The sequence below is a fragment of the Xenopus tropicalis genome, chromosome 8 (genome assembly GCF_000004195.4).
Source record: "Xenopus tropicalis strain Nigerian chromosome 8, UCB_Xtro_10.0, whole genome shotgun sequence".
Taxonomy (NCBI): Eukaryota; Metazoa; Chordata; class Amphibia; order Anura; family Pipidae; genus Xenopus; species Xenopus tropicalis.
In genome coordinates this window covers 9821056-9965234 of record NC_030684.2, presented here as the reverse complement: position 1 = coordinate 9965234, position 144179 = coordinate 9821056, and the positions used below count along the sequence as shown (strand labels likewise).

The following is a 144179-nucleotide window of genomic DNA, read 5'->3' as shown; positions in this document are numbered from 1 at the left end:
TCGGTTTGGGATTCGAGTTGCATCCAGGCTTTTTTGGAAGGATTCGGTTTCGGCCGAATCAGCGGTCCTGGCCGAACCGAATCCTAATTAGCATTCGGAAAGGGTTAATGGTCAGGGGGAAATTTTCGACAATTTTTAACCCCTTCCAATCCCAATTAACATATATTAATTAGGCTTCGGATTCGGTTTGGGATTCGGCCGAATCTCTCAGGATGGGTTCAGGGGTTCGGCCGAACCCAAAAAAGTGGGTTCGGGGCATCCCTACTTATTAGCCTAGATCTATGCCCATGTCCCTCAGCTTACCCTACTTACCATACCCATGCCTGATCTGACTCTTCTACATCAAAGCCCCTGTAGGTCACCACCCTGCCCATTTAATGCCACTATATCGCCCTCTATATATATATATGCCACTATATATGCCACTATATACGCCCTCTATATATATATATATATGCCACTATATCGCCACTCCTGCCCCCTACCTTTTCTTTCTGGCCTGAAAGACAAAACCAGAAAAAAACAAGCCAAACCTTTTGCATTATATATATATATTCAGCATTGGAAAGGGTAGGCAGAGGAGGCACCTGCAATGGTGGGGGGTACTAAGCAGGTACTTCTTCTACCTACCCCTAGTCCGACCTCTCTTCCCCACATAGCCACTTGTTACCGCCCACTAGGCCCACCCCTGTGTATACTGAACATATTAAAAATAGTTATTACACAAACATTCACTTGCCTATATTTAGCCAACCCATTAAGTGTCGGTCTTGGATGTCAGGGACCCCCTCCCCACCACACCGCTTACCCTACCCCACTGCCATCTGGGTTGGAGTGCCGATGCACACAGTTCCCAGGGGGTAGCAGGAGGAGCAGGCTGGGTCGTCGGGGGGCCACTAAGGCTGGGGCCCACTGGGTTTTTTCCTGGTGTCCTGCCGTTCCAAGTCCAACCCTGAACCCTAAATTATTTCGATCTGGAGCTTTGAGTAGTTTTTATTTTTGTTCCTAACCTGTTTCTCTCTTTCCCCCTTTTTAATGGTTCCCAAATGAGAAACAGGATACTTCAATGAAATGTATAGAACATATGACTTCTAAACCTGACTACGCTAATCATTTCCCTAATATATAGTAGTGCAAGGAAATAGTGAAGGACAAGGAGCTCAGTTTGTTGAGCAAGTTGACGACTATAGGAAATGTTTTTTTATGGATGAATAGGAGGAGGGCAAACATTAGCTTAACTCATTGTACCACTGCTATAGTATATATTGCTGATGGTGCATAGATGACATTTTATTGGGGGGAGGGGTTTCTCATTTATGGACTTCATTTATAGTGTGCCTGAATCATAATACCAGCAACTGACTAACTGCCTACACCGGTGGATTTTTGTCGTTCATTCAGAATGGTATGTGATGTTTCTTTTCATACTAAACTCCTTTTCCCCGACAACTTTAAAGGTTGAATGTCTTTTTATTTTTTTTAACAGTAACTTCTACTTAATGGGAATAGAAGAGCACAACCAGATGCTGTCTTTCATCAGCTCCGCTGCTGCAGGCAACAAAATGCCTGGAAAATACCTGATACATTCCTAGAGTTTCAGTTGCTTTATGCTCAGTTATCTTTAGCAAGTTATTGACAATGAGGAGGCTGTGCCTATATGTTTCTCCAATGTCACCGGAGCCATCAGTACTAGATAGCAAAGAAAGTCCCTCAAGCACAATCGGGTAGAGTAACAAGAGCTCTGCACTGTTAGATGGATCAAAAAACCTTTTGGACGACTCGAGCAAAGAAATGGTAAACTCTCTGCAATCTCCGGAGTTCATTGGTAGCAGATTTTTATTTTACAAGCAAGAAAACTTGCCTACACCTTCTCTCTGCCTACGTGGAGTGGAAATGTATCTCCAAAAGGGCACAGATGGCCACAGAAGTTTGGATGATGCGGCACAACAGGAAAGCAGGAGCAGAATCCTGAGCTCAGCATTGGAAATGATGCTTTGGAGCTATGTACCAGTCTGAGGATTAAGAAACTGAAATAAACATGGATATATATGCAGATACTGATTTAAGTTGCCCACTGTTTCTGAAGAAGACATTATTGCAACGTCCTATATTTTCCTACATACCCAACCTTAATGTAAAGCTACAATCCTTATTGCATATGGGGTGAAGAAATTCACCTATATATGCATATTTAGTAAGAAGGGCCTATTCTAAACAACGTTTCCATTGGTCTTGTTTATGGTTTTCAACTTATTAGCCTTCCTTCTCTGCCCAGCAATTGAACATGCTATCTGCACCCCCAAAAACAAAGTGAGGCTTGAATTTTAAGGGGCCATTTACTACAATTTGATTTTTTCACGATTCGTATGTTTTTCACCGTTCTTATGTGTCAATACTGCGGCAAATCCAAAAGAACGTTTCATCTAAAAGCTGTCAAGATCATGTAGAAGTCAATAGCAAGTGTCTTCTTTACAACTTAAAGATCTTTCTTTGCTTCATGGTGTTAGAGGGTTTTGGGGGGTTTTTTATGTTTTCGTCTGTGCAACTATATGTAAACATTGTGGTTTTCGTGTTCTTTTTTGGCATTTTTTTCCCTTATGGTTTTTTTTTTTCGTGGTTTCTAAAACCACTAAAATGAGAATGGGCCTCCCCGTGTTATTGTTAGTTCTTTCTATTCCTTAATTTAATACATATTCTGATTTCCGGACTGTTGTCAGGTTGCTAGGTTAATTATTTCCTAGCAACCAGAAACCTTCCGCCTTCACAGTAAAAAAATGTAAAATATTCCAAAGCCACAAGAAAAATAGAACGAAGACCAGTTTCAAATTGTTTTTAGAATATTACTGTGTTGCAACGTAAAAGTTTATTTATGGTGAATTTCCCCTTTACATAACAGGTCTGCCACAAACGAGGTGTGTTCATTTTTTCTATGACAAATAAGTCAGGCATGTCTGTCTTATAAAATCAAACCTGTCTGACTCTACTACTAAAGATTCACACCTCAACTAGTACTCAGACTAGTACTCAGTGCCTAATGAGTTTCTAGGTAGACATTCAATTATCATTGACCCCCAGTGTTCCCTCTCACTCAAGACTAAAATGTATTACTGGCCAATGCTAAAATGTATTAATGATAATTGTAAATAAGAACAGTCCATCATCGAGGTAAACAGTCCCACTGGATGGGGGACCAATGTGGTCACCACAGAAGAAATAAAATGGATATTTTCTGGTGTTCTTGGACCTGGGTGGGAAGAGATGCTCCTCATATGTACAAAAAAACAGAAGGAAATCTACAATTAGTATTGATGTTGGTATATATGGTTTATGTATGTGAGTGTATAGATCAGTATAGGTCTACGTGTGTTCTGGATTTACTTGAAAGGGTTGAACTTGATGGACTTTGGTCTTTTTTGTAACCCAACTTAACTATATAACAATGAATCCCTGGAAGGAAACTCCACCCAAACACAACTTGATTATAATTTCAATCAACGTTGCAATATACATCAGTTTAAAAATACGCAGCCTTTTCATGTAATGTAATAATATGGTTTGGAACAGTTCCCTAAGCCCCGCCCCCTGTTCCCCTGCTGATCTGGCTGGCTACTTTGAGACTTTAATCAAATTTAACAGTAGTTGACTGTTCTCAGCTTGAATCTTCCCAATCCCACAATCCCCTGCACACATATTGACAATAAGGAGAGGAACATCACAGTGCAATGCATTGTGGGTTATGTAGTTCCTACATGCTGTCTGTAAGCCATGGAGAAGTTGTTACATTTTGTAACATCAATGTTTTAGTCCCTTCTCCCCTACCAGTATTTCAAATGAGGCAGAAAGAGAAGAACTGTTTTGCAGCATATAAAAATGGTATTTATTTATACTTATTGAAGAAACAGATTAGGGTTTCTGTGTTGTGTCGGGCTCTTCAACAAATTTTGGTTCGGGAGCCGGAGTCCCCCTTTAATTTTCCTTTTCTTGGAATACTGCGTGGTATACTTCTTGCAATACCAGTAATATGAAACTACAATGTGCATCTTCAGAGGTATAGTTCAGAAATATCACATGTCATGATCTGCATTATGCCTAGAGCTCCTACAGATGAAGAAGACACTAGATCATTGGAAGAATGAAATGTGATGTTTTTAACTTCCTGCTTCCCACTTGTTCATTTTCCCATACACTTGTTTTATTCTTCTTGATCATTTTGCCATTGCAGTAAACAATGAAAGTCACGGACAATGGAAGGGTGAAAAACAACGTTTGTTCTGAGCTCTTAAATCGCATTACATTCGACTTTATGGGCAAACATTGCTCCTCCCACAAGAATGACGTACAACCATTGGCTATATATGGGTATCAGTAATCGAGGTATAAAGGGTAGTCTCCATAGAGAGAAATAGAAACGCCTCAAACACTTTGTGCTTTCCTTGTGGGACTGGTAATCTGGAAATTATCCAACGTTATACTCGATATAACCAGGTATGAGATCAAGTTACTGATGATATTATAAGATTTTGTCTTGCAATTTGCACCAATTTTTGATATTTTACTGAATAGTTTCCCCAGTACAGCAAAAAGAAAATTCATTTTTTTTTACAAATAAGCAAATGAAAATAAAAATGTACGCTTTCCTTCTTTTCCAATCATTTTTGAGTTTTGCAAATTAGATCAATAAGTAAATACAAAGTAAATACAAACATTTGATCTATTTTTTCATTCATTTTTTTTTTTTGGAAATTAGATCAAATTCATGAGAAAGTAAGTAAGAAATTTGTTAAAGAATGTTTTTCATTTTATACATTTTATTTAATTTGGTAGCATTGCCTATTTATAAATATACAAATGTAACCTTTCTTTTTTTCCAATCATTTTTGAGTTTGGCAAATTAGATCAAATTGTAATATTTCTAAAAGAATTGATTTTGTTTTCTAAATGTGATCTCATTTGGCAGCATTGGCTAGTTACCAATAAGTAAATGCCAACATACATTTGATCTATTTTTTCATTGATTTTTTTTTTCGTTTTTGGAAATTAGATCAAATTCATAAGAAAGTAAGTAAGAAATTTGTTAAGGAATGTTTTTCATTTTATACATTTTATTTAATTTGGTAGCATTTCCTATTTTTTTAAGTAAGCAAATGAAAATACAAATGTAACATTTCCTTCTTTTCCAATCATTTTTGAGTTTTGCAAATTAGATCAAATAGTAATATATCCTAAAGAATTGATTTAGTTTTCTAAATCTAATTTGGTAGCAATGCCTAGTTACCAATAAGTAAATGCCAACATACATTTGATCTATTTTTCATTGATTTTTTTGTTTTTGGAAATTAGATCAAATTCATAAGAAAGTATTTGTTAAAGAATGTTTTTCATGTTATACATTTTATTTAATTTGGTAGCATTGCCTATTTATAAATAAGCAAATGAAAGATACATTTGATATTTCCAATTCAATTATTTTTACTGGATTTGTTTATTTACACCAACAATCATTTGATCTTTCTTTCCTTTACAATCGTTTTTTTAATTAATTTTTGCTAATTAGATCAAATTCATAAGAAAGTAAGTAAGAAGTTTGTTAAATTATATTTTTCATGTTATACATTTTATTTAATTTGGTAGCATTGCCTATTTATTAATAAGTAAATGAAAGATATATTTGATGTTTCTATTTCAATCATTTTTACTGGATTTTTTTATATACACCAACAATCATTTGATCTTTCCTTGCTTTACAAAAAAATGTTATTTGATTTTTTACTAATTAGATCAAATTCATATGCAATTAAGAAATTTGTTAAAAAATGTATTTCATTTTCTAAATATGATTTAATTTGGCAGCATTACCTATTTACCAATAAGTAAATTCAGACATACATTTGATCTATTTTTTTATTGATTTTTGGTTTTTGGAAATTAGATCAAATTCATAAGAAAGTAAGTAAGAAATTTGTAAAAGAATGTTTTTCATTTTATACATTTTATTTAATTTGGTAGCATTGCCTATTTATAAATAAGCAAATGAAAGATACATTTGATATTTCCCTTTCAATCATTTTTACTGGATTTGTTTATTTACAGCAACAATCATTTGATCTTTCTTTCCTTTACAATCATTTTTTTAATTGATTTTTGCTAATTAGATTAAATTCATATGTAATTAAGAAATTTGTATTTCGTTTTCTAAATATGATCTAATTTGGCAGCATTACCTATTTACACATAAGCAAATGCAAACATACATTTGATCTATTTTTCATTCATTTTTATTTGAGTTGTGGAAATTAGATAAAATTTATTAAAGAATGTTTTTAATTTTATAAATTATAAACTTTATTTTATTTAATAGCATTACTTATTTATAAATAAGCAAATGAAAACATACATTTGATCTTTCTCAATCATCTTTATTGGATTTGCTTATTTACAAAAACGTAAATTTCCTTTACAATAATTTTTATTTGATTTTTGTAAATGAGATCACATTGATATGCAATTAAGAAATTCATTAAATAGTGTATTTCGTTTTCTAAATATGATCTAATTCGGTAGCACTGCCTATTTACACATAAGCAAATGCAAATATACATTTGATTTTTTTTTCATTTCATTTTTATTTGAGTTTTGTAAATTAGATCAAATTTATTAAAGAATATTTTTCATCTTATAAACTTCATTTCATTTGGTAGCATTACCTTTTTATAAATAAGCAAATGAATTTTTTTTAACATTTGATCTTTCTCAATCATTTTTATTGGATTGGCTTATTTTCTAATGCAATACAAACATAAATTTGATTTGATTTCCTTTACAATAATTTCTATTTGGTTTTTGCCAGTTTGATCAAATTGATATGCAATTGAGATATTTGTTAAATAATATATTTAACTTTTTATATTTTATATAATTTGCAAATTTCCATACATTTGATCTTTTTTTCTTTCAATCATTTTTATTTTATTTGCCTATTTGCCTAAACATAAATTGAAACTTTTTTTTTTTAATTTTCGCATTTTGAAAATGAGATCAAATTTACGTGCAAATACATTTGTTAAATTCTGTATTTTTTCACATTTTTATTTGCATATTAATTAGATCTGATTTGGTAGCATTTACATTAAACATTTTTTAATACTGTTGAAGGTGAGTACTTGGGTGTATAGGCAGGTAGAATAGCGTGTGTGTAAGAGAAGAGAGAGAAAATATTTCAAAATGAATGTCATATTATTTACTTAAACTTGTTTCTTTGATTAGTCTGGAATGATAAAGTTAAACAGAGAGTCCGACATACACAGCAAAAGAAAAAAATCAAACACGCAAGTAAAGTCAGCGCCGGATTTGTAGTGGGGCCGCCCCGAGGCCGCCCCCATTTGGCGCCCCCTATCCCCCCCCCGCCGCGCCAATACGCTTACGTGAAGCCCCCCTTCCCCCGCCCGCCGAGCGAACGCGCATGTGCAAGCGCCAAAGTTGAAGCTCCCATACGGAGCTGTGGGGAGAGTTCCCCATTGCTCCGTATGGGAGCAAAATGTTAAAATTTGCCTGCGGCGGGGCGGCATGCCGCCCCTATGCTTGTGCCGCCCTAGGCCCGGGCCTTTGTGGCCTCGCCACAAATCTGGGCCTGAGTAAAGTACAACATAACCTATAATAAGATAGTTTTATGTCAAAGTCATTTGGGTTGGGCAGAACATATTCAACAGCTTTGAGCATTGCTGAGCAATAACACCCCTCTAAAATGCTACCTGCCATGCTATCAATGGGGATTAAGGAATTGAACAATTCTTTCTACACTAGAGCAATGTATAATACAGGGTTAAAATGTATTATAAACATATTCATTTGCAGTACTTCTTATATATATAATTGTTTTGTAACACTAGATACAGACTTTATGTATCATACTACCATACCCTGTTACTAGGGTAATAATTCATTAGAGAAAGTGGACAATGAAACCACACAAATAAGGGGCTTATTTATCAATTTTCAAAGTCGTGAATTCGAGTTTGTTTTTACCAAATCGATTAAACTCGCATATCAAATTCTCACTTATTTATTAAAGTGGTAAACTAGTGTGAATAAAAGTAACTTGTGTACTCGACTAAACATATGGCTTGACTTTGCCTAGGACAACTCCCATGACTTCTATAGAAACTCCCAAGCTTTTAGATGGCAAAGTTTTACATTCAAGTTTTTGGGGTTTTTGCTAGTGATGGGCGAAATGTTTCGCCAGGCATGGATTTGCGGTGAATTTCCGCGTTTCGCGAAACAGATGAAAAAATTGACCACGGAAAAATTTGGCGCACGTCCAAAAATTGTCGCCGGCGTCAAAAAAGAAAAGTCGCCCGCGTCAAAAAAGAATAGTCACGGGCGTCAAAAGAATAGCCGCGCGACAAAAGAATAGCCGCGGGCGACAATTTTTTTGTTGCACAACATTTTGCGCTATTTCGCGAAATTTTACCCATTTTGCGGATCTTTTGAAAGATTCGCAAATTTTTCGGCGAAACGGAACAGATTCGCTCATCACTAGTTTTTGCGCTTAATAAATACAAGACATTCAATTTTTAGAAACATAACTCGAATTCAAGTTTTTTAAGCACCAAAAAACTGAAATCGAGAAAAGAAATCAAACTTGACCGATGATAAATCACCCCCTAAGTGTATGTTACATTAAATGTGCTGAGTACAAACTCAAGCAATTGCTGTACGACATATTGTTATTGGAGATTATCAATAGTCAGGGCCAACACTTTATGACCTTGATTTACAGAAACACAAATGATCTAACACTCACAACCACTTAATCTGAGGGCTAAACTTCTACCAAATGAAGTTTGTAACCCATTAGCCAGTTATGAGACCCAATAAAGCACTGATATCCATCATACCCAAATGCCACCCCACTTATGATGTGCGGTTTGATGCGGGACCTGTGGGTTAACCATTAAATTAGGGTTGAAATTTGGGTGACTATTGTGGGTTCAGGTTGGGTGCCAGTTAGACTGGGGAAGTACGCTCTTCCTCTGCTCCCCAGGTTTCCCTGTTTTGGAACGTAAGGCGCGTGCAGAAGTAACGTACAGAAAGACATTTTGTGGGTTAGGGTTGGGTGCAGGTTGATTTTTCCTGACCTGCACATCACTACACCCCACCACTTACAACCTGATCCTCTTCAAAAGACTTGTGTGCGCAAGTGTGCGTGCAACATATAACAGGGAAATACACAGAAGAAAAAACAATGCTCATAAGTGTTAAGGACTAAAACCAAGATAGAATATGGGGAAAAACCCAGAAAAAAAATCTATGAATCTATGAATGGAATGTTATTTTGCTAGGGAAACATATGGTATTTACATAGTAACATAGTAAGTTAGGCTGAAAAAAGACATACACCCATCACGTTCAACCATAATGCCTATATATAACCTGCCTAACTGCTAGTTGATCCAGAGAAAGGCAAAAAGCCCTATCTGAAGCCTCTCCTATTTGCTTTAGAGGGGAAAAATATCTTCTTGACACCAAAGGGGACCATTTACTATAAGTCGCAAAAAAAAAGTGGTGATTTTTTTTTTTAGATTGACTATGCGTCCAAAAGGCTAAGAATCAGAATACAACAATTTACCAGCTAAAACTTGCTGAGATCATGTAGAACAGTGGTTCTCAACCTTCCTAATGCCGTGACCCTTTAATACAGTTCCTCGTGTTGTGGTGACCCCCAACCATAAAATTATTCCCAAGACCATCAGAAATATGGGTTTTCCGATGGTCTTAGGCAGCCCCTGTGAAAGGGTCGTTCCACCCCCAAAGGGTCCTGACCAACAGGTTGAGAACCACTGATGTAGAAGTCAAAAGGTCCCTTCCTTCTCTAATGCAGCAAAGCAACTCCAAACCATAACCTTTTCATCACCATGATTTACAGCTGGTATCACTTCTTCTGGTAAAATGGCATTTGTGGTCTTCAGCATATATCTCTTCTGGTACTGTGGCCAAATGACCCTGTGGCTATCACTGCCTTCCAGGTGTTCATCTGCAAACCTTATTCTTGCTCTGATGTACCTTCTAGATGGCAAATGTTTATTCCTGCCTTCCCTGTTGATCTAGCTTGGGCACCCTCTTAATAATGGTAGACTGAGGCACTTTGACATCAGTAGTGGCAAGAGGTCCCTCTAGACCCTCTGGGATTTTTAGAAACTTCTTTTAGAATCTTCAGTTCTGCTCTCTTCTGAACTTGATAGGATGGCTTGGCCATGGCAAGATGGCAGTTTAAAATTACCTCTTTCAGTCTACATATGACGATACCCCACATTTCCACAACAAAGAACAACCAAACTAAGTGTTGAGGCTGAGGTTCCACCAAGATCCTCTCTAATCATTTGGACCTGATCTGCTGCACCTGATTTTAAGGGGGGGCCATCTATTAATGTTCGATTTTGGGTTTGGGATTTTGACGCAAAAATACGGTTTTGTCATGGAAGTCAAACCCACAACAAATCCAAATGCAAAAAGACGCCATCTAAAACCTGTCAAGATCATGTAGAAGTCAATGGCAGATGTCCCTTTTAAACTAGAAGATCTTTCTTTGCTTTCTAGTTTTTAGAAGTTTTCAGGTGTTTTCGATGGTGGCTTTTGTGGGACAATTCAAAAAAGTCTCAGTTTATGTGCAACAAAACAGGAAAGTCATGGTTTTTATGTTTTTCGTTCGTGCTTTTGTTAAATATCAAATATAAGTCAAAGATTGCCCTGGGGGGGTATTTATTCTCTCACAAGACTGTACTGTAATTCATAGGTATTTTGTTTCATATATATTGTTTTTCTAGGTAAACCTGAACGATTCAATCATGAAACGAAAGAACACAAAATATTTGATAAAAATCCAGTAAAAAGGATTAAGTCCTACACCCTGCAGATTCCCTTTGTGTTGTCTACACTACATACCACCTTGATATTGCCCCAGGGTCATTATATGGGAGTGTCTAGATCATGTAACTACAACAATGGATCAAAACGCCACTGGGAAAAAATGGTGGAATTTGTATTTTACCAACAGATATGTCAGATATAAATTCATTGTCTATCATAATAGATGTAAATCTGTTAAATGTTTCTGCTCCTCTTTGTTGCCCAAGGGGACAGTTAGCTTTCTGTATTTATCTGATGCAAAGACATGATATGAGATCATTACATAGTAACACTTACGGCACGGATCCCCAACCAGTGGCTCAGGGGCAACATGTTGCTCCCCAACCCCTTGGATGTTGCTCTCAGTGCCCCCAAACCAGGTAGTTATTTTTGAATTCCTGACTTGGGGGCAAGTTTTGGTTGAATAAAAACAAGATTTCATACCAAATAAAGCCCCCTGTAAGCTGATAGGGTGCATAGAGGCCCCTAATAGCCAATCACAGCCCTTATTTGGCTCCTCCATGAACATTTATGGTGCTTGTGTTGCTCCCCAAGTCTTTTTACATGACTGTGGCTCCCGAGTAAAAAAGGTTGGGGACCCCTGGTCTACAGTAACAGTCCATTAAGCCTATTATTCACTTTAATGGAATCTTCCAAGGGACAGGTTGGTTTGGCCAGAAATGCCTCAAAATTGAGAAAATTGGTTCCTGACCAAATCTGCAAGTCAATGATCATATTTTTTTCCATTCAAGTTAATGACTATCTGCCCGAGGGCTGGATGTGGCTCTCCAAAGGATTTTTATGGCCCCCAGTAGAGCTCCATAGATTTCACTGTATGACATTGTTATTCTAATTTAATCTGGCCCTCGAACGTGCTGTATGTGAGTTAATTGGACCACTACATGTAATAAGATGGACGTACTTTAACCCAATGTGGATCTTTGTGCTTTCTCATAATGGCAAGTCCTGTTTGATGGCCGGGGTGGGTGTGAATTCACTCAAGATTTGAGGGAAATTAGTCGCTATAATATGAACATATGGCTGGAGAGTTGGCAGATAAAAAGATACAAATAGGTTGTATTGACAAGAGGGGTCATTTATTGTGGGCCACTTATTTCTGGAGCCTGGCTCTGCAACTAGCAATGGATGGGCAGGATGGGGGATGCCTTCATGCCTTCCCTTACCCAACTCTTGTGAATACATGGCTCGGGCACAGGTCTTTTTTTTTCCGCAACTGCGCCTATTAGTTCCTTAGAATTTGTAACCCTTTAGGGTGAAGACACACAGAGCTACTAGTAGCAGCAACTTGTCGTGGCTACTAAAATAAACAATGCTGATCATTTACTGATAATCATCTCTACGTGTGTTTTAGCAGAGGCAATTCTCAGTATTGTCTATGGCAGGGGATTTTCTGGAGTTTAGTAGCCGTGTTGGACCTTGCGTGTTGGACATTGGGGGGTTAAAGACTATAAGCAGGATACCTCTTGTGCAAACTGGAAAGGTAGCACGATGATGTGCATTCTATTGTGAAGTTTGTTACATTCTTTTTGGAGAATGGCTGGTATTAGCCAACGGCAAGGAGAATAACCGTTGCCATCTGTATAAAGACTGCTTCTTTGTTAGAGAAATGTAAATAACATACGATATTACAAAGTATAAAACACACTGCAATGGTATCAAGGGAGCGTTAGTTACCCCTTTTATACTATAGCAGTTTATACCGTTCTGGGCAGGGCTGTCTCTGCATTATAAGAGCAGACTTTCTAGTTAAACAGAAGCGTTACCAGGGAAAAGCTTTATTGGAGGGTTGTTTCCAACTCAGCCGCACAAGCAATATGAGATTGGGTGTTGTTGGTGGGGACCAACGGCCATTTTGTGCACTTTGCACATGGGTTTCTGCACTTGCAGCCGGGTCACAGGTCATTTTGGACCACAGAGACCTTCGGCTAGCCCTTTGAGTAAAGCACTGCTGAGTTAGGCAACACTCTAAGGGCATTGGGATGCACTGAGCAATGCCTATGTGTCATTAGATGTGAAAGTAAGGCAATGGTAGGAGACTGCAAAAGGGGGTAGACCTTACAGCTTGTGGTTGCCACTAGTCATTTGTGGGTCAACAAAAAGTCAGACCACACCCAGCCCAACCGGGCAGTTCATCTCTATTTATAGACCCCTTGGGGTAGGGCAGACGCACACTTATGGTGTGGAGACAGATGGTGCTGGAGACAGATGCCAGGCACTGCATGGTTGTGGGTGGAGAGGGCAGAAGGAAGAGCTCCAGAGTCACCATTGGGCACCAGCCCAAGCACATTGGCAGGCTGTGTGGTGCAGCAGTGGAGGGCTTGGGGGCCGAATGCATTGAGCGATAATTATCTCCGCTGGTGCTGGTACTCATGGAGAGTGGGCCCTTTGCTTGGGTTTTCCACTGGGCCCTGCCTCCCCCAGTTGCTGTGCGAATATCCATCTGACCAGGGTCAGACTAGGAGATGCGGGGTCCACCGGGGCTGCCATCCCAGGGGCCCCGCACCCCCCAAAGTGCTTCCTCCGGCTGCGTCCCCCGCAGGGCCCCCCTAACTGTATGACATCCTCCCCTGAACGCGCTTATGTGAAACGCATCAGTGGAGGACATTGGAGGCCAGAGGAAACGCCAATAAGGTTGGATCTGGGCCACTGGCGCCCAACAAGGCCAGGGCCCACCGGGTATTTTCCCGGTCTCCTCGTGGCCCAGTCCGACCCTGCATCTGACCCATGTGTCCCATGGGTTTTGGGCCGGCCCGCACACAACACTAGTGCCCCTACTGAGTTAGATATTATGCCAGTCCTCCAAGGGGTAGTATCCAAGGTGCAACATTTTCTATCTTATTCCGTATACTGTACAAAAGAGAGGGGACAAGCAGCAATTACTGGTCACATGTTTGAAAAAAAAAAACTTCTGATTGGTTGGATTCCAGACCATAATTTAAAAACAAGTCACAAAGAAGATGAATAAAAGTTCATAAGGCAGATTGACATTGGCCTTTGTGATGGGCTTTCCTTACATCTGATCTTCTTTTGTCCTTTAGTTCAAGAGAAAAGCTGTTTTTAAAGAAAGACAAAATGAATAGAATCGGCACAAAATGGGGAGTTAAAGCGAGGGAAACAGAAAGGTAATGGATACATAGTTGGTAACCTAATAGCAGTGGCAACATTGTCCATTCAATATATGAATTCAATGTATGAAAACACAGATACTCGCTTCAAATTCACTGTTTGCCTATAGCGTTGAACCCCACACCTATAGAATTTACTAACCATTCATAATCCAGTAATAACGTCAGCGGAATTATCTACAACAGAAAGAGAACATAATGGCTGAGGGCGTAGAAACTTCACAGTGGAGAATATTCTCGTTTCTTACCTTATTTGTTTCGTGGAAATGAGTTTGTTTGAATTTAAAATAAAAAACATGACAAATGTTAGATAGATAACAATGCGGTAAGTAAAAAAACAAACAAATAAGGTAAGAAACGAGACGCAGTTTGCCTACATTAATCCACTAGTGCTTTCTGACCATTTGGCCACTTGACTTAAGGTGACCCCACTTAGACTGATCATTAGTGATGGGCGAAATGATTCGCCAGGCATGGATTTGCGGCGATTCGTGGCGTTTCGCCATTGGCGGATTGTTTTGCAAAACAGATGAAAAAATTTGCAGCGGAAAAATTCGCCGCACGTCCAAAAATTGTCGCTGCCGTCAAAAAAGAATAGTCGCGGGCGTCAAAAGAATAGCTGTGTGACTAAATAATAGCCGCTGGTGACAAAAGAGTAGCCGCGCGACAAAATAATAGCCGCGGGTGAAAAAATAATAGCCGTGGGCAACAAAAGAGTAGCCGCGAGATAAAATAATAGCCGCGGGCGACAAAAGAGTAGCTGCGGGCGACAATTCATTTTTACCGCACAACATTTTCGCCATTTTGCGAATTTTTCACTGTTTCGCGGATCTTTTGAAAGATTTGCAAATTTTTCGGCGAAGCGAAACGGAACAGATTCGCTCATCACTACTGATCATACTTGGACTTGGCCACTCCATAGGAGCGGCGACAGAGATTGGGTCTGGGCCGCAGGGGGCCCACAAGGTTTTTTCCTATTGCCCGGGCAACCCAGTCCGACCCGGTTTTCGTGCAACAAGTTGGAAAATTCGGAATTTTTGCGACTTTTCCCACGCAGACATTTAGTAAATGTAAGACATTCTTCGAAACAAGCAGCTTCCACAGTTCAGTCATTTTGGTCCCATTCCCTGGCTAATAAGTTGCTGACTCAATCTGGAGTGGCCAAGTCCAAGTATGATCAGTCTAAGGGGCTGATTTACTTACCCACGAACGGGTCGAATGGAGTTCGATTGCGTTTTTTTCGTAATGATCGGTATTTTGCGATTTTTTCATATGTTTTGCGATTTTTTCGGATTCTTTACGAATTTTTCGTTACCAATACGATTTTTGCGTAAAAACGCGAGTTTTCCTAAACATTACGAAAGTTGCGTAAAAAGTTGCGCATTTTTCGTAGCGTTAAAACTTACGCGAAAAGTTGCGCATTTTTCGTAGTGTTAAGTTTTAACGCTACGAAAAATGCGAAACTTTTCGCGTAAGTTTTAACGCTACGAAAAATGCGCAACTTTTTATGCAACTTTCGTAATGGATACGAAAAACTCGCGTTTTTACGCAAAAATCGTATTGGTAACGAAAAATTCGTACAGAATCCGAAAAAATCGCAAAACATACGAAAAAGTCGCAAAATGTTCGTTTTCAAGTCGGAACTTTTCCAATTCGGGTCGGATTCGTGGGTTAGTAAATCAGCCCCTAAGTAGGGTCACCTTAAGTCAAGTGGCCAAATGATCAGAAAGCACTAGTGGATTAATGTAGGCAAACTGATGATGAGCAAATGAACTAGGATATGCCTACATTGTTGTATAAAAAAGATATAGGGAGTAATGTACCACCTATTCCAAAATATAAGGATATAAGAAGTCACCATGGAGTACCATGGAGTTGGCCTGTGTCCGTTGCCTTTCTTTCATTGAGGCGGACTTGATGTCCCACTGAGAGTATTTCTGTATTTCCTGTACTGGGGGGGTCTAGAAGATGTATTAGAACTCATTCTTTCCAAATAACCAACTCTGACAGAAATACTCTCTCTCTCTTTCTACCTGCAGGATTTGTGCCGGAGTCAGTTATATTGTTAGGTTTCCTTTCTGCTGGAATCAGTTATTTGAGTGATCTCTAATGCATCTGCTAGAAAAGGGAGCCGCCCCCTTCCCAAAAGGTGTATTAGACCTACAGTGGTGTGAAAAACTATTTGCCCCCTTCCTGATTTCGTATTCTTTTGCATGTTTGTCACACTTAAATGTTTCTGCTCATCAAAAACCGTTAACTATTAGTCAAAGATAACATAATTGAACACAAAATGCAGTTTTTAAATGAAGGTTTACGTTATTAAGGGAGAAAAAAAACTCCAAATCTACATGGCCCTGTGTGAAAAAGTGATTGCCCCCCTTGTTAAAAAATAACTTAACTGTGGTTTATCACACCCAAGTTCAATTTCCGTAGTCACCCCCAGGCCTGATTACTGCCACACCTGTTTCAATCAAGAAATCACTTAAATAGGAGCTACCTGACACAGAGAAGTAGCCCAAAAGCACCTCAAAAGCTACACATCATGCCAAGATCCAAAGAAATTGAGGAACAAATGAGAACAAAAGTAATTGAGATCTATCAGTCTGGTAAAGGTTATAAAGCCATTTCTAAAGCTTTGGGACTCCAGCGAACCACAGTGAGAGCCATTATCCACAAATGGCAAAAACATGGAACAGTGGTGAACCTTCCCAGGAGTGGCCGGCCGACCAAAATTACCCCAAGAGCGCAGAGACAACTCATCCGAGAGGCCACAAAAGACCCCAGGACAACATCTAAAGAACTGCAGGCCTCACTTGCCTCAATTAAGGTCAGTGTTCACGACTCCACCATAAGAAAGAGACTGGGCAAAAACGGCCTGCATGGCAGATTTCCAAGGCGCAAACCACTTTTAAGCAAAAAGAACATTATGGCTCATCTCAATTTTGCTAAAAACATCTCAGTGATTGCCAAGACTTTTGGGAAAATACCTTGTGGACCGTAGAGACAAAAGTTGAACTTTTTGGAAGGTGCGTGTCCCGTTATATCTGGCGTAAAAGTAACACAGCATTTCAGAAAAAGAACATCATACCAACAGTAAAATATGGTGGTGGTAGTGTGATGGTCTGGGGTTGTTTTGCTGCATCAGGACCTGGAAGGCTTGCTGTGATAGATGGAACCATGAATTCTACTGTCTACCAAAAAATCCTGAAGGAGAATGTCCGGCCATCTGTCAACTCAAGCTGAAGCGATCTTGGGTGCTGCAGCAGGACAATGACCCAAAACACACCAGCAAATCCACCTCTGAATGGCTGAAGAAAAACAAAATGAAGACTTTGGAGTGGCCTAGTCAAAGTCCTGACCTGAATCCTATTGAGATGTTGTGGCATGACCTTAAAAAGGCGGTTCATGCTAGAAAACCCTCAAATAAAGCTGAATTACAACAATTCTGCAAAGATGAGTGGGCCAAAATTCCTCCAGAGCGCTGTAAAAGACTCATTGCAAGTTATCGCAAACGCTTGATTGCAGTTATTGCTGCTAAGGGTGGCCCAACCAGTTATTAGGTTCAGGGGGCAATTACTTTTTCACACAGGGCCATGTAGGTTTGGATTTTTTTTCTCCCTAAATAATAAAAACCCTCATTTAAAAACTGCATTTTGTGTTTACTTGTGTTATCTTTGACTAATAGTTAAATGTGTTTGATGATCAGAAACATTTTGTGTGACAAACATGTAAAAGAATAAGAAATCAGGAAGGGGGCAAATAGTTTTTCACACCACTGTATATGTCAATCAAAATCCGACCCCGACTCTCTGCATAAAGAGAGAATGTAAAGAGACCGGTTGCTGTATATAATAATAATGAAGAGTAACGTGATTATTTCGGAAACAGTGCATAATTAATGATTATATTTAGGAAGTTTAGTCGGTCGGGCTCGAAACCCAGTGTGACTTAGCAAGCTCACATGAGGTTTCAATTATGATTGCTCGAGCCCAAAGGCACTGGTTCTTCCAACACTCCAGACAGTTTAACTGACTCCCACCAAAACTGACCATAGTGTGGCCGAATTTGACAGGACCAGGCCCAGATTTGAAGAGAGGTCACAAAGGGCCGGGCCTAGGGTGGCAGGTAGTGATTAGCGTATCTGTCCCATTTCATTTTGGTGGAAACCACAAAAAATGTTCTCTGCGGCAAATTTTGTTGCCCATTTCACAAAACAATCCACCAATAGCAAACCACTAGTGGTGGGACTTCAGGGGTGGCCTGTAAATTGGGTCCGGAGCACTGGGGAAATGCAAGCGACCTGCGCACCGATCCCCAGTGCTTGGTACAAAAGAAATTTGTTCATGCAAGAAGGGGAGGGGGCGGGGCAATGTGCTGAGACAGGGGGGCGGGGCAATGCCCCGAGACGGGGGCCTAGGGGCACCCAATTTGCAAACCCGGACCTGGATAGGACCCTTATATTGCTCCAATAATAAATAGTTGCCATTTTTTCCCTAAGACACCCACTGTTTTCATGGCCTGTTGTTGTCAAGGATCATTTTTTATTCATGACCATAATCCTCTGGTGTCAAAGTTTCAGTTTATTTGAGTGTTTGCCATGTGTTTTGATGCATTGGGTATGGGCAGTTCAAGTTACAGCTCCTCTACTCTCCTTTCAGAATTGGAGCCGCAACACAAGCCTCACTTCTGAGAAAATGAGAATGGGAAGATAGGGATCTAATAGACACCATAGTTATGTCAGGTCGGCCATGATGGACAAGTTTAGTAACTGAGATTAGTTTTGCCTGCGGCATAGAGGCGGGGCAGACAATATATGATTGAGAGCCATTAGTATATAATTAATATATGATTGAGAGCACATTAGTGCCACCTAGAATGCTGTATTTATTGTGCAGAAAGCTTTACCATACCTGAGTAAAGACCTCTAGAAGCTCCCTCTGTTTGTTTCAGATTGCAGCTGCCATTTTAGCTTGGTCTTCATAGCTTCCTGCTACAGCTCTAGCTTATAGCTCAGATCACACATTCCTAAGGGAGGGGGGAGTGAGTTTTATGAATTCTTATGGGAGGGGGGAGCAGGAGAGGGGAGAGAACTGTGCCGACTCTGTTCCCGGGAATGAAGGATTTTTCTGAGAGAGGAAGTCAGATACCTCAGAACATGTTTACAAAATAGGAGAAAAGAAATCCTGTGTTTCTTTTGATAGAGGACTCTATCCTGACAGACAAATTCAGATTCTGACAGACAAACGCAATCACGAAAAAAACTGAAATGCACCAAATACAGGATCCAGTTCAGGATTTGGCCTTTTTAGCAAGATTCAGATTTGGACAAATCCAAGCGCCTGGCTCAACTAAATCCAAATCCGTAGAATCAGGGATCCCCAACCTTTTTTGCTTGTGAGCCACACACTGATGTAAAAAGTGTTGGTGAGCCACACAAGCAAGAAAAACGTTCTTTGGGGGTGCCAAATAAGGGCTGTGATTGGCTGTTTGGTAGCCCCATGGGGACTGCTGGCCTGAAGGAGGCTCTACTTGGGGTAAAACTGTGGGCTTCCAAAACTTGTCTCCAAGCCAGAAATGTAACAGTGGCACCTACTTTGAGGTCACTGGGAGCAACATCCAAGGGGTTGGTAAGCGACATATTACCCCCGAGCCACTGGTTGGGGATCACTGGTCTAAGGAGAAAGAAAGGCCAGATAAAACCTTATTTGCTCATAACAAGAAGAAGAATTATTGTGTAACCAATATAAGTACCTGACAAGCAACTGTCATTATAGTGTAAATTAAATATTACAAATCCTTGGATTCCTTTGCCAATACATTCTTCTGTTCTCTCTTCCAGTGTGGTCTCCACAAGCCATGTCTACGAAAGTAAAGATAATTTCAGTTTTACTGTGCCTCGCCCTTACTGGCTTTGTCTATAAGACCGCTAACAGAGAGACGGTTGTCAAGTTCATACCGTTTTTCTTCCATGCAAAGTTCACTCCAGACGACATCTTATCCCCGGGAAATGGCATTTTCTTTTTAGAGACCACAGACCGGATGGACCCACCCTCCTTAGTGTTATGTGCAGTTGAGTCGGCAGCCCGTATTAACCCTGACAAGCCCGTGGCTTTCTTCATGAAGGGGTTACCTGATATAAACTCAGCAGAAGAACACACCCAAGCACTGAACAGTTTCCCGACCCTTGCACCTTATTACAATATCTACCTCTTCCCTCTGCGAATGGAGACCTTGCTTAGCGATACACCCCTTCTGCCTTGGTATCAAAAGGTATGTATCTTAATGCACCTTTTATATTTTTTGTAATTCCTACCATCTGAGAGGTGGATTTTGTACAGTTAGAGCTGTACAGAAATGCTTTCCAAGAGTAGTATATACTGACTGACAGTTTCATGAAAGGGTTGGATGCCTCTTCAACAGCTGAGAAGCTTTAAAGTCTACTTCTTGTGCATCCAGAAGGGCATTTTCACCCTTCTGAGACAAACAAAAGCTTCATAAGAAGGCTACACCCTGTATTTTGAGCTATACCTTATGTTCTGGGCTTCTTTACAAGCCTTAGGTCACCTGTTTAGCAGTAAAGAGGGTCTCCAAAGAGGCCCCTAGTAGCTCTCCACCTTCCAACTAATTTTCCTCCTACTATTGGATATATTGTCTGAAAGTCTTGGCATAAGGAGTTTTTGGAGATCACTTGAGCTACAAGCCACAGTATAGAGCTTACAAATTATGGGTTTCTGTATATAAGACCCAAATAAATGATTGTCCAACATGGAAGCTTATTGGTTAGCATTCCTGCCTTGGTATATTGGGGTCCTGGGTTATAGGCAAGAACATGGTATCTCTTGTGTGTGCTTTTGTGGGTTCCTTCCAAGCACTCAGAATTCCTTCCACGCTACCAGAACATACGGCCAAGTGTATTGGCTCCTGATGACATTGACCCTTCTGTATTGAATGAATATTAGACTGTAAGAGACTGATGTGATTGGATAACAATATCATATACTGAACTCTAAAGATTATGGACCTGTACTTGTGTTCCCATTAACTGTGTATTAATTCTATATTTAGGTTAATCCTGTGAAAGAAGTTCACTGGACCCACGTCAGCTCAGATGCCTCCAGGTTGGCTCTGATGTATAAATATGGCGGCCTTTATATGGACACTGATATTATATCATTACGGCCTGTTCCGGAGAAAAACTTCCTAGTTGCCGAGAGCTCTCAGATCTCCAGCAATGGGGTTTTTGGCTTTGACTCTCATAGAGACTTCACTTGGACATGCATGGAAGACTTTGTCAAGAATTATAATGGAGCAATTTGGGGGCATCAAGGACCAGCCCTCTTCACTAGAGTCCTTAAGCAATTTTATTGTGATATTCCTCCGTTCAAGGGCGACGAAGATCTTAAGTGTGGAAACGTCTCGTTCTTAAACCCTCGACGATTCTATCCGATAGAGTGTCGATACTGGATGAAGTTCTTTGAAGTATGGAAAGCGGACCCACCTTTTAATGAGTCTTACGCTTTGCATCTCTTTAATTACGCTAACCGTGGCGAGCGTAGGGTAATGGTTCCAGGAAGCAACACGTTGGTGGAACATCTCTATATGCGGAATTGTCCTGCTACTTATCAAGCTGTTTTGGAGAAAAGAAGTACCCACCTTACTAACGTGCCATTAATCTGAGCAATAATCTGAAATATACAGCAAGGCTGGCTCTTGTATGTAAACTGCTGTACTGGTGTGAAGAGGCGTGGATCTGCATTTGTGTATAGAATGCTCGGGACCTGGGGTTTTCCAGATAAGGGGTCTTCATGTAATTTGGATCTCCATATTTTGTCTACTAAAAAACCTTAGTGGGTTTAATTGAAAAAACATTAATTAAACCCACTAAGATTGTTCTGCCCCCAATAAGGGGTAATTATATCTTAGTTGGGATCAAGTACAGGTACTGTTTTATTATTACAGAGAAAAGGGAATCATTTAACCATTAAATAAACCCAATAGGGCTGTTCTGCCCCCAATAAGGGGTAATTATATCTTAGTTGGGATCAAGTACAGGTACTGTTTTATTATTACAGAGAAAAGGAAATCATTTAACCATTAAATAAACCCAATAGGGCTGTTCTGCCCCCAATAAGGGGTAATTATATCTTAGTTGGGATCAAGTACAGGTACTGTTTTATTATTACAGAGAAAGGGGAATCATTTAACCATTAAATAAACCCAATAGGGCTGTTCTGCCCCAATAAGGGGTAATTATATCTTAGTTGGGATCAAGTACAGGTACTGTTTTATTATTACAGAGAAAAGGGAATCATTTAACCATTAAATAAACCCAATAGGGCTGTTCTGCCCCCAGTAAGGGGTAATTATATTTTAGTTGGGATCAAGTACAAGGTGACTGGCGATGGTAATTGGTGTGATTTTATCTTTATTGTTGGGGCAATTATGAAAGTGTATAAATCAGTCGCAGCTTAAAGGAGAAGGAAAGGTAAAAACTAAGTAAGCTTTATCAGAAAGGTATATGTAAATACAGCCATAATCACTCACAGAGTCCTCTATCAAAAGGAACACATGATTTCTTGTCTCCTTTTTTGTAAACATGTTCTTGGGTATCAGACTTCCTCTCTTTTAGGGCTTCTTCAGGTTTGGGGTACGAGACTGCTCAGTTCTCTCCTCTCTCCCTCCCCCCTCCCATAAGAATGCATAAGAACTCATTCCCCCCCTCCCTGGGGAATGTGTGATCTGAGCTTCCAATGGCTATAACTACAGCACAGAAGCTACAAAGACCAAGCTAAAATGGCAGCCGCAATCCTAAACAAACAAAGGGAGCTTCTAGGGCTCGTTACTCAGGTATGGTAAAGCTTTCTGCAGAATAAATACAGCATTCTAGGTGGCAGCAATGTGGTGAATCTATTGGAATCTATTGGCAGTAAAATGCCAAAAAACTGAGAAATAAAATTTTTTGACATAACTTTGCAATGTACGAGTGTTTGCTGAATTATTTTCCATACTAACCTCACTTTCCACAAGTTGTCAATATCTGCTATTAACTGGTTCCTCAGGATATCACTCCAACTTGCAGCGCAGCAGTAAAGTGTGCCTGAGTCTGAGCTTTCAGAAGGAGCCAGCGCTACACATTAGAACTGCTTTCAGCTAACCTATTGTTTCTCCTACTCCCATGTAACTGGAGGAGTCCCAAGCCGGACTTGGATTTCTTACTATTGAGTGCTATTCTGATACCTACTGGGAGCTGCTATCTTGCTCCCTTCCCATTGTTCTGCTGATCGGCTGCTGGGGGTGAGGGGGGGGGGGATATCACTCCAACTTGCAGCGCAGCAGTAAAGTGTGCCTGAAGTTTATCAGAGCACAGGTCACATGGCTGTGGCACCCTGGGAAATGAAGAATATGGCTAGCCCCATGGGAAAAACAAATTACAATGAAGGATTCTGCTGGAGAATCTCTATTAACTGATGGGTTTTCCCACGACAGTATTGCTTTCAATTACTCTCTGCAGCCGCCAAAACAACAAAACTTTCTACCCGCATCCAGATTTATTTTGTTTATTACAGCTGAAAAAGGCCGAAATCTTGGCTGAATCCTGGTAGTTTCTATAAAGAGAATTAGGGCAACTGAAACAGACATAGGGGCTACGAGCAATGGGGCACTTACCTAGGTTAAATCGTTCGTGGGCCTCCTGTCTCTCCTGATTGGTCACTGGCTGAGCATCCAAGGAATTCAGGGAGCGCAGGTGAAACACGGTATAGAGCCGGTAATGAGGGAGGTTGGACACGGGATTATCAGACAAGGAGAGGGTAGTGAGATCTTTCAATGGCTTTAATCTGGAAACATCCTGAAGCTGGAAACAGTAGAGAAGAATATAATATACACATAATATCTCAAACAAGGTGCCTTAAATGTACAAACACAGATGCAACAGGTACAAAACAAATTAACCATGGCCAGTCAGATTTTGATCAGGTATAAAGGGTTGTACACCTTTAAATTAACTTTTTGTATAATGTAGACAGCGATACTCTGAGATCATTTGCAGTTGGTCTTCGTTTTTTCATCTTTTGTGGTATTTCAGTTATTTACCTTTCTATTCAGCGGCTCTTTAGTTTGATATTTCAGCGGCTATCTGGTTGTTAGGGTCTTATGTAACCTGGCAACCAGGCAGTGGTTTGATTAAGGGAGTGGAATATGAGTAGTAGAGGGACTGAACAGGAAGTTAAGATACAAAAGTGACAATAACCATAAAATCGTTTTTTGGCTGCTGGGGGTCAGTTTCTCCTACTCACATGTAACTGGAGGAGTCCCAAGGCGGACTTGTATTTCTTACTATCGAGTGCTATTCTGATACCTACTGGGAGCTGCTATCTTGCTCCCTTCCCATTGTTCTGCTGATCGGCTGCTGGGGGTGAGGGGGGGAATATCACTCCATCTTGCAGCGCAGCAGTAAAGTGTGCCTGAGTCTGAGCTTTCAGCCAGCGCTACACATTAGAACTGCTTTCAGCTAACCTATTGTTTCTCCTACTCCCATGTAACTGGAGGAGTCCCAAGCCGGACTTGGATTTCTTACTATTGAGTGCTATTCTGATACCTACTGGGAGCTGCTATCTTGCTCCCTTCCCATTGTTCTGCTGATCGGCTGCTGGGGGTGAGGGGGGGGATATCACTCCAACTTGCAGCGCAGCAGTAAAGTGTGCCTGAGTCTGAGCTTTCAGAAGGAGCCAGCGCTACACATTAGAAGTGCTTTCGGCTAACCTATTGTTTCTCCTACTCCCATGTAACTGGAGGAGTCCCAAGCCGGACTTGGATTTCTTACTATTGAGTGCTATTCTGATACCTACTGGGAGCTGCTATCTTGCTCCCTTCCCATTGTTCTGCTGATCGGCTGCTGGGGGTGAGGGGGGGGGGATATCACTCCAACTTGCAGCGCAGCAGTAAAGTGTGCCTGAAGTTTATCAGAGCACAGGTCACATGGCTGTGGCACCCTGGGAAATGAAGAATATGGCTAGCCCCATGGGAAAAACAAATTACAATGAAGGATTCTGCTGGAGAATCTCTATTAACTGATGGGTTTTCCCACAACAGTATTGCTTTCAATTACTCTCTGCAGCCGCCAAAATAACAAAACTTTCTACCCGCATCCAGATTTATTTTGTTTATTACAGCCAGTTCAACCGCAGCCCTTTTAATGACTTCCTTGTCTAGTGTGAAGCTCCGCCCCTTTTGCTTTCTGAGCCCTCCCTCTCTCTCGGACTATGATGACCTTAAAAATGTATCTCCTGATGGATTTTTATTTGTAGCAGAGGCAGTGAGCATGCCCAGTAGGCACCTCTTTGATAGTTGGAGAGAGAGAGAAGGAGGGTGCAGAAATCAAAAGGGGGCAGAGCTTAACACTAGAAAAGGAAGTCAGTAAAAGAGCTGCAGTTTAGAAGCTTGTATTAGAGAAACAAAATAAATATGCATGCAGGGAGAAAGGTATGTTATTCTGGGGGCTGTACAGAGTAATCTAGGGGATTTTAAAATTAAAAGGCTTACTTATACTTTAACACTGATGAAAACATGACTTGAGTACTTTTGTGTGCAGACAGCCAGATGAATGTGTGTGTGTGTTTGAGAGAGAGCAGAGAAAGAGATGAATTTTGATGCAGTTTTGGTTACTGTATTAGCACTACAGTCTAGTAAGAGTCTACGCCCAGAGTTGACTGAGCACGTGCAGTGCCACTGACACCAAGGAGGGAATTAGCCATAAACTAAATGCAATGAAACTACAGTGTGCAGCTTCAGAAGCACAGATCTGCTCTATCATAGGGTTTCTGCACCACTGTTTGTTGCAGGAAGTCATGTGCCTTGTAAGCTTTAATACAGTGAGCCCAGTAAGAGACTACAGCTTACTGAGCACGTGCAGTGCCACTGACACTATGGAGGAGGTTAGGCATAAACAAAATGCAGCAAAACTACAATGTACAGCTTCAGGGCACAGATCTGTACTGTCACAGGGGTTTCTGCGCCACTGCTTTTTTTTTTACAACACCCAAACTCTCCACACTTCTTTGCCCTTTAGCGGAGCAGGCTGCTTGTGCTTTTCTAAGTGATCCTGCCCCCCGTCTTTTTGTGGCGCCGCTCCGAACCCCCCAATTTTTCCATTGACTTTGACAACCACTCTTACAGCTTTGAAGCTGCACCCCCCTAACTTAAATAACATAATAATGGGGTCACCCCGAATGAAACAGCAACATTTGTTGGATGACCCCCACAGTGGGAGGGGCCAACAACAGCCAATCAAATTTCACCCATTGACTATTATGGGGAAATTGAAACTGCTGCCAGTCTTACAGCTTTGAGGCCACACTCCCCAAACTTGAATCACACAGTCATGGGCTCAGCCTGAATAAAAATATGATGATTGTTGGATGCCCAAAAGTGGGCGGAGCTGTGAACAGCCAATCAGATTTTACCTATTGAATTGGCAGAAATCCAACCTGCTGCCAGTCTCACAGTAATAACACCGGGGCCCCAAAACTTTGCAGGGTTAGGCTCCAGGTGACTGCAGTTCAAGGTTAGAAAAAGTGGGTGGAGCCACCAACAGCCAATCAGATTTTACCTATTGACTTTCAATGGGGAAATCCAACCTGCTGCCAGTCTCACAGTAATAACACCGGGGCCCCCAAACTTTTTACAGTTGGTCACTAGGGGATTGCAGTTTTGGTTTTGAAAAAGTGGGTGGAGCCACCAACAGCCAATCATTTTTGACCTATTGAATTTGATTGGTTTGATGCCAGGGTTCCCAAACTGCACAGTCAGTCATTGGGCGACTTCGTACTCAAGGTTAGAAAAAGTGGGCGGGGCCACCAAAAGCCAATCACATTTCTTTCATTGTTTTCAGTGGGGAAATTTTAACTGCTGCCGTTCTCACATGTTTAATGTCAGGGTCCCCAAACTTTGCACAGTTTGTCACTGGGTGACTACATTTCAAGTTTAGAAAAGTGGGCGGGATCAACAACAGCCAATCAGACCTCACCTATAGACTTCATATGTTTAAATTTATACGGCTGCCATTCTTTAACTATTAATACTAATGTCCCCAAACTTTGCAGAGCAGAGTCACCAACAGCCAATCCATTTCCACCCATTTCATTGGTTTATATTTAAACTGATGCCATTATTTAAGTATTAATTCCAGGGTTGTGTGGGTTGAGTCCCCAAACTTGGCAAAGTTGGTCACTGGGGGACTGCAGCTCATAAAAAGGAAAAATGGGTTGGGCCACTAACAGCCAATCAGATTTCATCCATTGAATTATATTGGTTTAAATATAAAATGTTGCCATTCTCTTTATGCCAGGGTGCCACTGTTTGTCACCAGGTGACTCCGACTCAAGGTTAGAAAAACTGGGCGGAGCCACCAGCCACCAATCACAATTCACCTACAGGCTTGGTTTAAATTTAAACTGCTGCCATTCTTTAACTATAAATCCCAGGGTCCCTAAACTTTGCAGAGTTAGTCACTGGGTTACTGCAGTTCCAGGTTAGAAAAAGTGGGCGGAGCCACCAACTGCCAATCAGATGTCACTCATTGACTTTCAGTGGGGAAATTTAAATCGCTGCCATTCAGACACTATTAAAACCAGAGTCCCCAAACTTTGTCCAGTGGGTTTTACTATATAACTGTGGTCCAAGTTTAGAGAAAGTGGGCGGAGCCAACTACAGCCAATCAGATTTAATTCAGTGACTTCACCTTTTTAAACCCAACATAAAGTTTGTTCTCAAACTTCCCTTTCTAGTTAAAAAACAGTTATTAAATCCAGTAACAAAAGTAATAGTAATTAATCCCAACTAAGATATAATTACCCCTTATTTGGGGGCAGAACAGCCCTATTGGGTTTATTTAATGGTTAAATGATTCCCTTTTCTCTGTAATAATAAAACAGTACCTGTACTTGATCCCAACTAAGATATAATTACCCCTTATTGGGGCAGAACAGCCCTATTGGGTTTATTTAATGGTTAAATGATTCCCTTTTCTCTGTAATAATAAAACAGTACCTGTACTTGATCCCAACTAAGATATAATTACCCCTTATTGGGGCAGAACAGCCCTATTGGGTTTATTTAATGGTTAAATGATTCCCTTTTCTCTGTAATAATAAAACAGTACCTGTACTTGATCCCAACTAAGATATAATTACCCCTTATTGGGGGCAGAACAGCCCTATTGGGTTTATTTAATGGTTAAATGATTCCCTTTTCTCTGTAATAATAAAACAATACCTGTACTTGATCCCAACTAAGATATAATTACCCCTTATTGGGGCAGAACAGCCCTATTGGGTTTATTTAATGGTTAAATGATTCCCTTTTCTCTGTAATAATAAAACAGTACCTGTACTTGATCCCAACTAAGATATAATTACCCCTTATTGGGGCAGAACAGCCCTATTGGGTTTATTTAATGGTTAAATGATTCCCTTTTCTCTGTAATAATAAAACAGTACCTGTACTTGATCCCAACTAAGATATAATTACCCCTTATTGGGGCAGAACAGCCCTATTGGGTTTATTTAATGGTTAAATGATTCCCTTTTCTCTGTAATAATAAAACAGTACCTGTACTTGATCCCAACTAAGATATAATTACCCCTTATTGGGGCAGAACAGCCCTATTGGGTTTATTTAATGGTTAAATGATTCCCTTTTCTCTGTAATAATAAAACAGTACCTGTACTTGATCCCAACTAAGATATAATTACCCCTTATTGGGGCAGAACAGCCCTATTGGGTTTATTTAATGGTTAAATGATTCCCTTTTCTCTGTAATAATAAAACAGTACCTGTACTTGATCCCAACTAAGATATAATTACCCCTTATTGGGGGCAGAACAGCCCTATTGGGTTTATTTCATGGTTAAATGATTCCCTTTTCTCTGTAATAATAAAACAGTACCTGTACTTGATCCCAACTAAGATATAATTACCCCTTATTGGGGCAGAACAGCCCTATTGGGTTTATTTAATGGTTAAATGATTCCCTTTTCTCTGTAATAATAAAACAGTACCTGTACTTGATCCCAACTAAGATATAATTACCCCTTATTGGGGCAGAACAGCCCTATTGGGTTTATTTAATGGTTAAATGATTCCCTTTTCTCTGTAATAATAAAACAGTACCTGTACTTGATCCCAACTAAGATATAATTACCCCTTATTGGGGCAGAACAGCCCTATTGGGTTTATTTAATGGTTAAATGATTCCCTTTTCTCTGTAATAATAAAACAGTACCTGTACTTGATCCCAACTAAGATATAATTACCCCTTATTGGGGGCAGAACAGTCCTATTGGGTTTATTTCATGGTTAAATGATTCCCTTTTCTCTGTAATAATAAAACAGTACCTGTACTTGATCCCAACTAAGATATAATTACCCCTTATTGGGGCAGAACAGCCCTATTGGGTTTATTTAATGGTTAAATGATTCCCTTTTCTCTGTAATAATAAAACAGTACCTGTACTTGATCCCAACTAAGATATAATTACCCCTTATTGGGGGCAGAACAGCCCTATTGGGTTTATTTCATGGTTAAATGATTCCCTTTTCTCTGTAATAATAAAACAGTACCTGTACTTGATCCCAACTAAGATATAATTACCCCTTATTGGGGGCAGAACAGCCCTATTGGGTTTATTTCATGGTTAAATGATTCCCTTTTCTCTGTAATAATAAAACAGTACCTGTACTTGATCCCAACTAAGATATAATTCATCCTTATTAGAGGTAAAACTATCCTTTTGGGCTTATTTAATGTTTAAATAATTTCCTAATAGAGTTAAAGCAAGAGATTCAAATTATGGAAGGATCCCTTATCCGGAAAACCCCATGTCCCGAGCGTTCTAGACAACAGGTCCCATACCTGTACAACATTTCTGCCCTAATTCTTTAGTTAAGCTTTCTTTCTCCTTTAATCCACTTTTCCTCTCCCAATGGAATGACGTGGGACAGACCCACCCATATACAGATATATATAGTTACGCATGATATATCCTCCATTAAGGGATAATGACAACTGTGACTTATTTATTTAACACGACCATTACTTTTTTTTTTTTTTTTACACGACCACAACTTTTTTTTTTTGCCGCAACCGCAACCTTTTTCCTCACTCTGCAAACTTAGGGGCAGATTTACTAACGTATGAACGCTCCGAACGCGTCTTTTTTGTAATGAGCGTATTTTTTGCGACAATTTCGTACCTTTCGTGCGATATTTTCGCAACTAATGCGATTTTTTTCATAAGCATATTCGTGATATTTGCGATCTTCAGAAATTTTCTTATCCAAACCTTTGAAATCAAATAATCAGAATACATGTGATAGAATAGTGGCGTTAATAAGAACATCATTTGTTAGCGTAAACATTCATTTTCAACCACATCCTCTATTATTCAACAGTCTTTACCCATCAATAAGATATTTGTTTTGGAACTCTGTTTCAAAGGCTTGCCTTAGTCTTGTTAGTGCTTGAACCGCGTAAAAAGGCGCGACGGCGGGGGCGTATATTATTGTTATGCCTCATTTTAATTGTTAGTTAAATAATGGGATTGAAAAGTAAAGTAAAAGTAGTTGTAATCCCTTTCAAAATAAGTGCTGCTCTCAGATATGGGAAATGAAAGGGTGCGGTTGACGACTCATATAAACAAGGTAACACATTAATAGCAATTGGATCTGACATCCTAATAAACCTGATATCCTGAAAGCAGGGTTGATTCTACCTCAACTTCCGCCTATGGCAGCTACACAATGCTGATGTTGCCTGGAAACCTGTAAGAACCTGTTATATATTAAGTTCCTCTTCTTAGCTCCTGAGATCCTGTGTTCCTGTATCCCAAAAACCTCGCTCCTGAAGCCTGTAAGTCTGTTTCTGCATTGCCCTTGTCCCCTTTATTCTGATTCCCCACTATTGACCTGTTATAGGGTTCCTGTTTGCTGCCTGCCCTGACCCTTTGCCTTTCCTAGCACTTTGTTTGATTGCTGCCTGCCCTGACCCTGTGCCTTTCCTAGCATTTTGTTTGATTGCTGCCTGCCCCGACCCTGTGCCTTCCCTAGCACTTTGTTTGATTGCTGCCTGCCCTGACCCTGTGCCTTTCCTAGCACTTTGTTTGATTGCTGCCTGCCCTGACCCTGTACCTTTCCTAGCACTTTGTTTGATTGCTGCCTGCCCTAACCCTGTGCCTTTCCTAGCACTTTGTTTGATTGCTGCCTGCCCCGATCCTGTGCCTTCCCTAGCACTTTGTTTGATTGCTGCCTGCCCCGACCCTGTACCTTTCCTAGCACTTTGTTTGATTGCTGCCTGCCCTGACCCTGTGCCTTTCCTAGCACTTTGTTTGATTGCTGCCTGCCCCGACCCTGTACTTTCCCTAGCACTTTGTTTGATTGCTGCTTGCCCGGACCCTGTGCCTTTCCTAGCACTTTGTTTGATTGCTGCCTGCCCTGACCCTGTGCCTTCCCTAGCACTTTGTTTGATTGCTGCCTGCCTTGACCCTGTGCCTTTCCTAGCACTTTGTTTGATTGCTGCCTGCCCTGACCCTGTGCCTTCCCTAGCACTTTGTTTGATTGCTGCCTGCCCCGACCCTGTACCTTCCCTAGCACTTTGTTTGATTGCTGCCTGCCCCGATCCTGTGCCTTTCCTAGGACTTTGTTTGATTGCTGCCTGCCCTGACCCTGTGCCTTTCCTAGCACTTTGTTTGATTGCTGCCTGCCCCGATCCTGTGCCTTTCCTAGCACTTTGTTTGATTGCTGCCTGCCCTGACCCTGTGCCTTTCCTAGCACTTTGTTTGATTGCTGCCTGCCCTGACCCTGTGCCTTTCCTAGCACTTTGTTTGATTGCTGCCTGCCCCAACCAACAACTTTGTTTTCTGCCTCCTCTTTTACATTTACAGGTCCGTATAGTTTAGTTAAACGTTATTAAATCCTTGCTGAAAGATGAAAAGCCTCAATATGTATGTGAGTGGTTGCTCAGCCTTCCTATTGGTTAATTCAGTAGAAATAAAGTAAAAATACTGTAGTGCGGCAAAATATTGCCACACTGTGTTTCATGGGTGGGAGATCAGAATGATACCTGGACATGGGGGTCTCGGACAATGTAAACATTCCTGCTGATTGGTGGGCATAGAACTGCCCTGTTTGGTACCATTAGGAAGCATTTGATCTCTTTATAGCAGATATTTTATGTATGAGATTCTGAACCCCAAGTTAGCGGGAATATGGAGATACAGGTATGGGATCCCTTATCCGGAAACCCGTTATCCAGAAAGTTCCGAATTACGGAAAGGCCATCTCCCATAGACTCCATTATAAGCAAATAATTCTAATTTTTAAAAATGATTTCCTTTTCTCTGTAATAATAAAACTGTACCTGTACTTGATCCCAACTAAGATATAATTACCCCTTATTGGGGGCAGAACAGCCCTATTGGGTTTATTTAATGGTTAAATGATTCCCTTTTCTCTGTAATAATAAAACAGTACCTGTACTTGATCCCAACTAAGATATAATTACCCCTTATTGGGGCAGAACAGCCCTATTGGGTTTATTTCATGGTTAAATGATTCCCTTTTCTCTGTAATAATAAAACAGTACCTGTACTTGATCCCAACTAAGATATAATTACCCCTTATTGGGGCAGAACAGCCCTATTGGGTTTATTTAATGGTTAAATGATTCCCTTTTCTCTGTAATAATAAAACAGTACCTGTACTTGATCCCAACTAAGATATAATTACCCCTTATTGGGGCAGAACAGCCCTATTGGGTTTATTTAATGGTTAAATGATTCCCTTTTCTCTGTAATAATAAAACAGTACCTGTACTTGATCCCAACTAAGATATAATTACCCCTTATTGGGGGCAAAACAAGCCTATTGGGTTTATTCAATATGTAAATGATTTTTAGCAGACTTAAGTTATGGAGATCCAAATTACGGAAAGATCCCTTATCCGGAAAACCCCAGGTCCAGAGCATTCTGGATAATAGGTCCCATATCTGTACTTCTGTAATCCTTTACATGTTGTTCAGTACTGACCGTTAACCCCACTTTCTTTTATTAATAAACTGCTTTTGGCTTCCTAGATAACTGACTCAGCCCCGGACAGTCTTGTAGCAAGACAAATGCACCACCTATATATTTATAAATACAAATAAATATCACAAGTCGTTGCATTACTTTCTCATCGTATTCTTTTCTTCTCTCTTCCAGTGTGATTCCCCCAAGTCATGGCCACAAAAGTAAATATATTTGCAATTTTACTGTGTCTGGCCCTTATTGTCTTTGTCTATGAGATCAATGAAACGGAGACGGTTGTCAAGTACATACCGTTTTTTTTCTACCCTACAAACTTCACTCTCGACGACGTCTTATCCCCGGGAAATGGCATTTTCTTTATAGAGACCACAGACCGGATGGACCCCCCCTCCCTAGTGCTCTGTGCGGTTGAGTCGGCAGCCCGTATTAACCCCGACAGGCCCGTGGCTTTCTTCATGAAGGGGTTACCTGATATAAACTCAGCAGAAGGACAAAACCGAGCAAGAAACAGTTTTCCAACCCTTGCACCTTATAACAATATCTACTTTTTCCCTCTCCGGATGGAGCTTTTGCTTAGCGATACACCCCTCCTGCCTTGGTATCAGAAGGTATGTACATGCGCTTGTTTTATTTTTGTAAATCCTACCATTTAAAGGGGCGGTTCACCTTTGTGTTAACTTTTATTATGTTATGGAGTTCTAAGCAACTTCTTCATTATTTTTTTTTTATTATTTTGAAATTATTTTTTTTATAGCTTTTTCATTATTTCCCTTCTTCTTCTGACTCTTTCCAACTTTCAAATGGGGGTCACTGACCCCGGCAACCCAAAAAAAAAAATATTTCCCGCTACAATTTTATTGTTATTGTTAATTTTTATTAATTAACTTTCTATTCAAACCCTCTATTATTCATATTCCAGTCTCTAAGTCAAACCACTTCCTGGTTGCTAAGGTCATTTGAACCCTAGCAACCAGATAACTGCTGCAATTCCAAGTGAAATTCCACTGAAAAATGAAATAACCTGACCCTGGCAACCAAAAAAACCCTATTGCTCTGTAATGGTACAATTTTGTTATTGTTTTTTATTAATTATCTTTCTATTCAGACCCTCTGCTATTCATATTCCAGTCTCTAATTCAAACCACTTCCTGGTTACTAAGGTCATTTGAATCCTAGCAACCAGATAACTGCTGAAATTCCAAGTGAGAATCATTATTGTTACAGGGTTTCTATATTGGTACCCAATGGAATTGACCCTAGTGTCTAAATACTGTAAACTCCAATAGGGCAGGGACTGATAGGGAATGATAATAATCTAGATACTGGTTATAAGCCATTTGCTTCGGCATATAATGTAATTGTATAATGTTAACTCTTACCCCATAACTAGAGCTGATTTACCTTCTAAATTTTGTAAAATATAAAAACCCTAAAGATCATAGAATAGTACAAGTATGGGACCTGTTATCCAGAATGCTTGGGACCTGGGGTTTTCCGGATAAGGGATCTTTCTGTAATTTGGATCTCCATAACTTGTCTGCTAAAAATCATTTAAATATTGAATAAACCCAATAGGGCTGTTCTGCCCCAATAAGGGGTAATTATATCTTAGTTGGGATCAAGTACAGGTACTGTTTTATTATTACAGAGAAAAGGGAATCATTTAACCATTAAATAAACCCAATAGGGCTGTTCTGCCCCAATAAGGGGTAATTATATCTTAGTTGGGATCAAGTACAGGTACTGTTTTATTATTACAGAGAAAAGGGAATCATTTAACCATTAAATAAACCCAATAGGGCTGTTCTGCCCCAATAAGGGGTAATTATATCTTAGTTGGGATCAAGTGCAGGTACTGTTTTATTATTACACAGAAAAAAGGAAATCAGTTTTAAAAATTAGAATTATTTGCTTATATTGGAGTCTATGGGAGATGGCCTTTCCGTAATTTGGAACTTTCTTGATAATCGGTTTCCGGATAAGGAATCCCATACCTGTACTTGTATTCCCTTAATCTATGTTTTAATTTTACTTGCAGGTTAATCCTGAGAAAGAAGTTCACTGGACCCACGTCAGCTCAGATGCCTCCAGGTTGGCTCTGATGTATAAATATGGTGGCCTTTATATGGACATTGATGTTATATCATTACGGCCTGTTCCAGTAGAAAACTTCCTAGTAGCCGAGAGCTCTCAGATCTCCAGCAATGGCGTCTTTGGCTTTGACTCTCATAGAGACTTCACTTGGACATGCATGGAAGACTTTGTCAAGAATTATAATGGAGCAATTAGGGGGCATCAAGGACCAGCCCTCTTCACTAGAGTCTTTAAGCAATTTTATTGTGATATTCCTCCATTCAAGGGCGACGAAGATCTCAAGTGTGGAAACATCTCGTTCTTAAACCCTCGACGATTCTATCCGATAGACTGGATGAAGTTCTTTGATATATGGAAAGCTATTCCAGCTTTCAACAAGTCTTACGCTTTACATCTGTTTAATTCTGCTCATCGTTATAAGCGTAGGGTAATGGTTCCAGGAAGCAACACGTTGGTGGAACATCTTTACATTCAGAATTGTCCTCTTACTTATCAAGCTGTTTTGGAGAAAAGAAATACCCACCTTACCAACGTGCTATAAATATAGACCGCTCTGTATGCCCTGTATATAAAAGCTCTGTATACTCAGCATCTTTGTTTGTTTTGCCAAGTGCAACAAAAATACTTGGGCATACTGAGCAGGCATCTATTACACTAATCATGTATACCTCAACTAATCTAAGGACCGGGTCAACCAGGATCAAAAGTGTCCAAAAGTCTGAAGACTTTTGAGATTTTGGATACATCTCTTTAATTCTGCTCATCGTTATAAGCATACGGTAATGGTTCCAGGAAGCAACACGTTGGTGGAACATCTTTATATTCAGAATTGTCCTGTTACTTATCAAGCTGTTTTGGAGAAAAGAAGTACCCATGGGTCCTTCACACCGATTTGGTGGCTTATCTGCCCCTAACTGTGCCCTAGGCACCTACCTACCCCTAATTCCAGCTCAGGGAAGGGTCTGGAGAGCCAAGGGGCAACTTTTATCAATCTTTGTATAACCAGCTTTAGTCCTGTGTATGTTTTGAAATAGTAAAAAAATGCAGCAACTAAGAGGAAACAGAAGGATCATTGTTGCAAGCCATGCATGAACTTGGTTGTTTAAAAAGTTTAAAATAGGACAGATACAAAACAAATAAGGTGTGCCGTTCCATCCACTTGCCTTTCATGCAAGAGAGCATGCAGTAAATTCCAAGCCAAGGGGCTGTCCAATCAGTCCTGCAATGGCACTGTGTGTCTGCTGTTTGGAATGCGCCATTCATGCCCCTGTGCCCCCCCCCAATTCAATTCTTGAACGTTAGGTGTGTATGATACACAGGCAGCCGAGAAAATTCATGTGCGCTATTTTCATGTTAGGGGTCCTGAGCCACATACTTTGTTAAATCTGTGCATATTGGGCATCAAACTGTTCAGAAGACCCTTGTTGTTCATGAATAGAGTGTTTCCCTTTGTATGTAAGAGATTGTGCAAAATAAATGTGCCAAATTGCAATATTTTCAGTTGAAATGTCATAAAATTAGCAAAGCTTTGCAGTTTGATAGTTTTGAGTAGAAAGACATCTTTACCCATTTTGGATTCGTCAGAATGTGTACTTTCCAAAACTATATAAAACTTTATACGCACATTTTCATTTTAGGGTCCCTGCATGCCACATACTTAGGTACACCTACACAAACTGGGCATCAAACTGCTTAGTAGACCCCTGGCTTCCATTTTTAAGATGTTTGATCTTGGTACATAAAGGTTTGTTGGAGACAACCTGCTGTAAAATTAAAGCTCTGATTTTTTAGAAACATCATTAAAACCACTAACTTTAGCAAAGCTTTGCAGTCTGATAGTTTCTCTCCCGTAGACTCCATTTTAATCAAACAATTCAGAACTTTAAAACTGATTTCCTTTTTCTCTGTAGTAATAAAACAGTGCCTGTACTTGATCCCAACTAAGATATAATTACCCCTTATTGGGGGCAGAACAGCCCTATTGGGTTTATTTCATGGTTAAATGATTCCCTTTTCTCTGTAATAATAAAACAGTACCTGTACTTGATCCCAACTAAGATATAATTACCCCTTACTGGGGGCAGAACAGCCCTATTGGGTTTATTTCATGGTTAAATGATTTCCTTTTCTCTGTAATAATAAAACAGTACCTGTACTTGATCCCAACTAAGATATAATTACCCCTTATTGGGGGCAGAACAGCCCTATTGGGTTTATTTCATGGTTAAATGATTCCCTTTTCTCTGTAATAATAAAACAGTACCTGTACTTGATCCCAACTAAGATATAATTACCCCTTATTGGGGGCAGAACAGCCCTATTGGGTTTATTAAATGGTTAAATGATTCCCTTTTCTCTGTAATAATAAAACAGTGCCTGTACTTGATCCCAACTAAGATATAATTACCCCTTATTGGGGCAGAACAGCCCTATTGGGTTTATTTAATGGTTAAATGATTCCCTTTTCTCTGTAATAATAAAACAGTACCTGTACTTGATCCCAACTAAGATATAATTACCCCTTATTGGGGGCAGAACAGCCCTATTGGGTTTAATTAATGTTTTATTGATTTCTTAGTAGACTTATTCAGAATACCCTTGGTACCGAGCATTCTGGATAATGGGTCCTATACCTGTACTCTTAATTACCACAGCTGTCAACTAAAAGAGCGCAAAATGCTCAAAAACTTGCACCAGAAGTACGACAATGCACCGTGTCAAATTGGGTGAAGCAACCAAAAAAGAGATGGGCAACAAAATAGTCACGCAACAAACGCGATTCGTAGAATTTTTGCCGTTTCGCTTCACTGAAAAATTCATGAAACGACAAAAAAAATCTCCAAACGGCAAAAAATCAGCGAAATGCGTTTTTCTTGGGACTATTTTGTCGTCTTTTTTAATTTCACGTGTCTTTTTGCCGCAACCGCACCAATTTTCATGGCCAAGAAAGACACGCACAACAAAAAAAAAAAGACACGGATGACAAAATAGTCACACAACAAACACATTTTGTGAAATTTTTGCCTTTTCACTTCACTGAAAAATTCTCGAAACGGCAAAAAATCACTGAAATGAGTTTTTCTTGCAATTTTTTTTTACCTATGAAATTAGAGCTATTGGGTGCAGTCATGTTGCTCCACTGCCCCCTGCTGAGGGCAAGAGGAATTTCTTCATACTCAAGGGCTTCTGTTTGCTAAATGTTCAGGTATAAAGTCTATGCCCAAATAATACAAGACCTGTATGGTAATGTAGATATTGGGGTTCAGTGTTGTTACCCACTTTACTGGATGCAGATATGACTAGAGAGTGGGGAGATTCTCGGCGTAAAAAAATTACGATTACACACGTCAAAAAAATTGACCGCCCACAACAATCTTTTATTTCATTTTCAACGTTTTGCAGATTTTTCGATCCGCTCGTCACTATTTATAGATTTAAAAAAAAGCAGAACAATTTTTGATTCATTTAATAGAGATAATCTAAATATTTGACTTCATTTTAGTGGCAGTCTGAATACTATTCATTTTATGGAGGTAATCTGAATATTTTACTTAATAGCGATACATTAATTACTAAGTGATTATTTAATTATTAAGTCATTACTAGTGATGAGCGAATCTGTCCCGTTTCGCTGAAAAATTAGCGCAACGGTGAAAATTGTTGCCCGCAACAATTCTTTTCACGCCCATGACAATCCTTTTGATGCCCGCAACAATCATTTTGACTCCCGCGCCAATTCTTTTCACGCCCATGACAATCCTTTTGATGCCGCAACAATCCTTTTGACTCCCGCGCCAATTCTTTTCACGCCCATGACAATCCTTTTGATGCCGCAACAATCCTTTTGACACCCGCGCCAATTCTTTTCATGCCCATGACAATCCTTTTGATGCCGCAACAATCCTTTTGACTCCCGCGCCAATTCTTTTCATGCCCATGACAATCCTTTTGATGCCGCAACAATCCTTTTGACTCCCGCGCCAATTCTTTTCACGCCCATGACAATCCTTTTGATGCCGCAACAATCCTTTTGACACCCGCGCCAATTCTTTTCATGCCCATGACAATCCTTTTGATGCCGCAACAATCCTTTTGACTCCCGCGCCAATTCTTTTCATGCCCATGACAATCCTTTTGATGCCGCAACAATCCTTTTGACTCCCGCGCCAATTCTTTTCACGCCCATGACAATCCTTTTGATGCCGCAACAATCCTTTTGACACCCGCGCCAATTCTTTTCATGCCCATGACAATCCTTTTGATGCCGCAACAATCCTTTTGACTCCCGCGCCAATTCTTTTCACGCCCATGACAATCCTTTTGATGCCGCAACAATCCTTTTGACACCCGCGCCAATTCTTTTCATGCCCATGACAATCCTTTTGATGCCGCAACAATCCTTTTGACTCCCGCGCCAATTCTTTTCATGCCCATGACAATCCTTTTGATGCCGCAACAATCCTTTTGACACCCGCGCCAATTCTTTTCATGCCCATGACAATCCTTTTGATGCCGCAACAATCCTTTTGACTCCCGCGCCAATTCTTTTCACGCCCATGACAATCCTTTTGATGCCGCAACAATCCTTTTGACTCCCGCGCCAATTCTTTTCATGCCCATGACAATCCTTTTGATGCCGCAACAATCCTTTTGACTCCCGCGCCAATTCTTTTCACGCCCATGACAATCCTTTTGATGCCGCAACAATCCTTTTGACACCCGCGCCAATTCTTTTCACGCCCATGACAATCCTTTTGATGCCGCAACAATCCTTTTGACACCCGCGCCAATTCTTTTCACGCCCATGACAATCCTTTTGATGCCGCAACAATCCTTTTGACACCCGCGCCAATTCTTTTCACGCCCATGACAATCCTTTTGATGCCGCAACAATCCTTTTGACACCCGCACCAATTCTTTTCATGCCCATGACAATCCTTTTGATGCCTGCAACAATCCTTTTGACTCCCGCGCCAATTCTTTTCACGCCCATGACAATCCTTTTGATGCCGCAACAATCCTTTTGACACCCGCACCAATTCTTTTCATGCCCATGACAATCCTTTTGATGCCGCAACAATCCTTTTGACACCCGCGCCAATTCTTTTCACGCCCATGGCAATCCTTTTATGCCCGCAACAATTCTTTTGACGCCCGCGCCAATCCTTTTGATTCCCGCAACAATTCTTTTGATTCCCGCAACAATTCTTTTCACGCCCATGATAATTCTTTTGACGCCCGCAACAATTCTTTTGACGCCTGCGACAATCCTTTTGACTCCCGCACCAATTCTTATGACGCCCACGACAATCCTTTTGACGCCTGCAACAATCCCTTTGATACCCGCACCAATTCTTTTGACGCCCCGTAACAATACTTTTGATGCCCGCACCAATTCTTTTGACGCCCGCGACAATACTTTTGACGCCCCCGACAATACTTTTGAGGCCCCCGCCAATTCTTTTGATGCCCGCAACAATCCGTTTGACGTGAAAAAATCCACCAATGGCGAAACGCTGACATTCGCCGCAAATCCATGCCTGGCGAAACATTTCCCCCATCACTAGTCATTACCCATGTAGTATAATAATGGCATGTACCCATCTAATATAAAGACTAATGATGGGCAGAATAATTTGCCAGGCATGGATTTGCGGTGAACTTCTGCGTTTCGCCATCGACGGATTTTTTTGTGAAACAGGCGTGAAAATTCGCCTTGTCAAAAAAAATTGTCAACTGCACAATTTTTTTTTTTTTTTGTCGCGCTATGTTTTCACCGTTTCGTGGATTTTCCACTATTGTTCGGCAAAGCGAAACGGGACAGATTCACTCGTCGCTAATAAAGAAGGCAAGGCGCAATTTAACTAAACTGTTTGTGAAATCCTTGTTGCTCAGCCATCTCTGTATGCACAGGCCAGCCCAGCAGAACCGTTTCCTCGAATCCCATTGAAACAGGCAGTAAAAGTAAACCGCTTGTTGATCCAAGTCTGTTCAGATGCGGCTCAAACACGGTAAGACTGTAGAACTGTAACTGCATGCATTCTCGAACATGGAATGAGGCATGAAGTCATAGGAGGAGCTGCCGGGTTTACTTGGAGGGCTTGAACTTGATGCACTCATTGGGCTCAATGGCACTCTGCAGCTCCAACCCGACCCAAGGAAAGTCTCCCATAGGGCTCAATGGCACTCTGCAGCTCCAACCCGGCCCAAGGAAAGTCTCCCATAGGGCTCAATGGCACTCTGCAGCTCCAACCCGGCCCAAGGAAAGCCTCCCATAGGGCTCAATGGCACTCTGCAGCTCCAACCTGGCCCAAGGAAAGTCTCCCATAGGGCTCAATGGCACTCTGCAGCTCCAACCCGGCCCAAGGAAAGTCTCCCATAGGGCTCAATGGCACTCTGCAGCTCCAACCCGGCCCAAGGAATGTCTCCCATAGGGCTCAATGGCACTCTGCAGCTCCAACCCGGCCCAAGGAAAGTCTCCCATAGGGCTCAATGGCACTCTGCAGCTCCAACCCGGCCCAAGGAAAGTCTCCCATAGGGCTCAATGGCACTCTGCAGCTCCAACCCGGCCCAAGGAAAGTCTCCCATAGGGCTCAATGGCACTCTGCAGCTCCAACCCGGCCCAAGGAAAGTCTCCCATAGGGCTCAATGGCACTCTGGCACACACAGGCAGGTTAGGGCAGGCAGAGTATGGCCCACACAGGCAGGGTAGGGCAGTCAGAGTACGGCACATAAAGTTATTTCTCCATCCATATGGATAACAAGGCCAGAAGATGAATCTATAAAGAACTGGGGCCTTATCTACTAAAGCCTTGGATGCAAATGCTAGTGAACTAAGTGGGCAAAATCATGCTATCACTGCCCATTCAGGAAGTATTTGTGTACAGGGCAAGTGCCGACTCTCCCTAACGTGCCCTCCCCAGCCTACATCTCATGAATACAGTGCTGCTGAGCACTGTATTCATAGGGGAGCACTGGTCCTTGTGGTCTATTTTGTCTATTATACTGCACCTGTAGGACTGGTATTTCCCCACCCCTCGTGATTCTGCCCTTGCCTCATTGCTGTGGGGTATTACATCAGCTGGGATATTTGGAAAGGCAGCAAGTATGGGGAGCAAAACAACAAAGAGATCAAAGTCTACAGCTGGTTGGAAAAGGAGAAGGCCTATTCATTGTCACCAAAAGGGACATTATTTAAAAACAAATACTCTTCTACGCAGGTTTTCATGCTGAGCAAACCAAAGTCATTATAGTTCCATAGAGAGTAGATGATGCTGAAAAAAGACACATCCCTCAGGTCTAACCTTTTGCTAGAAAAATATCCTGTTGATCTAAAGCAATGATTGACAGACATTTTCAGGTCAAGCCCCCCTTAAAGGTGCAGTGTTTAATCAGTATTTACCCCTAACTAAATCCCTAACTGGCCTTCAGGCTGGGCCCCCTTAGCCCATAACAAGGTTACAGATATATAGAAACATTGGGGTAACAGTCACCCTGCTATAGTTCCAGGGGTACCCAGGGCACAAATAAGCACTCACCCCAAATCCCCCCCTAACTGGCCTTCAGGCTGGGCCCCCTTAGCCCATAACAAGGTTACAGATATATAGAAACATTGGGGTAACAGTCACCCCGCTATAGTTCCAGGGGTACCCAGGGCACAAATAAGCACTCACCCCAAATCCCCCCCTAACTGGCCTTCAGGCTGGGCCCCCTTAGCCCATAACAAGGTTACAGATATATAGAAACATTGGGGTAACAGTCACCCTGCTATAGTTCCAGGGGTACCCAGGGCACAAATAAGCACTCACCCCAAATCCCCCCTAACTGGCCTTCAGGCTGGGCCCCCTTAGCCCATAACAAGGTTATAGATATATAGAAACATTGGGGTAACAGTCACCCCGCTATAGTTCCAGGGGTACCCAGGGCACAAATAAGCACTCACCCCAAATCCCCCCCTAACTGGCCTTCAGGCTGGGCCCCCTTAGCCCATAACAAGGTTACAGATATATAGAAACATTGGGGTAACAGTCACCCCGCTATAGTTCCAGGGGTACCCAGGGCACAAATAAGCACTCACCCCAAATCCCCCCCTAACTGGCCTTCAGGCTGGGCCCCCTTAGCCCATAACAAGGTTACAGATATATAGAAACATTGGGGTAACAGTCACCCCGCTATAGTTCCAGGGGTACCCAGGGCACAAATAAGCACTCACCCCAAATCCGCCCCTAACTGGCCTCCAGGCTGGGCCCCCTTAGCCCATAACAAGGTTACAGGGCCAGCACAGCACCTGCTTTGGCTATTGTTGCCCCATTGCTGACACTTAGATAGGAGTTGCTGACAGTTGCGCTGCCCATAATTGCCACAACAGAAGTGCAAACAAATGACAATCCCGGCCATTTCAGCACCATCACAGGCAGTTTGCCCAAGGAAGGGGCCCAAGGGCGCTGAGTTGAAGCTTTAAGTTGTTGGTTTTTCTGCTGCTGACCCAGACCCTGATTGTGAATATTTGCATTTCTGTCATTGGCTAAAGGATTAAGAGCATTAAGTGTTCCCATTGGCTGCATGCACCTGTGCCATACAAAAGCCGTGCATTATAGGCTTAAGCTGGGCAAAAAAATAAAAACGGGGCCCCTGCGGGGTGTTAGGGGGGCACGTCAGGGGACAGAGCGTGGCTGGGGACATAGATGGTGGGGGTAGCCCCGGTGGGCCCTGCACCCCCCAGTCCAACCCTGGCTATACTCAAGTATAAAACAGTATTGAACCTGCTGAATCTTGTGGAAACTAAGGGCATAATTTATCAACGTTTTCCACATTTTTCCACCATTTTCAACATTTATTAAAGGAGAAGGAAGGGTTAAACTTTAAACCTCTTCATTAGAAAGACCTCCATTGCCCTTACCTGATCTCTAACTCCTTTTTCTCCTTAGCGTATCTCTCGCAGTTAGAGTTCAAAGATTTCACTGTTTCACCTCTGTTTCGGCCACCATTTTGGATATTTGCAAATCTACAGTCCCATCCCATTAAAGGTGCAGTAACATTATTAACTTTTTTATTTTATAAATGATACAATGACTGTTACTATTACGTTACTACTGTTACTATTACGTTACTGCTGTTACTATTACGTTACTATTGTTACTATTACGTTACTACTGTTACTATTACGTTACTACTGTTACTATTACGTTACTACTGTTACTATTACGTTACTACTGTTACTATTACGTTACTGCTGTTACTATTACGTTACTGCTGTTACTATTACGTTACTATTGTTACTATTACGTTACTACTGTTACTATTACGTTACTACTGTTACTATTACGTTACTACTGTTACTATTACGTTACTGCTGTTACTATTATACTACTGCTGTTACTATTACGTTACTGCTGTTACTATTACGTTACTGCTGTTACTATTACGTTACTGCTGTTACTATTACGTTACTACTGTTACTATTACGTTACTATTGTTACTATTACGTTACTACTGTTACTATTACGTTACTACTGTTTCTATTACGTTACTACTGTTACTATTACGTTACTGCTGTTACTATTACACTACTGCTGTTACTATTACGTTACTGCTGTTACTATTACGTTACTACTGTTACTATTACGTTACTACTGTTACTATTACGTTACTATTGTTACTATTATGTTACTACTGTTACTATTACGTTACTACTGTTACTATCACGTTACTACTGTTACTATTACGTTACTACTGTTACTATTACACTACTGCTGTTACTATTACGTTACTGCTGTTACTATTACACTACTGCTGTTACTATTACGTTACTGCTGTTACTATTACGTTACTGCTGTTACTATTACGTTACTGCTGTTACTATTACGTTACTACTGTTACTATTACGTTACTATTGTTACTATTACGTTACTGCTGTTACTATTACGTTACTGCTGTTACTATTACGTTACTACTGTTACTATTACGTTACTACTGTTACTATTACGTTACTGCTGTTACTATTACATTACTACTGTTACTATTACATTACTACTGTTACTATTACGTTACTACTGTTACTATTACATTACTACTGTTACTATTACGTTACTGCTGTTACTATTACGTTACTGCTGTTACTATTACGTTACTATTGTTACTATTACGTTACTACTGTTACTATTACGTTACTACTGTTACTATTACGTTACTACTGTTACTATTACGTTACTGCTGTTACTATTATACTACTGCTGTTACTATTACGTTACTGCTGTTACTATTACGTTACTGCTGTTACTATTACGTTACTACTGTTACTATTACGTTACTATTGTTACTATTACGTTACTACTGTTACTATTACATTACTACTGTTTCTATTACGTTACTACTGTTACTATTACGTTACTGCTGTTACTATTACACTACTGCTGTTACTATTACGTTACTGCTGTTACTATTACGTTACTGCTGTTACTATTACGTTACTGCTGTTACTATTACGTTACTACTGTTACTATTACGTTACTATTGTTACTATTATGTTACTACTGTTACTATTACGTTACTACTGTTACTATCACGTTACTACTGTTACTATTACGTTACTACTGTTACTATTACACTACTGCTGTTACTATTACGTTACTGCTGTTACTATTACACTACTGCTGTTACTATTACGTTACTGCTGTTACTATTACGTTACTGCTGTTACTATTACGTTACTGCTGTTACTATTACGTTACTATTGTTACTATTACGTTACTGCTGTTACTATTACGTTACTGCTGTTACTATTACGTTACTGCTGTTACTATTACGTTACTGCTGTTACTATTACGTTACTACTGTTACTATTACGTTACTGCTGTTACTATTACGTTACTGCTGTTATTATTACATTACTACTGTTACTATTACATTACTACTGTTACTATTACATTACTACTGTTACTATTACATTACTACTGTTACTATTACATTACTACTGTTACTATTACGTTACTACTGTTACTATTACATTACTACTGTTACTATTACGTTACTACTGTTACTATTACATTACTACTGTTACTATTACGTTACTACTGTTACTATTACGTTACTATTGTTACTATTACGTTACTACTGTTACTATTACGTTACTACTGTTACTATTACGTTACTGCTGTTACTATTACGTTACTGCTGTTACTATTACGTTACTGCTGTTACTATTACGTTACTGCTGTTACTATTACGTTACTGCTGTTACTATTACGTTACTGCTGTTACTATTACGTTACTGCTGTTACTATTACGTTACTGCTGTTACTATTACGTTACTGTTACTATTACGTTACTACTGTTACTATTACGTTACTACTGTTACTATTACGTTACTACTGTTACTATTACGTTACTACTGTTACTATTACGTTACTACTGTTACTATTACGTTACTACTGTTACTATTACGTTACTACTGTTACTATTACGTTACTGCTGTTACTATTACGTTACTGCTGTTACTATTACGCTACTGCTGTTACTATTACGTTACTGCTGTTACTATTACGTTACTGCTGTTATTATTACGCTACTGCTGTTACTATTACGTTACTGCTGTTACTATTACGTTACTGCTGTTACTATTACGTTACTACTGTTACTATTACGTTACTACTGTTACTATTACGTTACTGCTGTTACTATTACATTACTACTGTTACTATTACATTGTAGCTTTCCCACTTTGTGTACAATGATTGTCTTATCTTGCCCTTTATTACCACTCATTTACCTTTGTAATTACATCGTATCACTAGGCAGAAGTAATAATTACCCATCCATAAATATAAATGTATATTTTGTAATGTTTTCTATTTTACATTTCCACAATCATTATTAGTGTTATAGTATTAATTTAACATGTCTACTGAGGATTCCCATATTCCTACTACTACTACTCCACATCTTGTGCGGAAAAGGTCTTTTAATAAACAAGTCCATGCATCTCCAGTATTGTTGACATTTGTAAGCCCCAGGGTTGTTCATATATGTAAGCCCCACCATCATTCATATCTGTAAGCTACATCACTATTCACATCTGTAAGCCCCAGCATTGTTCACAATTGTAAGCGCCTGTATTGTTCACATCTGTAATCTCCTGTATTGTTCACATCTGTAAGCTCCAGTATTATTGACATCTGCAAGTTTCAGCATTGTTCACATCTATAAGCCCCATCATTGTTCACACCTGTAAGCCCCACCATTGTTCACATCTTTAAGCCCCAGCATTGTTCGCAACTGTAAGCTCCTGTATTGTTCACATCTGTAATCTCCAACAGTGCTCACATCTGTAAGCCCCAGCATTGTTCGCATCTGTAAGTCCCAGCATTGTTCACATATTTAAGGCCCAGCATTGGTCACAACTGTAAGCTCCTGTATTGTTCACATCTGTAATCTCCAACAGTGTTCACATCTGTAAGTTCAAGCATTGTTCACATCTGTAAGCTCCAGTATTATTGACATCTGCAAGTTCCAGCATTGCTCACATCTGTAAGCTCCTGTAATGTTCACATTTGTAAGCTCCAGCATTATTGACATCTGTAAGTTCCAGCATTATTGACATCTGTAAGCTTCTGTATTGTTCACATCTGTATGTTCCAGCATTGTTTACATCTGTAAGCAGCTGTATTGTTCACATTTGTAAGCTCTGGTATTATTGACATCTTTAAGTTCCAGCATTGCTCACATTAGTGAGCTCCTGTATTGTACACACCTGTAAGCTCCAGTATTGTTCACAACTGTAAGCTCCTGCATTGTTAACAACTGAAAAATCATGGATTGTTCACACCTGAATGCCCCAGTGTTGTTCACACCTGCATGATTCGACATTGTTCACATATGTAAGATCCAGCATTTTTCACACCTGTATACTTCTACGTTGTTCACATCTGTAAGACCTGTCATTGTTCACACCGGTAAGCTCCTGCATTGTTCACACTTGTACGCTCCTACGTGCTCACACGTGTCACCTCCAGCATTGTACACACCTGTAAGCCCCTGCATTGTACAAATTTGCAAACTCATACAGGAGGAGCTGGAGCAGGAAATCAAGTGGGATTGATTCCAAAACATACAGTTAATATGTTATATTTTCAGTGATGAGCTTTTTCCAGCCAGCTACAGGAGGAACAATGAATGAAGTATTTTGATTGGTTTCCATGGGTTACTGCCCAGGGGCAAATTTGCCCAATGTTGATAAATGACCCCCATTATGTTTCATATCTTTGCTTTTTTAATTACCCTTCTCTACATAAGAATCTAAAATTTTCCTAATTAAACGATTGAAACAATAAAGTAACATTTTTACAAGGTCTTGATACTACAATGGTATTTTTTTTTTAATTGGCAGGTTTGATCTATCGAGTACCATTCAGGCTTGATCAGTCACAGCCTGATCTTGACACATTTTCAAGGAGAAGTTAACCACTTCATTGCTTTCTCTTTCACCCAGTTTCAAAGGGAAAGTTAATCCCATCATTGTTTTCACACATTGTTTCAAAGAGAACTTAATCCCCTCATTGTTTTCTATTTTTACACATTTTCAAGGGGAAGTTAATCCCATCATTGTTTTCTATTTCACCCAGTTTCATGTCGAATTTAAACCCATTATTATTTTCTAAAAGTGAATGCCAATGCTCTTAAAATGGCTGCGGAGAAATTCCTGTTTGGGAAAAATAAAGAGGATTCATGGAAACAAACTTCCATTTAAACTCGAATTTTACGATTTTACGTTATTTATATTTTATAAATACAACAATGATCGAGTTTAATTCGAATTTATACCATCTCGAGTTTATAAGACTTTGAAGGCCAGAAAAAAATGAATTTTAGTAAATCAACCCCTTAGAACAGGGATCCTCAAACTATGGTCCGTGGGCTGGATCCGGCCCCCCCAGGGTAATTTACCTGGTCCCCGCTGAGTCTTTACCCCTGGCAGCGGAGAGAGAGAGGACAAATCGGGGAGCAGGACGGGGGAGCTGGGAGAGTGAGGACGGACAGAGCGGGGGGAGCTGGAAGAGGGAGGACTCAGCGGGCAGCGAGAGGAGCTGGGAGAGGGAGGACTCAGTGGGCAGTGGGAGGAGCTGGGAGAGGGAGGACTCAGCGGGCAGTGGGAGGAGCTGGGAGAGGGAGGACTCAGCGGGCAGTGGGAGGAACTAGGAGAGGCAGGACTCAGCAGGCAGTGGGAGGAGCTGGGAGAGGGAGGACTTAGCGGGCAGTGGGAGGAGCTGGGAGAGGGAGGACTTAGCGGGCAGTGGGAGGAGCTGGGAGAGGGAGGACTTAGCGGGCAGTGGGAGGAGCTGGGAGAGGGAGGACTCAGCGGGCAGTGGGAGGAGCTGGGAGAGGGAGGACTCAGCGGGCAGCGGGAGGAGATGGGAGAGGGAGGACTCAGCGGGCAGTGGGAGGAAATGGGAGAGGGAGGACAGAGAGATGGAGTGGGGGGGTGGTGGTGCTTGAAGAGAGTGGGCTCAACGGAGAGTGGGGAGCTGGGAGCAGTGTCGGACTGGGGACCCAGGGGCCCACCAGAAAACCTTAGACCCCAGGCCCGCTTACCAAACTATTTTTCCTCCTTTCCTCACCCAACCTCTTTATTCTCCTAGTCTCTTTTATTTACATGCTAGCTTCTATTCTTCCATCTATTTCTACTCTTTGTTCCCATGCAGAATTAATGACCATGAAACAGGCCAAATGGTCAGGAGCAGGAGGGCCCACTTACACCTGGGACCACTGGGAGTTTTCCTGGTATCCTGGTGGGCCAGTCCGACACTGGCTGGGAGAGAGAGGGAGGACAGACAGACGGAGCGGGAAGGAGCTGGAAGGGAGGGGGGAGGTGGGAGAGGGAGGATGGACGATGTGGGGGAAGCTGGAAGAGAGAGGATGCAGCGGGGAGCGGGAGGGGGAGCTGGAAGAGAGAGGATGCAGGAGTGGGCCATAGTTTGACCCCGCAGCAGGAACCTGGAGCGGGGGGAAGGACTAAAGTCCGGCCCCCCCAACAGTCTGAGGGACCATAAACTGACCCCTTGCTTGAAAAGTTTGAGGACCCCTGCCTTAGAATAAGCAGCTGTTGGTAGGAGTGGAGGCAGTAGTCATGGATCTGCAGCACTTGGAGAATGTAGGCAAAGAGCAGAGGGCAACAAACACTGATCGTGTCCCAGTAGTTATATTGTCTGAGCGCTAGTTGAACGGTGTGTGCATATGCCCCTTCTGTGTTTCAACAAGAACAAATTTTTTTAAACATTTAAGTTTGGTCAAATTTTGATTCTCCTCAAATTTAAAAAACAAACAAACAAAAACTCTAAAATTCACAAAATTGATAAAGAAGTCTTTCCACTTTGAGATGTTTACTAGCACTACACATTTATACAACTACATTTCACCGCCCAAGGGAATGACGTGCAAAGAACTAACCTACATACAGCACTCAGAGAGATATAATGTAGCCTCTGTCGACGGAACAGTAACTCCTCAAACACAGCCGGCAAACGCTCCAACAATGGAACGGATAAAACAAGGTATGAGATCCTTTGCCTTGAGATGTAGTGAATTTGTGTTCTTCTCACTTTCCAAGGGTCTAAACTTTTGAAATTTGAAAGTTTTGACAAACAAAACTTATTGAGACATTTTCAAATTTGTGAATTTTAGAGTTTTTAGATTTTTAGATTCAAATAAACAAAATTTTTGCTCATTTTTAAAAAAAAATTCAATATGAAAAACTCAAAATAAAACATGAAAAAAACTTGGCTGTAGTGAATTTATAGTGAAACTTATTGAGCAATTCTCAAATTTGTGCATTTTAGAGTTTTTAGATTTTTAAAATTCAAATAAACAACATTTTTACTAATTTTTAAAAAAAAAATGAAATATGAAAAACTCAAAATAAACCCTGAATAAAACTTGGCTGTAGTGAATTTGTGTTCTTCTCACTTTCCAAGGGTCTAAACGTTTGAAATTTGAAAGTTTTGACAAACAAAACTTTTCAAATTTGTGAATTTTAGAGTTTTTAGATTTTTAGATTCAAATAAACATAAAAAAAAATCAAATATGAAAAACAAAAAATTAAACTATGAAAAAAACTTGACTGTATTCAATTCGTATTCACGTTTCAACTTTTGAATTGAGCAATTTTCAAATTTGTGAATTTTAGAGCTTTTAGATTTTAATAAATTCAACATATTTGCTTATTTTTAAAAAAAAATTAAATATGAAAAAGTCAAAATTAAATCATGAAAAAAAACTTGACTGTATTGAATTTGTATTCTTCTGGCTTTCAATGGGTCTACAAACCTTTGAAATTTGAAAATGTTGACAAACAAAACATATTGAGCAATTTTTAAATTTGTGAATTTTAGAGTTTTTCTATTTTTTCTTTCAATTCGAATAATCTCAACATTTTTGCTTATTTTTAAAAAAAAATATGAAATCAAATAATGAAAAAAAAAACTTCACTGTATTGACTTTGTATTCTTATTACTTTCAATGGGTCTACAGAGTTTTGACATTTTAAAATTTTTACAAACTAATTGAGCAATTTTCAAATTGGTGAATTTTAAAGTTTTTAGATTTTTTTTCTCAATTATAATAAACTCAACATTTTTGCTTATTTTTTTAAAAATATGAAAAGATCAAAATTAAACCATGAAAAAACTTGACTGTATTGAATTTGTATTCTTCTGACTTTTTCTTCTGACTTCTTCTGAAATTGTGAGTTTTGAAAGTTTTTCAGGTGTTTATTAAGTTTTTTTTATAATAATACTTAAAGTGTATCATAAATGAAATAGCAAGTTTCTTTTTATATATAACAATAAATTGTATCAAATTGTCTTTTAGTCCAAAAATATACAGGCGGGTAAATTGACTTCTGATAAAACTGCCCCTAGTGTGTGTGACTGTGATAGGGACCTTAGATTGTAAGCTCACTGGGGCAGGGGCTGATGGGAATGTGATAGGGACCTTAGATTGTAAGCTCACTGGGGCAGGGACTGATGGGAATGGGATAGGGACCTTAGATTGTAAGCTCACTGGGGCAGGGACTGATGGGAATGTGATAGGGACCTTAGATTGTAAGCTCACTGGGGCAGGGGCTGATGGGAATGTGATAGGGACCTTAGATTGTAAGCTCACTGGGGCAGGGGCTGATGGGAATGTGATAGGGACCTTAGATTGTAAGCTCACTGGGGCAGGGGCTGATGGGAATGTGATAGGGACCTTAGATTGTAAGCTCACTGGGGCAGGGACTGATGGGAATGTGATAGGGACCTTAGATTGTAAGCTCACTGGGGCAGGGACTGATGGGAATGTGATAGGGACCTTAGATTGTAAGCTCACTGGGGCAGGGACTGATGGGAATGTGATAGGGACCTTAGATTGTAAGCTCACTGGGGCAGGGGCTGATGGGAATGGGATAGGCACCTTAGATTGTAAGCTCACTGGGGCAGGGACTGATGAGAATGTGATAGGGACATTAGATTGTAAGCTCACTGGGGCAGGGACTGATGGGAATGTGATAGGGACCTTAGATTGTAAAAATCTGAACTATATTAGGTTTCTCTTTGGCAGTATAGGAAAGGATAGACATATATCAATCTGTCACTTCTGTGTTGGTGTAAGCCAGTAGCATTCCTATATTTATTCAGTGTATATCCGGCATCATGCGCGCTATGTACATATTTTTATGGCTTGTCAATCTTGTGTTTATTTATATTTATGTTATTAAGGAACAAATGAGCAGATTAGGCAAAAGCACTTCTTTCAAACCCCTGGATTTGCCTTATTTACCAGACAATTCTACTGGATGTAAGAACTCCACTGACCCCGAGCCTAGTTACAAAGACCAGCTGAACACACAATGGTTTTGTGTAAATATCCGGAAACTTCCATTTCCTACACTTCTCATGTAGGAGAATCTTTCATTACTAAATGACACTCTGTACATAGCAAATAATTCATTTTATTATTTATAATGTTATTCTTGAACCAATAAATGTATTTTTTTCAGTTGTACTGTTGGTGTGTAGGCGACGGCTCAAGTCATTGTGCCTGTATTACAGAAATAGCCAGCACTTTGCAACGCTACTGCTTTCAGATAAGCTATTGTTTTCAGAGGGCATAGTGCCGTAAGGCAAGCCGAGTGGCAAAATGTTACTAATAGTAACTTAAATCCCAATTTTTAAATAAAAAAGAGTGCTATTGCTCTCTCTGCACCAGCTACCCGCCCACCCGACCCCCTTCCTGATGCACAAAATGAAGTGTGAGTAGAGTGAGGGGGGCTACAAGGACCACTGAGGAGGCTCTGATTGTTTCTCCTACTCAGTCTAACTCTCAACCGGTTCTCAACCTGTTGGGTCGGGACCCCTTTGGGGGTGGAACAACCCTTCACAGGGGTCGCCCAAGACCAGGGGTCACCAAACTACGTCCCGCTGGGCGGATCCGGCCCCCCCAGGGGAATTTACCCAGCAGCGGGGAGAGAGGACTCAGCGGGGAGAGGGACCTGAGAGGGAGGACGGACAGCGAAAGTAAGGGAGATGGACGGCAGACCAAGGGGGAACTGAAACAAATAGGATGGGAGGGTGGACGGACAGATGGATGGAGCGCTGGCAGTGAGACTAAGTATCGTGAGACGTAACCATAGCTGGAAAAGAATGCAGGAGTTTGTCGCCGGGGGGGATGGCGGTCTGGCCCCCCAACTGTCTGAGGGGCCGTTATATGGCCCCTTGGTTCAGAAGTTTGAGGACCCCTGACCATCAGAAAACACATATTTCCGATGGTCTTAGGAATAATTTTATGGTTGGGGGTCACCACAACATGAGGAACTGTATTAAAGGATCGCGGCATTAGGAAGGTTGGGAACCACTGGTCTAACTGGAGGAGCCATGGCCGGACTTGGGTGTTGAGTGCTATTTTCATATCTACCACTAGGTGGGGCATGGGAATTAACACATTTGCTGCACAACTTTTTTGTTGTGCGCGTCTATTTCTGACGCACCGTCTTCTTTGACGTGACCACACCCATTTTGAAATGACCGTGCCCAACCGCAACGTTTTGTTGATGCGCGATTCATTTTTCAGAGGCGAATTTTCGCAAAACAATTCGCCAATGGCAAAATGCGGAAATTTGCTCCTCACTAATCCCTTTATCTCGTGACAGAGACACATAAAACCGGCCTCACAAGACAAAACTGTAAGACTGATCAACCCCACCCACTGGGGGTTCGAAGCAGTCGTTCTAAGTCAATGGGGACCGGATGCAGTAGCTCAATAAATCAAGTCTTGTTGGCTGATCTTTCTCATCACTGGACAAGAGAGAAGGCAGAAGGGGTACATTTCTATTAGGGATGCACCGAACCCACTTTTTTGGGTTCAGCGAGGGCCGGAACTAGGGGTAGGCAGAAGAGGCAGCTGCCTAGGGCGCAACGATTGGGGGGCACCAGGCAGGTGCTAGGGCTACTTTGTCATTGCCTCCGCCGCTTGTCATTAGCGGTGGAGGCAATGACCGATCTAATCGCAGTTCTTCCGAAGCTGAGCATGGAAAGGTGGTTTAGCTTTGAGAATTTTTTTGTTAGGATTTTAGAAGCTCCCACCATTACAAACAACATAGCAGATTTAAAAAAAAAAAAAAAAAAGGTATATTAGGTGTCAGTGTTGCTTTAAGGAAATTTGCCGTTGTTCAAGCCAAAATGGACGGCTTCTTGTCCTTTGTTGTTTTCCTATATGAAAATAGGGATGTAGCGAACCTCACAAAAAAAGTTCGCAAACCCGTTTGCGAACTTCCGCCAAAAAGTGCGAACTTTTGCGAACTTTGCGAACCCCATAGACTTCAATGAGAAGGCGAACTTTAAAACCTAGAAAAGTCATTTCTGGCCAGAAAAATTATTTTAAAGTTGTTTAAAGGCTGCCACGACCTGGACAGTGACATGCAGGAGGGGGATCAAGGGCAAAAATTTCTCTGAAAAATACGTTGTTGACACAGCGTTGCGTTTTGTGCTGTAAAGGGCAGAAATCACACTACATTTATAAACTTGTGTAATAAACTGCTTTAAAACGTCCGGCGTCTACATGCCAATCAAGTCGTGTAAAGGTTACGGCCGGTTCACACGCAAAGACAAAACGCCGCAGTAGTGGATACGGAATATATTATTGCTGGTGGAAAAACATCGCTCAGGTGATTTTATTGCAATGCAATGTCACTACTATGTGTAATGTGTTTGGTGCACTACTATGTGTAACGTGTTTGGTGCACTACTATGTGTAACGTGTTTGGGGCACTACTATGAATAACAGCAAACAGCACTGGACACATTAAAGAACAGTAACTTAAATTAAAAAAAAAAAAAAATGAATAATAAAAAAAAAAGTGATCTCTGGTTGGTGCTGGGGGTGAACTACTAGGAGCAGCACACCAGTCCCCAACACAGCTAGACTAATAGCACTGGGCTCTATAAATTACAGTAGCAAAGTAAAAAAACACAAATAAAAAAAAAATGATGTGAATGTGTGGTTGGTGCTTAGTGCACTACTATGAGCAGCACACCTGTCTCCAACACACACAGACGGAGCTGCAGTACACAATGAAAAGAAGAGTAACAGTAATCAGAAAATAAAAGCAGTCCTTACAAGGACTATTGGGTTACAGCAGATGAGATCAGCAGGACAGCTGCCCACAGCAGCTACATACAGAGCAGTAGAAAGTAGATTACTAGTCAGCAAAGCTACCTAAACTGTCCCTCAAACCCCTGCACAGCTCTCTCCCTATGCTAACTCATCAAGCACACACAGGCAGAATGTAAAATGGCTGCTGGGCTTCGGTTTATATATGGAAGGGAGTGGTCTGGGGGTGGTCCAGGAGGGAGAGCTGCCTTATTGGCTGCCATGTATCTGCTGGCTCTGGGGTGAGAGGTCAAAATTTGGCTCCAGCTAAGGCGAACCCAAAATTGCGAACTTCGCTAAAAGTTTGCAAACTTGCGAACACCCGATTTTCGTGCGAATTAGTTCTCCGGCGAACAGTTCGCTACATCTCTATATGAAAATGATCCCCCACTATCTGTCTATAATGTCCTTGTAAAGAGTAATCATGTCCCCTCACATTTTCTCCTGAGGACTGAAGCCTAAAGTTGCACTGCATACTCAAGCTAAGGTCTTACATTACTTTTTATTTTTTAATTGTATACGACTTACACTGCCTAGAGTTGTCGGTCTTTTCTCCACAAAAACCCCCAAGTGTTTCTTCATTAAAACCCAACTCAATTCAATTTATTGTACAATCAGCATTCATGTTATGTTTGCTCAAGTGTTTAACTATCACCATGTACAAGCAGTTTCACAATACCTGGGACAACATAGGAAAGATCCATCTCAGTAATGGAAGTATCTCATTAGAACAGCTTCCCATCCCAGGCAGAACAACTTACACAGATAAACAGGCATATATATACCCTTCGTGGAATTTTGGGTGGTGTAATTACTTACGTGTATCATGACAGCCCATTAAATTGCTTTGTTCTCTTTTTTTTTTTAATTGTATATGACTTACACTGCCTAGAGTTGTAGGTGTTTTATCCACAAAAACCCCCAAGTGTTTCTTCATTAACATCCAACTCAATTCATTATATTGTACAATCTGCATTCATGTTATTTTTGCTCAAGTGTTTAACTATCACCATGTACAATACCTGGGGGCAACGTAGGAAAGATCCATCTCAGTAATGCAAGTATCTCATTAGAACAGCTTCCCATCCCAGGCAGAACAACACACACAGATAAACAGGCATATACAGTATATACCCTTCATTGAATTTTGCGTGATGTAATTACTTATCATGACAGCCCATTAAATCGCTCTGTTCTCTTTCTTTTCTAGTGTTTGTGCCGCGACTCATGTCTCTAAAAGGAAAGATACTTTTGATATTACTTTGCCTGGCAGTTACTGCCATCTTCTATAAGTCCTCCAATAAGAAAGGTCGAAGGTCCATGCCATTTTTCTTCCATTCGACTATTACTCAAGACAACGTCTTATCCCCGGGAAATGGCATTTTCTTTATAGAGACCACAGACCGGATGGACCCACCCTCCCTAGTGCTCTGTGCGGTTGAGTCGGCAGCCCGTATTAACCCTGACAGGCCCGTGGCTTTCTTCATGAAAGGGTTACCTGATATAAACTCAGTAGAAGATCAAAACCGAGCACTGGACAGTTTCCCGACCCTTGCACCCTATAATAATATCTACCTCTTCCCTCTCCGGATGGATATTTTGCTTAAGGATACACCCCTTCTGCCTTGGTATCAACAGGTATGTATCGTAATACATCTTTTATTTTTGTAATTTGTACCATCTAAGAAAGCTATGAAATTAGGAAATTGTTTTCCAGATGAATTAGCTACATTAAAGAGTATCAGGAGTTTAGGAATTATACATAAAGCTGACTCTGCCTTTATCTTATCTTGTGTTCTGGGGTATTATACATAAAACTGGCACTGTATTTATCCTGCTGTGGCTTCTGGGGTATTATACATGGAATTGGCACTGTATTTATCCTGCTGTGGGTTCTGGGGTATTATACATGGAATTGGCACTGTATTTATCCTGCTGTGGGTTCTGGGGTATTATACATGGAATTGGCACTGTATTTATCCTGCTGTGGGTTCTGGGGTATTATACATGGAATTGGCACTGTATTTATCCTGCTGTGGGTTCTGGGGTATTATACATGGAATTGGCACTGTATTTATCCTGCTGTGGGTTCTGGGGTATTATACATGGAATTGGCACTGTATTTATCCTGCTGTGGGTTCCGGAATATTATACTGTACATGGAATTGGCACCGTATTTATCCTGCTGTGTGTTCTGGGGTATTATACATGGAATTGGCACTGTATTTATCCTGTGTGTGTTCTGGGGTATTATACATGGAATTGGCACTGTATTTATCCTGTGTGTGTTCTGGGGTATTATACATGGAATTGGCACTGTATTTATCCTGTGTGTGTTCTGGGGTATTATACATGGAATTGGCACTGTATTTATCCTGCTGTGGGTTCTGGGGTATTATACATGGAATTGGCACTGTATTTATCCTGCTGTGGGTTCTGGGGTATTATACATGGAATTGGCACTGTATTTATCCTGCTGTGGGTTCCGGGGTATTATACTGTACATGGAATTGGCACCGTATTTATCCTGCTGTGTGTTCTGGGGTATTATACATGGAATTGGCACTGTATTTATCCCACTGTGGGTTCTGGGGTATTATACATGGAATTGGCACTGTATTTATCCTGTGTGTGTTCTGGGGTATTATACATGGAATTGGCACTGTATTTATCCTGTGTGTGTTCTGGGGTATTATACATGGAATTGGCACTGTATTTATCCTGTGTGTGTTCAGGGGTATTATACATGGAATTGGCACTGTATTTATCCTGTGTGTGTTCTGGGGTATTATACATGTAATTGGCACTGTATTTATCCTGTGTGTGTTCTGGGGTATTATACATGGAACTGGCACTGTATTTATCCTGTGTGTGTTCTGGGGTATTATACATGGAATTGGCACTGTATTTATCCTGTGTGTGTTCTGGGGTATTATACATGGAACTGGCGCTGTATTTATCCTGTGTGTGTTCTGGGGTATTATACATGGAACTGGTACTGTATTTATCCTGCTGTGGGTTCTGGGGTATTATACATGGAATTGGCACTGTATTTATCCTGCTGTGGGTTCTGGGGTATTATACATGGAATTGGCACTGTATTTATCCCGCTGTGGGTTCTGGGGTATTATACATGGAATTGGCACTGTATTTATCCCACTGTGGGTTCTGGGGTATTATACATGGAATTGGCACTGTATTTAACCTGTGTGTGTTCTGGGGTATTATACATGGAATTGGCACTGTATTTATCCTGTGTGTGTTCTGGGGTATTATACATGGAATTGGCACTGTATTTATCCCACTGTGGGTTCTGGGGTATTATACATGGAATTGGCACTGTATTTAACCTGTGTGTGTTCTGGGGTATTATACATAGAATTGGCACTGTATTTATCCTGTGTGTGTTCTGGGGTATTATACATGGAACTGGCGCTGTATTTATCCTGTGTGTGTTCTGGGGTATTATACATGGAACTGGCACTGTATTTATCCTGCTGTGGGTTCTGGGGTATTATACATGGAATTGGCACTGTATTTATCCCTCTGTGGGTTCTGGGGTATTATACATGGAATTGGCACTGTATTTATCCCGCTGTGGGTTCTGGGGTATTATACATGGAATTGGCACTGTATTTATCCTGCTGTGGGTTCTGGGGTATTATACATGGAATTGGCACTGTATTTATCCTGTGTGTGTTCTGGGGTATTATACATGGAATTGGCACTGTATTTATCCTGCTGTGGGTTCTGGGGTATTATACATGGAATTGGCACTGTATTTATCCCACTGTGGGTTCTGGGGTATTATACATGGAATTGGCACTGTATTTATTCTGTGTGTGTTCTGGGGTATTATACATGGAATTGGCACTGTATTTTTTTAGCCACCCACCCACATGTGGCTTGGCATATTGGGTCCTGGTTTAAAATTACCCTATTCAACTTCCTAACTAGAACATAGTTCATCACCTCTAGTTTTTGCCGTCTGAAGTGGCAAAGTTGATGTTGCCCCCCCTTGCTTATCTTTTTTGTGCCAGAGGGGGGCGAGGGGGGTCTGCATTGCTAGTGCAGAGATCACACTATCTTATTATTTCAGAAAAAAATAAGAATTATAGTTCTAGGTTAAAGGTGGTGTGTCAATTGGCTTCTGGTGAAATGGACCCAAGTGTGTCGTGTTAATGTCAAAGGCCCTTTTATTGTAAACTTAACTCTGGCATGGAATGATGGGAATGATACAAAAATAATGAGTGTGCTATGTTCGTACTGATTCAATACCCATTTCTTTTCATATAACTAGCCTACTTTATAACACTACCCAAAAATCAAGCAATTATATACCAACATTTACCCCATTAATATAACTGAATTACCTTCTAAATTCTGGAAAAATAAAAAAACAAGAATCCACTAAAGATCACAGAGTAGCTCCTGTTTTTTAACGGTGTATCCATTCTATTTGCAGGTTAATCCTGAGAAAGAAGTTCACTGGGCCCACGTCAGCTCAGATGCCTCCAGGTTGGCTCTGATGTATAAATATGGCGGCCTTTATATGGACACTGATATTATATCATTACGGCCTGTTCCAGTAGAAAACTTCCTAGTTGCTGAAAGCAATCAGCTCTCCAGCAATGGCGTCTTTGGTTTCAATTCTCATAGAGACTTCACTTGGACATGCATGGAAGACTTTGTCAAGAATTATAATGGAGCAATTTGGGGGCATCAAGGACCAGCCCTCTTCACTAGAGTCCTTAGGCAGTTTTATTGTGATATTCCTCCGTTCAAGGGCGACGAAGATCTCAAGTGCGGCAACGTCTCATTTTTAAACCCTCGACGATTTTATCCGATAGAGTGTCGATTCTGGATGAGGTTCTTCGAAGTATGGAAAGCGTTCCCGACTTTCGTGGACTCTTACGCTTTGCATCTGTTTAATTACGCTAATCGTGGCGAGCGTAGGGTCATGGTTCCAGGAAGCAACACGTTGGTGGAACATCTTTACGTACAGAACTGTCCTGCTACTTATGAAGCTGTTTTGGAGAAAAGAAGTACCCACCTTACTAACGTTCCATAAATCCAAGCAAAGAAAGTTGGTCGATGTACTAGCCGGCGGTCTACATCCATGCCTCCAAATCTGTAACCCCAAACCTCTATATAAAGTCTTTCTTCACCCCCTTGCGCCATTACTACCCATACACAATGCTGTCATCAATACTTGAGCATATCAACTAACAGCCAATTACTTTTAGCAATTACAGTTCAGCCAACGCAAGGACATCCATAGACAGGGCAAACCAAGATCAAGAAGGGTCTCTACCCATGTGGGAAGCCAAGGATGAAGCCCTGTTAGGGTGATATTTAGGCTTAAATACTTATATATGGTGTTGGATAACCCTGGAAATAGAGTAGAGCGACTGGTACAGCCATGTTTTCCCTATATCTGTAACCTAGTTTGAAAAAGTGGGGCCTGCTCAAATATCGACACAATGGTCTAAAGAACTTTCAACTTGGGAGGCAATTTCATCAGCATAGATGTCCCCCGTGACAATAATGCTCCTACATAATCCCATTGCCCTTCATTAAACAACATCTTTTCCTTGTGTTTATAAACACTATAGGGGTATTTTACTAAGTGCAGCATAGGGTGGATCTTGTTCCATGAATACAGAACTTCTTGCATTTGGCTAAGGTATGTATGATGTGGACAAGGTTTCCTAAATCAGAGTTGGACATAGGGAAAAAAAAAAACCCAGTTGGCCCCACTGAGCCAGGCCTACTCTCCACCTGGAACTTTGGGCGCTCCACCCCCTATCATGTGAAAGAAACACAGACCAAGGGGGGTTGGGGGAGAAGGTAAGCTGGTGGAGAAGTTCGAGACTAGAAGGCTTCTATGTTAGCGTTTCTGGTGGGCCCCGGGCACCCCAATCCAACACTGGTAGGGGGGTACGATACCCTATACTAAAGGCAACCGTTGCTATTATAGAAAGAAACCACTGAAGTGTAAGTGATGTTAGAAATATTTCTTACAGTCGTTTATATATTTAATAGTTTATTTGGGCGAGTTTCCTTATATACTTGCATTGTGCAATTATCCATCAAAAATTGTTGTGTGTAAAAATAACTATTCCTTTCTTCATACCTTAGGACTTTCTCAAAAATATACACCCATGTCTATTTAAAAATAAAGGGGGCTTACCAAAAATGTCCATTCCTTCAGGTATGAGCCTACCAGAGCTATATGGTGCTAAGGATCCACTCCCATAGTCCTTAGCACCATAAAATTATGGCATAGAATGAGATACGCAAAAAAACAAATAAATCACAATTGTGACTTTTTAAATCTGAGTTCTAAAACTCAAGGGGGTATGTGATTTTATTGTGACAAATGGTGACAAAAAGGGTAATGCCCTGACTGACCCACATGGCCTTCATGACCCCTTGGTTTCTCCAGTCTACAGAAAAACAGCATTTAAGGGGGCAGTTCTTAAGGTGGCCATACACGGGCCGATTCTAGCTGCCGATATCAGTCCCTTAGACCGGTTCGGCAGCTAATCGGCCCATGTAGGGGCACTAATGAGGGGCCTGTCCGACCGATATCTGGCCTGAAATCGGGCAGGTTAAAAAATCTAGTCGGATCGGGGACCGCAATGGCTCGTTGATGTGGTCCTCAAACCAACTTTGCCCATGCCCGTTGTTCTAATTCAATCGTTTGGCCCCAGGGCAAACGACCGAATTAGCCTGGATTCGCCTGTTATGGCCCACCCGTAGGTGGGGATATCAGGAGAAGATCCGCTCGCTTGGCGAGAACGTGTATGGCCACCTTTATGGTTTTCTAAATTGTGTATGACTCCTCCTACCAGGATCATTACGCCTTCTCTAAATGCCGCCTCAAGGATGCAAAGTAGTATTCTATTTGCCCACCTATTCCAACACCCCAACTGTCCAACCAGGTCAAACCACGGTCTTTGTAGGTGATGTTCATTAGAACTGGAGGCTTTAGATACATGTCTTCTTGCTCCAAACACCTAAATAGCACTATGTCTGAGTGACTACCCAAAAGCCACCAATGTATATTAATCAACCACTTACCGTGGGGAGTTTCAGGGACTACTTACTGAACAGGGGTAAGCAAAATACAAAAACACAAATATCTTTATTACAATCTACAATAAAAAAAAAAGCAATTAAAAAATATTAAATAAAATTCTAGCCATTCTCTATTATTCTATAAATACAGGAAGCCCCTTTACAAGCAATGGAATGTGACCTTTATGCCGTGGTTGGTATGATCTGTTCCAAAACTAAAAAAAAAAAGAGAAAAACTACAGCGCCACCTGCTGGTCATTTTGCCCAACAGAAATTATGATGTTGCTCTGCTTTGAAAATTGAAGCGAGCAGAGAAGAGTCCCCTGAAGTTTCTTTTCTAAGGAAATTTATTTTCAGCCGAAAATGACCAGAAGGTGGAGCTTTTGTCCCAAATCCATAATATCAGCCGGGCTAATATCCTTTTTGTTTTTATGAGTTTACATTTCCTTTATACGGCTATTCTCAGCAAGTTGATACTTGGTGGGGACAAATAACAGGTAACATAACAAAGGTCAAGGCCAGTAGGCCATAGCAGCCAATAACAGTGTTGCTTTCATTCTTCCAGTAACTATACCAGCACTATACAGGTATGGGGCCCATTATCCAGAATGCTTGGGACCTGGGGTTTTCCGGATAAGGGATCTTTCTGTAATTTGGATCTCCATAACTTAAGTCTACTAAAAATCATTTAAATATTGAATAAACCCAATAGGGCTGTTCTGCCCCCAATAAGGGGTAATTATATCTTAGTTGGGATCAAGCACAGGTACTGTTTTATTATTACAGAGAAAAGGGAATAATTTAACCATTAAATAAACCCAATAGGGCTGTTCTGCCCCAATAAGGGGTAATTATATCTTAGTTGGGATCAAGTACAGGTACTGTTTTATTATTACAGAGAAAAGGGAATCATTTAACCATGAAATAAACCCAATAGGGCTGTTCTGCCCCCAATAAGGGGTAATTATATCTTAGTTGGGATCAAGTACAGGTACTGTTTTATTATTACAGAGAAAAGGGAATCATTTAACCATGAAATAAACCCAATAGGGCTGTTCTGCCCCCAATAAGGGGTAATTATATCTTAGTTGGGATCAAGTACAGGTACTGTTTTATTATTACAGAGAAAAGGGAATCATTTAACCATTAAATAAACCCAATAGGGCTGTTCTGCCCCCAATAAGGGGTAATTATATCTTAGTTGGGATCAAGTACAGGTACTGTTTTATTATTACAGAGAAAAGGGAATCATTTAACCATGAAATAAACCCAATAGGGCTGTTCTGCCCCAATAAGGGGTAATTATATCTTAGTTGGGATCAAGTACAGGTACTGTTTTATTATTACAGAGAAAAGGGAATCATTTAACCATGAAATAAACCCAATAGGGCTGTTCTGCCCCCAATAAGGGGTAATTATATCTTAGTTGGGATCAAGTACAGGTACTGTTTTATTATTACAGAGAAAAAGGTAATCATTCTTAAAAATTAGAATTATTGGCTTATAATGGAGTCTATGGGAGACGGCCTTTCCGTAATTCGGAACATTCTGGATAATCTGTTTCTGGATAAAGGATCTTATACCTGTACCAGTAACCAATACAAGTGTTGCTTTTGGTATTCTAACGGCAAGAAAACACAGTAACTAATAGAGAGCTAAAGGCAACAGCCTATTGGTTAGTGGAATGGTGCACCTCTTACCATTGGTTAACCAAAGCTTAATATACATAAGTACCTAAAGAGTAAGAACCATTATATACATAAGCGGATTTGTTCCCATAATGAATCCAGTTGGTCCCTGTGTGCTCCATCCTCAGGTATGTTCCGCCATGCCCGCTCCGTGACCATTTAAGTGAGGGGGCGTATGGATCTGGCTTGGGGCGGCACTTGCTTCTGCCATAATGGGCGCCAGTGGGGTGGAGGGATCCTCGGGCGACGACGCTGTGCTCTCCCTGTTCCAATACACTTCACACAGGGGAAGATCACTCGGATCACACACACTGTAGCTTAACCCAAGCAACACCAAGCCCAGCAGGAAAAGCAGACAGCATGTCCAGGCCAGCAGAGGGCGCAAGAGAGACAGACAGAGAGAAACAGAAAGAGACAAAAAGCAAGAGAAGCAAAGCATTAAGAAAAATGGCAGCAGGAAATCCATTCAGTTATAACCCCACGTGATTATTAGGGTTGGTCAGTAACCAATCACACAATAATACTGGGATAAAGTTCCACTGTTACAGAGGGATTCGTCTTGAAATGTCATAAGATATGAACCATGAATGAGCAGCAGGAGGCGCTACTTTTGTTTCTTATCCATATGTATAAATACAAATATACAGAGAAGGAATGTTCTGGGCACACAATAAGCTGTACCCCCATACTGTACTGTCTAAGGGAAACACTATGGCACCCCCTACCCATATGTATAAATACAAATATACAGAGAAGGAATGTTCTGGGCACACAATAAGCTGTACCCTCATACTGTACTGTCTAAGGGAAACACTATGGCACCCCCTACCCATATGTATAAATACAAATATACAGAGAAGGAATGTTCTGGGCACACAATAAGCTGTACCCCCATACTGTACTGTCTAAGGGAAACACTATGGCAGCTCCCTCCCATATGTATAAATACAAATATACAGAGAAGGAATGTTCTGGGCACACAATAAGCTGTACCCCCATACTGTACTGTCTAAGGGAAACACTATGGCAGCTCCCTCCCATATGTATAAATACAAATATACAGAGAAGGAATGTTCTGGGCACACAATAAGCTGTACCCCCATACTGTACTGTCTAAGGGAAACACTATGGCAGCTCCCTCCCATATGTATAAATACAAATATACAGAGAAGGAATGTTCTGGGCACACAATAAGCTGTACCCCCATACTGTACTGTCTAAGGGAAACACTATGGCAGCTCCCTCCCATATGTATAAATACAAATATACAGAGAAGGAATGCTCTGGGCACACAGTAAGCTGTACCCCCATACTGTACTGTCTAAGGGAAACACTATGGCACCTCCCTCCCATATGTATAAATACAAATATACAGAGAAGGAATGTTCTGGGCACACAATAAGCTGTACCCCCATACTGTACTGTCTAAGGGAAACACTATGGCACCTCCTACCCATATGTATAAACACAAATATACAGAGAAGGAATGTTCTGGGCACACAATAAGCTGTACCCCCATACTGTACTGTCTAAGGGAAACACTATGGCACCTCCCTCCCATATGTATAAATACAAATATACAGAGAAGTAATAATAGGATAAATAAGCTCATTTAATTATGTAAAATCTGTAACTAAACAGCACATAAGGTTCAGGCACAAAGTGATGAACATAAAACAGACACACTTAGATATTTTAACTCAGCAGAACTAGTATATGGGTTTGTACTGGGACAGGATTGTTACATCTGTGTAAATTAAAATAAATAGTAATTTAAAATAGTTGTAAAACTTGTAAAAACAAATCATGCATAGTATAAACAGCACTATAGTAGAGAGAGGGTTGTATTTTCTCCTAAAGTGGCTTTAGGTAACAAGTGCAAGGAATAGAATAGTTCTGTGCTGTAAAATATAAAACTATAAAATATAAAACTTGTATATAATTTGTATCACACATAAAGGCTCAGCAAATAAAAACAGCAAAGCTGGACATTTCCAATCTGGGCTCTCCTGCTTTACCAGCAGTGACCACTAGATGTCACTGCTCAGAGTTTCTCTAATTTGAGGACTGAACCACTACTTGAAGGAGCTCAGCAGGCACCACCACCTCTCCATGGCAAGGACCATGACTCTAAAGGTCCCCATACACGGGCCGATTCTAGCTGCCAATATCTGTCCCTTAGACCAACTTGGCAGCTTATCGGCCCGTGTAGGGCCACTACCGACGGGCCTGAAATCGGCCAGATATCAATCGGGCAGGTTGAAAAATCTAGTCGGATCGGGGACCCCATAGGCTCATTGATGCGGTCCCCGAACCGAGTTTGCCTATACCCGTAGTCTGGATTTTCCCGATAACGCCCACTCGTAGGTAGGGGATATCGGGAGAAGATCCGCTGGCTAGGCGACGTTGCCAAGCGAGCGGATATGAAGGTCTGCAGGTGTATGGCCACCTCTAGTCATACAGTGGTACAATCTTTAAACATTTAACGTTGGACAAAGGAAACAGACTGTTTAAAGGGGAAACAAACCCAGATGGGATCAACTAAAATAAGTGATTAATGTTACTAATGACTCCGCTGCCGTTGCAGTTGAAGGGGATATTTTCAGGCACTTTGCCGCCCGCAGAAAGATTTAAAGCAATTTAGAGAAGTAATTGGACTTTAAAATGTGTTTGGTAGGTGAGCTACCCCTTTAATATAAAATAAGGCAAGTTCCAGTATTACAATTGCCTTTTTTCTCAGCCCAAATTAATTATACAGCTGTATCTAGCTCGCTGTACTTTCTCCTTTTGGCTGCAGGAAGGGGGCAGACCAGCAGGGGGAGCTAGAGACAAATTCAGTAGTACTTCTACCATTATCTGGATAAGATCCTACTGGCTATCACTCGTTTGCTTGCCAGCCAGTGGGTGCAATTAGGCACTAATCAGCAGAAAATAGCTTAAGGTGCCCATACACCTTACGATCCACTCGCTTGGCGATGTCGCCAAGCGAGCGGATCGTCTCCCAATATCCCCACCTACGGGTGGGCGATATTGGGAGAATCCAGGCTAGTTTGATTGTTTGGACCTGGGGCCAAACGATCGAATTATGATGACGGGTATAGGAAAAGTCGGTCCAGGGACCGCATCAACGAGCCGATGCGGTCCTCAATCCGACTAGATTTTTTAACCTGCCCAATCGAGATCTGGACGATTTCAGGCCAGATATCGGTCGGGCAGGCCTGTCAGTAGTGCCCATACACGGGCCGATTAGCTGCCGAATCAGTCCAAGGGACCCATATCGGCAGCTAGAATCGGCCGTGTATGGGGACCTTTAGAGAGGAGTATAGCTGATCTTTGTTGGTCTGTCTGGTCCTATAGGGGTCAGTATATATCTGTACAGATTAAAAGGTAAAAAGTGCTGTATTAAGACTAGCCTTGATTTTGGGCTTGTGCAATGGCCACGGGAAGATGGAGTCGCCCATTATAGTAACGCTGAGTATCTTCTGATGGCTTTGCATTGTATGAACCATCAGACTGCAGCTTGTAGGAGGCAGAATCGGATTAAATCCCTTCTCCTGCAATCATAGCTGCACAATAGGAGGCGTAGGGGGCGCTACACTGGCCCCTGCTGTACATAAGGCACCGACTCTTCCTCGCAACTCTGCGCTGAGCCCTCTCACCGCCTCTATTTATACCTGGAAGAGTAATATTCCTCCTCGAGTTCATACAGATCAATGGCGATGTCGTCCCTCAGGGCGATGAGCTTCTTGTCGCACTCATCCTGCAGGGCGCGGAGCTGCTGGTTCCGCTGGTTGATGGACTCGTTGACGGAGGGAAAGTCATTCAGGATCAGGAACTGCTTCAGATCCGACACCAGCTTCATGAGGGATTCCCCTGCCCGGACCTAAACAAAAAAAAACAAAATAAAACAGAGCCACATCGGGGTGGGAGGCGCTGAAACAAATTAAATTATTTCCTACAGCTAAAGGGAACTGGTTTTATTGTGAAATGGGCTCTTGTATTATTGTATTTATTGTATTAACAAGAGCCCATTTCAAAATAAAACCAGTGCCCTTCAGCTGTAGGAAGTAATTTGGAATGGAATTAAGAAACCTCTCTCTGATGCAAAAACTTGATTTGGATTTTGTCCACCTACTGGAAGATGGGAGTACTGCAGGCAGAAGTCATAAAGAAATAGAACCTCACAGAGGATGTCTCGACCCACACGCAACTGTATTCCGCCCTCTTACAGCCCAAACCCTACCCAACCCGGCTAGTTATAGACCCCACACCCAACCCACCCACTGCTGATGTCACAAAGGGGGTGGGGAGTGGGCGGGCACACGCATATAAATTAGAAAGTCAGAACCGGGAAGTCGCCAGTGCAAGGTTGTGGGCGGGGAGGGCAAGCAGGAGAGCTGAACCTGAACACGCCCACAACTGGAAAATGTAGTGCATTGGTTGGCCGAACCCGGTCCGACCTACGGGTATCGGGTTGGCACGCACATCACTAGTAGCCATGTGGAAACTGACATGCTTTCCAGTTGCCAGGGCCAGAATTACAAATTTACTAGCAACATAATAGCTTGTAAATGTGTAATATCCTTAAGTTCAGGCTCTGGCCCCGCCCCCTTAAAGTAGAAGGAAAAATATCATCACTGGGGGGGGGGGTGCAAAAATATTAGGCACCACTTACCTGATAGGTAATCACCTACCTGATAACCTGGGTTGGTGCTCCTGGTAGTAGGGGCACCGGCCCAGGGTCTCAAGTAAGTGATTATAATCATGGGGGGGGGGGGGGGGAGTGTAATATTTTAGTGAGACTTTCCTAAGCCCCTTATCTGCCTAAAATCTAGTGAAACTTACCCCAATTGTCCTGGAGTCGTCCGTGACATCATAGCTCCACCCCCTTATCATGAACCTGCCCCCTTTGACTTCACAGGGCACCCCCTTTGTCGCTGCCCCCCTAGCTGGCCGTTACTTTCTTCTATGAAGGTAGCAACCCCCCGCTTTGAGCATAAGACACTCCCCAATAGATACGAGCGGCTCTCGACTTACTATATTAGCAGACCTGACGTGCATCTCGTAGTTGTCCTGCTCTCCTTGTGTGGAACGGGAAACCTGATGCTCTTCATCTATCTGCCGAAATAACATTGGGGGGTTTTAAACAACAACTTTGAGAAATAACGGAGACTCCCACAGTAACCCAGGCATTTGTCGTTTCCAGTGTCTCGGCCTTACAGATAAGGAAGGGGCTGTCCACCTTTTAGTATGATGCACAGAGTCATATTCTGAAACCATTTGCAATCGGTCTTCACTTTTTATTATTTGTCGTCTTGTAATTATGTAGCTTTTTGTTCTGCAGCTTTGGAATTACAGCAGTTATCTGGTTGCTAGGGTCCAAATGACCTTAGCGACCAGGCACTGGTTTGAATGAGAGACTGATGTATTTATAAGAGATTTATTTAAATAAAAAAATATAAATAAGACTGAGTATCTTACGGACCTTGGCGGTTTTGATTATCTCGGTGAAGTTGTCCATAATGGATTTAATGTCATCTTTAAGCCGCTTGTTATAGGACTGTAGCAGCGTCTCCTTGCTCTGGGGCAGAATCCTCTGCTGCGACATCCCTTCTGCTCAGCGACCAACCCCTTGGCGCTACGGGGGGGACACAAGGAAATATAAATGAGTTAGAATTATAGCAACACTGAGGGGTTCTGTGCCCATATAAAGGCACAAGGCTGCAGGCTGAGTTATACAGGGAACTCTGAGTATCACTCATGTATTATAAGGGATAATGTACCCCCTACTGTAAATGATAAGGATATTAGCAGTCACTGAGGGGTTCTGTGCCCATATAAAGGCACAAGGCTGCAGGCTGAGTTATACAGGGAACTCTGAGTATCACTCATGTATTATAAGGGATAATGTACCCCCTACTGTAAATGATAAGGATATTAGCAGTCACTGAGGGGTTCTGTGCCCCCCATATAAAGGCACAAGGCTGCAGGCTGCGTTATACAGGGAACTCTGAGTATCACTCATGTATTATAAGGTATAATGTACCCCCTACTGTAAATGATAAGGATATTAGCAGTCACTGAGGGGTTCTGTGCCCATATAAAGGCACAAGGCTGCAGGCTGAGTTATACAGGGAACTCTGAGTATCACTCATGTATTATAAGGGATAATGTACCCCCTACTGTAAATGATAAGGATATTAGCAGTCACTGAGGGGTTCTGTGCCCCCATATAAAGGCACAAGGCTGCAGGCTGAGTTATACAGGGAACTCTGAGTATCACTCATGTATTATAAGGGATAATGTACCCCCTACTGTAAATGATAAGGATATTAGCAGTCACTGAGGGGTTCTGTGCCCATATAAAGGCACAAGGCTGCGGGCTGAGTTATACAGGGAACTCTGAGTATCACTCATGTATTATAAGGGATAATGTACCCCCTACTGTAAATGATAAGGATATTAGCAGTCACTGAGGGGTTCTGTGCCCCCATATAAAGGCACAAGGCTGCAGGCTGAGTTATACAGGGAACTCTGAGTATCACTCATGTATTATAAGGGATAATGTACCCCCTACTGTAAATGATAAGGATATTAGCAGTCACTGAGGGGTTCTGTGCCCCCCATATAAAGGCACAAGGCTGCAGGCTGAGTTATACAGGGAACTCTGAGTATCACTCATGTATTATAAGGGATAATGTACCCCCTACTGTAAATGATAAGGATATTAGCAGTCACTGAGGGGTTCTGTGCCCATATAAAGGCACAAGGCTGCAGGCTGAGTTATACAGGGAACTCTGAGTATCACTCATGTATTATAAGGGATAATGTACCCCCTACTGTAAATGATAAGGATATTAGCAGTCACTGAGGGGTTCTGTGCCCATATAAAGGCACAAGGCTGCAGGCTGAGTTATACAGGGAACTCTGAGTATCACTCATGTATTATAAGGGATAATGTACCCCCTACTGTAAATGATAAGGATATTAGCAGTCACTGAGGGGTTCTGTGCCCCCATATAAAGGCACAAGGCTGCAGGCTGAGTTATACAGGGAACTCTGAGTATCACTCATGTATTATAAGGGATAATGTACCCCCTACTGTAAATGATAAGGATATTAGCAGTCACTGAGGGGTTCTGTGCCCATATAAAGGCACAAGGCTGCAGGCTGAGTTATACAGGGAACTCTGAGTATCACTCATGTATTATAAGGGATAATGTACCCCCTACTGTAAATGATAAGGATATTAGCAGTCACTGAGGGGTTCTGTGCCCCCCATATAAAGGCACAAGGCTGCAGGCTGAGTTATACAGGGAACTCTGAGTATCACTCATGTATTATAAGGGATAATGTACCCCCTACTGTAAATGATAAGGATATTAGCAGTCACTGAGGGGTTCTGTGCCCATATAAAGGCACAAGGCTGCAGGCTGAGTTATACAGGGAACTCTGAGTATCACTCATGTATTATAAGGGATAATGTACCCCCTACTGTAAATGATAAGGATATTAGCAGTCACTGAGGGGTTCTGTGCCCATATAAAGGCACAAGGCTGCAGGCTGAGTTATACAGGGAACTCTGAGTATCACTCATGTATTATAAGGGATAATGTACCCCCTACTGTAAATGATAAGGATATTAGCAGTCACTGAGGGGTTCTGTGCCCCCCATATAAAGGCACAAGGCTGCAGGCTGAGTTATACAGGGAACTCTGAGTATCACTCATGTATTATAAGGGATAATGTACCCCCTACTGTAAATGATAAGGATATTAGCAGTCACTGAGGGGTTCTGTGCCCATATAAAGGCACAAGGCTGCAGGCTGAGTTATACAGGGAACTCTGAGTATCACTCATGTATTATAAGGGATAATGTACCCCCTACTGTAAATGATAAGGATATTAGCAGTCACTGAGGGGTTCTGTGCCCATATAAAGGCACAAGGCTGCAGGCTGAGTTATACAGGGAACTCTGAGTATCACTCATGTATTATAAGGGATAATGTACCCCCTACTGTAAATGATAAGGATATTAGCAGTCACTGAGGGGTTCTGTGCCCATATAAAGGCACAAGGCTGCAGGCTGAGTTATACAGGGAACTCTGAGTATCACTCAGAAATGTACGGAAATAATTGAATGCAGTTTACCTGTCCCAGTAAGTGATACCGCCACTTCCACTCTCGGCAGCCCCAGCACAAACCCTCACACACACAGTACATCCGCTCCCGCCCTTCGTTCCGCTTTGATTGGCCGAACCTCCTCATGCTAAAGCGTGATTGGCGCCTCCGCACGTCAATCCCCGTACATACAAGCTTGCCTGTTTCAGGTTACGGTGCTACAACAAATCCTCTTAAAGCGCCAGCGCTTCCAGCAGAACCCCCAGTCACGCAATCGCGGCCGCGGTCCCTTTAAGCGCCCTCGCTGTACAAATCTCGCGAGATCTCAGAGGCGATACAAATATTACCCACAATGCCTCTTTCTTCCTTTCTCTGCCCCTGTCCACCATGGTGAGTGCTCGCCGGCGCCGCTCTTGTTATCCGCTTCCATCCTACCGCTGTTGGCCGCTCTATCCCCCGCCGCCCGGCTCACTTTGCTCCTGGATACCTCTGCCTTATATTCCCGGGGATATTTACCGGCCATGGATAATGTTTATACGGGATCCGGCAACTGGTGAAAGTTCTTCCTCTCCTATTGGCTATGGCTTCCGCAGGCCTGGCAGCCCTTATGGGAAACGGGGAGAATTTCTGATATTATCCATTGCTTCCAAGGAGCAGGCCCAGACCCCGGGCTCTATTAGTTCTGACTGCCGCATTGGGCTAAGCCTGTGCAAGTGATGTGATGAAATATTTGCTATCTGAGCCACAGTGCTGACACTCTACCCACCAAGATCGCTGATGCACAGCCTTATGGCAGGGTTCTGGCCCAGTAGATCCTGTCTGGCTACTGTATGGGGGTGACTGGAGGATCTAGTGCAACTGTAAACATTGATGCCCCATTCAGTTGCAATAGCTGACCACATGGGTAGCCCAATGGCATACTTGGGCACTGTGGGAATCCTGTTTGGCTTGGGGTGGGGGTTGTAGAGCTATTATTGACTGGGGTAGTAGCCTGTAGCCGTGCTCTTTATCCAGGGGCAATAGACTTGCCCTGGTATTGAAGCACTAGAGGGTGCCCAGGTGTCACATGTTCTCAGCCTAAGTGGCAACTCTGGGTTTGCTTGCTGTCACCCTAATGTAGTGCTTCTCAACCTTTCTTTAATACAGTTCCTCATGTTGTGGTGACCCCCGACCATAAAACTATTCCTAAGACCATCAGAAATGTTTTCTGATGGCCTTAGTTGACCCCCGTGATAGGCTGGACCCCCAGGTTGAGAACCGTTGCCCTAATGCATCTATTTCTCTGCAGCCTAAAGGGAAGAAGGCCAAGGGGAAGAAGGTGGCACCCGCCCCTTCCGTCGTGAAGAAGGCCGAGGCCAAGAAGGTGGTCAACCCTCTGTTCGAGAAGAGGCCAAAGAACTTCGGCATTGGTGAGTGTTGCTGTGCTTTACCCATGATCCCTTCATAAAGTCTTTCCTATAGTTGTGTTGGAGAGATCTCCTACTTGGACATCATCCTGCTGTCAACATCTCACTCCTGCTGTGACTTGTAGACTAAGAGTAGGGGAAGAGTCAAGGGTTCCAGATTCCGGCCTAGGCAGTGACTTGGATCTAAAGGGTCCATATAAGGCAGTGGTTCTCAACCTTCGTCATGTTGTGGTGACCCCCAACCATAAAATTACTCCTAAAACCATCAGAAATGTGTGTTTTCCAATGGTCTTAGGAGACACCTGTGAAAGGGTCCCAAAGTGGTCCTGACCCACAGGTTGCGAACCGTTGGTATAAGGGAAAATGTCCATAGGAATGATGTAAGCAGGATTAAGGCCACATGTGGAGTCCAAGCACATGGCCATTGGTGGGGTGGCCATAAGCCCCTGAACTTGTCACCATCTTACCTTCTCAATGTTCTTCTTGTTGCCTCTCAGGTCAAGATATCCAGCCCAAGCGTGATCTGACCCGCTTTGTCAAATGGCCCCGTTACATCCGACTCCAGCGCCAGAAGGCCATCCTGTACAAGAGGCTCAAGGTCCCACCTGCAATCAACCAGTTCACCCAAGCCTTGGACCGTCAGACAGGTACGTTCTCCTTTATGGCCTGGATGTTCCTTTTGGCCACGTTCCGTGCAGATGATGCCAACTAATATTTGCTATCTGACTAGCAGTGATTACACACTTTCCACCAAGATCGCTGATGCACATTGTGGTTGCTTCTAACTACCCTATACAGGTATTGGACCCCTTATCCGGAAACCCATTATCCAGAAAGCTCCGAATTACAGAAAGCCTGTCTCCCATAGACTCCATTTTACTCAATTCAGAATTTTAAAACTGATTTCCCTTTTCTCTGTAATAATACGAGTACCTGTACTTGATCCCAACTAAGATATAATTACCCCTTATTGGGGGCAGAACAGCCCTATTGGGTTTATTTCATGGTTAAATGATTCCCTTTTCTCTGTAATAATAAAACAGTACCTGTACTTGATCCCAACTAAGATATAATTACCCCTTATTGGGGCAGAACAGCCCTATTGGGTTTATTTCATGGTTAAATGATTCCCTTTTCTCTGTAATAATAAAACAGTACCTGTACTTGATCCCAACTAAGATATAATTACCCCTTATTGGGGGCAGAACAGCCCTATTGGGGTTAATTAAGGTATGAAGATCCAAATTACAGAAAAAACCCTTATCCGGAATACCTTTTGGTCCTGAGCATTCTAGATAACTGGTCCTATACCTGTACCTAGAACTCCCAATATGGTAGCCTGGCTATGTTCTGTATTAGTGCACCGGGGTTCCGGAACTAATGACTGGTCTCTCCAACAGCCACACAGCTCTTCAAACTGGCCCACAAGTACAGACCTGAGACTAAACAGGAAAAGAAGAAAAGGCTGCTGGCCAGGGCTGAGCAGAAGGCCGCTGGCAAGGGAGACGTTCCCACCAAGAGACCACCTGTACTCAGAGCTGGTAAGTACAACCTTCTGTGGGGGCTGTAGTCACATTATAGGGGGTCTTAGAGTGCGCAGGCAGCTGTCGGCACTTTGTGGGTGCTAACACCTAGGATGGAACACAGAATGTCTTTCATGTTGCCTTTCTGACACTGGCTTGTCTAGAGGGTGAGGTACAAAGTGACCACAAGATGGCGCTATTGCAGTGATGGCTGAATTTCTTCACCTGAAACCACTTGTGTGGATGTAAAAACACGAGCTTTTTAACACTGAGCAGTAGCCTCTAGTTTGGGGGGGTCGATAATGGCGCCTCATTGGGGAATGGATGGACTGACGGGCTTTTGGCCTTGCAGGTGTCAACACTGTCACCACCCTTGTGGAAAACAAGAAGGCTCAGCTTGTTGTGATCGCCCATGATGTCGATCCCATCGAGGTAGGTCAATCGAGTACTTTTTTAAAGGGGAAGTTCACCTTGTAGTTTGTACATTGGCCGATATTTTTCTGGGGTGCTTTTGGATCGCAATGATGTAATTGAATTTCTTCACCTGACTGGATAATGAAGATTAAATCCGAGCTTTTTAACCCTGAGCTGTCCAAGCTGCTGCTTTGCTATTGGCGTAACGATAATTATGCTTTGTTTCTTTAACCCTGAATTTATTCCTCTTCCCCCAGCTCGTCGTGTTCCTCCCTGCTTTGTGCCGCAAGATGGGAGTCCCATACTGCATTGTCAAGGGCAAGGCCAGACTGGGCCGCCTCGTGCACAGGAAGACCTGCACCAGCGTAGCACTCACACAGGTTAACCCGTAAGTAACTTATTACTAAAGCTTATTGGGGGGGGGGGGGGGGTTGTAGAACTAAACGTCCCTCCTGTGCAATGATGTGCATAGAATTTCTTCACCTGAATGACCGTGTGGCACTCAGAGCTTTTTAACCCTGAGCGGCAGTTGGGGGGCCCCGTGTTGCACTGGCAGTTGCACCAGAATGGGAGCCGGCAAATAACCAGTTTCTTTCCCCCACAGTGAGGACAAAGGTGCCCTCGCCAAGTTGGTGGAAGCAGTTAAGACCAACTACAATGACCGATTCGATGAGGTATGGCTCAATGCAGCCATTTTGTTTTTTATATATATTTTTGGTCTTCATTTTCTCCCTGACAGGACAAGGTTAAAGTGCAATAGTGTGGGGGCTAAAAGCTATTGGCTTTGCATATTATTGCACTGTAAGGGAATTTACAGATGTGCTAAATTGCACCAGGGAGGTTTATCCTAGAAGCCAATCTGATCTTTGCATTAGTTCCCCAACTTGTAGCCGGCCCAAGCTGATTGGCTGATAGTGGCACATTATTGGCCAATGCTGGCAAATCTTAATTGTAAAGAACAGCTGATAACTTGACGGGCTTCTTGAGACAGATGGGTTTTGAGGTTTGCATTTAAATGCAGAGGGGGACAGGGTTTGGTGGGACACAGACCCATAACTGGTGGTCCGTTGAGAATGCTAGCCTGGCCAACTTGGCCATGCAGATAGGGCAAGCCATTTAAAGGGCAGTGCCAGCTGGCTTCTATTCCCCTTTCTATAGGCCAATCCTTTGTAGCATCAGTGTATGAGTAGGCGACTTTGTCCCTACGAGACAGTGTTGGCGGCAGCTTATTTGGCCCAAGTGTAGAGCCTTCCAATGGTCCCCAAAAATTGGCCCAAAATAGTCAGATTGTTGGCCCCAGGGCCAGTGATGGATTTAGGCCAATATGTTCCAGTTCATGGGTGACCAAATGGGGGCCCAGATCTGCTCTTTTGGTGGCCTCTTTAAAGTGTTTCTGGCAGTATATGGCCAGCTTAAGACAGCAAGGATTAAGGTGCCCATACACACTAAGATCCGCTCACTTGGCGAGGTCGCCATGTGAGCGGATCTTCCGATATCCCCACCTACAGTTGGGCGATATTGGGGAACATGTAGGCTAATTTGATTGTTTTCCCTGGGGCCAAACGATCGAATTATAACGGGAGCAATGGGCGCAGTCTGTATGGGGACTGCATCAACGAGCCGATGCGGTCCCCAATTCAACTAAATCTTTTAACCTGCCCGATCGATATCTGCCCAATTTCAGCCAAGATATCAGTCTGGCATGCCCCCTCGTTCCTGCCCCTACATGGGCCGATAAGCTGCAGAATGGGTCCAAGGGACAGATATCGGCAGCTACAATCGGCCCGTGTATGGGGGCCTTTTAGTCTGTGCCCATATACACTGATATCTATAGATTCGTATTGCCCATGTGTTGCAATTAACAAGCCTAATCGTTAATTTCCTAATCTCTTCACTCCTAGATCCGTCGTCACTGGGGTGGTGGTATCCTGGGCCCCAAGTCTGTTGCCCGCATCGCCAAACTGGAGAAGGCAAAAGCAAAGGAGCTGGCCACCAAGCTTGGTTAAATGTACCGATCTTGTTGTTTTGTTCTGTACAGAAATAAAAAAAATAAACTCCAGAAATGTGCTCTCTTGTGTTACTGCTACTTAACTATAGGGTCTGTGGCCCTAACCCTCCCATAACTCCTGTTTCATATAATCACTAAGGTCACGTGGGGCACTTGTGTGGGGAGACTGCCAGAATCCCAAGGAATTACTGGAAAAATGCATTATGGGTACTCTAACTGTACACATGCAAATATATAATGCACATGTTGGCTTCCTTTGCTGGCTACTAACAGACAGCTGAGGTTGCCTCGGTGGCTACCAATACAAAAAATAGCTTCTGTGGGCTGTTTCACCTTCCCTTTGGCTTTTGTGATGTTTGTTGCCCACGGGGTATCCACCAGAAATGTACAATCCTGTGTGGAGCTGTGGTGACGCTAGTGCCCAAAAGGGTCCACTCTGGTGTTCCGTTCCCTTAACCCATAGCAAGGTTAGCCCACCTGTCTGCAACCTTGTTATGGGATAACAGTTTCTACCACAAATGTGATTGGCTGTTATATCAACCTGAGCTTAATTAACAGTATAGAGGCTGTGGGATTTGTGCCAATAAGTTGGGCTGAAAGGCGTGTTCAAGGAAATACATGTAAATAGAGGGGTAGTTGACTTTCAAACTAACTTTAGCATGGTGTAGGCATTAATATTCTGACAGTTTGCAGTTGGTCTTTTTTTTTTTTATTTATGGCTTCAGTTGTTTTTTTTTTAGCAGCTATCTGGTTGCTAGGGACTTATTTACTCTAGTAACCAGGCATTGGGGTGAGTGAGACGGGTATGAATAGAAGAGGACCTGCATAGTAAGAAGTAGTAAAAAAAGAATTATATATATATATATATATATATATAATAATCCTCGCTGAGCAATAGTTAATGGGTTGTCGGGGGTCGGTGACCCCAATTTGAAAGCTGGAAAGAGTCATAAGGGGAAGGCAAATAATTCAAAACCTATACAAGTTGATTAGAAATAGCCATACTAGAACATGAAGTTAAAGCCCACCCTTTTAAAGAGGTAACATACAACAGCCTTTGAGGAGTGAAATGCGTTGGGTGGAGTTTTTTATTTTTTTTTATTTTTGGGGCAACTAAATATTTGGTTGTGGTGGTTTGGCTTTGAGGCTATATGGTGTGGGTAATCTCCATTATGCATGGGTATTTAGGCTTATTGCCTGGGGGGTATAGTCAGGCCTAGCTTATTGCACTGCAGTGCCTACATACCGGCACCCGAACTTCTACATGTACCACTTGTTACCCCCCATAGTTATTATAGAGTGGTTCCTTTTTGGGTTTTCAATGACCACAAATATTTCTTCTTTACATCGGACCTGCTACCTGGGTGCTGTGGGGGCTTAACGCAATTTCTTTATGTGCCCAATTTACCCCTAGCAACCAGGAAGTGGTTTGCGGGGAAGATAAAGAGTGGTGCCCCTGCTTCCAATAGGCATAAACTCACTGTTATTTGTAAGTGCCCCCTAAGGCCACGTGCGTCAGAAGGAGACATGTATTTACTGCCTGTGTATCTGGGAAATAACTGCTCGCTGAGCCGTTCCCAGAGTGGCGGCAGCTCCCCTCAAACCGCTTAGTCTGCATTAAGTGTATCCCCTGCTATGTTTAACCCTATGATCCTCATCTGCCTCTGTAACATGGTGTAAATGTGTAGGTGCTGGGAGTTGTGTACCAGCAAAATCAGGAATTAACACTTGCTGCTAGAACTATAGTCTCCAGCAATATCAAATACAAGGCCATTTGAAACCATTTTGGACATACCCAGTTGCCCCATAATCCATAACCCTGCCCCTTTTCTGTCCCAGATAACTGGAAAGAGGTATCCATTCTGTGTCCTTGGTACTTTATTTCTGAATCTCTGCCGATATGACTATTGGGTTTATTTAATGGTTAAATGATTCCCTTTTCTCTGTAATAATAAAACAGTACCTGTACTTGATCCCAACTAAGATATAATTACCCCTTATTGGGGCAGAACAGCCCAGAAAGCCCACCTGTTATAATATGGGGTCCCGTTCCCCTGCAATACACACAGGTCGGGGGGGGGGGGAGGGTCACATGATTTAGTGGAGGAGGGGCTCAGTATTTTGCACTCTGCAGTGGTTTCTCACTATAAAGCCAACAGGCAAATAAAAGCAGCAGAACTGGGATTATTCCAACTGGATGTTTGAGCTAATGAAGCAAAGCCAATGCCGGACCTTTGGTACCTGAGGGGGGTCCGGGGGGGGGATACGCCTAATGATCACAAGTCTTTGGCTGTTCTCTCAGAGCAAATACCCCTTCAGCTGGAACATGGTCATTGTCCAAGTACAAATACGCAAGGCCGGCACCAAACTTACGCACGCAGACTCCTTGGGTAACACTTTAACCTGCGGGGCAGATGTGCTGCGTTCAGCAAGGCGCTGGGATTCTCTGCCCCCCTCCTCCAGCTTCTTCCCCTACATTTCAGCCCATGCAACCACCCTGAATATAAGGGCTGGCTCCACTATAGTGGGGGGGCTTGTGTGACTGGGGAGGCCGTCCCACCATAGACATGAAACCATTCCAAGTGCCTCCGAGTTGCATAAGTACAATCAGGGCCATCATTAGAATTCATGGGGCTTAGCCCACCCCCCCACGGGGGCCCATAAGCCCACCACCTACCCCAATGGAAAAAAAAAAGTGGGCAACTAAATTTTACACCTAGGCTACACCCCTCATCCACCCTGGCCATCCCCTATTAGACCCAAAACTCCACCCATACCCCACCCATTTGTGTCTATTGGATCCCTCTTTGCCCCCCACCCCCTATTAGACCCAAAACTCCACCCATACCCCACCCCTTTGTATCTATTAGATCCCTCTTTGCCCCCCCATCCCCTATTAGACCCAAAACTCCACCCATACTTCACCCCTTTGTATCTATTGGATCCCTCTTTGCCCCCCATCCCCTATTAGACCCAAAACTCCACCCATACCCCACCCATTTGTATCTATTGGATCCTTCTTTGCCCCCCCATCCCCTATTAGACCCAAAACTCCACCCATACCCCACCCATTTGTATCTATTGGATCCTTCTTTGCCCCCCCCCATCCCCTATTAGACCCAAAACTCCACCCATACCCCACCCATTTGTATGTATTGGATCCCTCTTAGCCCCCCATCCCCTATTAGACCCAAAACTCCACCCATACCCCACCCCTTTGTATCTATTGGATCTCTCTTTGCCCCCCCATCCCCTATTAGACCCAAAACTCCACCCATACCCCACCCATTTGTATCTATTGGATCCTTCTTTGCCCCCCCATCCCCTATTAGACCCAAAACTCCACCCATACCCCACCCATTTGTATCTATTGGATCCTTCTTTGCCCCCCCCCATCCCCTATTAGACCCAAAACTCCACCCATACCCCACCCATTTGTATGTATTGGATCCCTCTTAGCCCCCCCATCCCCTATTAGACCCAAAACTCCACCCATACCCCACCCCTTTGTATCTATTGGATCTCTCTTTGCCCCCCCCATCCCCTATTAGACCCAAAACTCCACCCATACCCCACCCATTTGTATGTATTGGATCCCTCTTAGCCCCCCCATCCCCTATTAGACCCAAAACTCCACCCATACCCAACCCCTTTGTGTCTATTGGATCCCTCTTTGCCCCCCCATCCCCTATTGGACCCAAAACTCCACCCATACCCCACCCCTTTGTATCTATTGGATCTCTCTTTGCCCCCCCATCCCCTATTAGACCCAAAACTCCACCCATACCCCACCCATACCCCACCCATTTGTATCTATTGGATCCCTCTTTGCCCCCCCATCCCCTATTAGACCCAAAACTCCACCCATACCCCACCCCTTTATATCTATTGGATCCTTCTTTGCCCCAGCCCCCCCCCCCCCCCCCCAATGGCTTCATGTGTAGCCAAATTGTGCAACATCCAATAGGTCTTTGATAGTATTGTGGGGAATCTGCCCCAGAACCATAGCGACCAATCAGATGTTGGTATTCATTATTCTATCTGCACTTAATCATGCCCCTCAGCACCTTATTCTAACTGCCCTGTCTTATAACCAACCAACTAACCAATGTATTTAACTACCCTTCCACATCTTAAATTTGAAGACTTTCCTCCTCCCAGTTATATACAATTAAAGGACAAGTAAAACCACAGCAAAAGTATAAAGCCTCAATGGGTTAATAAAGTGATCACATTATACATTCATGAGCAGGGAACTGTTTGCAGGGCTCATCTTTCTGACTCACACCAAGACTCCTCCAAGCTTGGAGACTGCTCTGTATAAATGCCATTGCTCTATAAACCAAGCAGCCATTTTGCACATGGGAGGGGATTTTATAAGCCAATCAGCTTCCTTGTGCTTGTGCTCTGCAGTGCTGGTTCTGACACCGGAGAGGGACAGACAGGCACCACTTTCAATGACATTTACACATAAGTTTATGTTTTATAAGCTTTGGGGGAAACCATAAAACAAGGCAGAAGACAAATACAGTCCCCCCCCCAACCCATTTTTCTCTTTAAATGTTGTCCTTGAACAACAAGTACCTCCCCTTTGCCCTCAGCCAATGGCACGGACCCTGCCAAGTAATAGCATTGCCCTTTGGCACCCAGCTGGGGATATTTACCCCGCGCTGAGCAAAATCATCACATCTCCTGCTGCTCCGCACTCGGCACAATGACTCTGCAGCTCAAAACCATTAACGGGGTCCCACTATCAGAAGCCATTGCCTCCAACTGGGACGAGATATGGGCCTTCCAAGCCAAGCCTGGCGATATCCTCATCAATACCTACCCGAAATCCGGTAAGTACCCCCCTGAGATTCTATCTGTATAACAGAGCATTCTGTCACAGTGGCACAGATCCTATCTGATCCCCCCATTGTAAGCAGCAGTCCTGCCCTGCTTTATGGCTGAGATTCTAGCTATCTGTATAACAGAGCATTCTGTCACAGTGGCACAGATCCTATCTGATCCCCCCATTGTAAGCAGCAGTCCTGCCCTGCTTTATGGCTGAGATTCTAGCTATCTGTATAACAGAGCATTCTGTCACAGTGGCACAGATCCTATCTGATCCCCCCCATTGTAAGCAGCAGTCCTGCCCTGCTTTATGGCTGAGATTCTAGCTATCTGTATAACAGAGCATTCTGTCACAGTGGCACAGATCCTATCTGATCCCCCCATTGTAAGCAGCAGTCCTGCCCTGCTTTATGGCTGAGATTCTAGCTATCTGTATAACAGAGCATTCTGTCACAGTGGCACAGATCCTATCTGATCCCCCCATTGTAAGCAGCAGTCCTGCCCTGCTTTATGGCTGAGATTCTAGCTATCTGTATAACAGAGCATTCTGTCACAGTGGCACAGATCCTATCTGATCCCCCCATTGTAAGCAGCAGTCCTGCCCTGCTTTATGGCTGAGATTCTAGCTATCTGTATAACAGAGCATTCTGTCACAGTGGCACAGATCCTATCTGATCCCCCCCATTGTAAGCAGCAGTCCTGCCCTGCTTTATGGCTGAGATTCTAGCTATCTGTATAACAGAGCATTCTGTCACAGTGGCACAGATCCTATCTGATCCCCCCCATTGTAAGCAGCAGTCCTGCCCTGCTTTATGGCTGAGATTCTAGCTATCTGTATAACAGAGCATTCTGTCACAGTGGCACAGATCCTATCTGATCCCCCCATTGTAAGCAGCAGTCCTGCCCTGCTTTATGGCTGAGATTCTAGCTATCTGTATAACAGAGCATTCTGTCACAGTGGCACAGATCCTATCTGATCCCCCCCCATTGTAAGCAGCAGTCCTGCCCTGCTTTATGGCTGAGATTCTAGCTATCTGTATAACAGAGCATTCTGTCACAGTGGCACAGATCCTATCTGATCCCCCCATTGTAAGCAGCAGTCCTGCCCTGCTTTATGGCTGAGATTCTAGCTATCTGTATAACAGAGCATTCTGTCACAGTGGCACAGATCCTATCTGATCCCCCCATTGTAAGCAGCAGTCCTGCCCTGCTTTATGGCTGAGATTCTAGCTATCTGTATAACAGAGCATTCTGTCACAGTGGCACAGATCCTATCTGATCCCCCCCATTGTAAGCAGCAGTCCTGCCCTGCTTTATGGCTGAGATTCTAGCTATCTGTATAACAGAGCATTCTGTCACAGTGGCACAGATCCTATCTGATCCCCCCCATTGTAAGCAGCAGTCCTGCCCTGCTTTATGGCTGAGATTCTAGCTATCTGTATAACAGAGCATTCTGTCACAGTGGCACAGATCCTATCTGATCCCCCCATTGTAAGCAGCAGTCCTGCCCTGCTTTATGGCTGAGATTCTAGCTATCTGTATAACAGAGCATTCTGTCACAGTGGCACAGATCCTATCTGATCCCCCCCATTGTAAGCAGCAGTCCTGCCCTGCTTTATGGCTGAGATTCTAGCTATCTGTATAACAGATCATTCTGTCACAGTGGCACAGATCCTATCTGATCCCCCCATTGTAAGCAGCAGTCCTGCCCTGCTTTATGGCTGAGATTCTAGCTATCTGTATAACAGATCATTCTGTCACAGTGGCACAGATCCTATCTGATCCCCCCCATTGTAAGCAGCAGTCCTGCCCTGCTTTATGGCTGAGATTCTAGCTATCTGTATAACAGAGCATTCTGTCACAGTGGCACAGATCCTATCTGATCCCCCCCCATTGTAAGCAGCAGTCCTGCCCTGCTTTATGGCTGAGATTCTAGCTATCTGTATAACAGAGCATTCTGTCACAGTGGCACAGATCCTATCTGATCCCCCCCATTGTAAGCAGCAGTCCTGCCCTGCTTTATGGCTGAGATTCTAGCTATCTGTATAAAAGAGCATTCTGTCACAGTGGCACAGATCCTATCTGATCCCCCCCATTGTAAGCAGCAGTCCTGCCCTGCTTTATGGCTGAGATTCTAGCTATCTGTATAACAGAGCATTCTGTCACAGTGGCACAGATCCTATCTGATCCCCCCATTGTAAGCAGCAGTCCTGCCCTGCTTTATGGCTGAGATTCTAGCTATCTGTATAACAGAGCATTCTGTCACAGTGGCACAGATCCTATCTGACCCCCCCCCCCCCCCCCATTGTAAGCAGCAGTCCTGCCCTGCTTTATGGCTGAGATTCTAGCTATCTGTATAACAGAGCATTCTGTCACAGTGGCACAGATCCTATCTGATCCCCCCCCCACTGTAAGCAGCAGTCCTGCCCTGCTTTATGGCTGAGATTCTAGCTATCTGTATAACAGAGCATTCTGTCACAGTGGCACAGATCCTATCTGATCCCCCCATTGTAAGCAGCAGTCCTGCCCTGCTTTATGGCTGAGATTCTAGCTATCTGTATAACAGAGCATTCTGTCACAGTGGCACAGATCCTATCTGATCCCCCCATTGTAAGCAGCAGTCCTGCCCTGCTTTATGGCTGAGATTCTAGCTATCTGTATAACAGAGCATTCTGTCACAGTGGCACAGATCCTATCTGATCCCCCCCATTGTAAGCAGCAGTCCTGCCCTGCTTTATGGCTGAGATTCTAGCTATCTGTATAACAGAGCATTCTGTCACAGTGGCACAGATCCTATCTGATCCCCCCATTGTAAGCAGCAGTCCTGCCCTGCTTTATGGCTGAGATTCTAGCTATCTGTATAACAGAGCATTCTGTCACAGTGGCACAGATCCTATCTGATCCCCCCCATTGTAAGCAGCAGTCCTGCCCTGCTTTATGGCTGAGATTCTAGCTATCTGTATAACAGAGCATTCTGTCACAGTGGCACAGATCCTATCTGATCCCCCCATTGTAAGCAGCAGTCCTGCCCTGCTTTATGGCTGAGATTCTAGCTATCTGTATAACAGAGCATTCTGTCACAGTGGCACAGATCCTATCTGATCCCCCCATTGTAAGCAGCAGTCCTGCCCTGCTTTATGGCTGAGATTCTAGCTATCTGTATAACAGAGCATTCTGTCACAGTGGCACAGATCCTATCTGATCCCCCCATTGTAAGCAGCAGTCCCTGCCCTGCTTTATGGCTGAGATTCTAGCTATCTGTATAACAGAGCATTCTGTCACAGTGGCACAGATCCTATCTGATCCCCCCCCATTGTAAGCAGCAGTCCTGCCCTGCTTTATGGCTGAGATTCTAGCTATCTGTATAACAGAGCATTCTGTCACAGTGGCACAGATCCTATCTGATCCCCCCATTGTAAGCAGCAGTCCTGCCCTGCTTTATGGCTGAGATTCTAGCTATCTGTATAACAGAGCATTCTGTCACAGTGGCACAGATCCTATCTGATCCCCCCCATTGTAAGCAGCAGTCCTGCCCTGCTTTATGGCTGAGATTCTAGCTATCTGTATAACAGAGCATTCTGTCACAGTGGCACAGATCCTATCTGATCCCCCCATTGTAAGCAGCAGTCCTGCCCTGCTTTATGGCTGAGATTCTAGCTATCTGTATAACAGAGCATTCTGTCACAGTGGCACAGATCCTATCTGATCCCCCCCATTGTAAGCAGCAGTCCTGCCCTGCTTTATGGCTGAGATTCTAGCTATCTGTATAACAGAGCATTCTGTCACAGTGGCACAGATCCTATCTGATCCCCCCATTGTAAGCAGCAGTCCTGCCCTGCTTTATGGCTGAGATTCTAGCTATCTGTATAACAGAGCATTCTGTCACAGTGGCACAGATCCTATCTGATCCCCCCCATTGTAAGCAGCAGTCCTGCCCTGCTTTATGGCTGAGATTCTAGCTATCTGTATAACAGAGCATTCTGTCACAGTGGCACAGATCCTATCTGATCCCCCCCCATTGTAAGCAGCAGTCCTGCCCTGCTTTATGGCTGAGATTCTAGCTATCTGTATAACAGAGCATTCTGTCACAGTGGCACAGATCCTATCTGATCCCCCCCATTGTAAGCAGCAGTCCTGCCCTGCTTTATGGCTGAGATTCTAGCTATCTGTATAACAGAGCATTCTGTCACAGTGGCACAGATCCTATCTGATCCCCCCATTGTAAGCAGCAGTCCTGCCCTGCTTTATGGCTGAGATTCTAGCTATCTGTATAACAGAGCATTCTGTCACAGTGGCACAGATCCTATCTGATCCCCCCATTGTAAGCAGCAGTCCTGCCCTGCTTTATGGCTGAGATTCTAGCTATCTGTATAACAGAGCATTCTGTCACAGTGGCACAGATCCTATCTGATCCCCCCATTGTAAGCAGCAGTCCTGCCCTGCTTTATGGCTGAGATTCTAGCTATCTGTATAACAGAGCATTCTGTCACAGTGGCACAGATCCTATCTGATCCCCCCCCCATTGTAAGCAGCAGTCCTGCCCTGCTTTATGGCTGAGATTCTAGCTATCTGTATAACAGAGCATTCTGTCACAGTGGCACAGATCCTATCTGATCCCCCCATTGTAAGCAGCAGTCCTGCCCTGCTTTATGGCTGAGATTCTAGCTATCTGTATAACAGAGCATTCTGTCACAGTGGCACAGATCCTATCTGATCCCCCCATTGTAAGCAGCAGTCCTGCCCTGCTTTATGGCTGAGATTCTAGCTATCTGTATAACAGAGCATTCTGTCACAGTGGCACAGATCCTATCTGATCCCCCCCATTGTAAGCAGCAGTCCTGCCCTGCTTTATGGCTGAGATTCTAGCTATCTGTATAACAGAGCATTCTGTCACAGTGGCACAGATCCTATCTGATCCCCCCATTGTAAGCAGCAGTCCTGCCCTGCTTTATGGCTGAGATTCTAGCTATCTGTATAACAGAGCATTCTGTCACAGTGGCACAGATCCTATCTGATCCCCCCATTGTAAGCAGCAGTCCTGCCCTGCTTTATGGCTGAGATTCTAGCTATCTGTATAACAGAGCATTCTGTCACAGTGGCACAGATCCTATCTGATCCCCCCATTGTAAGCAGCAGTCCTGCCCTGCTTTATGGCTGAGATTCTAGCTATCTGTATAACAGAGCATTCTGTCACAGTGGCACAGATCCTATCTGATCCCCCCCATTGTAAGCAGCAGTCCTGCCCTGCTTTATGGCTGAGATTCTAGCTATCTGTATAACAGAGCATTCTGTCACAGTGGCACAGATCCTATCTGATCCCCCCCATTGTAAGCAGCAGTCCTGCCCTGCTTTATGGCTGAGATTCTAGCTATCTGTATAACAGAGCATTCTGTCACAGTGGCACAGATCCTATCTGATCCCCCCATTGTAAGCAGCAGTCCTGCCCTGCTTTATGGCTGAGATTCTAGCTATCTGTATAACAGAGCATTCTGTCACAGTGGCACAGATCCTATCTGATCCCCCCATTGTAAGCAGCAGTCCTGCCCTGCTTTATGGCTGAGATTCTAGCTATCTGTATAACAGAGCATTCTGTCACAGTGGCACAGATCCTATCTGATCCCCCCCCCATTGTAAGCAGCAGTCCTGCCCTGCTTTATGGCTGAGATTCTAGCTATCTGTATAACAGAGCATTCTGTCACAGTGGCACAGATCCTATCTGATCCCCCCCCATTGTAAGCAGCAGTCCTGCCCTGCTTTATGGCTGAGATTCTAGCTATCTGTATAACAGAGCATTCTGTCACAGTGGCACAGATCCTATCTGATCCCCCCATTGTAAGCAGCAGTCCTGCCCTGCTTTATGGCTGAGATTCTAGCTATCTGTATAACAGAGCATTCTGTCACAGTGGCACAGATCCTATCTGATCCCCCCATTGTAAGCAGCAGTCCTGCCCTGCTTTATGGCTGAGATTCTAGCTATCTGTATAACAGAGCATTCTGTCACAGTGGCACAGATCCTATCTGATCCCCCCCATTGTAAGCAGCAGTCCTGCCCTGCTTTATGGCTGAGATTCTAGCTATCTGTATAACAGAGCATTCTGTCACAGTGGCACAGATCCTATCTGATCCCCCCCATTGTAAGCAGCAGTCCTGCCCTGCTTTATGGCTGAGATTCTAGCTATCTGTATAACAGAGCATTCTGTCACAGTGGCACAGATCCTATCTGATCCCCCCCATTGTAAGCAGCAGTCCTGCCCTGCTTTATGGCTGAGATTCTAGCTATCTGTATAACAGAGCATTCTGTCACAGTGGCACAGATCCTATCTGATCCCCCCCCATTGTAAGCAGCAGTCCTGCCCTGCTTTATGGCTGAGATTCTAGCTATCTGTATAACAGAGCATTCTGTCACAGTGGCACAGATCCTATCTGATCCCCCCATTGTAAGCAGCAGTCCTGCCCTGCTTTATGGCTGAGATTCTAGCTATCTGTATAACAGAGCATTCTGTCACAGTGGCACAGATCCTATCTGATCCCCCCCATTGTAAGCAGCAGTCCTGCCCTGCTTTATGGCTGAGATTCTAGCTATCTGTATAACAGAGCATTCTGTCACAGTGGCACAGATCCTATCTGATCCCCCCCCATTGTAAGCAGCAGTCCTGCCCTGCTTTATGGCTGAGATTCTAGCTATCTGTATAACAGAGCATTCTGTCACAGTGGCACAGATCCTATCTGATCCCCCCCCCATTGTAAGCAGCAGTCCTGCCCTGCTTTATGGCTGAGATTCTAGCTATCTGTATAACAGAGCATTCTGTCACAGTGGCACAGATCCTATCTGATCCCCCCATTGTAAGCAGCAGTCCTGCCCTGCTTTATGGCTGAGATTCTAGCTATCTGTATAACAGAGCATTCTGTCACAGTGGCACAGATCCTATCTGATCCCCCCATTGTAAGCAGCAGTCCTGCCCTGCTTTATGGCTGAGATTCTAGCTATCTGTATAACAGAGCATTCTGTCACAGTGGCACAGATCCTATCTGATCCCCCCATTGTAAGCAGCAGTCCTGCCCTGCTTTATGGCTGAGATTCTAGCTATCTGTATAACAGAGCATTCTGTCACAGTGGCACAGATCCTATCTGATCCCCCCCATTGTAAGCAGCAGTCCTGCCCTGCTTTATGGCTGAGATTCTAGCTATCTGTATAACAGAGCATTCTGTCACAGTGGCACAGATCCTATCTGATCCCCCCATTGTAAGCAGCAGTCCTGCCCTGCTTTATGGCTGAGATTCTAGCTATCTGTATAACAGAGCATTCTGTCACAGTGGCACAGATCCTATCTGATCCCCCCCATTGTAAGCAGCAGTCCTGCCCTGCTTTATGGCTGAGATTCTAGCTATCTGTATAACAGAGCATTCTGTCACAGTGGCACAGATCCTATCTGATCCCCCCCATTGTAAGCAGCAGTCCTGCCCTGCTTTATGGCTGAGATTCTAGCTATCTGTATAACAGAGCATTCTGTCACAGTGGCACAGATCCTATCTGATCCCCCCATTGTAAGCAGCAGTCCTGCCCTGCTTTATGGCTGAGATTCTAGCTATCTGTATAACAGAGCATTCTGTCACAGTGGCACAGATCCTATCTGATCCCCCCCATTGTAAGCAGCAGTCCTGCCCTGCTTTATGGCTGAGATTCTAGCTATCTGTATAACAGAGCATTCTGTCACAGTGGCACAGATCCTATCTGATCCCCCCCCATTGTAAGCAGCAGTCCTGCCCTGCTTTATGGCTGAGATTCTAGCTATCTGTATAACAGAGCATTCTGTCACAGTGGCACAGATCCTATCTGATCCCCCCCATTGTAAGCAGCAGTCCTGCCCTGCTTTATGGCTGAGATTCTAGCTATCTGTATAACAGAGCATTCTGTCACAGTGGCACAGATCCTATCTGATCCCCCCATTGTAAGCAGCAGTCCTGCCCTGCTTTATGGCTGAGATTCTAGCTATCTGTATAACAGAGCATTCTGTCACAGTGGCACAGATCCTATCTGACCCCCCCCCCCCCCATTGTAAGCAGCAGTCCTGCCCTGCTTTATGGCTGAGATTCTAGCTATCTGTATAACAGAGCATTCTGTCACAGTGGCACAGATCCTATCTGATCCCCCCCCCACTGTAAGCAGCAGTCCTGCCCTGCTTTATGGCTGAGATTCTAGCTATCTGTATAACAGAGCATTCTGTCACAGTGGCACAGATCCTATCTGATCCCCCCATTGTAAGCAGCAGTCCTGCCCTGCTTTATGGCTGAGATTCTAGCTATCTGTATAACAGAGCATTCTGTCACAGTGGCACAGATCCTATCTGATCCCCCCATTGTAAGCAGCAGTCCTGCCCTGCTTTATGGCTGAGATTCTAGCTATCTGTATAACAGAGCATTCTGTCACAGTGGCACAGATCCTATCTGATCCCCCCCATTGTAAGCAGCAGTCCTGCCCTGCTTTATGGCTGAGATTCTAGCTATCTGTATAACAGAGCATTCTGTCACAGTGGCACAGATCCTATCTGATCCCCCCCATTGTAAGCAGCAGTCCTGCCCTGCTTTATGGCTGAGATTCTAGCTATCTGTATAACAGAGCATTCTGTCACAGTGGCACAGATCCTATCTGATCCCCCCCATTGTAAGCAGCAGTCCTGCCCTGCTTTATGGCTGAGATTCTAGCTATCTGTATAACAGAGCATTCTGTCACAGTGGCACAGATCCTATCTGATCCCCCCCCCCACTGTAAGCAGCAGTCCTGCCCTGCTTTATGGCTGAGATTCTAGCTATCTGTATAACAGAGCATTCTGTCACAGTGGCACAGATCCTATCTGATCCCCCCATTGTAAGCAGCAGTCCTGCCCTGCTTTATGGCTGAGATTCTAGCTATCTGTATAACAGAGCATTCTGTCACAGTGGCACAGATCCTATCTGATCCCCCCCATTGTAAGCAGCAGTCCTGCCCTGCTTTATGGCTGAGATTCTAGCTATCTGTATAACAGAGCATTCTGTCACAGTGGCACAGATCCTATCTGATCCCCCCATTGTAAGCAGCAGTCCTGCCCTGCTTTATGGCTGAGATTCTAGCTATCTGTATAACAGAGCATTCTGTCACAGTGGCACAGATCCTATCTGATCCCCCCCCCCCCCATTGTAAGCAGCAGTCCTGCCCTGCTTTATGGCTGAGATTCTAGCTATCTGTATAACAGAGCATTCTGTCACAGTGGCACAGATCCTATCTGATCCCCCCATTGTAAGCAGCAGTCCTGCCCTGCTTTATGGCTGAGATTCTAGCTATCTGTATAACAGAGCATTCTGTCACAGTGGCACAGATCCTATCTGATCCCCCCATTGTAAGCAGCAGTCCTGCCCTGCTTTATGGCTGAGATTCTAGCTATCTGTATAACAGAGCATTCTGTCACAGTGGCACAGATCCTATCTGATCCCCCCCATTGTAAGCAGCAGTCCTGCCCTGCTTTATGGCTGAGATTCTAGCTATCTGTATAACAGAGCATTCTGTCACAGTGGCACAGATCCTATCTGATCCCCCCCATTGTAAGCAGCAGTCCTGCCCTGCTTTATGGCTGAGATTCTAGCTATCTGTATAACAGAGCATTCTGTCACAGTGGCACAGATCCTATCTGATCCCCCCATTGTAAGCAGCAGTCCTGCCCTGCTTTATGGCTGAGATTCTAGCTATCTGTATAACAGAGCATTCTGTCACAGTGGCACAGATCCTATCTGATCCCCCCATTGTAAGCAGCAGTCCTGCCCTGCTTTATGGCTGAGATTCTAGCTATCTGTATAACAGAGCATTCTGTCACAGTGGCACAGATCCTATCTGATCCCCCCATTGTAAGCAGCAGTCCTGCCCTGCTTTATGGCTGAGATTCTAGCTATCTGTATAACAGAGCATTCTGTCACAGTGGCACAGATCCTATCTGATCCCCCCATTGTAAGCAGCAGTCCTGCCCTGCTTTATGGCTGAGATTCTAGCTATCTGTATAACAGAGCATTCTGTCACAGTGGCACAGATCCTATCTGATCCCCCCATTGTAAGCAGCAGTCCTGCCCTGCTTTATGGCTGAGATTCTAGCTATCTGTATAACAGAGCATTCTGTCACAGTGGCACAGATCCTATCTGATCCCCCCCCATTGTAAGTAATATTTGCCGGCTCCGGCACCTAATGGAATGTACCATTATTGTAGGAACCACCTGGATCCAAGAAATCGTCGATCTCATTATGAATGACGCAGATGAGGAGAAATGCAAAAGGGCCCCAATTTATGAAAGGATCCCCTTTGTAGACATTCTCCATTTGATGAAACCAGGTGAGGCAATTCCCTAGCGTCCTGGGCGCGTTTAGGTGGGGGGGCCCTGCAAGGAGGGTTAGGGGGGCCCCTGCGGGGGGGTGGGGTTATGGGTCGCAGCCGGCGGGAGCCCTGGTGGGCCCTTTACCCCCCAGTCCGACCCTGTATGCCGCCTATTCTATTTAGCGCCATCTACACGTGGTTGTTGGGGGAGTGGGTTCTGGGGTTGCCACCAGTCCTGTTTTTACCCAGACAGCCCTATTTGGAAAACCAGTCAGGATTCTCCAAGACTGAAGTGGCGATTGGCCGATCACCAATCGCCACGTCATAGCCTTGCCCCCATGATGTTATCAACCCATCCCCATAATGTTATTGCCCCTCCCAGTGACTTCATGCTCCGCCTCCCTGCCCGAAGTTGGCAAAATTGGCAACCCTAGTGGGCTCCTATTGTCTCTGTTGGGCCCTTTGTGGCCCAGCACTTATATAGGGGCCCCCATATCTCATCGTGCTGGGGTCCCAGCAATATCTAGAGCAACAAATAAGCCCTCACCCCACAATCCCAAGCCTATTGGCCTTCAAAATGGACTCCCACCTTCGACCCCCTACAAGTGAGTGGGGCAGTTACTGCCATCCGTTTGTCATTTCAGGGGTAGAGGAGGTGAATGCCATGCCCCCGCCTAGGGTTCTGAAATCCCATCTCGCCTTCCAACTGGTGCCGCCATCGTTTTGGAAAGAAAAATGCAAGGTGAGCTCAATAACGACATAAGGGGGGTCATTTGCTATGTGTGGGGCAGGGGGCAAATCCTTCATATTTGCTTCCAAGCCTTTAGTGACAGAGCGTAAAGCCACCCCATGAATACAGAGTATGGCAGCAGTGTATTCACGAGGGAATGGGGAGGCACATGTTAGGGTGCCCTTGCCTATAGCAGAGACTGGCACTAGGACGTGGCATAAGGCAAGTATGGCAATGACCCCCCCCCACCCGGTGTTTTTTTTCACCTCAAGGTGATTTACGTCGCCCGGAATGGCAAAGACACCGCCACTTCATTCTTTTACTTCGACCAGATGGCGCATTTACACCCCACCCCGGAGAGCTGGGACGAGTACCTGGAAAGGTTCATGAAGGGCGATGGTAAGAAATTGGCTTTGGTCAATAGATAAAGATTGTGGGAAATCATTCATGTTAGAAATCTGGGGGAAAATATGATGTTTATTAGAATAAAAAAGCTGATATATCCTTATGTTAAATAGATAGCAGGGAGGCGGGGTCTAGTGATCAAGAGGGCAGGGTATGGTGTCATCTGGGGGCATGGGTATTAAGGCATAGCCAAAGATAGAAGCCTCCAGGAACAGCCCCCTAAGTTTACCCATAGCCTGTACAGAGAGATACCATAAACCTATGGCACATAGGGATTCCCCTGTACTAAGCACAATTCAGCAGGAACAGCCCCCTAAGTTTGCTCATAGCCTGTACAGAGAGATACCATAAAACTATGGCAGCATAGGGATTCCCCTGTACTAAGCACAATTCAGCAGGAACAGCCCCCTAAGTTTGCTCATAGCCTGTACAGAGAGATACCATAAAACTATGGCACATAGGGATTCCCCTGTACTAAGCACAATTCAGCAGGAACAGCCCCCTAAGTTTGCTCATAGCCTGTACAGAGATATACCATAAAACTATGGCACATAGGGATTCCCCTGTACTAAGCACAATTCAGCAGGAACAGCCCCCTAAGTTTGCTCATAGCCTGTACAGAGAGATACCATAAAACTATGGCACATAGGGATTCCCCTGTACTAAGCACAATTCAGCAGGAACAGCCCCCTAAGTTTGCTCATAGCCTGTACAGAGAGATACCATAAAACTATGGCACATAGGGATTCCCCTGTACTAAGCACAATTCAGCAGGAACAGCCCCCTAAGTTTGCTCATAGCCTGTACAGAGAGATACCATAAAACTATACCACAATAAAATATAAATGTTTAGCTCTTTAACACACCATTGCTGAGGGTCGCTGTTTATCAGTCTGTGCTGGCTCTGCTGTTTGTGAATTGAATTACACAGGGATTGGGGCAGATTGCTTAATACTTTCCATCTGCTGACATTTTATCCATCTCAGAATCTCAGAGGAAATCAGCATTTTTGACATTTGGCAGAAGCCATTCCGTTTCCTGCCAATAACAAATACACTTGAATTAGTGGCAATTTTAACCATTTCTAAACATCCATCCCAGTGAATCCGGGGTCAAAGAACAGCATTTACCTCAATATCATGTGATACATAAGCCAGTTACACCATGACACCATCATGCCAACTCCATGTCTGACAGGCTGGACACGGTCATGCCAACTTCATGTCTGACAGGCTGGTCACGGTCATGCCAACTTCATGTCTGACAGGCTGGTCACGGTCATGCCAACTCCATGTCTGACAGGCTGGACACGGTCATGCCAACTCCATGTCTGACTGGCTGGACACGGTCATGCCAACTCCATGTCTGACTGGCTGGACACGGTCATGCCAACTCCATGTCTGACAGGCTGGACACGGTCATGCCAACTTCATGTCTGACAGGCTTGTCACGGTCATGCCAACTCCATGTCTGACTGGCTGGACACGGTCATGCCAACTCCATGTCTGACAGGCTGTACACGGTCATGCCAACTCCATGTCTGACAGGCTGGACACGGTCATGCCAACTCCATGTCTGACAGGCTTGTCACGGTCATGCCAACTCCATGTCTGACAGGCTGGTCACGGTCATGCCAACTCCATGTCTGACAGGCTGGACACGGTCATGCCAACTCCATGTCTGACTGGCTGGACACGGTCATGCCAACTCCATGTCTGACTGGCTGGACACGGTCATGCCAACTCCATGTCTGACAGGCTGGACACGGTCATGCCAACTCCATGTCTGACAGGCTGGTCACGGTCATGCCAACTCCATGTCTGACAGGCTGGTCACGGTCATGCCAACTCCATGTCTGACAGGCTGGACACGGTCATGCCAACTCCATGTCTGACTGGCTGGACACGGTCATGCCAACTCCATGTCTGACTGGCTGGACACGGTCATGCCAACTCCATGTCTGACAGGCTGGACACGGTCATGCCAACTCCATGTCTGACAGGCTTGTCACGGTCATGCCAACTCCATGTCTGACAGGCTGGACACGGTCATGCCAACTCCATGTCTGACTGGCTGGACACGGTCATGCCAACTCCATGTCTGACAGGCTGGTCACGGTCATGCCAACTCCATGTCTGACAGGCTGGTCACGGTCATGCCAACTCCATGCCTGACAGGCTTGTCACGGTCATGCCAACTCCATGTCTGACTGGCTGGACACGGTCATGCCAACTCCATGTCTGACTGGCTGGTCACAGTCATGCCAACTCCATGTCTGACTGGCTGGACACGGTCATGCCAACTCCATGTCTGACAGGCTGGTCACGGTCATGCCAACTCCATGTCTGACAGGCTGGTCACGGTCATGCCAACTCCATGCCTGACAGGCTTGTCACGGTCATGCCAACTCCATGTCTGACTGGCTGGACACGGTCATGCCAACTCCATGTCTGACTGGCTGGTCACAGTCATGCCAACTCCATGTCTGACTGGCTGGACACGGTCATGCCAACTCCATGTCTGACAGTCTGGACACGGTCATGCCAACTCCATGTCTGACAGGCTTGTCACGGTCATGCCAACTCCATGTCTGACAGGCTGGTCGCGGTCATGCCAACTCCATGCCTGACAGGCTGGACACGGTCATGCCAACTCCATGTCTGACAGGCTGGTCACGGTCATGCCAACTCCATGCCTGACTGGCTGGACAAGGTGATGACAACTCTATCCCTGACTGGCTGGACACGGTCATGCCAACTCCATGCCTGACTGGCTGGACACGGTCATGCCAACTCCATGCTTGACTGGCTGGACAAGGTCATGACAAGTCCATGCCTGACAGGCTGGACACCATCATGCCCACATGACTTATAACAACTCACCCCTCCCATGTTTAAATTCAAACCCTGTTTCTAAACTATATCTTTGTTGTCTCAAATCCCTAAAGTGGGCTGGGGCTCGTGGTACGACCACGTCAAAGGATTCTGGGAACAGAAGGACAAACACAACATCCTGTACTTGTTCTATGAGGACCTCCAGCAGGTGAGATGTGTCTTTCTCAACTCTATGGTCTAGGTGAGGCTTTTTTTTTGTAAAGGTTCTCCTCAATAAACTCTTCCCCACTCTCACTCCCCAACTCAGAACCCCCTGGAAGAGATCCGTAAAGTGATGAAGTTCTTGGATAAAGACCTCCCGGAAGACATGCTGAAGAAGATCGTGCAACTGACCTCCTTTAACAAGATGAAGGAGAACCCCATGGCCAACTACTCCACCTTTCCATCGGACATGCTTAACCAAACCAGCCACAAGTTCATGCGTAAAGGTGAGTGCAGGAATGTGAGTGATCACTGCTGAGAAACTCAAGGCTGTGTAGTGCACCCCCAGAACAACCAATGGAAAAAGACGTATGCCTCCATTTTGCTATATTTGGCCATTTGGCTCTTATCCAGCCCCTACATGTGGTCACATGACTTTGTGACAACATTGTTCCACTGTCACATAATGACAGGCCAACCAATCCCAGAATACACCCCACCCCGTCACTGGTAGGGTTGCCACCTGGCCAGTATTTGACCGGCCTGGCCAGTAAATCCCCAGCTAGGGCCGGCACCAGTATTACAAATTTACTGGCAATGTACTTGTTGGTAAATTTGTAATGGCCTATAAATCCCTCCCTTCCATGACCCTCTCTATGCTGCTTAGCAATATTGTTGTGAATAAACTATTATTGAAAATTACCACTTTTGTTGGTATCTGCCTGGAGGAGGTAAGTTCTACCTCCTCTGAATTACCCATTGGGTTTTTAAGTGTTTTTAGCTAATTTTATCCTTTTGGCACCTCTGTTTTGTCTTGTCTCTCTATGCTGCTGATCACCATTTATAACTATGGGCCCACCTCTGCCCGCCTATAACATCGCCCATTTGCCCCCACTTTTTTACCAGCCCATCCACCTTTCCCCCTTCCAGCCTTCCCATTTTCCCCACCCCTTATGTCATAGCCCCACCTACAAATGATTTCATACCCCAACCATACCCCCCCCCCTGGTTTTTATAGTGCATCCCGCTGTTCAATGAATGTTCCGCATTTCCTCAGCTCTGCTTCTTGTACGGCGGCGACAGGCCCTTTTATAGGGTTGTGCCCCATGTGTATGTGTGACATTAATACACACAGGGCGCAACCTTATAAAAGGGCCTGCCGGCTCCGCAGAAGAGGGAGCATCTATGGGGGCTACTGTGTATGGGGGCACTGTCTATGGGGGCAATTGGGGGCACTTACTATGGGGCCATTGTATATGGGGGGTACTGTCGATGGGGGTATTGGGGGCACTGTGTATGGGGGCTACTGTCTATGGGGTCAATTGGGGAAGCTTTCTATGGGGGTTACTGTCTATGAGGGCACTTTCTATGGGGGTACTGTCTTTGGGGGCACTTTCTATGGGGGGTACTGTCTTTGGGGGCACTTTCTATGGGGGGTACTGTCTATGGGGGCACTGTGTATGGGGGCTACTGTCTATGGGGTCAATTGGGGATGCTTTCTATGGGGGTTACTGTCTATGAGGGCACTTTCTATGGGGGTACTGTCTTTGGGGGCACTTTCTATGGGGGGGGTACTGTCTTTGGGGGCACTTTCTATGGGGGGTACTGTCTTTGGGGGCACTGTGTATGGGGGGGCACTGTGTATGGGGGGCACTGTGTATGGGGGGCACTGTGTATGGGGGGCACTGTGTATAGGGGGCACTGTCTATGGGGGCACTGTCTATGGGGGCAACCCTAATTTCTGTTCATAATAGTCAGATTAGAGTTGCGCCATCACTTTCCTTGTACTTTACACAAGCGACTCTGCTGTATAAACAAGGCCTCACACTCATATGCTGCCCCCTACAGGCAAAGTGGGGGACTGGAAGAACCAATTCACGGTTTATCAGAATGAAGCATTCGAGGCGGATTACGAGCGGCAGATGAGCGATACTACTCTGAAGTTCCACACCGCAGTATGATTTACTGGGCTCTGCTCTGTATTAGCCACTCCCCTTATTGTATCAGTATTGTGCCAAACGGGTCGAACCACAGACACTAGGGACCTCAAGGGAAATACTTCCTATTTATAAGTAGGAATTATCTTCCATTTTATTCTCCATTACGCCTGGGTCGGGCTGTAAATAAGATTGTTACAGGCTATTTAAGTTGCCCTATTGCTTTGCTGTGCCTTTAATTTTGCTTTTGTTGTGAAAAATCCAAAGTATCCAATTTCATGTCCATGCTCTGAATTTCTAATAAAATCCATTGCCTTTAATTTTGTCTCTGCTGAATCCAAACCTGCTGCTAAATTGTCTCTAGAAAGCTTGCCATTGTAACAAATATACCTGCTTGTTATGGAGGGGCTCAGGGGGGGTGTGTGAAAGGACCAACCCTTGGTCACAGGCACCTATCCAGGCGAAGATCATCTACTGCTGCACCTTCTTGGGTATATGGTGTGGGCCTCTGGGTACTGGGAATGCCAGGGGGGCTGTAAGGTGCCACAGACAGTCACTATTTATTGGGCTGGGGGGCTGTTTGTGCCTCTGGGTACTGGGAATGCCAGGGGGGCTGTAAGGTGCCACAGACAGTCACTATTTATTGGGCTGGGGGGGGCTGTTTGTGCCTCTGGGTACTGGGAATGCCAGGGGGGCTGTAAGGTGCCACAGTCACTATTTATTGGGCTGGGGGGGGGCTGTTTGTGCCTCTGGGTACTGGGAATGCCAGGGGGGCTGTAAGGTGCCACAGACAGTCACTATTTATTGGGCTGGGGGGGGGGCTGTTTGTGCCTCTGGGTACTGGGAATGCCAGGGGGCTGTAAGGTGCCACAGACAGTCACTATTTATTGGGCTGGGGGGGGGCTGTTTGTGCCTCTGGGTACTGGGAATGCCAGGGGGGCTGTAAGGTGCCACAGACAGTCACTCTTTATTGGGCTGGGAGGGCTGTTTGTGCCTCTGGGTACTGGGAATGCCAGGGGGGCTGTAAGGTGCCACAGACAGTCACTCTTTATTGGGCTGGGGGGGCTGTTTGTGCCTCTGGGTACTGGGAATGCCGGGGGGGCTGTAAGGTGCCACAGACAGTCACTATTTATTGGGCTGGGGGGGGGGGGCTGTTTGTGCCTCTGGGTACTGGGAATGCCAGGGGGGCTGTAAGGTGCCACAGACAGTCACTATTTATTGGGCATGGTGGGGGCTGTTTGTGCCTCTGGGTACTGGGAATGCCAGGGGGGCTGTAAGGTGCCACAGACAGTCACTATTTATTGGGCTGGTGGGAGCTGTTTGGGCCTCTGGGTACTTGAAATGCCAGGGCCTATTTCAAATCCCAGTCCAGACCTGGTCGGTGGGTATATGGCAGCCTTAAGGTAGAGTCCTGCAGTAGGTCAGATACCTGGTGAGGTACCTTGCCAGTTGCAGGTTGATTTTTTGGATGCGGGTATAGATGCAGGTTGACAGGTCAAAGGCCTTATCTGTATTTCTTATCATATATTGTCTATATTTGACTCCATTTTTTAATTGTGGTCAGCCGGTCATGGATCGGGTTGCGGATAAGGCAGTTGTGGGTCAGTTTGGCTTGTGGGTCAGGTTGGGTAGCAGGTCGAAGCAAGTAATTATGTGGGTTGCAGTTCCAGGGAGCAGGCCGCTGGTCTGGGTCTCAAAAATTGGTTCCATGCAAGACTCTATCTTAAGGCTCATAGCTTAGAGGGCATTTGGATCGCAAATGAATGGGAAGTGTCTTGTCATGTGTCTTAATCGTCTTTTGCAACAAGGCCGAGGCTCCTCTAAACCCAACAAACCACATGGAGCCAAGTGTAGACTGGAGACGTCAGCAAACGTAACTGCAATAGAACAGAACATCTGCTCTGAAGGGAAACAATGAAACGTATACAGAATAGGAATAACTGGTACGTCAATCTGAATCATTTCCTCTTTGTTGTTCCTATTCAAGTCAACACGTTGTTTCCCTTCTCCTGATATCCTGTGCCTGACAATGTCTGGGAAACCTTATTAGCTGTCTTACTTGGTCGATCTCCATGTCCTTCTTGGTCCATCTCCATGTCTTTCTTAATCGATCTCCGTGTCCGTCTTGGACCATCTCCATGTCCTTCTTGGTCCATCTCCATGTCTCTCTTGGTCGATCTCCATATCATTCTTGGTCCATCTCCATGTAATTTGCATTTGTTAGTAAAATTCGATGCTATTTTCATGTAATATGACCACCCCCCCCCCCCCCCCAGCACGGATTCAGCCTTGTGGGCAACGTACGGATTTATCTACAGAGACAGATGGGTTCTGTTATCCACAAATCAGTATCATAATATGAAACATACTGCTTTCCTGAGTATAAAAAGGACCTCCAGGATACGGTAGGAGAAGGCAAGGGACTAATTATTGGGCGGCTGAGGGTTGGTATTGCTCAAGCTCTCTTCCATTGCATTCTGCTTTTAAATATCATCATAAATAGAATAACTTGGCCGCTTTAGAGTTTTTTTGCTTTGGCTTGGCGTGACCATTAATCCCCTTCTTTATTTGTGCAGCAGAATAGGATTACATTCTCTTCTTACCCTCCCTCCTACTCTTGAGAAACTCAAACACTTTTCTTTTAATCCTCATAAGATTCTGGAGCTGCCCGGACTCTTCTCTGGGAGCGGGATGCCTGGTAAACTGCAGATCGTGGAAGGCGTCTCCATTGCAGAGGATATTGCCTCAAACTGGCAGCAAATTCAGTCTTTCCAAGCAAGACCTGGAGATGTGCTGATAGCCACCTACCCCAAAGCAGGTGAGTACACTCATACGCTCTGCCTGTTTTCTGAAGACAACTAAGACCAAGTAATAGACCACATTTGACCACTTTGGTCTTCTTCAAAGAAACTTCAGTAATCAAGTTGCCTTTTACAGGGGGAACATTACCAGGAAAAAATGTTCTTCAAAACTTGAGTACAATTTGAATAACATTGGGGTGATAATAAACCAGTGGTACCCAAACTGGGGGGCTTGGAGAATTGGCAGGGGGGGGGGGGTGGAAACAGCTTGAAGGCAGCATTTGGAGAAAAAAGTCTATACAGGTCATTTATTATTTGGAGAACAGGTGCCAAAAAAGAGTTCAATCCCCAATATGTTTTTGCACTTTGTGCTCTGCTTTGCACATAGAAGAACTGACACGAGTCTCTTCGCTCCAAAACCAAATGCAAAATCCTGTGTGTCCCCTGATGAATACAGTGCCCACTGAATTCATTGGCACTGTATATATGAAGGGTGGGGGGAGGCAAGTAGGTGCCCTCTCCTGCCCTACTGTGAATTGGACCCCAAGTTAGGAAGGCCAGTGCTAGGTGCAAATGGGTGGCAGCCACAAGAGGGGTTGGTCCTTCAATTCAAGTTCTCCAGTTGGTCCAGTCCACCATTTGACTATATTGCTTTATCATGCAGTGCCAGATATTTAGTTTATAGCAGAATAGAATCTTCAAGTATTTCCCTTGATGCAGGTCCAGGTCAGGTTGGAGGACCAGGAACTCAATGTGATTCCCAAAGCCTTAGATGCATCTGGAGCTTTAGGTTGCTCAAAAGCTCCACAGACTTCACAGACAACTTCTCAACCTTTAATAACATCTAAATTGTGGTATATTAGATATTTGGACTCTTGACTAGATCACTTATCCTGGAGTTAGACTAAGAGATTTCCAGCACTGATGACGAATTGTGTGGCTTGCAGGTACCACCTGGGTCCAAGAGATAGTGGACCTTATATTAAACGAGGGCAATGAAGAGATTTGCAGGAGATCTCCTACTCATGAGAGGATGCCCTTTGTAGAGGTGCTGCATATGATGAAACCAGGTAAAGGTGACCCTTATCTAAGCATATTTAATGGTACTCTAGGGGATCCAAGGGTTTAACCTCTTCTACTGGATGAGGAAGTCCAGTGTCCCTTACTGGCCCAGGGACAGTGTGACCATTTCCTGCTTGTAGTGTCCTTTTTGTCTCACACCTCAAACCATTGCAGGACCAGAAGAGGTCAACGCGATGCCATCACCAAGGGTGCTGAAGACCCATCTTCCTGTGCAACTTGTACCCCCATTGTTCTGGAGATACAAATGCAAGGTAGGGTCCAACTCAAAATGAAGGAAAAACATGATGACCAATGGCAAACCGTCTTGAACAGAACTTTACGGTCTAATACACTTTTTGGCCCATGTTCATTGGTTTGTTGTTTGAAAGAAAAAATCTGATTGGTTGCCATAGGTTAATAGACTTAGTAGTGTGTTGCTTACTGGTTGCTGCCCAACATTTCTCCCTGACCCTAAACCCGTTCTCTCTCTCTCTCAACAGGTGATCTACGTAGCCAGGAACCCCAGGGACACCGTGACATCCTATTATTATTTCGATCACACAATCACATTTCACCCAGCCCCGGGAAGCTGGGAGGAGTATCTCCACAGATTCATGAAGGGCGACGGTGAGATCTGGGGCACTGAGAAGGGGTTTAATGTTGCCGGGTAAAGAGTATTTGCATTTGATTCCTATCTAAATGTTCTAGATGCAAGCAATATGGCAGCTCCAAACTGGAATTATTAGTGGCAGGAATTATTCAAAGAAAAGGTCGGTCTTGATGAATGCATGTTTCATTTTTTTCAGCATCAGATACCAAGTGACTATATTAACATTTTGGATCTCCATACTCTTCAGATAACTGATACTGTCTCATAGATTCATCTCATTAATCTCTCTCTCCATCCATAGTGGGCTGGGGCTCCTGGTACGACCATGTTAAAGGATTCTGGGAACAGAAAGATCAACACAATATCTTATATCTTTTTTATGAAGACATTAAGCAGGTGATTCTTATATTATTTGTATAGAAAACAAGCCTGAGATCCTATCCAAAGCAAACAGGAATAACCAGTTCCCTGCTTAACATTGATTAACTAGGATTCCCTTCTCCAAATCAAACAGGAATAACCAGTTCCCTGCTTAACATTGATTAACTAGGATTCCCTTCTCCAAATCAAACAGGAATAACCAGTTCCCTGCTTAACATTGATTAACTAGGATTCCCTTCTCCAAATCAAACAGGAATAACCAGTTCCCTGCTTAACATTGATTAACTAGGATTCCCTTCTCCAAATCAAACAGGAATAACCAGTTCCCTGCTTAACACTGATTAACTAGGATTCCCTTCTCCAAATCAAACAGGAATAACCAGTTCCCTGCTTAACACTGATTAACTAGGATTCCCTTCTCCAAATCAAACAGGAATAACCAGTTCCTTGCTTAACCCTAGTTAACTGTGATTCCCTTCTCTGAAACAAACAGGAATAACCAGTTCCCTGTCTAACCGGGCTTATCTTCTCTGAAACAAACAGGAATAACCAATCCCCTGCTTAATTAGCTAACTGGGCTTTTGTTTTCCAAAACAAACAAAAATAATCAGTTCCTTGGTTAACACCAAATACCTTGGCTTTTATTCTCTGAAACAAACAGGAATAACCAGTCCCCTGTTTAATTAGCTAACTCAGCATTTCTTCTCTGGAACAAACAAATAACCAGTTCTCTGGTTAATTGTATTGTCCTTCTCTAAACCAACCAGGATTAACCAGTCCCCTGCATAACAAACTAACTGGACTTTTCTTCACTGAAAAAAACAGGAATAACCAGTCCCCTGTTTCTCTGAAACAAATTGGAATAACCAGTTCTCTGGTTATCCCTAGGTAACTGTATTGTCCTTCTCTAAGGGCGAAGACACATGGGGCAATTAGTCGCCGCAACTTTGAATTAAGACAGTAGCGGTGACTAATAGCGGCAACTTTTTGCCTATAGACTATAATGGCCGTCGTGGCGACTAATCGCCCCATGTGTCTTCGCCCTAGATCAAACTGAATTAACAAGTCCCCGCTCAATTAGCTAACTGGTCTTATCAACAAACTGGAATAACCAGTTAACCCTAGGTAATTGTATTGTCCTTCTCTAAACCAACCAGAATAAACCAGTCCCCTGCATAACAAACTAATGGACTTTTTTTTCTGAAACAAACAGGAATAACCAGTTCCCTGGTTAATCCTAGATAACTGGGCTTTTCTTCTCTGAAACTGGAATAACCAGTTTTCTTGTTAACCCAAGGCAACTGTATTGTCCTTCTCTAAATCAAACAGGATTAACCAGTCCTCTGCTTAATTAGCTAACTGGGCTTATCTTCTCTGAAACAAACTGGAATAACGAGTTCTCTGGTTAACCCTAGGTAACTGTTGTATTGTTCTTCTCTAAACCAACCAGGATTAACCGGTACCCTGCATAACAAGCTAACTGGACTTTTCTTCTCTGAAACAAACAGGAATAACCAGTTCCCTGCTTAATTCTAGACAACTGGGATACTTTGTTTCTGTGAACAAACAGGGATAACAAGTTCTGGGCTTAACCATAGTTAACTGTGCTTACCTTCTCTATAAAAACAGAATAACCAGTTGCCCGCTTAACTCCAGTAGTAACAACTAAAATCCAGGAAACCCCATTCCAAAACTTTTAGTACTTCTGATTTTAACAGGGACGTTTTCCGATGGGCACTTTGTTGAACTGGACGGTAGTATTTGATAATAGGTGTAAGTCTGGAGCAAACGCCTTCATGCTTCCTGACCGCGTCTAATCCATGTTCCTCGGTACAGAACCCCATCCATGAGATACGCAAAGTGATGAGGTTCTTGGATAAAGACCTCTCGGAAGAGGTTCTGGAGAAGATAGTGCACCTGAGTTCCTTTGACCATATGAAGGACAACCCAATGGCCAATTTTTCGGCCTTCCCCTCGGATGTAGTAGACCAGTCTCAGTATAAGTTCATGCGTAAAGGTAAGAAAAAATAAAATGGTGTTAGCAACTGCGGGAAAGTTTGTGTAGGATGGACGCTGCTTACTCCTTGGACATCTATTTCTGGAAAGCACAAAAACAATAATGGTTGGTAGCCTTAGAGAAGAGGCCTTAAGCCCTTAGCACCAGCTAGGGTTGCCACCTTTTAAAATGAAAACTGTTTTTATCAGCTGGTCAGGTTTGTTATGAAAGGGGGCGGGACATAATGTAAATGGGTGTGTGTGTGTGTGGCAATAGAACAGGTGACATCACAGGGGGCATGGCTATGGTGTGACGTTGAGCTAGAGCAGTGGTTCTCAACCTTATACAGTTCCTCATGTTGTGGTGACCCCCAACCATAAAATTATTCCTAAGACCATCGGAAATATGTGTTTTCCGATGGTCTTAGGAGACCTCTGTGAAAGGGTCGTTCCACCCCAAAGGAGTCCCGACCCACAGGTTGAGAAGAGCTGGGCTAGAGGGTGGTTTAAGGGGAGATCAGGGAAGGGAAAAGGTAGGATTGGGACAGGCTGAGCGCTTAGGTGGGTGGGCCAGGGGCTAAAATTAAGGAATGACAAATTTACCGACACTACTAGATTGCTGGTAAATTTGTAATATCGGCCCTGGCTTTGGCAGGTCTGTTACTGGCTAGGCCAGTAAAATACAGGCTGGGTGGCAACCCCATGGAGCCATTGGGCCAAAAAACCAATATGGCAGTTTATAGGCGGAAGTGAATAGTGTCAGACTGGGGGAGGGCCCATCAGAAACCCAGAGGAAAGGGCTCAACAGGACCAGGGGCCACTGGGTTTTCTCTTGGTGCCCTGGTCGAACCTTGGGGGTGAAGGACCTGTAACTTCAGCGCTGGGCTGGACTCAGATGGCAACTAAGGGGGAGAAAGGGTCAAAGAACTCATGTAGAAGTAGTGGGCCAAAAGTTCAACAAGATGGCAACTTACAGGGTGGGAGATTAATACCAGCAGTGGGCTGGATAAGAACAAGGTGGCTGCTTGAGTGGGCAGATACCTTTATATGCCTATTTTAACATCCATTTATTGGATTTATGACTTCAGAGATTTATAATGCATTGTGCTTCCCTCTCCAGGTAAGGTAGGGGACTGGAAATCCCACTTTACTGTTCAACAGAACGAGATGTTTGAGGAGAAATACCAACAGCAGATGCACGGCTCTGCCATGAAGTTCCGCTATGACATATAAGATGGGGGGCAGCACCCAGAATACGTAGGGGCCAAGAGCATCTTCTTTGCATTTCTAACCTGGCATCGCACAAATGGGGATCAATAGTCAGAATGACAAGTTACCACAGTTCCCTAAGCCCCGCCCCCTGTTGATCTGGTTGACTGCTTTGAGACTCAAATAAAATGTAACAGTAGTCTCCTCCCCTCAGCCTGCCTCCTCCCAATCCCACAATTCCCTGCTGCACACGTGATGTCAATAAGGAAAGGAACATCACAGTGCAATGCATTGTGGGTTATGTAGTTCCTGCATGCTGTCTGTAAGCTGGGGAGAAGTTGTTACAATTTGTAACATCAGTGTTTTAGTCCCTCCTCCCCAGCCAGGATTTCCCCTTGCGAATATCAGCAGTTTCCGGAGGTTTATCCTTTTTAGAAGCTATTTTTGGGGGGGGCTTGCTTTACTGCTTGTGTCACTTGTATTTTTGTAGGTGATATATATGCTCAGTGTATGCACCCATGTATTATAGGGGCTTTAGAGATACCTGCTAATAATAATAATGATGACGACGATGATGATGAAGATGATGACCCCCAAACTATCTGGAAACAGCTGGGGTTAAAAGCTTGTGGGCTCCAGTTATTATAGCATAAGCGGAAATGCATACTGATCTGTGTATGGGTTTATAGAAATTTCTTGGATAATTGTATTTTAAAGAACCAGTAAAACATGGGTCATTTTTTTTACATTAACACAAAAAGTCTTGTTATTTTTATGTGTTTTAAATGTTCGGTGGTTTTATTTACTGTGCTACAGCCAAGCTTGCTGCTCTCTTCCACCCTCCAATCATAAGCGCTCACAGTCAGCAGTGTTGCAACTATAAATGAGCTATGCAGGCAGGTCTAGGCTGGGATTCCCCCCTTACTGATTTCACCCCGGAGCAAGTCTAGGCAAGGGGGGCCCCGCATCGCTAATGCTTATTCGCTTATAAAAGCCATATTTTTCACACACTGCAGTCTGAGGCTTCTCACCTGTAAGTGAGGTCTGTAGGTAAAACATAATCCCATAATCCCAAATTAGAGACCTGCATGGGTACGGTCAGGGAGACCCCACTCCTGATCTGGATCAGCATTACTATCAGGAGGGGGAATCCGCTGCTGAGGCGACTTTCAATCCAGAAACCCCTGACATTGCCTCTATTGGAGGATCTGATAAGTCAAGGCCCTTATCTTCACCCAAGCCTTTCCCAGCTCAATTTGGCTTGGATTATGGGTGGAGCATAAATTCACTTAAAGTAACAGTTTCAGCTTTGTCTGCAGGAGAATATGGGCTGAGGAGCCTTTGATTGAACAATTCTTCAGAGCAGTGTTAAGAATTAACAGGGCCGCCATCAGAAATCATGGGGTCCCTCACAACAAAATTTTCTGGGCCCTCCTCCTGCTCCCAGGCCCTGCCCCCCAATGGCCCCTCCCCCAGTGACCCCTCCCATCAGTACAAAGGACAAACAAACATTGGTAGCCAGTGCCCCCTAAAACATTGGTAGCCAGTGCCCCCCTAATACATTGGTGCCCAGCAGCAGTGCCCCCCTAATACATTGGTGGCCAGTGTGCCCTGCAGCCACCCCAATACATTGGTGCCAAGAGCAGTGCCCCTAAAACATTTGTGCCCAGCAGCAGTGCCCCCCTAATATACTGGTGCCAAGAGCAGTGCCCTCCTAATATATCGGTGCCCATCAGCAGTGCCCCCCTAATATATTGGTGCCAAGAGCAGTGCCCTCCTAATATATTAGTCCCCAGCAGCAGTGCCCCCCTAATACACTGGTGCCAAGAGCAGTGCCCCCCTAATACATTGGTGCCAAGAGCGGTGCCCCCTAATATATTGATGCCCAGCAGCAGTGCCCCCCTAATACATTGGTGCCCAGCAGTATTGCCCCCCTAATACATTGGTGCCAAGAGCAGTGCCCCCCTAATATATTGGTGCCCAGCAGCAGTTCCCCCCTAATAGATTGGTGCCCAGCAGTAGTGCCCCCCTAATACAATGGTGCCAAGAGCAGTGCCCCCCAAATACATTGGTGCCAAGAGCAGTGCCCCCTAATATATTGGTGCCCAGCAGTATTGCCCCCCTAATACATTGGTGCCAAGAGCAGTGCCCCCCTAATATATTGGTGCCCAGCAGTATTGCCCCCCTAATACACTGGTGCCAAGAGCAGTGCCCCCCTAATATATTGGTGCCCAGCAGTATTGCCCGCCTAATACATTGGTGCAAAGAGCAGTGCCCCCCTAATATATTGGTGCCCAGCAGCAGTGCCCCCAATACATTGGTGCCAAGAGCAGTGCCCCCCTAATATATTGGTGCCCAGCAGTAGTGCCCCCCTAATACATTGGTGCCCAGCAGTATTGCCCCCCTAATACACTGGTGCCAAGAGCAGTGCCCCCCTAATATATTGGTGCCCAGCAGTATTGCCCCCCTAATACATTGGTGCCCAGCAGCAGTGCCCCCCTAATATATTGGTGCCCAGCAGCAGTGCCCCCAATACATTGGTGCCAAGAGCAGTGCCCCCCTAATATATTGGTGCCCAGCAGTAGTGCCCCCCTAATACATTGGTGCCAAGAGCAGTGCCCCCCTAATATATTGGTGGTCAGTGTGCCCCGCAGCCCCCCTAATACATTGGCGACCTGCAGCAGTTTTACTTCTCCTCTTCGGCTTCTCCGGTGGCTCCTCCGGCATCTTCAGCGGCATCTTCGGGTCCTTCACGGGCGCCGCCTCTGCACTTATGTTTCCACGCGAATGGACACAGGCCCTTTTATAAGGTTGCGCCCCGTGCGTACTGACGTCACACGTACACACGGGGCACAATCATCCAGATGACCAATGACAGGGCCCGGATTTTATTAAAGAGGGGCCGAGCGACTAAGAAAACTGTAGCACCACTACAAGTAAAAAGTAAAAATTGCCTGGGCCCGGGACAGCTGTCCCTGCTGTGCCCCCCTGATGGCCCTGAGAATTAATCCACCAGTCAATAAGTCAGTCCCACCATGGGCCTTACCGTTGGTCCTCCAAGCTCTATTTTCTCCACTCTTCGAGCAGGTTGATCAGATTTCACTATGGTGTTGGTTTCTTAAGACGATCCTACTCGCGGCTCTGACATCTGCCAGGATAATATGTGATTAGTAGTGATGGGCGAAATGTTCGCCAGGCATGGATTTACAGCAAATTTCCGTGTTTCGCCATTGGTGGATCGTTTCGGAAAACGGATGAAAAAATTTGTTGGGGGGGCTGTAAGGTGCCACTATTTATTGGGCTGGGGGGGGGGGGCTGTTTGGGCCTCTGTGTACTTGAAATGCCAGAGCCTATTTTGAATCTCAGTCCAGACCTGGTCGGTGGGTACATGGCAGCTTTAAAAAAGCAGTTACCCTGCCAGTTGCAGGTAGATTTTTCGGATGCGGGTATAGATGCAGGTCGACAGGTCACAGGCCTTATCCATATTTCTTATCCTATATTATCTAAATTTTTCTCCATTTTTTAAAACTTTTTTTCCAACCCCGCCCACTTCTGATGTCACTTCTGATTTACAGAAACAGCACTTCCTTTTTAATTGTGGTCAGCAGGTCATGGATCGGGTTGCGGATAAGGCAGTTGTGGGTCGGTTTGGCTTGTGGGTCAGGTTGGGTAGCAGGTCGAAGCAAGTAATTATGCGGGTTGCAGGTCCAGGGAGCAGGCAACTGGTCTGGTCTCCAGTGAGTCAGTGAGGTAATACAGAACCTGCCTAACATACTGTACAGTCCAGATCTCAAGTACAGACAGGTACTATATACACAGGTACTATACCCATGCGCTATACACAGGCACTATACACAGGTACAATATACACAGGTACTATACACAGGTACTATACCCAGGCACTATACCCAGGCACTATACCCAGGCACTATACCCAGGCACTATACCCAGGCACTATACCCAGGCACTATACCCAGGCACTATACCCAGGCACTATACCCAGGTACTATACACAGGTACTATACCCATGCGCTATACACAGGTACTATACCTACGCGCTATACACAGGTACTATACACAGGTACTATATACACAGGTACTATACCCAGGCACTATACCCAGGCACTATACACAGGTACTATACCTACGCGCTATACACAGGCACTATATACACAGATACTATACCTACGCGCTATACACAGGTACTATATACACAGGTACTATACCCATGCGCTATACACAGGCACTATACACAGGTACTATATACACAGGTACTATACCCATGCGCTATACACAGGCACTATACACAGGTACTATATACACAGGTACTCTACACAGGTACTATACCCATGCGCTATACACAGGTACTATATACACAGGTACTATACACAGGTACTATACCCATGCGCTATACACAGGTACTATACCTACGCGCTATACACAGGTACTATACCCATGCGCTATACACAGGTACTATACCCATGTGCTATACACAGGTACTATACCCATGCGCTATACACAGGTACTATACCCATGCGCTATACACAGGTACTATACCCATGCACCATACACAGGTACTATACACGGGTACTATACCCTGACACTATACATAGGTACTATACACAGGTACTATACCCATGCGCAATACACAGGTACTTGTGGGTCAGGTTGGGTAGCAGGTCGAAGCAAGTAATTATGCGGGTTGCAGGTCCAGGGAGCAGGCAACTGGTCTGGGTCTCAAAAATTGGTTCCATGCAAGACTCTAACCATAAGGCTCATAGCTTAGAGGGCATTTGGATCTCAAATGATTGGGAAGTATCTTGTCATGTGTCTTAATCGTCTTTTGCCACAAGGCCGAGGCTCCACTAAACCCAACAAACCAGATGGAGGTGTCAGCAAACTGCAATAGAACAGAACATCTGCTTTGAAAGGAAACAATCAAACATATACAGAATAGGAATAACTGGTACGTCAACCTGAAAAATGTCTTCTTTGTTGTTGTTGTTCCTATTCCAGTCAACAAGTTGTTTTCCTTCTCCTATAGAAGGTTGATATCCTGTGCCTGGCATCCATTGTGGAAAGAGAGTTAGTGTCTTGGGAACCTTATAAGCTATCTTACTTGGTCCATCTCCATGTCCTTCTTGATCCATCTCCATGTCCTTCATAGTCCATCTCCATGTCCTTCTTGGTCCATCTCCATGTCCTTCTTGGTCCATCTCCATGTCCTTCTTGGTCCATCTCCATGTCCTTCTTGGTCCATCTCCATGTCTTTCTTGGTCCATCTCCATGTCTTTCTTGGTCCATCTCCATGTCTTTCTTAGTCCATCTCCATGTCCTTCTTGGTCCATCTACATGTCTTTCTTAGTCGATCTCCGTGTCCTTCTTGGTCCATCTACATGTCTTTCTTAGTCAATCTCTGTGTCCTTCTTGGTCCATCTTCATGTTTTTCTTGGTCCATCTCCATGTCTTTCTTGGTCCATCTCCATGTCTTTCTTGGTCCATCTCCATGTCTTTCTTGGTCCATCTCCATGTCTTTCTTGGTCCATCTTCATGTTTTTCTTAGTCGATCTCCGTGTCCTTCTTGGTCCATCTACATGTCTTTCTTAGTCGATCTCCGTGTCCTTCTTGGTCCATCTACATGTCTTTCTTAGTCGATCTCCGTGTCCTTCTTGGTCCATCTACATGTCTTTCTTAGTCGATCTCCGTGTCCTTCTTGGTCCATCTACATGTCTTTCTTAGTCGATCTCCGTGTCCTTCTTGGTCCATCTTCATGTTTTTCTTAGTCGATCTCCGTGTCCTTCTTGGTCCATCTCCATGTCTTTCTTAATCGATCTCCGTGTCCTTCTTGGTCCATTTCCATGTCCTTCTTGGTCCATCTCCATGTCTTTCTTGGTCGATTCATGTAATTTGCATTTGTTAGTAAAATTGCTTTCAATGCTATTTCCATCCATAGGCGGATTTTCAATAAGTAGAGGCTAAGCCTCCCCAAACCTGCTTGGCACCTTAAAAAACAAACAGGCCAGTGGTCAGAGGCAGGCGGCAAACAATACAAGTCCATTAAGCAGGCAGAGGGTCTGGACTGGCAGCAAGCAAAAAGGGTCCAAAATAACAGGCAGTGGTCAGAGGCAGGCTGAAGACAGGGAGAAGTCAAATAAACAGGCCAAGTTCAATACCGGGAGATCCAACAGAGGTCAGGAACAGGAGTCGAGGAACAGGGTATAGCGAACGGAACCAGGCAGGAGTCAGGCAGGAACAGGGGCAGGAACAGGGGCAGCAATCAGGCAGGAATCTGGCAGGAACACGGGCAGGAATCAGGCAGGTAAGGTCACTGGATCGCAAAAAAGGCTTAATGATCAAGCAACCAGGGGTTGTCCAATTGCAACCACCTGGGCTTACTAAGGGAGGAGGAGGTGAGCCTGAACAAAGAAGTGAAGAGGGGTTAACATAATGTTTAGGGCTGGATGCCCAAGGTCTCCAGTGAGTCAGTGAGGTAATACAGAACCTGCCTAACATACTGTACAGTCCAGATCTCAAGTACAGACAGGTACTATATACACAGGTACTATACCCATGCGCTATACCCATGCGCTATACACAGGCACTATACACAGGTACTATATACACAGGTACTATACACAGGTACTATACCCATGCGCTATACACAGGTACTATACCTACGCGCTATACACAGGTACTATTCACAGGTACTATATACACAGGTACTATACCCATGCGCAATACACAGGTACTATACACGGGTGCTATACACAGGCACTATACACAGGTACTATACCCATGCACTATACACAGGTACAATACAGTTCTATAGGCTGAATCACTAGCTGAAATTAAATTGTTTTTCATCAACTGACATCTACAGTATAATATAATATTATAGTCAGTTACAGTGGGGTCAATGCTGTGTATCAGTGCCAGTGTTGTAGTGCCAGGGCCTGAATATCTGCCATCTGTACCAATTGCTTCTCACTGTATATAATGTGCTGGTTTTGTAAATACAGACTGCATCTCACTGTATATAATGTGCCTGGGGTGTCAGTACCCGCTGCCTCTCTCTCTATAATGCTAACTTAAATACATCTAAAGGGGTGGTTCACTTTTAAGTTAACTTTTAATATGTTATAGAATGGCCTATTCCTAGCAACTGTGCAATTAGTCTTCCTAATTCATTTTTTTTTATAGTTTTTGAACAATTTGCCTTTCTTTTCTGCCTCTTTCCAGCTTTCAAATGGGGGTCACTGACCCTGGCAGCCAAAAAGTATTGCTCTGCAATGCTACAATTTTATTATTATTGTAATTTTTTATTGCATATTTTTCCCATGCAGACCCCATAACTATTCATATTCCCATCTCTTGTTTAAACCACTACCTGGTTGCTTGGGTAAATAAGACCCTAGCAACCAGATAGCTGCTGAAATACCAAATGGAGAGCTGCTGAACTAAAAGCTAAATAACTGAAAAACTATTAAAAATAAAAGGACCAATTGTCTCAGAATATCAATGTCTACATCTTATTACAAGATAATTTAAAGATGAACACAAATGTTGGAAGAAACCCTCATAGAATAGATGTATTTCTAAGCATTTTAGCTTTTGCACAGAATCCCTGGAAGTCAGTGGGAAGCGCAATAGATAGTTGGGAGGTTCATTTTTTACACTAGCAGCGAATCCACGAAGTCTAACATTAGCTGTGGGTCAGTCTATGTATGGCCCATCTTTAGCCCCCCCCAAACAAAAAAGTCCGCCCTCCACATATGTTTCCATATAATATGAACCCACCCCAGCTGCACGGATTCAGCCTCGTGGGCAATGTATGGATTTATCTACAGAGACAGATGGGTTCTGGTATCCATAAATCAATATCATAATATGAAACATACTGCATTCCTGAGTCATCCAGGAAAAGGTAGGAGAAGGCAAGGGACTTGTTATTGGGCAGCTGAGTAGGGGCAGTGTTGGTATTGCTCAAGCTCTCTTCCGTTGCATTCTGCTTTTAAATATTATCATAAATAGAATCACCTGGCCGCTTTAGAGTTTTTTTTGCTTGCTTTGGCTTGGCGTGACCATTATTCCCCTTCTTTATTTGTGCAGCGGAATAGGATTAAATTCTCTTCTTACCCTCCCTCCTACTCTTGAGAAACTCAAACACTATTCTTTTAATCCTCATAAGGACCCAAAACAGTTTCTGGAGCTTCTCTGGGAGCAGAATGCCTGGTAAACTGCAGATCGTGGAAGGCGTCTCCATTGCCGAGGTTATTGCATCAAACTGGCAGCAAATTCAGACTTTCCAAGCAAGACCTGGAGATGTGTTGATAGCCACCTACCCCAAATCAGGTGAGTTGCCTGTTTTCTGAAGACAACTAAGACCAAGTAATAGACCACGTTTGGTCTTCTTCAAAGAAACTTCAGTAATCAAGTTGCCTTTTACAGGGGGAACATTACCAGGAAAAAATGTTCTTCAACACTTGAGTACAATTTGAATAACATTGGGGTGGCAGTTAACCAGTGGTACCCAAACTGTGGGGCTAGCCCTCCTGGGGGGCCTAGAGAATTGGCAGGGGGAGGGCAATATTTGGAGAGAAAGTCTATACAGGTCATTAATTATTTGGAGAACAAAAATTAGGTTCAATCCCCAATATATTTTTGCACTTTATGCTCTGCTCATATAAGAACTGACGCGGGTCTCTTTGCTCCAAAACCAAATGAAAAATCTTGTGTGCCCCCTGATGAATACAGTGCTGCCTGCATTCATTGGCACTGAATATATGAAGGGAGGGTGGGGGGAGGCACCTCCTGCCCTGCTGTGAATCGGACCTCAAGTTAGGAAGGCCAGTTAGCGCAGGGCACAAATGGGTGGCAGCCACCAGAGGGGGTTAGTCCTTCAATTCAAGTTCTCCAATTGGTCCAGTCCACCACTTGACTATATTTCTTTAAGCAGTACCAGATATTTAGTTTATAGCAGAATAGAATCTTCAAGTATTTCCCTAGATGTAGGTCCAGGGCAGGTTGGAGGACCTGGGACTGAATGTGACTCCCAGAGCTCAAAGGCTCCACAGATTTCACTGACAACTTGACAACTTAATAACATCTAAATTGTGGTATGTTGGTTATTTAGACCCTTGCCTAAATATTTATCCTGGAGTAAGACTAAGAAATTTCCAGCACTGACGAAGGATTGTATGGCTTGCAGGTACCACCTGGATCCAAGAGATAGTGGACCTTATATTAAACGAGGGCAATGAAGAGATTTGCAGGAGATCTCCTACTCATGAGAGGATGCCCTTTGTGGAGCTGCTGAATCTGATGAAACCAGGTAAAGGTGACCCTTATCTCAGCAATTTTTAAGGGTACTGTAGGGGACCCAAGGGTTTAACCTCTTCTACTGATTCAGGAAGTCCATGTCCTGTTACCTATGCCCTGCAAGAGAGAAGTGTCCCTTACTGGCCCAGGGACAGTGTGACCATTTCCTGCTTGTAGTGTCCTTTTTGTCTCACACCTCAAACCATTGCAGGACCAGAAGAGGTCAACGCGATGCCATCACCAAGGGTGCTGAAGACCCATCTTCCTGTGCAACTTGTACCCCCATTTTTCTGGAGATACAAATGCAAGGTAGGGTCCAACTCAAAATGAAGGAAAAAAAAAATGATGACCAATGGCGAACTGTTTGAACAGAACTTTGCGGTCAGGTGTTTTTGGATCTAACACACTTTTTTTGTCGTGTTTATTAGTTTGTTGTTTCTGAATCTGATTGGTTGCCATAGGTTAATAGACTTAGTAGTGTGTTGCTTACTGGTTGCTGCCCAACATTTCTTCCTGACCCTAAACCCATTCTCTCTCTCAACAGGTGATTTACGTAGCCAGGAACCCCAGGGACACCGTGACATCCTATTATTATTTTGATCACATGGTCCAAATTCACCCAGCCCCGGGAAACTGGGAGGAGTATCTCCACAGATTCATGAAGGGCGACGGTGAGATCTGGGGCACCGGGAAGGGGTTTAATGTTGCCGGGTAAAGAGTATTTGCATTTGATGCCTATCCAAAAGTTCTAGATGCAAGCAATATGGCAGCCCCAGACTGGAATTACTAGTGGTAGGAATTATTCAAAGAAAAGGTCGGTTTCATTTTTTCCAGCATCAGATACCAAGTGACTATATTACAATTTTGGATCTCCATACTCTTCAAATAACTGATATTGTCTCACAGATTCATCTCATTAATATCTCTCTCTCCATCCATAGTGGGCTGGGGCTCCTGGTACGACCAGGTTAAAGGATTCTGGGAACAGAAAGATCAACACAATATCTTATACCTTTTTTTTGAAGACATTAAGCAGGTGATTTTTATATTATGTGTATAGAAAACAAGCCTGAGATCTTATTTGAAGCAAACAGGAATAACTAGTTCCCTGCTTAACATTGATTAACTAGGATTCCCTTCTCCAAATCAAACAGGAATAACCAGTTCCTTGCTTGACTGTAGTTAACTGTGATTCCCTTCCCTGAAACAAACAGGAATAACCAGTTCTCTACCTAACCCTACCTAACTGGGCTTATCTCCTCTGAAACAAACAGGAATAACCAATCCCCATGCTTAATTAGCTAACTGGGCTTTTCTTCTCTGGAACAAATAACCAGTTCTCTGGTTAACCCTAGGTAATTGTATTGTCCTTCTCTAAACCAACAGGATTAACCAGTCCCCTGCTTAACACGCTAACTGGGTTTTTCTTCTCTGAAACAAACTGGAATAACCAGTTCTCCGTTTAACTCAAGGTAACTGTATTGTCTTTCTCTAAATCAAACAGGATTAACCAGACCCCTGCTTAATTAGTTAACTGACCTTATCTTCTCTGAAACATACTGGAATAACCAGTTTTCTGGTTAACCCTAGGTAACTGTATTGTCTTTCTCTAAACCAACCAGGATTAACAAATCCTCTATATAACAAACTAACTGGACTTTTCTTCTGTGAAACAAACAGGAATAACCAGTTCACTGGTTAACCCTAGATAACTGGGCTTCTCTTCTCTGAAACAAACAGGAATAACCAGTTTACTGCTTAATTCTAGACAACTGACAACTTTGTTTCTGTGAACAAATAGGGATAACACAATAACCAGTTGCCCGCTTAACTCCAGTAGTAACAACTAAAATCCAGGAAACCCCATTCCAAAACGTTTAGTACTTCTGATTTTAACAGGGACATTTCCGATGGGCACTGTGTTGTTACAACATAGGGCTGTTCATTTGCCCTTTCCAAGAACTGGATGGTAGTATTTGATAATAGTCTGGAGCAAGCGCGTTCATGCTTCCTGACCGCGTGTAATCCATGTTCCTCAGTACAGAACCCCATCCATGAGATACGCAAAGTGATGAGGTTCTTGGATAAAGACCTCCCGGAAGAGGTTCTGGAGAAGATAGTGCACCTGAGTTCCTTTGACCAGATGAAGGACAACCCAATGGCTAATTTTTCGGCCTTCCCCTCGGATGTAGTAGACCAGTCTCACTATAAGTTCATGCGCAAAGGTAAGAAAAAATAAAATGGCGTTAGCAACTGCGGGAAAGTTTGTGTAGGATGGACGCTGCTTACTCCTTGGACATCTATTTCTGGAAAGCATAAAAACAATAATGGTTGGTAGCCTTAGAGAAGAGGCCTTAAGCCCTTAGCTCCAGCTAGGGTTGCCACCTTTTAAAACTGTTTTTATCGGCTGGCCAGGTTTGTTATGAAAGGAGGCGGGACATGATGTAAATGGGTGTGTGTGTGGCAATAGAACAGGTGACATCAGAGGGGGCAGGGCTATGGTGTAATGTTGGGCGAGAGCAGTGGTTCTCAACCTAATACAGTTCCTCATGTTTTGGTGACCCCCAACCATCGAGGAGCGGTGTCTCGGTTCCTAAGACCATCGGAAATATGTCTTAAGCAACCCCTGTGGAAGGGTCGTTCCACCCCCCAAAGGGTCCCGACCCACAGGTTGAGAAGAGCTGGGCTAGAGGGTGGTTTGAGGGGAGATCAGGGAAGGGAAAAGGTAGGATTGGGACAGGCTGAGCATTAAGGTGGGTGGGCCAGGAGCTAACTTTAAGGATAAGACAAATTTAACGACACTACTAGATTGCTGATAAATTTGCAATATCGGCCCTGGCTTTGGCAGGTGTTTTGCCGGCTAGGCCAGTAAAATACAGGCTGGGTGGCAACCCCATGGAGCCATTGGGCCAAAAAAAACAATATGGCAGTTTATAGGCGGAAATGAATAGTGTCAGACTGGGGGAGGCAGGGCCCATCAGAAACCCCAAGCAAAGGGCTCAACAGGGCCAGGGGCCACTGGGTTTTCCCTTGGTGCCCCGGTCGAACCTTGGAGGTGAAGGACCTGTAACTTCAGCGCTGGGCTGGACTATTACTCAGATGGCAACTAAAGGTGAGAAAGGGTCAGAGAAGTCATGTAGAAGTAGTGGGCCAAAGTACAAGATGGCAACTTACAGGGTAAGAGGCAGGGTAACGCCAGCAGTGGGCTGGATAAGAACAATATGGCTGCTTGAGGGGGGGCAGATACCTTTATATGCCTTATTTTAACATCCATTTATGTTTGTTAATTTAGGACTTTATTCTTAAAAAGATTTATAATGCATTGTGCTTCCCTCTCCAGGTAAGGTAGGGGACTGGAAATCACACTTTACTGTTCAACAGAACGAGATGTTTGAGGAGAAATACCAACAGCAGATGCACGGCTCTGCCATGAAGTTCAACTATGAGATATAAGATGGGGGGCCACATCCGGAACACAAAGCTTCCCAGAATACGTAGGGACCAAGAGCATCTTCTTTGCATTTCTAACCTGGCATCGCACAAATGGGGATCAATAGTCAGAATGACAAGTTACCACAGTTCCCTAAGCCCCGCCCCCTGCTGATCTGGCTGACTACTTTGAGACTCAAATAAAATGTAACAGTAGTCGCCTGTCCTCAGCCTGCCTTCAGCCTGCATCCTCCCAATCCCACAATTCCCTGCTGCACACGTGATGTCAATAAAGAAAGGAACATCCCAGTGCAATGCATTGTGGGTTTTGTAGTTCCTGCATGCTGTCTGTAAGCTGTGGATAAGTTGTAACAATTAGTAACATCAATGTTTTAGTCACCCCTCCCCTGCCAGGATTTCCCCTTTAATGCAAATATCAGCAGTTTCCGGAGGTTTATCCTTTTTAGAAGCTAGTTTTGGGTGGGGCTTGCTTTACTGCTTGTGTCAGTTGTATTTTTGTAGGTGATATATATTGCTCAGTATATGCACCCATGTATTGTATAGATATGTTGGTACTTTAGAGATACCTGCTAATAATAATAATAATGATGACGATGAAGATGATGACCCCTAAACTATCTGGAAACAGTTGGGGTTAAAAGCTTGTGGGCTCCAGTTATTATAGCATAAGCGGAAATGCATACTGATCTGTGTATGGGTTTATAGAATTTCTTGGATAATTGTATTTTAAAGAACCAGTAAAACATGGGTAATTTTTTTTACATTAACACAAAAAGTCTTGTTATTTTTGTGTGTGTTTTAAATGTTCGGTGGTTTTATTTACTGTGCCACAGCCAAGCTTGCTACTCTCTTCTACCCTCGAATCTTAAGCACTCACAGTCAGCAGTGTTGCAAATATAAATGAGCTATGCAGGCAGGACTGGACTGGGATTCTAAATAGGCCCTGGCATTTCCAGTACACTGAGGCCCAAACTGGTCCCCCCACAGGCCCAATAAACAGTGACTGTGTATGGCATCTTACAGCAGCCCCACAGATTGCCAGTCGGGGGCCTACAGGCAGGGGCATCTCAGGGGCTGCTGCACCCTCCTTACCTCTTTCACTCCGGAGCAAGTCTAGGCGAGAGGGGCCCCCCGACCTCTGGGCTGGTAATGACATCAACAAAAAATATCATTACTATCAGGGGCGGGAACTGGGGGCTTTCTGCCTAAAACCCACCATTTTGTGGGTATTCTTTAAGTACCAGACCCAATGCAGGGCTCTATCCCAAGTGTCACGCCTCCACTCTAAAAAATGCTCAATAGACCCTACATAAATGTGTTTTTTAGAAGGATACAGAACCACAGCAGCCATTGGTTAACAAAAGATTGCACCAGTTTATTAAAGTGCAGTTTCCTTTATAAAAGAGCCCTTGTTCCACCCCTACTTCGCTGACAGTAAGTGCTTTGTATTAGACCCGCAGTTCGTTTAATATAAGATATCGCCAAGAAGCCCATAGCTGGAAGCCTCATTGGGAAATGGCAACAGTTGGCTGATGCTTTTCCCAAACAGGCATGGATGGATCAGAACTCCCTGTGGGGTACCATATAGTTACCCACTATTACTGGTATTTCCCCCTATCAGAGGGGCTGCGGAACTGTCCTACAGAGCTACTTTCCGTATGAACTTCTTGCACCATAAGTAAGTGGTGGCTGCGCACAATCCATACCTGCATACACATAAGGAGAGATTTAATTACTGCTCGTTAATTGTCACACTATCTACTACACACAGACATGTCCTAGAGGCTATGTGGCCTATGGTAACACTCACCATGTAACAATGTACTGCATATGTTCATTTCTCAAGGTGACCCTGGTTTGTCCCCCAATAGGGCCTCCTGGGACGGTGCTACCTAAAAGCATGGACAAAAATGCCTTAATTGTAGATCTGAATTAGTTAAACCTAGTTAGTGGTAGTTGGTTAGTGGTAGTTGGATGGTAGTTTGCTTGCAGTCTGCAGTGTTATCCTTACCTCGATCGGCATCGATAAGTATTGGCTCTGCTCCGACGACTTGTGCCATGGCCGACAGGTCCTTGTAATGCCAGAGGTTCCTCGAGGGGTCGTTATGAGGAACAAAAGGTTTACGTGTCTCGTTGAGTCTAACAATGCCCACCAGTTCCACTTCACCTGAAACCTGCAGAGAGGCACATTGGGGGGAGGTGAGAGACCTCTCTTTTGTGATCATGTTCCCCTTAACATATATGGCCGATAAGGTAAGGAAGTAATAGGTTTCTGGGAGTCATAATAAGCCCAATATGGAATGTGATGACGCACCTATATTGCTGGTTTTGCAGCTCGATTGTCACTGACCTGCCCCTTGGGTCGGGTTTCTGGATTGACCTTTTTCTTGGGGACGAATCCTCTATTCACTAAGATAGTGATTCTGTCATAGTTGGGGGGAAAAAAGGAAAAACTGATTTATCGATTGCTTATTGCGCTTGTAAGATTCTTTAATAAAGGTTATGTATTCATTTTAGGGCTTAACACAATCCAGATCCTATCCCTATATGTAAAAACAGGCACTAAGTTTGACCAGGAGCAGTAACCCATGGCAAGCAATAAGATGATAAGTAAATTCTAACTGCTGTTTGGTTTATATGGGTTACTGCTCCTGGGCAAACAGTGCCTTTTATTACATAACTCTCTAAAGGCCCCCATACACGGGCCGATAGAAGCTGCCAATAAGATGCTTGCTTGTAAACATATGTTACCTACTAATGGTTTGCTATGTGTTGCTGAATCTGGAGAATCATCTACTAAGCAAATGTAAGAAAATTTAAGATATAGTATGTAATGAGACAGGTATGGGTTCCATTCAGTCCATACCCCTGATGTGCTTGTATTAAAGCTAAACAAGTATGAGACTGAGTGTAGAAGGTAGAGGAAAAATAAATGATCCTTTGTGAAAGGAAGATGGGGGCTTACCCAAGATCAGAGCAGTAAAAAGGTGTAATCACTTGGGCACCACTCTGGGTGTTAGATGCCAACTGTCCAGCTTCCCGAGCCTCCCTCTCTGGATCCACCAAGGTGCGAGGTAAAATGTACAGCTCCTTGGAGTGGTCAAAGTGACCTCTGACCTTCACAGGGCGATACTCTAATTCCTTAATCTCCATGGGACTGCAGAGAAGACACAAAAGTAAATATCATGCTACAGGTATGGGTTATCTGGAAACCCATTATCCAGAAAGTTCAGAATTATGGGAAGGCCAATTTTAATCAAATAATTTACATTTTTAAAAATGATTTCCTTTTTCTCTGTAATAATAAAACAGTACCTGTACTTGATCCCAGCTAAGATATAATTACCCCTTATTGGGGGCAGAACAGCCCAATTGGGTTTATTTAATGGTTAAATGATTCCCTTTTCTCTGTAATAATAAAACAGTACATGTACTTGATCCCAACTAAGATATAATTACCCCTTATTGGGGGCAGAACAGTCCTATTGGGTTTATTTAATGGTTAAATGATTCCCTTTCCTCTGTAATAATAAAACAGTACCTGTACTTGATCCCAACTAAGATATAATTACCCCTTATTGGGGCAGAACAGTCCTATTGGGTTTATTTCATGGTTAAATGATTCCCTTTTCTCTGTAATAATAAAACAGTACCTGTACTTGATCCCAACTAAGATATAATTACCCCTTACTGGGGGCAGAACAGTCCTATTGGGTTTATTTCATGGTTAAATGATTCCCTTTTCTCTGTAATAATAAAACAGTACCTGTACTTGATCCCAACTAAGATATAATTACCCCTTATTGGGGCAGAACAGTCCTATTGGGTTTATTTCATGGTTAAATGATTCCCTTTTCTCTGTAATAATAAAACAGTACCTGTACTTGATCCCAACTAAGATATAATTACCCCTTACTGGGGGCAGAACAGTCCTATTGGGTTTATTTCATGGTTAAATGATTCCCTTTTCTCTGTAATAATAAAACAGTACCTGTACTTGATCCCAACTAAGATATAATTACCCTTTATTGGGGGCAGAACAATCCTATTGGGTTTAATTAACGTTTTAATTATTTTTTAGGTGACTTAAGGTATAGAGATCCAAATTATATAAAGATCCAGAAAGGTCCAGAGCATTCTGGACAAAAGGTCCCATACTTGCTTCCACTCTGGAATCCCAGTAACAGAGAAAGTACAGATGTTTCTATTTCTAAGTCACATGACAAGGAACCTACTCTCGTAAGGGAGCAGAAAAATAGTTTTTCCAGATACACATGTCATGAAGAAACAATTCACAATAATATGCATGCAATAGCTCTATGGTAAGTGAAAGGCATAGTTATTTGTCAGACAAAAGATGGATATTCTCTTACTCGGTGGGGAGTGGAATCGGCTTGCCAGAAACTCGAGCCTCCATCTCTTGTATTAATTTCAGCTTCCAGCTGCGCCTCTGGACCTAAAAAAAAACATGGCACATTGGTGTGAGCTTTTATACCGCTATTTACCTAGATTACAGGAAGGTATTCTTCACTGTTCAGATGCTGAGAAACTCCTGTAATTCAGTATGCTGGGAGGATTTTCATGAAAGCAGGGAACTTAAATATACAGTGGTGTGAAAAACTATTTGCCCCCTTCCTGATTTCTTATTCTTTTACATGTTTGTCACACAAAATGTTTCTGATCATCAAACACATTTAACTATTAGTCAAAGATAACACAAGTAAACACAAAATGCAGTTTTTAAATGAGGGTTTTTATTATTTAGGGAGAAAAAAAATCCAAACCTACATGGCCCTGTGTGAAAAAGTAATTGCCCCCTGAACCTAATAACTGGTTGGGCCACCCTTAGCAGCAATAACTGCAATCAAGCGTTTGCGATAACTTGCAATGAGTCTTTTATAGCGATCTGGAGGAATTTTGGCCCACTCATCTTTGCAGAATTGTTGTAATTCAGCTTTATTTGAGGGTTTTCTAGCATGAACCGCCTTTTTAAGGTCATGCCACAACATCTCAATAGGATTCAGGTCAGGACTTTGACTAGGCCACTCCAAAGTCTTCATTTTGTTTTTCTTCAGCCATTCAGAGGTGGATTTGCTGGTGTGTTTTGGGTCATTGTCCTGCTGCAGCACCCAAGATCGCTTCAGCTTGAGTTGACAGATGGCCGGACATTCTCCTTCAGGATTTTTTGGTAGACAGTAGAATTCATGGTTCCATCTATCACAGCAAGCCTTCCAGGTCCTGAAGCAGCAAAACAACCCCAGACCATCACACTACCACCACCATATTTTACTGTTGGTATGATGTTCTTTTTCTGAAATGCTGTGTTACTTTTACGCCAGATGTAACGGGACACGCACCTTCCAAAAAGTTCAACTTTTGTCTCTTCGGTCCACAAGGTATTTTCCCAAAAGTCTTGGCAATCACTGAGATGTTTTTAGCAAAATTGAGATGAGCCATAATGTTCTTTTTGCTTAAAAGTGGTTTGCGCCTTGGAAATCTGCCATGCAGGCCGTTTTTGCCCAGTCTCTTTCTTATGGTGGAGTCGTGAACACTGACCTTAATTGAGGCAAGTGAGGCCTGCAGTTCTTTAGATGTTGTCCTGGGGTCTTTTGTGGCCTCTCGGATGAGTTGTCTCTGCGCTCTTGGGGTAATTTTGGTCGGCCGGCCACTCCTGGGAAGGTTCACCACTGTTCCATGTTTTTGCCATTTGTGGATAATGGCTCTCACTGTGGTTCGCTGGAGTCCCAAAGCTTTAGAAATGGCTTTATAACCTTTACCAGACTGATAGATCTCAATTACTTTTGTTCTCATTTGTTCCTGAATTTCTTTGGAACTTGGCATGATGTCTAGCTTTTGAGGTGCTTTTGGTCTACTTCTCTGTGTCAGGTAGCTCCTATTTAAGTGATTTCTTGATTGAAACAGGTGTGGCAGTAATCAGGCCTGGGGGTGACTACGGAAATTGAACTTGGGTGTGATAAACCACAGTTAAGTTATTTTTTAACAAGGGGGGCAATCACTTTTTCACACAGGGCCATGTAGATTTGGAGTTTTTTTTCTCCCTTAATAACGTAAACCTTCATTTAAAAACTGCATTTTGTGTTCAATTATGTTATCTTTGACTAATAGTTAACGGTTTTTGATGAGCAGAAACATTTAAGTGTGACAAACATGCAAAAGAATACGAAATCAGGAAGGGGGCAAATAGTTTTTCACACCACTGTATAGCTCGGGGGGGGTCAATCGACTCTTATTTCAGTTCCCTAATATAAGTGAAAATAGCTAATGAAAAATGTGAGCTACGCTGTGGCTACGGCCATCTTGTGGCCACTGTTTTCACCTATAACTCTTATTGCCCTACAGGGTCGGACTGGGCTGACCCAGACCCAATCCCAGCTGGCACTCCCCCAATGATTTCCCTCCCCTGATCGTGCCAAAGATAATTATAATGAATATGCCCGGGGGGGGGGGGTTGGGCAGGCAGCAGGACCCCTGCACACCCCTGCCAGACCTTGTTGCCCTTAGCCAGCCACTGGAAGCCTTCATTTAAGCAATGATCAAGGTTACTGCTACAGAGCCACAACAGTGGACATTTACAACCACCAGAACAGTTGCCACATTTTTCCCTGCAGCTAGTTGCTTGTTAAACCCCATTTTTTAAAAGGTGCTTTGCTCTCTGTGTAGATGTACTTGGCGCCACTTCCTTCCTGCCTTCCGTCCTAAACAGACTGCTGCTGTGCATATTGACAGAGGGAGAACCCTCTAGCTACTGCCATGTCCTGACCAGGTGGTAGCTCTACGATTCCACTGTCCCCAGAGTCAAATAGGTGCCTAAAGAATCGGGCAGAGACATCAGTCGCGATGGTGAACACCATGATATGGCACCAGGTAGACTTTCACATGATTGCTTATGATTTGTGACGAAATGAACATGCCGTTGCATTTTGGCATATTGGACACAAATGCATCAGGCACAACACTCCCTTGTAACTAGGGATGCACCGAATCCAAGATTTTGGTTTGGGATTCTGCCTTTTTCAGCAGGATTCATATTCGGCCGAATCCAAGTGCCTGGCCAAACTGAATCTGAATGCTTGTATGGCCGCGTGTATGGCCAAGCGAGCAGACCTTCTCCCGATATCCCCACCTATGGGTGGGCGATATCAGGTGAATTCAGGCTAATTTGGTTGTTTGGGGTCAAACAATCAAATTAGAACCCAGGTAATAGCGCAGTTTGTTCGGGGAATGCATTAACGAGCCGATGCGGTCCCCGATCCGACTAAATTTTTTTAACCTGCCCGATTGTTATCTGGCCGATTTCATGCCAGATATCGGTCGGGCAGGTCCGTCGTTTGTGCCACTACACGGGCCGATAAACTGATAAATCGGTCTAAGGGACCGATATCGGCAGCTACAATCACAATCGCCCTGTGTATGGGGACCTTCAGGCACCCCCAAGTGATTGTCATCATTTACCTGAAACCCCTGGCCGGTGCTCTTGTTAGGAGAAAACTGCACCGGCTGAGGGTAAATGCAGGCGAGCGATCCTCTTCCATCCTTCTTTTTTACAAGATCTCGGGGCCCCAACATGCGCAGCTGAGCAAAGAGGCGGCTTTTTTGTTCGTGTTCGGCTTTTCACGCCACTGCGCGCGGAGACCAAAGAAAGGAAAAGGATCACTTCTTCGCATACACCCCAGGCTGGTGCAGTTTTCTCCTAACAGGAGCACCGGCCGGGGGGTATCAGGTAAGCGATTACAATCACTGGGGGGAGCCTAACTTTTAGACAGTGATTGTAACTTTCCTTCTCCTTTAAAATCATGTGACTTTTGGATTCGGTATACGGCCAAATCTTTGGGTTCGGCTGAATCCCAAAATAGTGAATTTGGTGCATCCCTCCTTGTAACCATATTAGGGCTGAGAAAAAACATGGTATTTGGAGAAAAAAAATGGCAATAGTGCTTGAAATTGTATTGTTCTCACAGCAATTGCAGACATAAATGAGCACTAATGTGTTCTGTATATAAGAAAAGAACTTAAACTGATCGGTGGCCCCGACATTACCTGCCAAGTCCCCAAGCTGAAAGTTGCCACCGGGATGAGCAGGAGGAGCCATTTGAGGACCGTGTCTTCGCTCGACTCTGCTGCAGGGGACACTGAGCTGAAAGATCTTGTTGTGCAGAAGCGCAAATCTAGGAAAGCCATATAACACCCATCTGTTACACTCACTTTCTATGGTTTTTCTTTTTCAGAAGACCCCTTTATCCGTTACGTAAGAATTTCGAGAGCCCCCTTATGGCTGCTTCCCCTACCGACGAAATAATCTCTTACTCACTCTTTTGTAGGTATGCGTGGCACGATTTGGTACAGCGGCCGGGAGTTGCCCAGTGAGACAGTCTAACGGGGGTGTTCAGCAGCTGTAGGGAAAGAGAGAGAGGGGGGACAATCAGCTTTATGGGTACATAGCACTAGTACAGATATATATAGGGACCCTCAAAACTTTCAGAAGTTGACATACTTTAATTATATATATGTTTATACTCAGGGCTGCCATCGGGGGGGGGGGAGAGGGGGTACTGTTGTGCAGGGCCCCGTGAAAATCTTCTTCGGAAGGGGGCCCCGGGCTTGTCGCGAAAGATACGTCAATTGCTTAAGTTATGCATGTTAGAACTTATGCAATTTACGTAACTTTCGTAAAAGTTGCCTTTATTCCAAAGAAACTGACTTAACTTGCCTAGAAACTTAGATAAATTGCATACAAGCAAAAAACCAATGCAGCGAAGGGGCAGACAGGGGCAAAATCCACTTAACATCAATGAATAAAACAACTGAAGGGAACTCCCACTGCCCCCAATAAACTGACTGACTTATTAACTCATTAATTACTCATTTTAACTATTTATATGAACTGCTTACTATAGAGTAACATCAGCTATTTATTTGGGGAGCTATTTACTGAATGATATCAGCGTCTCCTACATGAACTTAGCAGCAGGGGAATGACTGGTTATTGGGCCCCACAGCAACATCATTGGGCCCCTACACTTACGCAACTTACATTACTTTCAAAGAAACTTACATATAAACTCCACTGACCCCTTATTTAAAATACTGACTTATTAGCACATTAACTATTTTTACTGTTTTTATGAACTACTAATGACTACTAGTTATTGGGCCCCACAGCAAGATTATTGGGGCCCCTAAACTTACGCAGTTTACGTAACTAATGTGAAAATTGTCGTAACTTCCATATCAAGCAATGACAGCGCAGAGCAGGGGCAGAAAACTGCGTACTTGTGTTCATAGGAGGGGGGGGGCATATAAATAACCTGTGTGGGACCCCAGAGTTTCTGATGGCATCCCTGTTTATACTCTCATTGATTTGCCCCCCCCCCTATAATATACCCCCCAACTGTCCCGATTTCCGCGGGACAGTCCCGCTTTCGATAGCGCATCCCGCTGTCCTGGATAGTTCCCTGAATGTCCCGCATTTTCGTAATAGATTACGGAAATGCGGGACATTCATAGAAGGATCCGCGACAGCGGGATGAAAAGGCTTAAGATGAGCGCTCCGTCCACTGCTTCTCTCCTGTGGCTCCTTCTCCGCCGGTCCCTGGCCCTTTTATAAGGTTGCACCCGTGCGTAATGACGTCACACGTACACACGGGGCGCAACCTTATAAAAGGGCCAGGGACTGCCGGCGAAGAAGCTACAGGAGAGATGCAGCGGAAGGAGTCGGAGCGCGTATGGGGGCTCTGTGTATGGGGGGGCCTCTGTGTTTGGGGGGGCCTCTGTGTTTGGGGGGGCCTCTGTGTTTGGGGGGGCACTGTGTATGGGGGAGCACTGTGTATGGGGGGGCACTGTGTATGGGGGGCACTGTGTATAAAGGGTACTGTATATAAAGGGTACTGTGTATGGGGGGTACTGTACATGGGGGGGCTCTGTGTATGAAGGGCACTGTGTATGGGGGGCCTCTGTGTATAAAGGGTACTGTATATAAAGGGTACTGTGTATTGGGGGCACTGTGTATGGGGGGGCAAATCTGGTACATAGTTATAACTCACTTATAACTGACTGCCTTCTCTCTATATTTGTATTTTATATGTAGGAGTTGCTATATTGTTTTCCTTAGGTCGTACAGTATGAGGGTATAGCACATTTGCGTCTGATCCCGCCATTTCATCTTTATAAAAGGAGTATTTTTAGAAAAAAATGGGGTGTGTTAATTGGGGCGTGGTCACAAAAGTGGGCCAAATCTTTTTGTCCCTCTTTATGTTTTTCAAATGTTGGGAGGTATGCTATAAGATTCTGCCCCATTTCCCCCTGTAGCAAATGAACCCCCCCCCCCCCTAACTTTATTATGCTCCTGTTGCCTTTATTACCCTGCCACCTATATGACATATTCAGAAAGTGTCCTTGTGGTGAAAGCATCCTTCATTCCTGTCATAACTCCCTGTCCCAAAGAGCTTACACTCTATATATTAATATCTACTCATTCATAGCAAGCCCTCCGAGCTATAACCCTTACCTGAGCCCTTACACCGGGCAAGAGCAGCAGCTTTGTGACCCCTGGCAGCGCCATAGCGGAGTCAAAAGTGTCAAAGCACAGGTGTTACGTACTACCTGTTTTTGTACGCGTCACTTCCGCTTCCATAGAACTCACAGACCGTAAAGCGTTTTACACAGCAGCGGGGCCTTGGCAATAACGCAAGGTGCTAATAATACTAATATGATTAATATATTGTATGGTTGCTAAATACTGACTGACTGGGTAATAAAAGGCCGGTTTCCGGCACGATAGTCCCGGTGCCTAGCTGTCCGCCGCCCCGCCGTCTATGGTAGCGAGCACTTCCGGTCTCAGCGTTCGCATGGGAAACACGTGGGTGGCGCTTGGTGACAGCGATGGAGGCGCTGCCGGGAGATGTGCGACTGTTTCTACAGCAACACCCGAGTCTGCAACTCATCGCCGCCAATAAGGTGAGGGTTATACTGTAACAGGGAATAGAATCCTAACACCGGCATAGAAATAGGCCGGGGGTCCTGCCTGGTACTGTGGAGAGATTAAAGTAAGGCTATTAGGTACGGATCGTCTGAGGGGTCAGTTCTGTAAGAGTTCTCCCATTAGTCTCCATTAACACCTGAAACGCATACATCTTTGGATTTTCATCCCTTTGAAATGTGTGTGTGTTTTTTTTTTTTAAATAAAATTCCCATCTAGATTGTAAGCTCTATGGGGCAGGGACCTCCATCCTCTTGTGTTTTTGACTCTTATTGCAACTGTATCTTGTATTTATTGTTACACTTTGTATTTATCTTAATAAGCCACTGTTTATATTACAGGTATAGGACCCATTATCCAGAATGCTCGGGACCAAGGGTATTCCGGATAAGGGGTCTTTCTGTAATTTGGATCTCAATACCTTAAGTCTACTAAAAAAATCAATAAAACATTAATTAAACGCAATAGGATTGTTTTGTCCCCAATAAGGATTATTAATATCTTAGTTGGGATCAAGTACAAGTACTGTTTTATTATTACAGAGAAAAGGGAATCATTTAACCATGAAATAAACCCAATAGGGCTGTTCTGCCCCAATAAGGGGTAATTATATCTTAGTTGGGATCAAGTACAGGTACTGTTTTATTATTACAGAGAAAAGGGAATCATTTAACCATGAAATAAACCCAATAGGGCTGTTCTGCCCCCAATAAGGGGTAATTATATCTTAGTTGGGATCAAGTACAGGTACTGTTTTATTATTACAGAGAAAAGGGAATCATTTAACCATGAAATAAACCCAATAGGGCTGTTCTGCCCCCAATAAGGGGTAATTATATCTTAGTTGGGATCAAGTACAGGTACTGTTTTATTATTACAGAGAAAAGGGAATCATTTAACCATGAAATAAACCCAATAGGGCTGTTCTGCCCCCAATAAGGGGTAATTATATCTTAGTTGGGATCAAGTACAGGTACTGTTTTATTATTACAGAGAAAAGGGAATCATTTAACCATGAAATAAACCCAATAGGGCTGTTCTGCCCCCAATAAGGGGTAATTATATCTTAGTTGGGATCAAGTACAGGTACTGTTTTATTAATACAGAGAAAAGGGAATCATTTAACCATTAAATAAACCCAATAGGGCTGTTCTGCCCCCAATAAGGGGTAATTATATCTTAGTTGGGATCAAGTACAGGTACTGTTTTATTATTACAGAGAAAAGGGAATCATTTAACCATGAAATAAACCCAATAGAGCTGTTCTGCCCCAATAAGGGGTAATTATATCTTAGTTGGGATCAAGTACAGGTACTGTTTTATTATTACAGAGGAAAGGGAATCATTTAACCATGAAATAAACCCAATAGGGCTGTTCTGCCCCAATAAGGGGTAATTATATCTTAGTTGGGATCAAGTACAGGTACTGTTTTATTATTACAGAGAAAAGGGAATCATTTAACCATTAAATAAACCCAATAGGGCTGTTCTGCCCCCAATAAGGGGTAATTATATCTTAGTTGGGATCAAGTACAGGTACTGTTTTATTTCTACATAGAAAAGGGAAATCAGTTTTTAAATTCTGAATTATTTTATTAAAATGGAGTCTATGGGAGACAGGCTTTCCGTAATTCGGGGCTTTCTGGATAACGGGTTTCCGGATAAGGGATCCGATACCTGTAATGTATTCTACTGGTCAGCACTGCGTAGCACTTTATAAATGAAGATGTACATACATTAATCTAACTTTTAGTATGATACAGAGTGATATTCTGAGACAACTTGCAGTTGGTCTTGTTTTAAATGAGCATACCTCCCAACATTTCAAAAAAATGTAAAGAGGGACAAAAAGAAATGCAGCGGTGAAAACATTTGATCACGCCCATTTTTGTGACCACACCCCCTAAATACCAATCCAAAATTTGGCAGGTTGTTTAAAGTTTGAACACCTTTCTGGGGGGGTTTGGGGGGTCTTGTTTTATGTCAGGGCTGGGCAAACTTTTTGGCTTAGGGGCCTCATTGACTAAAGCTGGCCATACACTTGGTCGCATGAAACATCGTAAGATCTGCCACACACCATTCAGGGCTGAATCGGCAGGTAAGGAGGTAGAAACAATAGGATTTCTACCTCCTTCTGCCGATTCAGTGCTGAAGGGAGATTTTGGTCAGGCGCCTTCTATGGCGCCCGATCAAAATTTTCAAACTGGTCCAATTGGCGAGTCGGACGATATCAGCAGCTTCCTGCAATATCGGTCGACTCGCCGACATACCAAACACGCACCGAATATCGGACGAAACGAGGTTTCGTACAATATTATCGGTGCGTGTATGGCCACCTTTACAGACGGGCCGTTTCCACTCGTCAGTCCCCAGGCACCAAGTCTTGCGGGCTGGATTAAAAAGACCAACGGGCCGTAGTTTTCCCACCCCTGTTTTATGTGTTATTACAGTTTTACTGAAATTGCCCTTTAAACTGCAAGTCTCAGTCCCCGCAAGAGACCTGTTTAGTTTATTAGTTACAATTGTATCTAAGTGCGAGTGTAGTTTGTTGTTTTCTGGGTTCTGCCCAAAGCTACTTATTTAATTAAGTTTGAGAAACTTTGTATCCTTTTTTTAGCATTCAGTGCAGGAGATCAAAGGGAAATGAGGGAAATTTCAGTAGGGATCCGGGACTGAGGGCAGAGCTGTTAAAATCGTGACCGTCCCAGGAAATTTGGGACAAGTGGGAGATATGAATGAAAACAAAATAGTAAAAAAAATTACAAAAACAATTTTTTGTTGTTGCTGCCGGGATCAGCAACACCCCTCAGTTGGAGGTTGGAACGAATTAGAAGAGAAAGACAAATCAGGGGTAGTCATTGTACCTCTTATCCTACCCCTAGTTTGGGCCCTTGTCCCCTTAACCAACTAAATGCCTAACATATTACCACCCTGCACTGAATTCAGGTTTACTTGTCCTTTAATTTCTGCAATTAAGTAACTTTTTTTTCCTTTCTTGAGTAACAAATTTTATTATGTGTATCTTTCCCCTCTCAGGTTCGCTGTACCCTGACTGGGCATGAGTTGATCTGCCGACTCCCCGAACTGCAAAGCTTCACCAGAGGGAAGAAGTACCAGAGATTAACCACTGCCTCCTCCTCTTTTGACTTCAGCAGCTTCGAGCCCCACATCGTACCAAGTACAAAAAATCCGTACGTGTCGCTCCGCCCTCTGATCTGCATTGAGGTAGCGTCGGGTAGGGGAAGGAATAATATATCCAGCTCCTAGAAAGCACCATGTGTCATCAACCTCCTATTTTTCATATGCCATCTATCTGTTGTATGGTTGCTAGGGTTCAAATTACCTTAGCAACCAGGCAGTGGTTTGATTGAGAGACTGATATATGTATAGGAGAGCACCTGAATAGAAAAATAAGCAATAGAAAGTAACAATAATAATAACGGTAGCCTCACAGGGTGTTTTGGCTGCCGGGGTCAGTGACCCCCCCATTGGAAAGCAGCAGAAGAAGGCAGCACATAATTCAAAATGTATGAAGAGTAAATAATGAAGACCAATTGAAAAGTTGCCTTGAGAGGAAACTTCAGGCCACTATAGCAAATCGCGGAGCCGCGTATGCCATCCCACCGGCGATTTACATTCTAGCCGGTGGTGTGGCAATGCGGGGAGATTAGTCGCTCGCGACAGCGAAGATTTGTCGATTGGCGACTAATCTCCCCGTGTGTCACTGCACTTACCGTGGCTAGTATGTATGTATATCTGTGTTTATAAAGTGCTACTTATGTACGCAGCGCTGTACAGTAGAATACATTAATACAAACGGGGTTATTAAGATAATAGATAATTACAAAGTATTACAATAAATACAAATAAAAGATACAGTTGCAATAAGATAAGAGTCAAAGACACAAGAGGATGGAGGTCCCTGCCCCGTAGAGCTTACAATCTATCTAGTAGAATGAATATGAAACAGTGCCGCTGGCTAGACCACTGAGGGCTAGTTCATCTTTAAGTTAAGTTTTAGTATGTTATAGATTGGCCAATTCTAAGCAACTTTCCAATTGGTCTTCATTATTTATTTGTTATAGATTTTAAATTATTTGCCTTTTTCTAACTCTTTGCTGTTTTTAAATGGGGGTCACTGACCCCGGCAGCAAAAAAACTATTACTCTGTGAGACTCCAGTTTTATTGTTACTTTTTATAACTTTCTTATCCAGACACTCCCCCTATTCATATACCAGTCTCTCATCCAAACCGCTCCCTGGTTGCTAAGGTAACCTGGACCCTAGCAACCAGATAGCTGCTGAAACTCCAAACTGGCGAGCTCCTGGACTGAAAATGAAATAACTAAATTAACAATAAAAAAAATGAAGACCAATTGCAAATTGTCTCAGTATATTACTCTCTACATCATACTAAAAGTTAACTCAAAGGTGAACAACCCCTTTAAGAAGCGAGCGTGATGAATATGAAGCTTGGGAACAGAGAGGCCCCTGATGTTTCTCTGGTCAGTTCTAAGCTGAGCAACATCACAGGACTTTCCTATTCTCGCTAAATTAAGGGGTCAGCATCCTGCTTGTACAACATGAGTGCAATAAATAATAAGGGATGGGTTGTGTATACTGGCATTCTTATTATCTACTGCACAACCAAAAAATAACTGAATAGCTCCAGTTTCCCTGTTTAGCTCAAGAAATAACAAAAACACATATTTTTGTCATTAAAATTCATTGCACTCGTGTTGAAACTTTTAATCTCAAAATTAAAGGGGAACTCCACCCAAACACAACATAATTTCAAGCAGGTTTGAAATATGCATCAATTTAAAAAAAAATATGCCGCCTTTTCATGGTTTTTAATGTAATAATATGGTTTGGAACAGTTCCCTAAGCCCCGCCCCCTGTTCCCCTGCTGATCTGGCTGACTACTTTGATATTTAAATAAAATGTAACCGTAGTCTCCTCCCCTCAGCCTGCCTCCTCCCAATCCCACAATTCCCTGCTGCACACGTGATGTCAATAAGGAAAGGAACATCACAGTGCAATGCATTGTGGGTTATGTAGTCCTGCATACTGTCTGTTAAGGTCCCCATACATGGGCCGATTTTAGCTGCCGATATGAGTCCCCTAGACCAGGGGTAGGGAACCTTGGCTCTCCAGCTGTTATGGGACTACCAGTCCCACAATGCATTGCAGGAGTCTGACAGCCACAGTCATGGTTAATTAAGGAAAATGCTTGCTGGGATTTGTAGTTTTATCACAGCTGGAGAGCCAAGGTTCCCTACCCCTGCCCTAGACCGATTCGGCAGCTAATCGGCCCATGTATGGGCACTACCGACGGGCTTGCCCGACCGATATCTGGCCTGGAATCGTCCAGATATCGATCAGGCAGGTTAAAAAATCTAGTCGGATCGGGGACCCCATCATCTCATTGATGCGGTTCCCGAACCGACTTTTCCTATACCTGTCATTATAATTCGATCGTTTGGCCCTAGGGCCAAGCAAGAAAATCTGAAGGTGTATGGGCACCTTAAGCTGTGCAGTTGTTTCAATTAGTAACATCAGTGTTTTAGTCCCTCCTCCCCTGCCAGGCTTTTAAATGATGCAGAAAGAGGAGAACTGTTTTTTCAGCTGCATTTCAGCATATAAAATGGTATTTATTCCTACTTTTTTGAAGGAACAGGTTACAATGATGGGTATATAAGGGGCTTCTGTGTTGTGTGGGGGCTCTTTAACAGATTTTGGTTCGTAAGCCGGAGTTCCCCTTTAATTAGAGGATAAGATAATATAAATTGCTCAGAGGAGCTCTCTGAGCAAATTTCCGTTTATCTGTTTTAAGGGTTTACCTAAAAAGTGTAGAAACCCGAGTAATAAAGGAGATCAAGCCTGGTAGCCGAGACGTAGAATAAATGTGATTCCTGGGCATTACACTAGTTTCTGGCTATCTTAATGTGCGTCCCTGTGCCCTTTACTTCTAGGAAGCAGCTGTTTTGCAAGCTGACTCTGCGCCACATCAACAGGATCCCAGAGCACATCCAGCGCCACGTGCAGGGCAAGCGATATACTAGAGCTTTGAAGAAATGTGAGTCTCATTATAGAGAAGCTAAAGGGGCTTGTTATGTGCATGTTTGCAGCAGAACAACTTCTCCCATCACCCTCGCTGGCCAATAGCACTCTCACCGGGTCTCCTCTGCTACCGCCAATCACCTGCCCACTTGCTGTATGTATTCTCAGGGTGACAGCAGAGGTATGTGCCTACGGCCCTAGTGCCACCCCGTCGTTTTAGGCTCGTGTCTCTGCTGCCTACCACTAATTCTGGCCCTGGAATTGGGCACTTGAGATCAGAGCCACCATCAGAAATGTTGGGGCCCCTTACAAGTTATTTTTATGGGCCCCCCATAAACACATGTTATCGAACTCATTATGCTAAAACGTTCCGAATTAGGGAAAGGCCATCTCTCATAGACTCCATTGTAATTAAATAATTTTAAAAATGGTTTCCTTTTTCTCTAATAATAAAACAGTACCTGTACTTGATCCCAACTAAGATATAATTACCCCTTATTGGGGGCAGAACAGCCCTATTGGGTTTATTTAATGGTTAAATGATTCCCTTTTCTCTGTAATAATAAAACAATACCTGTACTTGATCCCAACTAAGATATAATTACCCCTTATTGGGGGCAGAACAGCCCTATTGGGTTTATTTAATGGTTAAATGATTCCCTTTTCTCTGTAATAATAAAACAATACCTGTACTTGATCCCAACTAAGATATAATTACCCCTTATTGGGGCAGAACAGCCCTATTGGGTTTATTTAATGGTTAAATGATTCCCTTTTCTCTGTAATAATAAAACAGTACCTGTACTTGATCCCAACTAAGATATAATTACCCCTTATTGGGGGCAGAACAGCCCTATTGGGTTTATTTCATGGTTAAATGATTCCCTTTTCTCTGTAATAATAAAACAGTACCTGTACTTGATCCCAACTAAGATATAATTACCCCTTATTGGGGGCAGAACAGCCCTATTGGGTTTATTTCATGGTTAAATGATTCCCTTTTCTCTGTAATAATAAAACAGTACCTGTACTTGATCCCAACTAAGATATAATTACCCCTTATTAGGGGCAGAACAATTTGCTTATAATGGAGTCTATGGGAGATGGCCTTCCTGTAATTCGGAACTTTCTTGATAACAGGTATGTAAATAACGGATACCCATACCTGTACTGCTGAAAGGCTGCTATCAGCCTGAATTGGTGAAAGGCATCATTATCTTCTGGTTGGATGGTGTGTGTTTTGGGAGATGTATTACAGAGCCTTATGTCTCCCTCTCCTGTTGCAGATGAGGAGTGCAAGCAGCAGGGAGTGGAGTTCGTCCCTGCTTGTCTCCGGAACAAAACCAAACCAAAGGACAACTCGGGCCATGAGCGGTCAGCGGGCAGAAAGGGAAACACGTGGGAGCCGCCCTTCAGTGATTCAGAGGACAGCGACTCGGGGGACAGCATGAGTGATTTGTACCCAGGTGTGACTTAGGTTTGAGAAGGAGGCTGTAATGGCTAGTAACATGGCTAGCTGCTACTGTAGCTCTGGTGAAGCACTGAAGGCTAAATATGCTCTCTTTGTTAGAGGTTTATTTCCTCTCTAAGTACACAGAGGCTCATAGAGCCCCCCTACAGGCCCAATAAATAGTGACTGTCTGTGGCATCACACAGCACCCATCTGGGATTGGCCTGAACCCACAGATTGCCAGTCTAAGCCTGCAAAGTCCATGGAGGGGTAAAATCCTACAGTAGCAAACTTTGCACCAGGTCTAGTAACCTATAGCAACCCTTTCTGAAAGCAAAAACTTTATTGGTCTGTACAATATACTAAGCAGGGTGCAAAGTTTGTAACTTATATTATAAACCCCTTTTTAACATTATTATGAAGGGGTTGTTCGTGTTTGAGTTAACTTTTAGTATAATGTAGAGAGTAATATTCTGAGACAATTTGTCATTGGTCTTCATTTTTAGTTTCTTTTTGTTCAGCGGCTTTCCAGTTTGCAGTTCCAGCAGCTATTTGGTTGCTGGGGTCCAAATTACCTTAGCAACGAGGGAGTGGTTTGAATTAGAGACTGATATATGAATAGGAGAGGGGCTGAATTGAAAAATAATTAATAAAACAATAACAATAAAACTGTAGCCTCACAGAGCAATCGTTTTTGGGCTGCCAGGGTCAGTGACCCCATTTGAAAGCTGGAAATAATGAAGACCAATTAAAAATGTGCTTAGAATTGTCCATTCTATAACATACTAAAAGTTAACGTAAACGTTAAAATAATAGGCAAAAAGTATGCTCAGCTCTAATACAAGGAAAACGATATCCCTATAAGAACACTTAACAGATAGTTTCTATCATATTAAGTGACCTATTAAAGAATCTTACCAAACTGGAAAATATATATATAATTACTAATTATATAGATCCTTGATCCGCCATTTTGTGATGGGCTGTGTGCTCCCTCAGAGATCAGCTGACAGGAAATAATGCAGCTCTAACGGTAACCGGAAGTAGTGTGGGAGCAAAAGGCAGAACTCTGCCCATTCATTGGCTGATGGGGCCTAGCATGTATGTGTGCCTTGGCCTGTTTGTGTGCACTGTGACTCCTATGATCCCAGGGGGAGGCCCTTAGTACTTAAAATGGCAGTTTTCTATTTAGGATTACCCAATGGCACATACTACTAAAAAAGTATATTTATATGAAAATGGTTTATTTATATGAAGCAGGGTTTTACATATAAGCTATTTTATGTGATCTCTTTTTTTAGAGACCTAAATTGTTTGGGGTATATAGATTTCCATTCAATGTTGAAGGAGTAGGTGCTCCCTTGGATTTCTTGAGTTAGAATCATTGAATGGATCATCTTCCAGAACTGGGGATACCTGTAATTTATTCCAAATACCCATTATAACAGAACAGCTGTTTCTCTTATTTCCACCCCCACAGCCCAGCTGTTCACTAAGAAAAATCATGAGAATGAACAAGATGACAGTTTTCAGTCGGATAGTGATGAGGAGGAGATGGAGGTGGAGCCGCCTCAGAACCAAAATAAAAGACAACAGGTGCGTACGCAGGGGGTCCTTCACTATGGGGTTCAATGACACCGACTTTGTGTACAGGGTAAAATGTGGGGAGAAATCCTATTTGCAAGCCTAGTCTGGGGGTCGTTTAGTGTAGGATTTGGGGTGGATATTGTAGTTATGGCAACATTACGTGTACATCTGTGTTTCTAGATATCTATATATACACAATTTTAATATCAATGTATGGGTTCTGTAAAAAAGGGAGAGTAAGGCTCATTGTGCTTACATAACTTCTCTTACATGCTCTGTGTGTGCTCTCTTAAAGGGGAACTCCGACATGTGAACGAAAATTTGCTAAAGAGCCCCATACAACACAGAAATCCTTAATATCCCTGTCACTGTAATCTGTTCCTTCAAAAAATAGGAATAAATACTGTTTGTATATGCTGAAATCCAGCTGCAAAACTGTTCTTCTCTTTCTGCATCATTTGAAATCCTGGCAGGGGAGGAGGGACTAAAACACTGATGTTACAAGTTGTAGCAACTTCTCCACATCTTACAGACAGCATGCAGGAACTACATAACCCACAATGCATTGCACTGCGATGTTCCTTTCCTTATTGACATCACGTGTGCAGGGAATTGTTGGATTGGGAGGATGCAGGCTAAGGCCAGTTGACTACTGTTACATGTTGTTTGAGTCTCAAAGTAGTCAGTCAGATCAGCAGGGGAACAGGGGGCCCGGGCTTAGGGAACTGTTCCAAACTATATTAAATATAATGAATATTTTTTAATTGACGTATTGTGAAGTTGCTTAAAATTATGCTTAATTTGGGTGGAGTTCCCCTTTAATAATCCACTTATTTTTGTTCTCAGAAACAGAATGGCCCAGCAAAGAAGAAATTTAAGAAGCACCACCAGAAAGCCAAGCATTTCAGAAAGTCAGCAGCGAAATAAACTTGATTTGTTCTTTTTGTACAACTACTGTTATTGTGATTGCTGGTGAAAAGGCTTCTTTTTTTTTTTTTTGTAGTCTGGAAATACAGAATTTTCTGTCATTTGGAGCTTTATTGATGAGTTGATAGGTGGTGATTACATAGTGCCAACATATTGTGCAGACATACCGGCCCCAGTGGAATTACATTCGCACACTAGGGTCGGTTTTATCAGGAGCCAATGAACTTGCTTTTATGTTTTTTGGAGTGTGGAAGGATTCTATGCAGGTAGTGGCTGGAATTGAACCTAGGACCCTAGCATTACAACCATTGTGCGACCAAAGGTATCTAAGCAGGATGCTAAATCCTCAAACCTGTCCGCACAGTGCACAGTGCAATTTTCTGCTAATAAGAGTAGTGATGTGTGGGTCAAGTTTTTCTTGACCCACACCCGATCTGGTTAGTCCCCTCTATATTTAGACCCGGGGCCGACCTACCCACCACTGGCATCATAAAAGGGGCGGGGTGTGGACAGGCGCGTGCCTATAAATTAGAGAGCCGGAACGGGAATCCTGCAATAGGAGCACCTTCACTATGTTGCTTCTCCTTTAAGGTTGAGTCCATTGGCACAAATAGTGTTTTGGCATTAAAACCCTACTATAGTTTATATAAATACCCTGCTGTGTAGCCCCGGGGGCAGCCGTTCCTGCACTGGTACAGCTGGGGTGTTTGCTACAGAAACCCTACTATAGTTTATATAAATACCCTGCTGTGTAGCCATAGGGGCAGCCATTCAAGCGGGGAAAAAAAGGAGAAAAGGCACAGGTTACATAGCAGATAAATAAAATACCATTGTATTCTACAGAGGTTATCTGCTATGTAAAGGTGGCCATACACGTGGCGATCTGACGATGTTTCGTACGACCATCGGTCGCACGAAACATCATAAGATCCGCCACACACCATTCAGGGCTGAATCGGCAGGTAAGGAGGTAGAAACAATAGGATTTCTACCTCCTTCTGCCGATTCAGATCTGAAGGGAGAATTTTGGTCAGGTGCCTTCTATGGCGCCCGATCAAAATTTTCAAACTGGCCCGATCGGCGAGTCGTCCGATATCAGCAGGTTCCTGCGATATCGGTCGACTCGCCGACATACCATACACGCACCGATTATCGTACGAAACGAGGTTTCGTACGATAATATCGGTACGTGTATGGCCACCTTAACCTGTGCCTTTCCTCATTTTTCTCCATTGCATGTCATTCCTGAAGAAGAGTGCTGGCCTAGGGGGGGGGAAAAAAAGCTTGGTGAATTATCCTTTCCTTGTTATTTAATTGACGTCCAAGGTATTCCTGGAAGCCCAACTTGAGGGTCAGTTAAAAAAAATATTTACTTTTTAGCTGGAGAATTCATTGTGTGCGGCACTAGTGATGAATATTCTTGCAGCTATAGAAGAATGGTGATGCTACAAGGGTCTCGTACGTCTGTAAGGCAGAGACTGACCAAATGTTGGACTTTAAAGAAGGGGACAGGGACTCCTGTAGCTGAATATTATAAATGTGGTTCTCCTTTATTGTTTATGTCGAAGCCCAAAAGCACAAGTTATGACCAAACACGTTTACGCTGGTTTCTCCAAATACCAACCAAGGTGCTGCCTTGCAACAAAATGGCTGACCTACACATATTGGAAGTGATGCCACTTGAGTGGCAGCCAGTTTGGAAATCTGGCCCTGAACAGAGGTAAAGGAAATCCTTGTAAAATATGAATTATTTGCTTATAATGGAGTCAGCAGGAGATGGCCATCCTGTAATCCTGAGCTTTCTGTATAATGGGTTTCCAGATAACGAATCCCATACCTGTACCTGACTGACAAATATATAAACAGAACTGGGCATGACCTGTGGTACTGAGCCTTCCAGTGCTAGGGTTCAGGGTCGGACTGGTGACCCAGGGGCCCACCAGAAAACCTTAGACCCTAGGCCCGCTTTCCAAACTATTTTTCCTCCTTTCCTCACCCAACCTCTTTATTCTCATAGTCTCTTTTATTTACATGCTAGCATCTATTCCTCCATCTATTTCTACTCTTTGTTCCCATGCAGAATTAAGGAATGACCAGGCCCGGATTTGTGGAAAGGCCACAAAGGCCCGGGCCTAGGGCGGCAGAAGTTTAGGGGCGGCATGCCGCCCCGCCGCAACAAAATTTTTAAATTTGTCTCCCATACGGAGCAGTCGGGACCTCTCCCCACTGCTCCGTATGGGAGTTTAAAGGTTTGTGCATGCGCACTCGCACCTGCGCATGGGGGTGTGTCGCGCGTTCGCGCATGCGCACAGGGGGCGGGGCGGGGCGCCCTGAAGATAAATCTGGCCCTGGGAATGACCATGAAGCAGGCCAAATGGTCAGGAGCAGGAGGGCCCACTGACACCTGGGCCCACCGGAAGTTATCCTGGTGGGCCAGTCCGACACTGGCCTTCCTTACCCCCCCACAGGATTCCCTGCTGAGCCTTCCTTACCCCCCCACAGGATTCCCTGCTGAGCCTTCCTTACCCCCCCACAGGATTCCCTGCTGAGCCTTCCTTACCCCCCCACAGGATTCCCTGCTGAGCCTTCCTTACCCCCCCACAGGATTCCCTGCTGAGCCTTCCTTACCCCCCCACAGGATTCCCTGCTGAGCCTTCCTTACCCCCCCACAGGATTCCCTGCTGAGCCTTCCTTAAACCCCCCCCCCCCGCCGGGCCTCCCTAACCTCCACACGGTCCCCCACCCAACGTCCTCCCCTGAGTGAGTAGAAGTTTAATGAATCGGGAGGAACGGTCCGGGGCCCACCGTGTTTTGTCCTGGTGGCCCAGTCCGACCCTGCTAGGGTTTCCAACTTTCCTGGGCACAACATGCCAGCTATCCTTTGTTACCTCATGTCTCTCCATCTTACACT

At 43.6% G+C, this 144179-nt stretch overlaps 9 protein-coding genes and 5 non-coding genes across 15 annotated transcripts; 12 read left to right on the top strand and 2 right to left on the bottom strand.

The window, feature by feature from the left end:
* Positions 1-4008: 4008 nt before the first annotated feature.
* Positions 4009-21878, top strand: LOC100497191 (alpha-1,4-N-acetylglucosaminyltransferase). The gene is made up of 3 exons (XM_002941920.4): positions 4009-4485; positions 19888-20318; positions 21114-21878. Exons 2-3 carry the CDS (start codon positions 19905-19907, stop codon positions 21723-21725), a joined length of 1026 nt encoding a protein of 341 aa, XP_002941966.3. The 5' UTR covers positions 4009-4485; positions 19888-19904; the 3' UTR covers positions 21726-21878.
* Positions 21879-33318: 11440 nt separating this feature from the next.
* Positions 33319-36332, top strand: LOC100497665 (alpha-1,4-N-acetylglucosaminyltransferase). Its single transcript, XM_002941922.2, has 2 exons — positions 33319-33735; positions 35166-36332. The coding sequence occupies exons 1-2, from the start codon at positions 33319-33321 to the stop codon at positions 35760-35762; spliced, it is 1014 nt and encodes a 337-aa protein (XP_002941968.1). The 3' UTR covers positions 35763-36332.
* Positions 36333-57124: 20792 nt separating this feature from the next.
* Positions 57125-62081, top strand: LOC100497034 (alpha-1,4-N-acetylglucosaminyltransferase). The gene is made up of 2 exons (XM_002941919.5): positions 57125-57535; positions 60363-62081. The coding sequence occupies exons 1-2, from the start codon at positions 57125-57127 to the stop codon at positions 60966-60968; spliced, it is 1017 nt and encodes a 338-aa protein (XP_002941965.2). The 3' UTR covers positions 60969-62081.
* A 947-nt stretch (positions 62082-63028) lies between these two features.
* med22 (mediator complex subunit 22) lies at positions 63029-72873 on the bottom strand (the record flags this gene model as incomplete). The annotated part of the gene is given in 6 exon segments (NM_001127090.1): positions 63029-63979; positions 63984-64979; positions 68343-68551; positions 69706-69786; positions 70154-70306; positions 72820-72873. Coding segments are annotated over 4 exon segments (600 nt in total).
* A 624-nt stretch (positions 72874-73497) lies between these two features.
* On the top strand, positions 73498-73571 carry LOC116407398. Its single transcript, XR_004220304.1, has one exon. It is a non-coding gene; the product is annotated as a small nucleolar RNA SNORD24 (small nucleolar RNA).
* A 506-nt stretch (positions 73572-74077) lies between these two features.
* Positions 74078-78191, top strand: rpl7a (ribosomal protein L7a; the record flags this gene model as incomplete). The annotated part of the gene is given in 7 exon segments (NM_001078691.1): positions 74078-74198; positions 74693-74842; positions 75596-75736; positions 76071-76150; positions 76390-76520; positions 76737-76806; positions 78034-78191. Coding segments are annotated over 7 exon segments (798 nt in total), but the record flags the coding sequence as incomplete, so codon positions are not given.
* On the top strand, positions 74889-74962 carry LOC116407399. Its single transcript, XR_004220305.1, has one exon. It is a non-coding gene; the product is annotated as a small nucleolar RNA SNORD24 (small nucleolar RNA).
* Positions 75918-75995, top strand: LOC116407395. The gene has a single exon (XR_004220301.1). It is a non-coding gene; the product is annotated as a small nucleolar RNA SNORD36 (small nucleolar RNA).
* LOC116407396 lies at positions 76235-76310 on the top strand. Its single transcript, XR_004220302.1, has one exon. It is a non-coding gene; the product is annotated as a small nucleolar RNA SNORD36 (small nucleolar RNA).
* On the top strand, positions 76587-76659 carry LOC116407397. The gene has a single exon (XR_004220303.1). It is a non-coding gene; the product is annotated as a small nucleolar RNA SNORD36 (small nucleolar RNA).
* Positions 78192-82786: 4595 nt separating the features above from the next.
* sult1c4 (sulfotransferase family 1C member 4) lies at positions 82787-108229 on the top strand. Of its 2 annotated transcripts, XM_031890422.1 has the most exons (14): positions 82787-82981; positions 93208-93330; positions 93957-94054; positions 94315-94441; positions 97395-97489; positions 97589-97769; positions 99331-99437; positions 102075-102237; positions 103168-103290; positions 103457-103554; positions 103783-103909; positions 104194-104288; positions 106110-106290; positions 107389-108229. In XM_031890422.1, the coding sequence occupies exons 1-14, from the start codon at positions 82855-82857 to the stop codon at positions 107499-107501; spliced, it is 1758 nt and encodes a 585-aa protein (XP_031746282.1). In that variant the 5' UTR covers positions 82787-82854; the 3' UTR covers positions 107502-108229.
* Positions 108230-115666: 7437 nt separating this feature from the next.
* LOC100487424 (sulfotransferase 1C2) lies at positions 115667-120446 on the top strand. The gene is made up of 7 exons (XM_002941304.5): positions 115667-115829; positions 116686-116808; positions 117007-117104; positions 117340-117466; positions 117737-117831; positions 118840-119020; positions 120136-120446. The coding sequence occupies exons 1-7, from the start codon at positions 115703-115705 to the stop codon at positions 120246-120248; spliced, it is 864 nt and encodes a 287-aa protein (XP_002941350.1). The 5' UTR covers positions 115667-115702; the 3' UTR covers positions 120249-120446.
* A 1153-nt stretch (positions 120447-121599) lies between these two features.
* On the bottom strand, positions 121600-131056 carry surf1 (SURF1, cytochrome c oxidase assembly factor). Its single transcript, NM_001016789.2, is given in 9 exon segments — positions 121600-121951; positions 122056-122137; positions 122257-122419; positions 122596-122668; positions 123211-123402; positions 124619-124701; positions 128304-128431; positions 128575-128656; positions 130771-131056. Coding segments are annotated over 9 exon segments (924 nt in total). The 5' UTR covers positions 130825-131056; the 3' UTR covers positions 121600-121884.
* A 68-nt stretch (positions 131057-131124) lies between these two features.
* surf2 (surfeit 2) lies at positions 131125-141287 on the top strand. The gene is given in 6 exon segments (NM_001011201.2): positions 131125-131219; positions 134278-134432; positions 137217-137320; positions 138591-138770; positions 140235-140350; positions 141188-141287. Coding segments are annotated over 6 exon segments (711 nt in total). The 5' UTR covers positions 131125-131144; the 3' UTR covers positions 141269-141287.
* The last annotated feature ends 2892 nt before the right edge of the window (positions 141288-144179 follow it).

Excerpts from the sequence above, each read along its gene's own strand:
- LOC100497191 (XM_002941920.4), top strand. The coding sequence starts at position 19,905 with ATGTCTACGAAAGTAAAGATAATTTCAGTTTTACTGTGCCTCGCCCTT. Across the intron at positions 20,319-21,113 it reads TTCTGCCTTGGTATCAAAAG|GTTAATCCTGTGAAAGAAGT; the intron begins GTATGTATCTTA and ends TTCTATATTTAG.
- LOC100497665 (XM_002941922.2), top strand. The coding sequence starts at position 33,319 with ATGGCCACAAAAGTAAATATATTTGCAATTTTACTGTGTCTGGCCCTT. Across the intron at positions 33,736-35,165 it reads TCCTGCCTTGGTATCAGAAG|GTTAATCCTGAGAAAGAAGT; the intron begins GTATGTACATGC and ends TTTTACTTGCAG.
- LOC100497034 (XM_002941919.5), top strand. The coding sequence starts at position 57,125 with ATGTCTCTAAAAGGAAAGATACTTTTGATATTACTTTGCCTGGCAGTT. Across the intron at positions 57,536-60,362 it reads TTCTGCCTTGGTATCAACAG|GTTAATCCTGAGAAAGAAGT; the intron begins GTATGTATCGTA and ends TTCTATTTGCAG.
- sult1c4 (XM_031890422.1), top strand. The coding sequence starts at position 82,855 with ATGACTCTGCAGCTCAAAACCATTAACGGGGTCCCACTATCAGAAGCC. Across the intron at positions 97,770-99,330 it reads CCACAAGTTCATGCGTAAAG|GCAAAGTGGGGGACTGGAAG; the intron begins GTGAGTGCAGGA and ends TGCCCCCTACAG. Across the intron at positions 104,289-106,109 it reads TTTATGAAGACATTAAGCAG|AACCCCATCCATGAGATACG; the intron begins GTGATTCTTATA and ends TCCTCGGTACAG.
- LOC100487424 (XM_002941304.5), top strand. The coding sequence starts at position 115,703 with ATGCCTGGTAAACTGCAGATCGTGGAAGGCGTCTCCATTGCCGAGGTT. Across the intron at positions 115,830-116,685 it reads AGCCACCTACCCCAAATCAG|GTACCACCTGGATCCAAGAG; the intron begins GTGAGTTGCCTG and ends TATGGCTTGCAG. Across the intron at positions 117,105-117,339 it reads TCTGGAGATACAAATGCAAG|GTGATTTACGTAGCCAGGAA; the intron begins GTAGGGTCCAAC and ends CTCTCTCAACAG.